The sequence below is a fragment of the Silurus meridionalis genome, chromosome 6 (assembly GCF_014805685.1).
Source record: "Silurus meridionalis isolate SWU-2019-XX chromosome 6, ASM1480568v1, whole genome shotgun sequence".
NCBI lineage: Eukaryota > Metazoa > Chordata > Actinopteri > Siluriformes > Siluridae > Silurus > Silurus meridionalis.
In genome coordinates, this window is record NC_060889.1 from 1,876,946 (window position 1) to 2,018,523 (window position 141,578).

The 141,578-nt window shown below is 41.0% G+C and overlaps 8 protein-coding genes and 1 non-coding gene across 18 annotated transcripts; 3 read left to right on the top strand and 6 right to left on the bottom strand.

Moving 5' to 3' along the window:
• Positions 1–7,721: 7,721 nt before the first annotated feature.
• lamc1 (laminin, gamma 1) lies at positions 7,722–62,033 on the bottom strand. The gene is made up of 28 exons (XM_046852785.1): positions 61,213–62,033; positions 32,150–32,454; positions 28,891–29,021; positions 26,457–26,623; positions 23,833–24,021; positions 23,642–23,759; positions 23,457–23,555; positions 20,777–20,913; positions 20,569–20,691; positions 19,710–19,899; positions 19,514–19,626; positions 18,612–18,833; positions 18,301–18,489; positions 17,081–17,326; positions 15,867–16,020; positions 15,636–15,778; positions 15,375–15,553; positions 14,367–14,520; positions 14,066–14,271; positions 13,901–13,980; positions 12,626–12,763; positions 12,408–12,552; positions 12,156–12,305; positions 10,311–10,425; positions 9,304–9,503; positions 9,065–9,223; positions 8,175–8,274; positions 7,722–8,087 (listed from the first exon to the last, which is right to left on the bottom strand). The coding sequence occupies exons 1-28, from the start codon at positions 61,673–61,675 to the stop codon at positions 7,831–7,833; spliced, it is 4,872 nt and encodes a 1,623-aa protein (XP_046708741.1). The 5' UTR covers positions 61,676–62,033; the 3' UTR covers positions 7,722–7,830.
• Positions 62,034–69,805: 7,772 nt separating this feature from the next.
• dhx9 (DEAH (Asp-Glu-Ala-His) box helicase 9) lies at positions 69,806–81,062 on the bottom strand. Of its 2 annotated transcripts, XM_046852340.1 has the most exons (28): positions 80,972–81,062; positions 80,048–80,172; positions 79,307–79,447; positions 79,085–79,196; positions 78,862–78,998; positions 78,627–78,775; positions 77,177–77,223; positions 76,931–77,067; positions 76,758–76,847; positions 76,292–76,447; positions 76,122–76,199; positions 75,408–75,599; positions 75,170–75,311; positions 74,977–75,059; positions 74,712–74,868; positions 74,340–74,437; positions 74,014–74,227; positions 73,843–73,937; positions 73,691–73,764; positions 73,457–73,609; positions 72,613–72,773; positions 72,423–72,534; positions 72,178–72,339; positions 71,321–71,448; positions 70,998–71,227; positions 70,809–70,924; positions 70,507–70,707; positions 69,806–70,308 (listed from the first exon to the last, which is right to left on the bottom strand). In XM_046852340.1, the coding sequence occupies exons 2-28, from the start codon at positions 80,156–80,158 to the stop codon at positions 69,990–69,992; spliced, it is 3,795 nt and encodes a 1,264-aa protein (XP_046708296.1). In that variant the 5' UTR covers positions 80,159–80,172; positions 80,972–81,062; the 3' UTR covers positions 69,806–69,989. The 2 variants fall into 2 exon arrangements, with proteins under 2 accessions (XP_046708296.1, XP_046708297.1); XM_046852341.1 differs by lacking the exons at positions 78,862–78,998; positions 79,085–79,196; positions 79,307–79,447; positions 80,048–80,172; positions 80,972–81,062 and adding an exon at positions 77,349–77,452 and having other exon boundaries at positions 78,627–78,645.
• A 1,809-nt stretch (positions 81,063–82,871) lies between these two features.
• Positions 82,872–88,999, bottom strand: LOC124387696 (RING finger protein 212B-like). Of its 6 annotated transcripts, none has more exons than XM_046852203.1 (13): positions 88,945–88,999; positions 88,309–88,436; positions 86,994–87,046; positions 86,207–86,281; positions 85,655–85,761; positions 85,134–85,194; positions 85,021–85,049; positions 84,862–84,902; positions 84,491–84,515; positions 84,336–84,390; positions 84,181–84,241; positions 83,267–83,297; positions 82,872–83,189 (listed from the first exon to the last, which is right to left on the bottom strand). In XM_046852203.1, exons 2-13 carry the CDS (start codon positions 88,406–88,408, stop codon positions 83,105–83,107), a joined length of 723 nt encoding a protein of 240 aa, XP_046708159.1. In that variant the 5' UTR covers positions 88,409–88,436; positions 88,945–88,999; the 3' UTR covers positions 82,872–83,104. The 6 variants fall into 6 exon arrangements, with proteins under 6 accessions (XP_046708159.1, XP_046708158.1, XP_046708156.1 ...); XM_046852202.1 differs by lacking the exon at positions 88,945–88,999 and adding an exon at positions 88,807–88,849; XM_046852200.1 differs by lacking the exon at positions 88,945–88,999 and adding an exon at positions 88,615–88,715.
• A 752-nt stretch (positions 89,000–89,751) lies between these two features.
• Positions 89,752–92,211, bottom strand: zp3f.2 (zona pellucida glycoprotein 3f, tandem duplicate 2). The gene is made up of 10 exons (XM_046851986.1): positions 92,076–92,211; positions 91,774–91,958; positions 91,608–91,708; positions 91,258–91,337; positions 90,988–91,168; positions 90,770–90,875; positions 90,278–90,366; positions 90,109–90,200; positions 89,947–90,015; positions 89,752–89,850 (listed from the first exon to the last, which is right to left on the bottom strand). Exons 1-9 carry the CDS (start codon positions 92,137–92,139, stop codon positions 89,960–89,962), a joined length of 954 nt encoding a protein of 317 aa, XP_046707942.1. The 5' UTR covers positions 92,140–92,211; the 3' UTR covers positions 89,752–89,850; positions 89,947–89,959.
• A 3,318-nt stretch (positions 92,212–95,529) lies between these two features.
• ap1g2 (adaptor related protein complex 1 subunit gamma 2) lies at positions 95,530–108,597 on the bottom strand. Its single transcript, XM_046852392.1, has 22 exons — positions 108,361–108,597; positions 105,397–105,599; positions 105,187–105,311; positions 104,446–104,587; positions 104,238–104,334; positions 104,077–104,153; positions 103,853–103,948; positions 103,270–103,350; positions 103,088–103,186; positions 102,912–102,967; positions 102,336–102,449; positions 101,323–101,463; positions 101,085–101,139; positions 100,813–100,935; positions 98,657–98,746; positions 98,440–98,567; positions 98,215–98,319; positions 97,938–98,073; positions 97,724–97,868; positions 97,441–97,592; positions 96,624–96,722; positions 95,530–96,094 (listed from the first exon to the last, which is right to left on the bottom strand). The coding sequence occupies exons 2-22, from the start codon at positions 105,595–105,597 to the stop codon at positions 95,999–96,001; spliced, it is 2,358 nt and encodes a 785-aa protein (XP_046708348.1). The 5' UTR covers positions 105,598–105,599; positions 108,361–108,597; the 3' UTR covers positions 95,530–95,998.
• trnag-ccc lies at positions 99,370–99,442 on the top strand. The gene has a single exon. It is a non-coding gene; the product is annotated as a tRNA-Gly (tRNA).
• A 2,382-nt stretch (positions 108,598–110,979) lies between the features above and the next one.
• Positions 110,980–118,133, top strand: LOC124387601 (RAC-alpha serine/threonine-protein kinase-like). Of its 3 annotated transcripts, none has more exons than XM_046852017.1 (16): positions 110,980–110,999; positions 112,008–112,120; positions 112,220–112,289; positions 112,419–112,557; positions 113,502–113,573; positions 113,657–113,771; positions 114,002–114,098; positions 114,181–114,283; positions 114,382–114,522; positions 114,605–114,797; positions 115,821–115,915; positions 116,532–116,582; positions 116,773–117,151; positions 117,237–117,413; positions 117,499–117,611; positions 117,698–118,133. In XM_046852017.1, exons 1-15 carry the CDS (start codon positions 110,983–110,985, stop codon positions 117,609–117,611), a joined length of 1,875 nt encoding a protein of 624 aa, XP_046707973.1. In that variant the 5' UTR covers positions 110,980–110,982; the 3' UTR covers positions 117,698–118,133. The 3 variants fall into 3 exon arrangements, with proteins under 3 accessions (XP_046707973.1, XP_046707975.1, XP_046707974.1); XM_046852019.1 differs by having other exon boundaries at positions 110,982–111,155; XM_046852018.1 differs by lacking the exon at positions 110,980–110,999 and adding an exon at positions 111,286–111,396.
• A 647-nt stretch (positions 118,134–118,780) lies between these two features.
• Positions 118,781–124,333, bottom strand: prmt5 (protein arginine methyltransferase 5). Of its 2 annotated transcripts, none has more exons than XM_046852827.1 (16): positions 124,072–124,333; positions 123,255–123,373; positions 123,076–123,161; positions 122,843–122,977; positions 122,361–122,473; positions 122,143–122,192; positions 121,886–122,049; positions 121,242–121,403; positions 121,091–121,168; positions 120,957–121,015; positions 120,677–120,799; positions 120,415–120,590; positions 120,120–120,323; positions 119,929–120,039; positions 119,365–119,429; positions 118,781–119,282 (listed from the first exon to the last, which is right to left on the bottom strand). In XM_046852827.1, the coding sequence occupies exons 1-16, from the start codon at positions 124,167–124,169 to the stop codon at positions 119,130–119,132; spliced, it is 1,896 nt and encodes a 631-aa protein (XP_046708783.1). In that variant the 5' UTR covers positions 124,170–124,333; the 3' UTR covers positions 118,781–119,129. The 2 variants fall into 2 exon arrangements, with proteins under 2 accessions (XP_046708783.1, XP_046708784.1); XM_046852828.1 differs by lacking the exon at positions 124,072–124,333 and adding an exon at positions 123,732–123,907.
• Positions 124,334–128,734: 4,401 nt separating this feature from the next.
• Positions 128,735–133,988, top strand: psmb5 (proteasome 20S subunit beta 5). Its single transcript, XM_046852664.1, has 3 exons — positions 128,735–128,980; positions 131,097–131,403; positions 133,296–133,988. The coding sequence occupies exons 1-3, from the start codon at positions 128,774–128,776 to the stop codon at positions 133,580–133,582; spliced, it is 801 nt and encodes a 266-aa protein (XP_046708620.1). The 5' UTR covers positions 128,735–128,773; the 3' UTR covers positions 133,583–133,988.
• Positions 133,989–141,578: the final 7,590 nt, after the last annotated feature.

Genomic DNA, 141,578 nt, shown 5'->3' on the forward strand with positions numbered 1-141,578 from the left:
TTCTCTTTAAGGTGGGATTTAAAAGGGTCCAAAGTTTCTACCTTTTGTTACACGTGGAATCATGAACGTGGTGGATGTTCAAATGTGATTTGAACTACGGAAATGGAACCTAAACACCTTTATGTGGGAAACTTTCCATATTCCCGACACACCAATGGTACGGTACTTTTGAATCATTCAGAATCAGAATTCTTTATTGGCGCCAGTAGGAAAATCGTTTGGTAATAAACAAAAAATCAAAATGAATATATACATATTAAGGTATATATTAAGTGAAATGAAATGTGTAGCAACATGAATTGGTATTTCTATGCAGCAATAAAAACATGCCATAAAAGTCATGTTGGAACTAATGGAAATCATTTTTATTTGCACTGAGATTATTGCACATAATTGCCTGAGATATTAAACAAACATAAGCATGGCATGAAAATCTATACCTATAACTATACCTAAATCATCTATATCTACTGTATATGGTGGAGAAGCTGTTTAACCCGCAGAGGGAGGAGATATATAGTTTGATGGCCTGTGGCTCCTCAGACTGACCAGTGTTTTATGTAGTGTAGATTGTATGACCAAGAAGTAGCCAATGAACTGAGACAAATGTGTTTTTATTCACAAGTTACCTTTGTTAAGTCCTGTGGTAATTATTTGGTAACCGATAATATCCCACACCAAGCTGCCACTCTGGAGGCCCTGAGCAAGAGACCCTTAACCCTATTGCTGCTCAGTTGTATGAATGACATAAACGTAAAGTCGCTCTGAATAAGGGCGTCTACCATATGGCGTCAATGTAAAAATTTGGGCGCTCTACCTAAGGATGGGGTTCCCGTCAATTGGAGACCATTCGGATGGTTGGATGGCTCAATGCGAACATCCTGAAGATCCATGAGTTTACATCCACGTGGAAGGTGGAACGATGGATTGGGACGCTAATAAAAATAAACCGACAACAATTTCGGTGTCACCCAAATGAAAACACGTTCCCTGAGTCTGGTTCCTCTCAAGGTTTTCCTTTACACACCATCTCAGAGAGTTTCTCTCTACCACTGGTTCGCTCCTTAGGAATAAATAACAAATTTCTGACACTCGAATGTATATTCGCAAATCTTTTTCGAACTCTTTATAGCTGTTCTGGGACAATGTCTAGTGTTAAACATGTTAATCAAATTAAATTATAATATCTTTCTCCATCGTATTGTAAAAAAGTAAAACAGTGCAACCTCGATACTCGCAGGGGGTTACGTTCTATGACCCCTCGCGAGTAGCAAAAAATGGCACGGTTTTGACTCTCCTTTAGAGGGTTCCTTTTTTAAGAGGAATTGTACATGTACTGTAGTATAAACTCAACAAAAATTGTGAATTACTTGTCATAAATGTTTTATTTATTACTTTTCATCATTTTAATATTAAAGTGGACCTTAAGGACCTCAAAGCCCATTTTTACACGTTAACCCACCAATCCAATCCAGAGAACCACTGAGGAAGGAAAAGCTCCAGAGGTGCCCAAAACCTTTTCCTAGGAAGGACCAAAAATGTAATTTGACTAAGAGCTGACAATAAAGGTTACATTATTGAAGAAAAAAAAAAAAAAAAACTAAAAATTTTAATTGCCATGGTTCCCTACAATTCCTAATATTTTTTTAAAAGTTAAAAATTTGAAGATTACAAATCTTAAAAGCTTGATGGAAAAAAACAACAACCAAGCAGCATAAAAACATATTTAGCTTCCAGGTTTATTGTAATATTTTATACAGTACACATCATCGACACAGCATTAAAATAAATTCTAATTTTTTTCCTAAAAAAGTTGTAATTCAAAGATTTCCAGGTTCAAATTCTGCCTATATTTCATTGACCTATTTGTGTTTCAGAACATCGTGAAAGAGTCTCACAGCGGTAGGATTCATGGCAACCGAAGCAAAACAGCAGAAGGTTCTGGAAGGAAAAAGAATCCGGGCTAAAGGCTAATGTCTGTATTAGGGGGAAATGCTATAATACTGTGGGAAACAAAACCGTCATCCATGTTCGTATCATGTGCTTGTTGTTTGATATATTGATGGCACAGACACACCTAGAATCATGAAGGAGATGATGAAAGGATGCCAGCTATTTGGAATAAATACACAGCCCGGAGCGAGAAAAACAGAAATTCCAGGTGGATGAAAAAAAAACCCCAAAAATGCAGTACCTCAAGGCTGTGATTTTATTATTGAGCAACGCCCTGCATGTCACACACACCCAAACACACACACTATCAAAGTACCTCAGACATGGGCTGAGTCACAGGTTTCCTAGCATACCCAAACACACACAGCCACGCCTCGCTCGGTTTGCACACAGCGTGCCCTACCTGAAGTTGACCTCACTTATATATACACACACACTATACACTCATGGATCGTCCCAAGTCATATCCTGTCTACGTCTGTCTTATCAATACCACACCCTGCATGAACATACAGCACAACATGGGAAGAAATAGCGAAGCCAGGCTCGGCTACGTGCATGATTTAGCCTGTATAGTTCAGTGTTTGGGTTCTAGCAATTGATCAAGGAATCCTTACACAAGCAAGAACATGTTACCAAAAATGGACCTTTGACAATCAGAAATTGATTGAATTCTAAGACCATGTGTGTGTGAAAATATTCAGCGTGTATCATGTGGTGAATTCGATTATGCTTTTTATAGTCCACATTTTTTTTTCATGCCAGTTTGGAACAGAGAAAACCTTTCAGGCCTGGGGGCTTTGTGGGGACCAAAGACTTTTGGGCATGTTCAAGAAAGGTCTTTATTCCAATGTAAATAAGTTGGGGGGAAAGTTGGGGTCAGCCCGAGGATGGAACAATGAACCCTTGTGATGCATGTTTCGGACTTCGGCATTGACATCGGCGCTGTTCTGTTCAAAAACTGAGCCCTTGGCTAGTTATCGGCGTGACAAGCCTAGCATGCCTGCTGACTCAGCGATTAGAACGAGCAACTCGGTCTGATGAATCCCTTTTGCTACGGTGATTCAAATGAGGAATGATACAGCTGCAAGTCCCAATTCGTATCTGCCGTCTCAAGTCTGCTATAACTGTCCGAGCCAAATCCGGTGACCAATCCATCTTGCATTAATTATTACCCAGCATGAATATTCCATATCCAGAACATGTGATCTCATGATGACACACAGCTCGTTTAAGAGAACATACCCAGAACAACAGCAGTTTAAATGCTGTTTAGAAAAATCCCTTTAAACTCGTTATATAAACCAATTTCAAGGACAATTATAACTCTCCATCCTCCAATAGGATTAAAGAGAGTCAGAGATTCAAGCTTATTGATTAACAGGTTGCACCCACCACTATGCTTCACTGGAGGATCCCAAATCCTTTACATCCACCTTCTGTCCCCCACCACACCCATAAACCTTGTCCTCCATCCTCAGCATTCTTCTACCAATAATATGTGGAATAGGACGCATGTTTTATACCTTATAATTAGATTTGAACAAATGCAGAACTCACATTTCAGCAACTGTTTTAGGATCTTCTCAAGGTACAATAATATAGAAGTGAAACTTGGATATACACTATATTTCCAAAAGTATTTGGTCACCTGGTCATAAGTATGGTATGTTATTTTTTATCATCGCATTCCACATTTGTTTCCAATTTGCTCTTATAATTCCCTCCACTCTTCTGGAAAGATGTTCCACTAGGTTTTGGAGTGTGCTTATGGATATTTGTGTTCAAGGGTGTTACGAAAGGCAGGTACTGATGTAGGTGAGGAGACCTGGGGTGCAGTCAGCGTTTACATTCATCCCAAAGGTGTCAGGATGGAGCTCTATAGCAGGCCACTTAAGATCTTCCTCTCCAAAGCATGTAAACCAGATCTTCAAGGAGTTCACTTTGTGCACAGGGGCATTGTCATGCTGGAACAGGTTTTGGGTTTCCAAGTTCAAGTGAATGCAAAATCTTTATTATAGCGCCTGTAAAGGTGCCTGTACAATTGTGTGCCTTCAGCTGTGCAGTAACAGTTTGGAAAAGAACCACATAGTCAGGTGTCCCAATACTTTTGGAAATATAGTGTATGTTACAGTAGTCAGTGTGCAGCTTTTATAGCAGTACAGATTTACTGTCCTCTAAAAATTACTCACCATACAACCATTATTGTCTTAATAACTGCCATTAAAAGTGAGTGCCCCATAAGTGATAACAGCTGTACGTCGTGTAATCCTGCAAAGCCACACGTCCTAGTCCTGCTCATGTTTTTGTCTGCTTGACAGGACCGTGCAAATTTGTGCATCTTGTATTTGAGCAGTTAAAATGTGGTGCTTTGAGTACAATTCTCATACTGACCACTGACCATGGCACCTCATGACAAAGACTCCGATTATTTGAGAATTGAAATTTTTGCTGCTCCACAAAGATTGTCTAGACTATAAGATCTGTAACACCCTGAAACCGAGTTGCAATACAGTGGTCAGGGTCTTACAGAGGTTGCAGAAACAAAAGGTCTGCTTGTCAGTGCTCAGACCATACGCTGCACACTGCAACAAGACAATTGTATTCTGCCTACAGTCAAACATGGTGGTGGCAGCATCATGGTCTGGGGCTGCATTAGTGCTGCTGGTACTGGGGAGCTGCGGTTTAGTGAGGAAAACAAATGGCAGTTTTCCAACGTAAAAAAACGCTCCCAAACACACCGCCAAAATGTCAACTGACTTGCTAAAGAAGCTAAAGGTGATGTAGTGGCCAAGTATGTCTCCAGACCTGAACCCTATTGAGCAGCTTTGGGGAATCTTCAAGCGGAGGGTGTACTATGTAGAAGTACCATGTGTCATTATGGAGGAGTGGAAGAGGATCCAAGCAACAACCTGTGCAGCTTTGGTGGATTCTATGCCCAGGATTAAGGCAGTGCTGGATAACGATGGTGCTTGGACAAAATATTGACGCTTTGGACACGGTTTTGACATGTTCGCTGAGGGTGTACTCACTTTTGTTGCCTGTTATGCAGACAATAATGGCTGTATGTTTGAGTTAGTTTGAGAGGACAGTAAATCTGTACAAACTGCACATTGACTATAAAATATATCCAATACATTCATTGCTTTAGTATTATCCCTTGAGAACATACAATGGTTGCTGAAATGTGAGGGGTGTACTCACTTTTGTGAGATACTGTGACTGGAGTTTAACGCTCTTCTGAGTGTGTATTATGTATGTTGAGGGTGTCAAGTGCCTTTAAAGATCAAAATGTCAAATCGGAGAACCTTAATTTCTCCACAAATTAGATGGTTCAGCACACATGCATAAAGTACAGTGTTCTTGAGTGACCAGGCTGAAGTTGTTCTGAGAACAGGGTCTTCTCCCTGAGCTGTGGAGCTTTCAAGCTACCTCAGAGAATCCTACTTGGCTGCTTCTCTTTGCCAAGTCACTGATATGCAGATCTTCATTTGAAAACGATTTATACTGCGAGTACTGAATGGGATATTCTCCTCAGTCTTCAGTAAAACACTACATATTAAAGATCTTGAGGTATCTGGGGGTTGCTCCAACTCCACATCCCCCACCCGGAAGATTTCAGACCTTCAAAATGAAGATACTTTTCCTCATTATCGCACATTTGTGTTTGTGATATTTCTTACTCTCAAACATGTTTATGTTTTAATCATTTATTTGGCGTCACCCAACTGACGATGGGTTTTGAGTCTGGTTCCTCTCAAGGTTTCTTCTTCTTCATGAGGCAGGTTTTTTTCTAGTGCCTAAATCATTTAAACATAAGTGAATTTTGTTCTTTTTTTCCCCCTGACGCCATTATGACACCATCATGACCATCGTTTTTTAGCATCCCGTTCCACATTTAAACCCCATTTGCTGTTAACCTGCTGTAGGTAAATGGAGGAAACCTGTGGTGAAGTCAATACGGAGCTTTAAAGCAGGTCAAGATTTTTCACTCCAGATCCCTTTTCAAAATTCTCCTAATTCAAGTGAAGGGAAACTCAATACCTCTAGATCAAAATACATCCTATATAAATGTGTGGTGACAGTTTGGGTGAAGAAAACATAGGGCTGGAAAAGTGAGGTGTCCCAATACTTTTAGTAATATAAAGGAATTATGTGTTGTGATTTTTTTAACAATTTAAAAGTATTTTGTGTAGCAAATGACCGATTTCCATTCAATGACCAAAATCACACATCGTCAGGTCCGGAGAAGGGAAAAAAAAAATAATCACTGTTTATTATGTTATAAATTCGACAGACAAATAGGTGACAAGCTGGAGTTTCTCAGGCCCTTTCTAGTGTGTACTTGGAACGATGAGTGTGTCTAGAGCGCCTCGAAAGATCAACAGAGGACAGGATGAGCTTGAAGAAGACAACACAGACATCCACATTCTGAAGAAACAGCTGATAAACAATACTTGCGTTACAATATAAATTAGAAATACTGTCGTAATACGTGGGGGGGTTTTTTGCACTCGTGTCCGCTTTGGAAAGGCGACCGGCTTCTGGAAAATATTTCACCTGATAATAGACTAAAAAGGAGGAAAAAGCCATTTGAGATGTTAAATATCTCTTGTAGCTTTTTATATAATATATATTATATAGTGCCTGTGCACATTTTTCTCTCCGATTGGTTGGGCTGATGATCATGTGACCAGCTTGCTGTCTAAAAAAAAAAAAAAAATGGATTTTCAAAAATGTTAGATTCTACATGTATTTTTTTTTTTTTTTTTTAGTTAAGGGAGTGTTTGTCTTACAAAATCTTTTTTTTAAATTTTTTTTTATTGACTAACCTCCCGCTGAGAATTAAACAATTAAAAATAAATGGCGGTGCTAAAAGGCTTAAAAAAAATTAGCCAAGTATACAAGCAAGCATATTATACCACAGGACTTACATATAAAGATTTATATATTTATATAAATATATACTATGGAGGTGGAAGATTGTAGCTGATCGTTAACCTATGACGTGAAGTAATCGATAGGCGATGGTGTAGTTTTTTGCAAAAAAAAAAAAATTAATCAGCCGTTCCTGAAACATTTAAGAATATATTTACACAAACAACAAAAAAAAAAATCCTCGCTCTTTATCGTAATAATAATAATTATTAAAAAAAAAAAAAAACATTCACACAAAAATATAACATTTGATAATTATTAGCACCAGTGTATCAGATAAGTCTCGCTACGCAAATGTACAAAGTTGCATAGTGTTGATTTTTTTTTTTTTTGCGTCGGAAAAAAAAAAAACGAACGTGATGTAAATAAGCAGCAGCTTTTTTTTTGGAATTTAAAAAAAAAAAAAAAAAAAAAAAAAAAAGACGAGCGCATTTAGACCAATGGATATGGAGCGATGAGACGAGACGAGACGAATACTGTAGTGTAGAGTGAAGCGTATAGTGTGGTATGTATAGTGACGTTCAGAGAGACGAAAATAAAACAGCAAACGAGATTCCTTCAACTGTCCGTTTTTTTCTGAACCGGTGGTACGTATTTGGAGGAGTGCTTGATAGTAGCTGGAGAAAAAAAAAAAAGACAAAAAGACAAAAAATATATATATCTCTGATAAGCTCTTCAAGCTGGTCTTTTTCATACAATTGCATATCTGGTAGAAAAAAGCTGCTGTTTTCTTAAAAAAAAAGAAAAAAAAAAGAAAAAAAAAGAAAATTCTTTACTGATGGACCAAAAAAAAAAAAAAAAAAAAAAAAAAAAAAATATTCAGCTTAAAAAAAAAAAAAAAAAAAAAAGCATGACAGATTTTGGTAAAAGATGGCATCTTGGATCAAATGTTAGAAATGTCGAAAGGGACCATCAGGGTGGAGAGACGAGTGGAAGGGGTTAAGGCCGCTCGAGGGACGGCGTGTTGAAGCAGCCGTTCGGCAGGGTGTTTTTGATGTCGTTGAGGTTGGCGATGTCGGCGCGGATCTCGCGGATCTGCCGGTCGTAATCGCCGATCATGTCCTCCTGGCTCTTGGAAATGTCTTCCAGCTCCTTCAGCTTCCTGTCCAAGTCGCTGCCGGCCATTTTGTCCTTCGCGTCCTGCAGCGACCGGTCGATCTGGTCCAGCTTACTCAGGTCCACCTTGTCGATATTGCCTGCGTGAATAACAAAAGAAGTCCGAAATCGTTCATAGAAGTGCAGTAAATAGAATACAGGTGATGGCGCTTGAACATTTCGCTTACCGAGCTGGCTGAGCAGGGTGGTGATGGCATCGAGGACAGTGCGGACCGAGTTCTTCGCCTTGCGGGCGTTTTCATCCGCTTCCTTGGCGTTGGCTGATGCCTGCCGACAAAAAGGTTACTGGTAGAATCCTTGTAATATAACTATTAGTCACTGTGTATGATCTAAAACGGGTCGCCGAAGTATTTCTGAAAATGCAATTTTAAATGTTTTACTCCAATCATATCTGTATTTGATGATAAAGTTAGCTGGCCTTGTAACCATTATATATTATAAAAAAATAATAATAAATCCATATTGATAGTTTTTCCGGGTGCCGGTCCACTGTCAAAACGAGAGCGGTCCCTAGAGGCGAATCAATGTATGTTTTTTGACATGCAAGACTGCACGCTGCACTGAGAGCGCTCTATTTGAATTATTTTTTTATAATTTTTATAAAGAAATATATAATTATATTCATTCATTAAAATATTAAAATGTATTGCCATTAGCACATTTTCAGTACTAAGTATTATTGGGTTTTTTGTAATAAAGTTCAGTACTATTTTACATGGTCTTTTTTTTATCCAGTATCCATTTAAAAATATTTACTCTGTTATCCTCAAGTATCGGTATCGGTCGACCTCAAGTTATTAATGTAGCTTATTTGTTAGATTCACCCACCACCTATTTGCAAAAGTACATAAATGTTTTGATTTCAACCAGTAGGGGGCGTAATTAATACTTTTTTTTTAAATCTCCACAATAGTAGTAGTCATTTCGGGCCTTGTGATTTTCTGTTATAGACTGACCCAAATTAAAGGTAAACAAAAATATGTGGCCCTCACAGAAAAATGTTGGGGAACCCCTGATCGAAAATGTCTTGCTGCCTCAACAAATTCTGTTAACATACCATAGAAGCCATCATCATGTCCTGAGCGGCTTCGTCTTGCTTCTTCTCCAGCTCGTTCTCAGCGTCTGCCAGCTGCTTCATCATGTCCTTTACCTCGTCGTCCAACTTCATGGTGTCGGCGAAGGCTTTTTCGGCATCTGCCTTGGTTTTGGCAGAACCCTGAACGGGAGAAACACGGAAGAGATCGTGAGCGAGTGCTACCGAGCGACCAGCGGAGTTCGTCTGGAGGCGGTTCGAACCTTCTGGACGTTGCTGGCTATTTTCTCCGCTTGCTCCGCTTTGGATTTGGCGTCTTTGGCGTCGGCCTCTGCGTTGCCGAGGGCGGCCTCTGCCTGCCGGGTCTTCTCGTTGGCAGCGTTGATTGTCGCGTTGATCTGTGGGATGCGCTTCAGGGCCTCTTCGGCTGTCGTCTTGTTGTCGTTCACTCTCCGGTCGAAGTCTGCAGAGGGAAACGGGGGTTTAGCAGCGATTCAATCGCATCAGAGACGTTTATCGACAAAATTCAATTGTTCGTTAAATCAGAAGGTGAAGATTTATGGATGCAGCAAGAAGGCTTGGGGTTTGAGGAAAATTTTGCTACCTTTCTGCTGTAGCTTTGATCGAATTTTGCAAAAAATCAATTCGCAACTTAAAGTGTTAAAAAAATAAAAATATGTAAATTTCATAACTACTGTTAGAAAATTCAATTTCAATGCAGAGATGCATATGCAGACGTTTTGCATATTAATACGTAATTTGCAAAACGTTTGCATATGTACATCGGGGGGGATCGACCTTCTTTCTCCTTTTTACGTTTACTTGAATTTGTTATTGATGTTTGTTCAACTTTTTATGTTCGAACAACTTTTAACGTTATTACAAACATTCTGTGCGGGGGTTATATTTATTTGTGTCTCGTGTATATTATTTTGGGTTTCGTAGTTCGAGTGAAGCGAAAATTGCAGCCACATTGTGGAAGCAAATTTTGGAGAGAACCACATATGGGTGGAAAACTCGGGTGTCCCTTAACTTTTGATCATATACTGTATGTAGCATTTGAAAATAAGTAATATTTTGGGTCAAAAACAAACAAACATATAAACCATATTGAATTCTATTACGCAGTATCCTTCCATCTGCTTTTACACACTGCAGCCAACAGATGGCGATCAAGACCAGTTGATTGTTTATGTACAACACACAGAGTTGAATTTAAGATTTTATTAAAAAAAAACAAAAACGTATATATTTGGTCGCGTTCACTTACCCCGGAGGTTGTTAAGAATGGCCTCTGCCTCCTTGAAGGTGGCCGTGCCTTTCTCCTTTGCCTCCTCGGCCAGGGCCTTGGCAGCATCGGCTCGAGCCAGCAACTGATCCGCTGTCTAAACGACACAAACAACAACAAAAAAAAATTCAAACGAAAGCAAAAGATGGAAACTTGGGAAAGTATTTTTCACCCGGAATAAAGACATTCTGGGGGCCGCTTGACTGTGTTTCGAATGACTGAGGATTGAACGAGCAAAATCCGAAGAAGTTTGTAAATGAAATGCGGCACAAGCAGCGAAAAAGATTTTTTAATAAGCCAGGATTATGTCCTTCCCTTTCAAGTGTGTGTTCAGGGATCAGCTCTTTCTTTCAGGAAGTGGACGAGATTGTAGACTCGAAGCTTCATCATCTTTCATCACATTTGAATCACGAGCACCCCCGCAGTCTGGCTCCAGTTCCCTCTTTAGGGTAGAAAGGGTGGAAGTGAGTGATGCGAGGAAGAAAGTAAAGTAAGTAAAGAACGGCAGGAAGAAAAGGAAAGACGGGAATGAAGATGTGGATAATTGGAATGGTCGGTTGTTAAGAAAGGAGGCTATGGAATGAAAGGGGAAGATAGTAAAAGCGCTGTTGTGTAAAGTGTCTGTTTTTGCTGACTGGATCCGTTCTGTCTTGGTGACTGTTTCGACTTTTATTTTAAATACTTTTTTATAGCGTTCGTCTACTGCAACAGTAACTTTTTTTTCAAACCCAATTCCCGGCGACTTGGCAACCTTCGAAGGACTTGTTCAAACGCTCGTTTCCAATGTTTGTATATTTAATTTATGCACGCCATTTAATTATTATGCAAAATGTTATTAATTACATATTTGAGATGCTTATGTCTTCACAACCGAACCAAATGTCTGTAAATTTACAATTATTTTTTTACAAAAATGGTTTAAACAATGTCGTAATTATATTTTTATATCGATCCACCCCGCAAACACGAATGTATTTTTATTATTTTTGTATTTTTTACGGAAAGAAACATGAGGCATGAGGGAATTTTTGCGAAGGACAAATCCTTCATGGGCGCCTTAGCAAGCAGCTACTATGTACACCATTTTTTAAAGTCGACTTTTATATAAGTAAATATCCTGAATTTGGGTTTTATATGGTTATAAATAGCAAAGCATCTCATCAAAAACAAACCCCCCCTCCAATCAACAATAATCAGCCGATTAACCGAAAAACAATTATCTTCCGATCAATCAAAAACATCAACATTTGCCGATTAATCGAAACATCAACAATCACCGATTATTTGAAAACAGCAATAATCGCCCGATTAATCGAAAACAACAATAATCGGCCAATCAACAACAACCGCCCTATTAATCGAAAACAATAAGTGCCTGATCAACCGAAAACAGTGATAATCGACCGACCGACCAACAACAATAATTGGCGATTAATCGAAAACAACAATAGCCCGAACAATAATCGAAAAACAATAATCGCCCGATTACCCGAAAACAACGATAATCGCCCAATTAACAGAAAAACAACGATAATAGTCCGATCAATCAAAAACATCAACATTCGCCGATTATTTGAAAACAGCAATAATCGCCCGATTAATCGAAAACAATAACAACCGCATGATAATCGATTATCAAAATAATGCAGCCCTAGTGAGAAGGCGGATGTTTGGGTGGGTAAAATTGGTAGATGGTGGTCCAGTGGGTTGGTAAGAAGGATGGTGGTTAGGTTGGTGGGACATTTAGAATGTAGGGGGTTGGGTGGGCGGGTAGTAGAAAAACCCTGTAAAATCCACAAGTTCAATCACAAACTAAAGGAAACGTACCTGTTGCTCGGTCTTCCCCTTCTCTAGCAGTCGGCGGACATCGTTTTCTTTTCCTCGCAAGTCTTCTCTTAGATCGACGTATTCCTTCTCAGTCTTATCTATGAGCTTATCCAGGTCCGACGCCTCCTTCTTTATTTTATTGGCTTCGTCCTAAAACACCAACAATATCATTTTCGTGATCTCGAAGCATTAGTACGAATATTGGAAATGGCAAAAAAATTAATAAAGTGTGCCAATAACCAGCATCCTCACCTCGAGCGATTTGAGGTCAAACGGAGGCAGGCTGGTCAAGTTCGCGTAGATCTTCATAGCCTTGTCTCCCGCTTCTTCGGCTTCGGAGCGTACTTTGGTGGCCTGTTTCTCCAGGTTCTTCGCCAGATCCTTGGCATCATTGTACCTAGGGAAGGTTAGAAATTTAGGACGGGTACCGAACGTACAGAGAAGAAACCTAGACTCAAAAGGACGCGTACTTCTTGTTCAGGTCGTCGATGTCCTTGTTGATTTTGCTCTCGCCATCCAAAGTCTTCATGAGCAGGTTGTAGGCCTTCGTCGAAGTGTCGTTGGCGTCTTTCGCGATCTTCTCGATCTGATCCGCGTCCGTCTTGTGCCTATGGAAAGAAACGGCGAAAAATACCAGGATCGTCACTAAAACTATTTCTTGAATGACCAGATTTAAATCTTGAGTAACTCAATCACTCGTTACATCCACGGTGAGCAGGTCAAGTGCATGATCAGGCAGTTTCCAGAAACTTTCCACGGGAACTTCCTCTGGGGAAGTTTGGAAATATTCCAAGTTGGAAACTTGACAGGAATTGGAGATTTTGAAGAAATGTATTTAAACTGCATCATATACAAACAAATATAAACAGGATTTTTTGTGATCACTGCGCACTTACTGCAGGGCTACTACACCACCTACAGGCACTACGCATTCCTCCGTAACATACACATCATTTCTTGAATCCCGCGCACAAAATTAGGTCCGAAAATTTCGAGTATTCGCGTAAATTACGTAAACATGACAAATTGATTGTTAAAATTCAAAACAATAATAATCAATTCTTTTTTAAATCTGTATTAGTTTGCATGCATGTCAACTTATGACCAAGCAAAATGTTTATGTTTGTATACATGTGGATCGTTTGGGGAAATTGATATAATTTTCTAATTAATTCCCATAATTGTTCATAAATTCCTGTTAAGCTTCCAACTTGGAATATTTCCCAAATTCCCCTGATGAAGATCCAATAGAAAGTTTCTGGATATTTGCTGGAAATCTTCCACCCCTTTGCAATCCTGTTTGGTCACAAGCTGACATACATAAAACTTTTGCGCCATCTGTTGGCTGCAGTGTGTAAAAGCAGATAGATAGATACTGCGTTATAGAATTCAATGGTTTTTTTATTTTTATTGTTTTTTAAACGACATTTTGGACTTTTGATTCAATAGTTAGTATCCTTTCGTTGCACAATCGCTTACACGCAGCAACAAGGATGCTTTCAACGCGAATTTGTCCCATTCGTGTAATTTGCGCGAATGCACGCCTGTAGGGGGCGTGGCCTCAGTCACCCTGCATTTCAATCTGGATGTTTTGACCAAAATCATTCTGCGAGATTTATTTTCTTTTTCCGACAACATTTCAGTTTTTCCGGGTTCTAGCCTGACCTGCAATTCTAAATTCCCATGAAAAGTTTCCAGTCTTGAAAATTCCCGAAACTTAGCAACCCTACTCCCTAAAATCGTACTTCTCTGCCAGACTGCGTGCCTCCTCAGCCAGGAGCGTCATGTTGTTCGGATCTCCAGTGGTTGTGGGAATTTTTATATCCTGGCAAACAAACAAAAAAAACATCCGTTACTCCCTTTCGGTCTCGCTCATATCACCACACTAAGTTCTCAACTCGTCTACTCGCCACTTTGCTGATGGCGTCCTTCGCCTTGTCTAGCTCGTCCCGAGCGCGCTCGATCAGCTTCTCCGTGTCGCGCACTCTGCCGCGCGCCCTGTCCGCCAGGTTTCCGGTGTCCTCCACGGTGTTCCTGATGTTCTCCAGCCGGTTCCACTGCGTCGTCAGCGTGTCGTTGACGCTCTTCAAGCGATCCAAGAGGTCTTTGTCCGCCTCTGTGAGCAGGTTAGTAAACACAAAAGAGAGGGGACGGGTTAGAAACTGGCTTTTTAGCAAGGGCGTGCGGGTGGCGTCCACGGCAGGCGTCTACCTTTGCTGGCCTGAGCCTCCTTGAGGAGATCCATGATGGTTTTCTCTGCCTCTTTGAGGCGGTCCTCGAAGGCCTTGTCGCTCACTGTATCCTGGCTGCCCAGGTTGTCGATCAGATTTTGCAAGTCGTGGAGCTTCTGCCTCTGCTGGTTCACCTGGAAAGGAAAGATTATTTTAATTTAAAATAATAATTTAATTTATTAGAGCCAACAACTGCAATACTGGCGTAGAATGTTGGAAACGTAAAGGTTTTTTATGGCATAAGAAAAAATCTAATAGCATCTTTTTTTTTTATTATTATCATCATTACACTTGAAAACATCAATGGCAGGGGTATTTAAAAAAAACCAAAAAAACAAAGGAACTAGAGTTAGCGCAGTGTCACTGTGGCTCCTCAATACGTACCGGAAATATGATTTGTAGTGTGTAAAACTTTTATTTTGCGAATGCATGAAAATCGACGGCACTTTCGTTATTTATTTTTATTTATTGTTTTGTTTTTTTTTGTTTTTTAGTTTTTTGCGTTATATGTCCAGCTTCAAGAATTTCTCTCAAAAGGAGAAAATACACAGAAAAAATGTAAATATTAAATGTAAAAAAACAAAAGAAAAAATTAAGAAAAAAAAACATGTATTACCCTAAACATGGTCTAACAAATGTAAAGTAATAAATGTTTTCATTTATTTAATTCCACTTTAATTTGTTTCATCGATTTCTCGGTTGAATCAATATAAAGTTTATTGCATTCGTTTGATTCTTAAAATTTTTTGTACGCATTTTATTTGTATAAAATATTACATGATTATATAACATTTTTTATATTATTTAACAAAGGCGACATTTTATGTAATAATTAATAAATGAATAAAAACAACATGCAATTTTATGTTTTGCACTTCAATCATACCGAAATTGATCGGAACCGTGACTCTGTGTTCCGTTACACCACTGGTAACTACTATAGGACATTCCAAAACTGATCGTTACTCTAGCACTGGACAGCTCCTACCTTGTCCCTGACGAGGCTGTAGCAGTTAGGACACTGCTGGCATCTGGAAATGGAGCGGTTGTAGAAGTAGTTCTCCTCGCACATATCGCAGCGAGTACCGACGAAGCCAGAGCGACACTCGCAACGCCCGTCGTCTCTGCATTGAGCCGTCCGGGAGCCCTCGGGGTCACAATCACAGGCTGTAATGAGACACAAAGTCTTAAAACGAGGGGGAAAAAAACTTTATAATTAACACGCTCAAACAACCGAAGATCGTCTTACGTTTGCATCCGGACGAGCCGAAGCCAAAGAAGTTGACCTCGCAGCGATCGCAGTGCTGCCCCGTGACTCCAGGCTGACACTCACATTGGCCGCTCGCGATGTCGCACTGGCCGTTGGTGGAGCCGACGGGGTTGCAGTTGCACCTATCGGACCGTTCGCAAAAAGCACGATTCGGTAAACGAATTCAATGATAAAGGCGAACTTTCATAGTTATTAGCGTTTTTAAAGTACCTTTGGCAGCCTTCTTTGCTCTGCAGGTTGTAGAAGCCGGCCTCGCAGGCACTGCAGTCTCTGTTGATGACGTGAGGGAGGCACTCGCACTGCCCCGTGACCTGCATGCACGTCGAGTCTCCGTTCACCGTGCCGTACGGTGAGCAAGCGCAAGCTACAGACGTGAACGGGAGAGTCGGGGGTCAAAAAAAAGAACTGCTCGGATATGGGTATAAGCGCAATAGCTACAGTCAAGACTGGTGGCATTAATAATGATAATAAAAATACTCAAAAATAATAATAATAAATAATATTGAATGCAGAAATTAAGGACATTTTTTTTATACTAAAATAATTAACAAAAAAATTTATATTAGTACTAAATAAAAGATACAAATATAATAAAGTAAAAAAATATGAGATAAATGTATTTACAATAGTACAGAAACTATGAGTATCAACCAACATGACACAACCTTGGCAGCTCTCTGGCTCCCTCTGGTGCCCTCTGGCAGGCACTACTGCGAACCGTAACCTAACGCATGTGCAATACCGGGGACTCGTAGGGTAAAACTATTAATAAACCCATTATTTGGGTTGAGGAGGTTGGGGTTGGACAACTACAAGTTCTTAGGTGTTCACTTAAACAGCAGACTGGACTGAAGGACCAACACTGATGCTGTGTATATGAAGGGGTTGAGCAGACTATTTCCTGAGGAAGCTCAGATCATAAAATTTATCAGTCTGTTTTGGTAAAGTGCCCTTTATAGAGCAGTGGTCTGCTGGGGGAGCAGCATCAGTGCCAGGGATGCAGGCAATTGTGATAAAATCATCTGCAACGGCGAATACATTCTGTACTCGGACACAAACTGGCCAGATCGGAGACAGTGAGGAAACCGAACAAACTCCTGTCAATCATGGAAAATCCGTCCCACCCAGAAAAATACAAAATTCCTACCGTACGCCATTGCACTGTAAAATGACCCACCTCTTATATACACATCCCATTATTCGCATTAGCCGGACATTTTAAGGGCAATAAATGATTGAAGATACTATGGGTTCCCTCTTGCGTCCAGTTCCTTCCTCATGCTATCTCGGGGAGTTTTTCCTGCACTCTCCTTGATTCTTTCTTACTATATTATCTGTGTAAAGCTGCTTTCAGACAATGTCTATTGTTAAAAGTGCTACAATAATAAAAACGAACTGAACTGGCTGCCCTGGACGGTACCCACGTTTGCACTTGTCGGCGGGGTTGCTGGCCAAGGCGTTGCCGTAGAAACCCTCTTTGCAGCGGTCGCAGAAGAAGCCGTTGGTGTTGTAGATGCATTTCAGGCACTCGCCGCTGTCGCGGTCGCAGTTGCCCACGGCGTTCGGGTCAATGTTGTTGTTGCAGTTGCACGCCCGGCACGGCCTCGTGGGACCGCTGGAGGCCTGAGGGTTGCCGAAGAACCCGTCGTCGCACAGCTCGCACCGCTTCCCTGAGGAGCACGTACATCAAGGCTTTCAATATAAAAATCCAAGACGGATCGGAACATTGGATTAGATTCGATTCGACATTGTCATTGTGCAAGGTACATGTACAGAACCAGTGGAATGCAGTTGGCATCGAACCAGAAGTGCATAAGCAGTGTGATAAATAAGGGTATGGGGTCCATACGTACAGGGGTGAGGGGTGAATAATGTACAGAAGTAAAAGTAAAAACTTGAATGAGGGGTGTAACAGGACCGGACTTTCGGTTCAGTACACACGTGTACTGAAATGCAGTCCTTTTTACGAACAGAGTTAAAATCTGAGTTACCTCACGAAGTGGCGGACCGCAAGTCTGTATGTTCTCCGCCTCGCATTTTAAGTGCAGTGTCATAGTTTATTTCTTTTATTCTTATTAAACTTGGAAAAACATACACAAGATCGGCAAGGGTATAACACAGAAACTAGAGTTAGCGCAGTGTCACTGTGGCTGACGCACTTGTTTTACGCTTCCATCGCCGCCACTTCCTGCATTTTTCCTGTGTGTAGCGCTATGGATTCTTTAACGATTTATGTCCAGCTTCAAAAATTCATTTGTATTACCGAAATGGGGTCTAACAAACGTAAACTATTAAATCTTTCTAACCCTAACCCTAACCCTATTGATTTTATTCTATTTAATCAATTTAATTTGTGCTAATTTAATCGATTACTGAATTTAGTCAAGATAATAATATGGCATTTATTGGATGTATTCAAAATCATTTAATTTTATTTTGTATATTATTTTACCAAGCAGGCAAATTGTTTGTTAAATGAAAACTGTTGATGTTCACAAACAAAAGAAACAAACAAAAGACAAGCAATTTTATGATTTGCGTTTCTTCCCCGAAATTGAACATCGAACCGCGATTAAAAAATCAGGGGGTACGTAGCAAACCATGTATTTTGCATATCGTTACACCCCTAAGGAGCGAGATGTACCTGTGGTGCCGGCTGGACAGTTGGTGCACACCACCTCTCTGGTTTTGGGCACGACGGCGCAAGTGGCGCCTGCGGGACACGGGCACTTTATGCAGACTGAAGGTGAACCGACCGTGGCATTGTTGTAGAAACCGTCCTTACACCTTTCGCAACTCATGCCGGCTGTATTGTCCTGGCAGTCGCACATTCCTGGAAGGAAAAAACAAATAAAAAAGGAAAAAACAAATAAAAAAATGTAATAAAAGAAAATGGTGTGATAATGTACCGCCCCCCAAAAAAGAATGCCGGCTAATAGGAAAGGCGTCTGGAACCTGTTTCAGGGTCACAGGTGTCGCTGTGGCCGTTGCAGTTGCAGGCTTCACAAGGGCTGAACTGGCCCAGCGCCGGTCGGCTTCGCCTGTACCCCAAAGCGCACCTCCCACAGTGCTGACCCTCGTAACCGGGAGGACACGTACACCTCTCGACCCAGCGCGCCGGATCCCCGTGTCCTCGCCGCGCAGTCACCAGGGACACGTTATCCAGATATCCGGCACCTAGACGTCGAGATTGATTGCCAGACTGTCAAGACTCATTCGTAACATGTGCTAGTTTTCTCATCTTCCCCAAGACCTGTGGTGTGATCAGGCAGGATTAAGGCTGCAAAATTGAAGGAATCTTCAAGAGTGGAAACTTACCACGGGAATACAGAAATAGAACAGAAAATAAAGTCTAAAAAAATTACACCGTAAATTTACGTTTTAAAACTTGCAAGCAGGAATTTATGGGAATTCATTATAAATTTTGTCAATAAGAAAATCTTATACATTTTTTAAAACATTTTGTTTGGTCATAAGCTGAAAAAAAAGGTTCAACTTTCATGTTGTATGTAGAACAATTCTAGATATTTTTTTATATTTAACAATATTACTGTTTTGTTCTGCATTTCCGGTCAAACCCCCTTGACTGTAGGGGGTGCTGTTTTTTTGTTTTGTTTTGTTTTTATAATATCTCACCTAAAACATCTGCTCAATCAGTGTATTTGTTTTTATGATTGTATAGTTGTGTGATGGACAATTGCACAGTGCATGTAGGGAGTGTGGCCTAGTTTATTCCCATCAGAAAGTTTTCAGTCCTGAAATTTGCTGGAATTATGCAACCCTAGTGAGGATCTACTAGAATCTTTGGCGCTGCTCCGAAACGTGTCTACTGCGCTATACTTAGAAGTCATGCGTACTTCTCTCGCTGTAGGTTCCACGGATCTTGATGGCAGTCAGGTTGTGGAGAAGCTTCTGGAACTCTGCATGTTGCAGCTCTGGTCTCCAGGGCGAATCTGGGGTGTGATGAAGCCTGTCGGATACAACATGCGTGTTTACATTTGACTGATCAAAATATCGGTCAGAACTCAGACCGAAGATTAGAACTCAGCTCACCTGAACACAAAGGTCTGCATCTGGTCTCCAGGATACGAGTTTCCCTGGGCGATAAGGGGCACGGCGATGCGGTGCCCAGCTCCCTCCAGCACCACGTCCTCGGCTGAGAGACGCGCGTCACGGCGCTCTACCCGGAAGTTGAGCGTCAGGTTCTGGCCGTAGCTCAGGAAGTGGTTCCCCAAAAACTTCTCTACAGGAACAAGGAACGTGTCAACCAGGTTAGCGCGCTCCGTCCTCTCGGTCACGGAGTCATATCGGGGAGCGGTTCCAAATTCTGGAGGCTCGAGCTCCAACACTGGGCTTCTATTTCCAAATCAGAGGTCAAACCAACCTAAAAATTCAAAGCTAGCTGGGTGGTGCTGGGATTTGAACTAACGTCCTTTTGATGGGACGTCCAGCATCTTAACTAGAGGCCGAACGATTAATTGGTTTTGCTAATTAATCGGCAACGACAGTTGATTGTCGGAAACAATGGAACAATGGTTGCGTTATACAACACGAGAGCGGCCTCTAAAGGCGAATCACTGTGATGTTTGTTTGAAGCGTCTTTTCTTATTATTTTTGGATGTAACAGTATTTAGCGTGTTACTTTTTGGTGTAGTTTGAATGAGTCTTTTTTTTCCATCAATATTTATTTATATAATTAATATACACATATTTATTGAGTAGCGGTCAACCTCCAATCTAAACCACTGAGCTACCACATTCCGTTTGTGTGCATTCCATGGGATTCATGGTTTGGAGTGGATGATCTCGAGTAGCCTTTTATACATCAGCACCTGACTCCACTTACATATATGGGGTGGATTTTCATGGCACTTTAGACGCTAGAAGTTGAAATTATTTTCAGCGGCCGTACCTGGAGCCACAAAATACATGGGGAAGTAATCCTCCGAAATGAGCGAGATCTCCTGAGAGCTCGGAGACCACTGCACTGGCACGCTGGAGCCATCTCTCTGCTGACCCTTCCAGTCTTCGTCACCTGCCGGCGGCAGAAACGCAACAATTAGCAAAACACACTCGATGCGAACCGCATTCTCGTTTTACGAGCTAGCATAGGGACTCGCCTCGATCGAAGGTGGACGTGATGCGGTGGATGCTGTAGCCCTCTGCGCTCTCGCACACTGTGGAATGATGAAAGCAGAAGCAAGGCGTGCATCCCTGAGGGTTCTGGCTGTCCAGGTTGAAGAAGCCCAGTTTACACCTACGGGGGGGGGCGTACAAATCACAATCCGTTAGTGAGGATCTACTGAATTTCCAGGACCTAGTCGAAAGAGGCCACGCCCCCTGTTGGAAGCTTGGAACATGAAAAGTTGGGAAAGTAAAAGTGGAAAAAATTGCTGTGTCAATTTTTTTTAGCTATTAACTTATATTTAACATTTTCGCTCCATGGAAACTTCAAGGCTGGTCAACGCCCACGCGATCTGATCACACAGTGCTGCTAGTAACTAATAAACAGCCTACTGGTGCGCCAGGTCTGTCCAAGTCGTACGTCAAAGCTGATCTTTTCATTTTAACGGTCAATAGAGTCAAACTTCATAGCAAGGAGTATTACACACACGTTTTTTCACGTTTCAAGCTCTACTGGCCTCTCAACACAAATACGAAACAGAAAAGCTGTAGCTACACTAAATGTGTCACGGGAATTCTTTCGCATTGGTGAACTCATAACAGTTCTTATTAGCTCATGGCTCACTGCGTGACCATGGAGCTCTAATCTGTTCTACTGTGATTAAATTGTGTGATTTACAACTAAAAAAGATGTATAAAGTCTACATAGGGCTGTGTATTTTCAAAAGTTTATGCAAGTCTGCATAATATACAGATCTATGTCAGTCCATAATATAATATCCTTTTATGTAAATAAAAGTCTGTGTAGGGCTAGGCAATCAAAAATGGTCTATATAAACCTATGTAATATAAAAGGTCTTTGTCGGGCTCTGGAATTGAAACAGTCTGTAGTACTACGTGATTTGAAAGTCCATGTAGAGCATTGCAATATATAACATTATGTAATGTATATGTAGCGTATATGTGTATACATAATATGAAAGATCTATATCAGTCTGTGTAATATGAAAAGTCTGAAAAATACGTCTATGTAAAATGGAAAGTCTACGTAAGTCTATGGAAATCTATGTAATATAAAATGTCTGCAGTATAAAAGTCTACACAGGTAAATTTAAAATGGAAAGTTTACGCAAGTCTATTTAAAATGCAAAGTCTAAACAAGTCTATTTGAAATGGAAAGTCTACGCAAATGTATTTAAAATTGAAAGTCTACCCAAGTCAATATAAAATCCAAAGTCTACACAAGTCAATTTGAAATGAAAAGTCTATGCAAATTTATTTAAAATTGAAAGTCTACCCAAGTCAATATAAAATCCAAAGTCTACACAAGTCAATTTGAAATGGAAAGTCTATGCAAGTCAATTTAAAATTAAGTCTACACAAGTCTACTTAAAATAGAGTCTACGCAAATCTATTTAAAAATAAAGTCTACGCAAGTCTATTTAAAATGGAAAGTCTACACAAGTCAATTCAAAATAAAGTCTACATAAGTCTGTTTAAAATGGAAAGTTTACACAAATCAATTTAAAATAAAGTCTACGTAAGTCTAGTTAAAAATAAAGTCTACGTAAGTCTATTTTAAAAAAAAGTCTATGCAAATCTATTTAAAATGGAAAGTCTATGTAAATCTATGTAATATAAAAAGTCTATGCAAGTCTCTAATATATGATGCTTATGTGGGTCTACGTAATATAAAGGTCTATGTACATCTATGTAATATATGAAGACTATTCAGGGCTGTGTATTAGATTAAGTCTGTCAGTGTATTTCAAATCTAAAGTCTAATTGAGTAAAGCAAGGTTAAAATATAGGTCTATGTAATATTAAAAGACGAGGTAAGGCTGCGTGTAATGTAAAGTTTACGCTAAACTATATCATGTATATGAAATATTAAAGACCTATGTAGGTCTATGTAATGCTATGTGATAGCAGAAAGAATATGTAACTCATGTAATATGAAAAGTCGTTGTAAAGTAAAAAAAGCCTAAGCCATGCAAATGATTCCATTCGCTAGCACTTGCGTTAAATTACAAGCTCCTCATCCGTGACTCGGGAGGTGGTGACATGTTTATCCGTTTAAATATTTAGCCTTTCGCTCCGTTCACATCTGGCAAAAAAGTAAACAAGGAGCAGTCTCCCAGTGATTTAAAGATGTATACACAGAACACGAAGCCATGTTTCCTGTTCAAGTTGTGTGTTTGTGTGCGGACAGACAAGAATGTACGCATGAAGGGGGATGGAGGGCATATAGTCGGTACTGTATGAAAGCCCTACATGGCATTGCTCGGGGGGCAGTTGCTCCTATCTCGGCGCTATTTTCTCCTGTCTCCGACACAGTCCCTAATTCCGTCTCGCGCGCGCATACTTCCCCAATTAGCAGTCTGTCTGTGCGTCTGTCTCTGGGACTTTCCGAAGCGAGTAAACCTCAAAAAAGCTTTTAATAACCAACAGCTGATTAAAAGCATGGTTCTCCTCCTGAGTCCTGGAAGCTTTCGAGCATGTCGATTCAGTGCGGGACTGCAGGATAATTTGAGAACAATGTAAATCCTCACTGGTTTTCTCCCCTGCAAGTCCCGGTCTGGGGGGGCGGGAGTGGGTGTTGGTCGGCAGTAACCCGAGACATAGAGAGAGTATAAGTAAAAGAGCGAATGTGAGTGCGTGGTAGGTGCGAGGGACCTGTCGCAGCTGAATCCGTCTACGTTTCCCTTGCACTGGCAGCGTCCCGTATTGACGTCGCACTCCTGTGTGCTTCCCGAAGGGTTGCAGGAACAGGGCCTGCGGAGGAACGACAATAGCCGTTAGAAGAAACTTCTACTAAACACTGAATATCCCACTCTCGCACAATCGTTTCAAGTTTGTACCTGCAGCCTGCTTCGGTCAGCGAGTGATATCCGGGCTGACAGCGGTCGCACTTGTCACCCATGACACCCGGCTTGCAGCTGCAACGCCCTGTGTTGTCGCACTGAGTGCTCAGAGAGCCTGGACAGAGAAGAGGACGAATGTTGGAAATCAGAAATCTCTCGCGTATACAAAATCCGGCGTCACGACTCACCGACTGGGTTGCAGTTGCAGGCCAGGCAGCGCTGATCCGGACCCATTCGGTAGTAATTGGCCAGGCAGCGCTCACAGTTGGGGCCATCCGTGTTGTCGGCGCAGTTTCGGCAGCGGCCTCCGTGCCCCGTGGCGCGGTACAGGGACAGGTCGAAGTCGCATTCTCTGCTCTTGCCGTTGCAGTTGCATGCTGGGGGAAAAAAAAAAACGAGGCCACGGTCACAACTTGGGCCGATATGATGCCGCAACATGAAGGCCAACACGATGCCGCAATACCAGCACGGTCATGTTCAAAGCCAAACTTGAATCCACGCGTCTCACATTCAAGTACTTTCAAGAACCGTAGGAACCCCAATACCGCCTCTAAAAAGCGACTCAAACGCCACGCTAGCGGTTATACGACACCGCATTACTAGTGTCACTACTAGTGGCCAATTTCAGAATCACGGTTTAGTAGTTACATTACTAGCGAAATATATATTTTAAATGTATACTATTTGGAAAAAAATCACTCGTTTCAATTTGGTTCAATCGCAATGACTATCGCTCAGAGACGCAAAACAGTGCCGTGTTTGGAATTATTTTAATATGAAAACAGGCAACGTGGTGTCTGAAACGTGAGTCTCTCAATATCAACGTCTTGTTTATTAAACCCTTTTATATCACATTTGTAATCATGCTAATTTTTGGAGGGGGGAAAAATTTCCCATCTGATTTTGATTCAATGTATGGAAAATGATATAAATTGTACACATTTTCTGCCCCCATATCATGAATTTTGCAATCGTTCCAAAAGCATTCCAATAAATGAATCATGCGCTCTCTGTAGGCGTGTTTTGTTTTGGGTTTATGTCGACTCGCACGTCGTTAAAAACAACAAGTACGATATCGTAGACCTTGAGTAAAGAAAGTGTCTTCTTGTATGGTTAGTAGATGAGTGGTGGTGGGGATTAACTATGCAATTTCATCCTCGCTGCATGACTGCGGGGCATTTTCACGGAGGGAAAGTGGAAAATTGACTGGACAGAAGCGGTTTTCACTGCATTATAAAAAGTCACCGTAATGGCACTATGACATCGTTAGAACGCCAATGCGATGTCATTACAACGCTGCTGTATCTCCAATATAAGACCTCTCTTTATCCCATCACCTTAATGCCTCGCTATTACCACCCTGTCTCACCAAAACACCATTAGAAGTCACTATAATGCCCCTATAAATCCCTAAATGCCACTAATGACATCAATAGATCATTATAAGCCCCAATGATGCCACTTTAACGGCAACATATGCAGCTACGATCACCATAAAAGCACTATTGTGAAAATTTAACGTTTCTACAACGCTACTATAACTACTTTATGCCACCGATAAAATGCCACTATAACATCGCCAATATGTCACTACTGAAATATTACAACATGCTATGCCAATGCCACCATTTTGCCACTTTTACGCCATTACATCACCACTTTGGTGCTATAATGCCACTAATGTAATCGCATATAATGTAACAGCACTATAACCTTACTATAAAGCCATTGTAATGCCATTATAATTCCCTCTTAGGCCATTACAATCTGTGCCACGATATGCCGCTACAAAATAAATAAATAAATAAATATTTTATATATATATATATATATATATATATATATATATATATATATATATATATATATATATATATATAAATAAAAGACCACTCTACCTACATTCTTACACCCTACGAAGCTTGTACTTTAAAGTCACTATACCGTCACTATGTCAAATACAGTACAAAGTCACTGTAATATCAAGATAAAGCGAGTACTATGATGTCGCTACATACCAACATATTGCTAAAAAAAAAAAAGCCTTTTGAATGCTGCTATAATGCTTATATACCACAATGATGCCACTACATGCCACTATAATGCCACAATGCCACCACTATGGCTAACATTCTCTCTCCTATACCCTCTAATGCCAAAATAATGCTAACAAAAAAAAAAGCCTCTTGAAATGCTGCTATAATGCTTATATAACACGATGATGCCACTACAATGGCATATATAAAGCCACACTGATGCCAGAAATGATTAAATAAAACAATGATGTCACTGCATGCCCATACATAGTCACAATACCACCACTGTCACAGTTTAAGCCACTCAAATGTCATTATAATGCATATACAACCCTATGATGCCACTACATTGGAATTATAATGCCACAATACCACTATGGCATATCTAAAGCCTTTACAACGCCACTAAAATGCCATGCCATTAGCAGGTTGGCTACAATGGTTATATAACACCACTGTTACTACATGCCGATATAATGCCACAATAACACTAATACAACATTATGAGGTCAATACTCCAATATACTGGATCATCATCTCCACTATGGCATATATAAAGCCTCTCTAATGCCAGTTTCATGCTAATATAAAACTGGGATGTCACTTTTTACAAATACAATGCCACAATACCACAAATGTGGCATTCATAAGGCCAATTTAACACCAATACGATGTGCAAGAACTGAATTTGTATTAATCGTTCCAACATTAAAACCCCTTTCAACTTTTTATTAGAGAAAGTACGGAATCCGTTCCAAGCAGGAAACTGAACTCACGCAGGCACTCGTTGGCGTTGTCGGCAGTGGCCCGTCGCCACGGGCGGTCGTTATAGAATGGCTTGCACTCGTTGCAGTCGTCGCCTCCGGTGTTGTGCTTGCAGTTACACACCAACTTGCTGTACTCGTTCTTCACGCACTCACTGGCATGGCCGTTACACTTGCACCTGAAGAGGCGAGAAAAGCAGGTGGTCACACACAGACACACACACATACAATATACTATAGCACTGTCACAAAGGACGCTCGCATCCTGACACGAGAGCGGAAAGACGGATGTCACGGAATGGCGGACTGTTCAAACAGCGATTGCGTCACGCTGTTTACGGAGCCTATCGCTATGTCACCGCGCCTTTGTACTGCTTAATGACTTTTCTTTATAGACCTGACCTTTGGATCACTCACTAAGGGCGCCATTGTCTTCTACTTTTCCCCCCTTCGGGGCATGAATAAAGGCCTCCACACTAACACGTCTCCTTTAAACAGCTTCGGTTAGAGCGGTAGGAACAAATTCCACTGGTCTTCGTGGGGACATGTAATCTACATTTTTTTTGGACAAAGGTATTAGGACCATTTTTCCCAGCTTTATACAGTTCCTCTCCAAATCACAAAGCTGTAGGCACACAAATGCATAGGATGACTTGGGTCAGAGTGGAAGATCACCTGGTATAGAGCTCGGATCTCAACCCTATTGTGATGAATCAAAACGCCGAACCCACCCTTCCTCACCTCCCCTTTACCCTTGTGGCTGCACAAATATCCACAGTTCAACATCTGGTGGAACATCTTCCCAGAAAAATGGAGGTTAATTTAAGAGCTAATGGGGACTGAATGTGGAATGGAAAGCATAAAAAGGCCACAAACTTTTGTTCATATCGGATTTATTGACTTAAAATGCTTAAAGTTCCCTCAAGAGAGGGCGAACCTCCGAGGGAGTCACCCTGCACTCATTATCCAAAATAAAAGAGGGAATACATTTCCATTTCTTCTGCAGCCGTTTAGAAACCAGAGCCGAGCCACAATGCTTCGTCTGTGATCCCGAAGCAAGAGGCGACGGCTTGAAAATTCTCCTGCCGACACTTTTGACGAGGGGCTCCTCGGCGCGAACAAGAGAGGACTTGTGAGGCTAGTCACCTCTCGGCTATTGTCTCAGGTGTTTCTTGGCAAAGCCGTGCGGAAAATGTGATGGAAGGAACAAAAAAGAAAAAAAAGTGTAGGTCATGTTCTGCTGTTTGGAACTACGGTGCGCTATAATTAAAGCTGGTGAAGAAAAGCAAGGGCGTCAAGCAACACTAAAAACATTCGGATTTAGACCGGTGGCTGAGGCCTGAACTGGATTTCTTTTGTTAAAACACGGACCCTATAACTATGTCTTAATCACTCGAAAAACCCTTCTGACAGAGAAGATGTGCACTGGATGGGCATTGGATGTGGCAGTTCCTTAGCTACATCGCTTAAATTAGTTTTAAATTTCACAGGGTTGTTTTATTTGGGACAAACTTCGACATTCGCGTTTCCCAAAATATAAACAATCTAAAAACTTGCCTGGGCAGACTCTTGTATCTGACCCTGCCCATTTTATTCTTTTTGTCCCATTGCTGGGGAAAAGTTGCTGGCAGGATTCTATTACTAGTGTATAACAGGAAGGTTATATGTTAGTCTTCTTTTACGGTCATAACGCTACCTCATGGCTGAGGTCCTTCCCCCTAAATACTCATTAAAATTTTGTACTGTCTACCCCAGGGGTACCCAAATTAGCAGTCTCAACCCCACGTGAGGTCTATGATTAAACGTTCATGGCGACAATCTTGACGTCGTGATTTTTTATTTTTTATAGCTGAATGCAAACCAGGCAAAATAACATTCTGGGTTTGTTAGACCTTCACACTAGACTAGGACAAAATTGGCAAACCAGATCTTTATAGATTAGGAATTTCAAACCCTGACAACATGAGGATGCTATCTCTACGTTATTAGTCACTTTGGGTTTGGGGGTCTGCAGCCTTGCAGTATTAATCGACAACTTGCTCCTATTCCCGCCACCTTGTAATCCCGTGCTGGGGTGTAGGAATGTCAGGAATGTTTGGGTCGTGTAATGGAAATCTGATCAACGTTTCGAGGAGATTAAGGCAAAAAGACAAGATGAGGAGCAGACCGGGGAGCTGTTTAACATGCTTTTAATGCTAGTCAGATTTGTATTTTTTTTCTTAAAACAGCTCTCTTACTGATTCATACAAGCAAAAACCTCAACATGATTCAGGGATCATATCTCTAGAAACTCGCATTAGTGTCCACAAGTTGGCACTATGCTCTCCAACTTCATGCTTTTTGGATTTGAGAGTCCTGGACTGAAAAAAAAAGTTTAGTACATGTTTTTAATAAGGGGAAAGAAAGAAACCTTTGCAACATAAAGCAATTTGATCCCAAAACTCACCGTCCTCCTACGGCAAAGTCGGAGATAGCGTAGTAGTATGACTTGAGCACTTTGGGGTCATTGAAGACTTCGTCTCCGAATGTGTTCAGCCTGTTCAGGGTCACTCGGATGTCCGTCGCCGTCACCCAATCCTGCGAAGGACAGCGTGTTAGTTAATCCGCCAGCGTGTACAATGCAATGCAGCGAAAAATAAAGCTACTAGGCAAAATTGTGTTGGCGCATCAAACATTGTACGCTGTATATACACCTGACTATTCTAGCCATATGTGGTCCTTCTCCACACACAAACATAGAGGCACATGATTGGTCACTGGATGCAGTACCATGAAATAATTAAATAATTTAAGTTATTTCAACTAGAAGACTTGGAACCTGTTCCAGCATGACAATGCCCCAGTGCACAAAGCCTGCTCCATTAAGATATCCTTTACATGGGTTGGGAGATTTTGAGTGGCTTGCTATAAAGCTTGGACCAAAACTCTAGTGCACCCTGAGTGCACCCCAGGCCTTTTCTCATCACCTACATCCGAAAATGATTTTACCAACACCCTTGTGGATGAAGGAGCACAAATCTCCAAAGAACCTAGAGAAACATCTTCCAAGAAGAATGGAGGTTATTATAATAACAAATGGGGGCAAATATTCCTTGAAAAACTCCACAAAGCTTCCTATGAGGCATGAGAAACTGTGTGTAATGTGTAAAGCCCAGCTGGCAAAGAACAGCAAAAAAGCCTCGAGCTATTCTGACACCTTATCTGTCGCACACAGCTGGGATTCGGGGCATGTTCCTGCTCAGGCAAGCTGCCAAAGTTTCTTTTCTCTCACACACACACACACACACACACACACACACGGGTTCAACCCATGTAATGATTAGTAATAATCTTGGCACAATAGTCAACTGTAAAAGCAGACAGTTTAGTATAAAGTCTGCTCTGTAAATAAATAAATAAAAACTCCTTCAAATTGTGTTGCAACACAAAGAAAAAATTAGTGTAGACATAAACACGTCCAAGGAAGTTCCCCCCCCCTCTCCAAAGTTCCTGGGCGCCCGTCCAGCTGAGATGCCTCGCATCTGATATACACGCCTCCGCCTGCAAACTTGCAGCCTGAGTCAACTCCACAAATCACTACACTCTATGGACAAATGTTTATGAACATCTGGGCATATCATTTGTGTGCTTTCTCAAACATCCCATTCCATATTTGAGCTCATTTCGCCACAAGGGGTTTTCAGCAAAAAACAGCTACTGATGCAGGTGACGTGAGGATCTCCGAGTTTGGGTCAGGATTCCAGTTTGTTTCAAAAGGGCTAAACCCTAACGCTGGCCACTCGAGCTCTTTTCCTCTGAACCCATATCTTCATGAAGACACGGAGCAAGATTTGGGTCTCCTAGTTCCAAATGAAACTCCCCCGAGTCTGTTGTAACGAAGAAGAACCGTACACGGCTGGGGGTCCCAATACTTTTGCAACATCCCGTACAATCTCTGAGGGGGACAGCATTTGAATTGATACGCTATATTTTTTCCACGCGTAACCAACAAAACTGATGATTAAAAAACGATTAAAAAAGAATATATTACCTAAAGTGCATTATACGGCCAAAAGCATTAGGACACCCTTTTTTTCCCGCCATGTGTGTTACTTAACGAAACTGCTCGCACAATGTTGTTGACACACAATTGTCTTGAGTGGCTGCTAGGGGTCAACCCTATTGAACACCTTTGGGATGAGCTGAAGCCACCGTGTTTCTTTTTTAAACATTCTGTGAGAAAAGAAAAACGCTAGCCAAGTGTCACGAGTATTCAACTCTATTGTGTTCAACTGTATTGAATTTGACTAGCTAGCTGTCCCACCTAGCACCTAGTCTTACTACAATATGTTAACTATTACCACAGAAATATTGCTAATTTGCTTCCTAGGAAACACAACAAAGGGCAGGATAGTGTATTTTGAACTTGCTAGCTTACTAGCTAATAAGGGTAGGATTATTATTTTTCCCTCAGAAAAAAGCACAGACCAAGAAAGAATCGGATTCTTCAGACCAAAAACAGTAAATTATCTTACAACTGAAAAGCACCACAACGACTAAATTTTTGGTGATTAGCATTTGATTAACTCAGTCAATAACTTTGTGTTTGTTTCGTTTAGTACATTGAATGCCTTGTCAGTTTTCTTTTCAAGCCAAATTTCATTCCAAGTAAAATGTCATGAGGTGCGAGACCCTTAAGCTTTATTGAGCTAGCTAACTCCCGCAACATACGTTATCAAAATGTTAGGTATTACGCCTTCAAAATTGCTAATATGCTTTCGTAGGGAGGCACAATATGCTGGATTTTGGACTTGCTAGCTTAACAAGCTAATAAGGGTAGGATTTTTTTTTCCTTAGAAAAGAGCAAGCGGCACAATTCGATTAGCAGTTGATTAACTCGGTCAATAACTTTGTGTTTGTTTTGGACGTCGACTGCCTCGTAAATTTCTTCAGCGCCGAACTGAATGACTAGGTTGTTTCTCACGCATAGATCGCACGTGTTTCACAAGCACATCTGGCTCGCCGGATGCGTAAAACCCATGAACAGACAAACACTTTCCAGCTGTGATCACGTGCTGCCAAAGTGATATCAGGGCCAGGGGTGGGAAAACTGGAGGAGTCCCCTAGAAACATGCTGCAAATCCTGGCGTTGACCTCTTGTAGAAACGTCAGGAATATCTCTCACACATGCATTCCCATACGGTAGCTTGTTTCGATGCCAGGCCGTGCCCAGCTCTACACCCGTGACTCATCCTGCCCTCCCCATGCATTAGACGCCTTCACAACCAGACGACTAGCTGACTCACTGTTCACACACTTCAGTCATCGATTTAAATAAACTGAAGGAAAGTGTGTGTGTGTGTCTCTTTCTCTCTGTCCATGACAGTGTCTGTGTTCAAATATTCACCAATTCCCAAGGCAACAAGGTTCAACAAAAGAAAGCTTGCCTGGTTCATAAGTCACCCCCAGATTATCAAGTTTAATGCCTTTAATGGCTAGTTAAATATTGGTGTACAGGGTTGCCAGGTCTTAACTTAATGAAAGAGACTTTTTTCCTTATTTTTCTAATCAGGGTTTTGGAGTGGAAGATCTGCCATAGAGCTCCAACCATATTAAATACCTGTGGGATGAATCGGATAGCTGGCTGCACCGCCCCCCCCCAAGCCTCCTCAACAAACCTACCTCAGGACGCCGGACTTTATTAACATTTGGACATAGCGTCTTACCTGGAGCACCGCGCTGCTGTCGAAGTTGTACGCGCTGGGGCGTCCCTCGAGCGTCGAGAAGGCCACGTTTCCGCCGGTGAGCGGCGAGATGTCACTGAACTCGTCCGTGCAGAGCGCCTGCTGTTCGTCCTCGCCGGTGCGGATGAAGCCTCTGTTCACCTTGCTGTAGGTTTTCTCGCACGAGCCACTGTAGTACTGGTACGGAATCCACGGGCCGTCCTCGCGCGTGCGCTTGTAGATGACGAAGCTCTCCGGGCGGCTGGTGTGGAACTTCAGGCGCACGTAGGTGATGTCAAAGGCCTTTCCTGTGGAAACAAAGAAAGGTCAGAAACGGTAAAATCGGGATCAAATAAATAGAAGTTTGCTACAGACTTCCAGCTCGTGTGTCATTTTGGCAGCCTAGACAGAAGCAACCAAAAACATTTATAAATGTCAAGTATGATAAAGTGTTCAGAGATTGAGCAGCTAGGACTGAAATCGAATGCTTTGGATGATGCTTCAGAACAAAGCGTTCCTCTGAATGGAACACAGCGAACCCATTCCCGCCCGCTCCTAGTGGAATTCTCAACAATGCCTTGACCGATCACTTGGCCTTCTTAACCAATCACACCTGCATTTTTACCTCACCATTTGGACCTGCAGGTGATTTTTTTTTTTTTTGTGGTGAACTATGTTGCCACAACGCAAAGCAAAAAGCATCTGAAGTCTGCAGTTTTAACTTTGACCTACATACACTATATGGACAAAGGTTTCTGGACTCCAGACGACAAGATTTGCACGTGTTTTTGGAACCCATTTGCTCTTATAGTAACCCCCACTCTTCTGAAAAGATGTTCCACCAGATTTTGGAGTGTGCTTGTGGAGATTTATGCTCATTCAGCCACATTAGCTCTGATGTAGGTGAGATAAGGAGGCCTGGGGAATACTTAGCATTTCAATTCACCCCATAGGTTTGAATCAAAGCTCTTCAGAAGGCCACTCAAGATCTTTCACTACAACTCAAGGAAAGCATATTTTTATGGGGCTGACTTTGTGCATAAAAGCATCATCATGCTAGAACAGGTTTGGGTCTCCTAGTTCAAGTGGAAAGAAAATCTTATGCTACCGCATAGACATGCTACAAGATTGTGTGCCTCCAAGTTTGTTGAAGAAGCACATTTGGCTGGAAATGTCCGATGTCCCAATACTTTTTCCCCCAAATAGTGTTATCGGTTGGTACATTTTGCCTTATGTGTTTTTGCATTTGGAAAGAGCATTTGTAAAAAAAAATTACTTTTTATATGGTTTTCTTGGCGTGTTTAATTCTTTTTTTTTTTTTATCCAAGAATTGCTTTCAGCTCCGATTTTAAGCAGCTCGCCGGGTCCTCCAGCAATACCAGCAAGCATGTCGGAACGCATTCGGCAAGCCTCAGCAGGCGAGGCATGTTCGAGAGGACGAGCACACATCTATACAGCGCAAGCGAACAAAACCCTTATAGAAACATGTCATTTATTTTGCGTAAAAGGAAAAACGACACCATCAATCAACGAGGCCACGGCGTGGGGTGGGGGACCACGGTGTTAACGGTGTTTGCTCTGGCAAGGAATTTGCTTTCCAAATAAAATCTACAAAAGGCGTGCAGCAAGACCCATTTATGCCCGAACTATGTGGACATAAAGACTGAACGAGAAAGGGAAGGGGAAAAAAAACGTTGAGGAAGTTTGTCAACCATTATTATCAGAGGCGCCTCCGACGTTGGGTTGTGAAGGTTACCGTGGCGATGTCCTTGCTGACTTTCAGGTGCACACGGCAGACTGGCTAAGGACAAAAGCTTGAGCGAGAGAATATTTTAACAGCAGGATGTCAGGCTTTGTTTGTTTCACGCAACACCATGAACATGATCAAGGGGTCAAGTTCCTTGACGCAATGAAAGATCATATAACAAGTGCTCGGGAGACCCGGGTACAAAAGCTTGCACCTAACAAGAGCGAGATTCCTGCCTATGCGGGAACTAATCCAGGAGGTGCTCACGTTTCGACCGATGACTCTCGACAAATAGTTGCCAGCGGGACAGCTATGAGTTTCTCACAACCTTGAGTACTGGCTTGACCTAAATTACCCCACCAGCGATTTATACAAATGGCTGGTTTGGAAAAGGAAGCATTAGCCTTACAGTGCTGCAATAACAGCACCTCTATTGCCACTAGTTACCATGGTTTCACTGGTCTCTACAACCCTGGCTTGAGGCCACGACTTGCAAATTCCCAACCTCCATCCAGTGAACGCCCCCTCAATTTGAAATTCCTACTCGTCTTCGAGCGCGAGTTCTTGATTTGAATACTAAGTGACACTCGAAGCATTAAATGTAAACACAAATGCACGTTATGAAAAAATATACTGAGATGCGCGGCATTTCCCACCGCATGTGGTTCTTCCCCAAACTTTTACCACAAAGTTGGAGGCACAAAATTGTTGATGATTTACTTCGATGTGGTACCATGATATCTTCCCTTCACTTAAAGGGGAAACTAATCTTTTCCAGCAGGACTGTTCCCCTGTGCACAAAGCAATCTCCATGAAGATATGGTTTACATAGGTTTGAAGATCTGGGGAAGATCTACATTGGCCTGCTATAGAGCTCTGAACTCAACCTTTTGGATGAATTGGGATTTTGATTGCACCCCAGGCCCCCTCACCTCGCCTACACAGTACATTACTTAAATAAAACTCTTGTTGGTATGATATCAGAATGAAGCACAAAGAGCACTTCAGCACTCTCTGTGCCCTGCTAACATCCAGCAGGTCCCAATCACTCAGGCACCTTAGAGACGTGGCAATTCACACCAAAAAGTTATCCCCCTTTCAGAAGTGCTCACAATGAATTATTTTTTAAATAGTTCCAACAATGTCATGTGAAAAATTTAAGTTCACGCTTGATGGTCAATGGTCCATAAAGTGCTGGAAATCACTGTATATCCTGAGAGCTATCAATTACTTCCTTTAGAGCAGCTGCTGGGCAGGGAAAAAAAAAAAAAAAACCAGTTCAGCACTGCAGCTGCATGAGAAGATGCAATAGGTGTTCCTTCGGAGCCTAGGAACCAGCCTGAGGGAAATGTTCTACTGCTCAGGGTTCCCAGGAGAGAAGAATCAGCAGTAAAAAAAATCATTATGAAAAAAAAAAAAAAAAAACCCGTTCAGCACTGCAGCTGCATGAGAAGATGCAATAGGTGTTCCTTCGGAGCCTAGGAACCAGCCTGAGGGAAATGTTCTACTGCTCAGGGTTCCCAGGAGAGAAGAATCAGCAGTAAAAAAAATCATTATGGTGTTAAACACATATTTAAAAACTTTACGCTTCTAAGTGAACCTATAATAAACAGCTCGCGAGTCAGAATTAACATGTAGAAGTCAGAGGAGAAAAAAAAGTCACCAAAATATTGGGGCACCTGACTTCCCCAGCCATATGCGGTTCTTTCACAAACGCCACCCACAAAGTTCCCCAAAAAACTGTTTCCCATCACTTGAACTAGGAGACCCAAATCTGTTCCAGCCCGACAATGCCCCTGTGCACCAAGCCAGCGCCAGGAAAATATGTTTTACATGGGTTGGAAGATGTGAAAGATCTTGACTGACCTGCTATGGAGCTCTGACCTTAACCTTTGTGTTTAATTGGAACGTTGAACGCACCCCAGGCCTCCTCACCTACATCAGTATCTGACCTATTTTACTAACAGGGTGAATGAGCACAAATCTCCACAAACACAACCCATCTGGTGGAACATCTTCCCAGAAGAGTGGAGGCTAATATAAAAGAGCAAATGGGGACTCGATATGGAAAGCAATGTTCACAAAACACATACAAATCCTCCATCGGAGGAAAGTCCGTGCGTACGAGCCAGCGTACTATGGAAACGCTGGCGTGTTAGCACAATGCTACGGTTTCGATCGTTATTTCGATATACTAAATACCGATTTGTCAATCAAAACATAGCATCTCAACCGATCGTATTTCAAGAGTGGCATTATTAAAGAAAGAAAACGCAAAAATTATGTATTTTAGTCCGTGAATGCGACTATTGGAGAACGTTTTTCGAATAGAAGCCAACAACTGTGTTGCTTTGGCAGACTTCCCAAGAGGTCCCCATTAACCTTTGTACATTTGCAAAAAAAATTATTCATTACAAATGAATTCGCTGAGCTTCGCATAAAGCCTTTAGGGCGATCCGTGGGTTGACGCTAGAACGTTCCGAGCTCCCGACTGTATGACTTGTTCTGTGTCTATAAGGTCAGGAGACAGAGGAGGGGGTTGTACCATGGCTCTGGTTCCCTGTTGGAATGTGCTTCTACAGAGCGGAGTGACGCCAGCCGTGGGGGTGGGTTGGGTTGGACGAAGGGAAGCCAGGCATGCAGACGATCAAAAGAAAGCGGATGACAAGTGACTACAAGAGATGGTGATTATAGAAGAGCAGCACGGAGATTAAAAAAAAAAAAAAAAAAAAAAAAACTTAATATGGCCTGTTTGGGTTTTGACACGAGAACCAAAAGACCCCCGAAAACTTGACAAAATGCAAAGCAGTTGGTCCGCAACAGGTGTACCAGAACCAGATGATGTTTAAAGTCAGTGTTTTTCTGTTTAAAAAAAAATTAACTGTGGTTTTAGTGGAGCTCAAGTGCTCGTTAAAGAACATGGGAAAAATGTTTCGAGGGCTGCTCTTGGGGCTTAGACTGCAACCATAAATACAAGCCTTTCGACCAGAGTGATCTAGGACATGCCTGTGAAACGCACCAAAGCTCTCGGGAACCAGCCGTGAAACAAAACCTGGATTCTAATATGAAGAGAAAGTGTCCTGTGGAACATCTTCCCAGACGAGTGAAGGTTATTATAACAGCATATAGGGACTAAATGTGGAATGGGATGTTCAAAAAAGCACATGCGAATCAGATATGGTCAGGTGTCTACAAACGGTTAAAAGTGTATTTGAGGAAAATTGTATGAAGAACAAAATAAGGACTATATTATAAAAGTGAGAAAAAAAATCTTAAAACGCAAACCAGGACTTTAGGAGCTATGAAGCATGCAATGCTCTTAAAGGTTCTTTCATGGTTGTTCAAACAGACCATTTCTTTAAAGAATAACACAAATAGCACATGCTGAGTATTTGGAACCTCATTTATCAGGAACGGTTTTGTTCACTTTGGAAGAAAGCTCTGAAAAACTGGTTTCGCTTTTCCAAAAAGAAAACATTTCCAGGCTAGTGATTGCTCAACCACTGCAGATCTGGAAATCGGACTTCGGAACAAAAACCAGATTCAAGCCCAAGAGCTCATGAATCACAGCCACAGCATTAAAATATCCTACTACGGCATCCGAGGAAAAATAATACTATTTCAAATAGAAAAACTATTTGAAGCCTATATATACTCTGGCATGCGACGTGCTAGTTTTGCAGACGAACGTGCCAGAAAGAGACTGTCCTTGTCCACACAATCTGTCCGCCAATCGTCGCTTGAAAGAAGGCGCTAACAAGTGGTGCTATTTGGAAAACCCCGATCACATGACGTGCTAGTTTGGATGGTTTGTGTGAGATGCAAGAGAAGCTAGCTCAGACACAGGAAACAAAAGGCTAGATTCAAACCTGTCCTCACAGGAGAGCTATCTCAAGCCGACATCTACTCAAAAGCCCCCCCGCGACCAGCCCCATGATTCAAATAACGCTTGTATGCGCTAAAAAAATAATCCTATTAGTGCTTATTCACAAGTTCACGGGTCAGCGGGGCCTTTTTAAGTGTCGACAAACTGCCTTTCATCGAGGATTTTTCGAAGATGTGAAGGGAGGTCACAGGACATCCAAAGGCGATGGATGCTGCTAAAATAAATCGGCAAAGCAAACAAGGACACACTAGATTTCACAATTCGCAACGTTTACTGGTAAAAAAAAAAAAAACAACCGCTTACACACTGACAAAAAAGAAAGGAATTTTTACCACAAAAAAAAACCTGGTGTACGTAACAGCAGAAATGTTAGACCAAACAACTTGCTGTTGCTTTGACTGAGAACACCAACGCTTTGCCACTTCAAAGGTTAAACATTGCACATATTATGGCTAAAATTTAAAACACTAGATGTCTGAAGCTCTGAAACTCTGCACTTGCATTTTCTGAGGTAACATACACAAAAGTTAGTCATCTTTTACCTCAGAAAATTGACCTTAGGATTCTGCCTTTCGCCAAATGATCGTATTGTAATAATGTGGTCGATCAAAAGTCGCATGCAGTAGTTGATCGATATATCGCGCTATATTATATATATATATATTACGAAAATATATGAAGTGTTTAATATATGCAATAAAACTTATTAGTATTTTTTTTACTACTGAATATTTCTTTAGTACCTCAGAGAATGTTATAAATATTCTGCACAATAAATGTTTTCTTTATTTTCTACATATTGATCGACCCCCAGTCACACGACTTTCAGGATATGAAATCTTCAAGTGTTAAGTTGTCGTAAAAATACGACAATATCGCTGATGTATGTATACAGAAGGATAGCGATTCGTAAGCAATCAGGAGTTTTTTTCACCATGAGAAAGTCCTCTCAAACGGTTTGTTTTTGCAAAGTGAATTATAGGTGTTCTGCTATAAGTGGGAACAAGAGGTGACGTCTCATGGATGTTTCAGGTCTAATAATAAAATGTTCATTTGGAAACAAAAAAATTTATTAATAATAATAATAATAATAATAATAATAATAATAGTATTGTACTATACATCAAATCGATGTAATGCACAAAAGCAGGTACTGCAAAATAATCCTGTGGAACTTTCTATTGTGTCAAGAAATATTGTGCCCCCTGGGACTATTTTGAACCCAAAATCTAGGAGACATTTCTGAGTGTTAGGGGGGTGGGGGAAGGGAATTAAAAATTAAAAATTTTAGTTACCTGTGAATTAAAAAAACCCAGAAAGAAACCCACCCCCATCATCAAACCCATGAGTCTACCAATCCGTCTCCAGGTTCTGCTCATCCTCCATCCTGGTGCTCTGTAATTATCCCCCCGTACAGGTGAGCTACACATAAAAGCGAGCTTCAAACACTTAAAAATTTTAGGAAAAACTAAAGTCGGCCTCCAAAAAAAAAGGGGGAGTCAATAGCGTGTCAAATTAGTGTCAAATGTTAACATGGGTTTGACCGTCGTTATTTTTCATTCCTGGTGAGTCCTTCACTGGCTCGCTGCCCTCTTGATTGTAGTGTGTGTGTGTGTGTGTGTGTGTGTGTGTGTGTGTGTGTGTGTGTGTGTGTGTGTGTGTGTGTGTCATACAAGAAGCAGCGAGGCACTTGTGAAACTGGGCCTCTTCGAGCATTCCTCTTTCAAAGTCCAATCTTACGAGTGCACACATGCACGTATACACACACACACGCACACACACACACACACACACACACAGAAAAGAGACAGAGAGAGAGAGAGAGAGAGAGAGTAAGAATGAAAGTCCCCCTGGGAGAAGCCCAGGATTAGGGGGCGCTGTGAGAATCCAGAGGGACGCAACGCATTTGGCCCAATTCAACTTCCTCCCATGACCTCATCGCATTCTTGCTCCATGCTCCGAACAATCGCAGCTTTGACGCACGGGGCACGACTGTCCCTCCTCTTCTCCCTGTGCAAAAGTTTGCGCCAGCTGCGCTATCGGCCAGCTGTGGGAGATATGCGCAACATCTGTTGGACTCTTCACTCCCACGGAACCTACCGTGAGACTTTACATAGCGCACTCGAAACACTAGAAAACCCGAGCGATTAGAAAGTCTTAGACATCCGGAATCTGCATTCATTTTGACAGCCTTAATAGATAGACACACACACCAGAACGTGTGTGTGTGTGTGTGTGTGTGTGTGTGTGTGTGTGTGTGTGTGTGTGTTAAATGATATGCATTCATTCAAGGCTTCACTGCCTGAAAAAACATTTAAAAAACAAAATTCTTTACTTTTAATTCTTTATTAGACAAAAAAAAAAAAAGGTTTGTCTTTTAAATAAATAAAAAAATACATAAATACAAAATCTCAGTTTTTTATTTTATTAGTTCATATTAAATTTGCCCTTAAATTTATAAAAAAAAATCCCTATTTAAATTAAATACAGCAAACAAATATGATAAATATTTATTTGTTCGCTGTATGCAATTTAAATATGGATTTTTTTTTGCGGGGGGGGGGATTGAAGATCACTATAAATCATAGGAATAATATAAAAGTTGATTTTGTCTAGTGAATGAAAGTCGGAGTTTTATGCGATTTTTCTCAAGATGACTTTTTAAAATTGTCACGTCGGGGAAAAAAGAATGCAAAAAAAAATTATTCATGGATTTATTTGCATAATTTTTCGCTCAATTTTATCCATGTTGTGACTGTATATGGACCATTCGATTTATCTAAAGGGGGGGGATAAATAAATAAAACTCCCCCAAAACAGTTTCTCCTTAATGGAGTAACTCTGGCACAAGAAACTTGGGAGACATGGATACTTTAGTGTACAGGAACATAAAAGCAAAACACTATACGTTCGAATACTTGCAGCTTCCCAGCAACACGCGTTCCTGGTTTAACCGATGCTTTAAAAAGATCCGGGTCCTTTTCCCGTTCTGTCGTCGGGAAAGTAAAGACCCTCCGACGTTCTCTTGCTAAGATTAGCGAAAGGAATAAATCTCGTCCTGATTGAGCGCTGAGCAAACAGAGTTTTTATTTGCAGCTCAGGAGCCGAGGAGGAGGAGGAGGAGGAGGAGGAGGAGGAGGAGTGGTGCACGTCTACGATGGAGGAATGTAAGGAATGCGCTCCGAAACATCGCCGGATACTTGACTTGATAAAAGAACGCATCGGCTCGAGAAAGAATCGCATCTGCTTTAGCGATATTTATATCCTAAAATAATTCAGGTGTTGGTGAGGAAGCAGGTGCAAGTGTTTGAAGGTGAACAGGGTAGTTGCATGCTTTCGACGGGCCGTGTTAAGGTTGTTCTAAAGGTGGGACAAATTTGGGGTGCTTTCGTTTCTATGTGTGGGTGCGTTTTGCATCTCCGGCTTAAGCCGTTCACCTCAAAGTCTCCTGGTGAAATCCTCTTAAAAAAAGAAAAATCATCCTGCACTCAGCCGACGCCCCAGGTTTCTATTCAGGGCTTCTGTATTAACTCGGTGAGAAGTCGACACCGTCAAGGTGCTGAGCCCTGAGGCCCGGGAGGGTATGCAGGACACCCCTTTTAAAGCTGGGTGGGAGGGTTATCTCTAGGCAGGGGCGGGGGAAAAAAAAACAACAACAACAAAAAAGGACCTGAGGAAAGAAGGACAAGCGTAATGAGTGAGTCAAAGAGAATCGATAATGGCCCTGAGGGGGACATGAAAGGAAGGTTTAAGAACAGACGTGCAGGTGATAATTACGATGAAGATGAGGGCTTCGTTTCTTTCCAGGCCACAGAGTTGACCAATAGTGTTGAAAAAAAAAAAAGGCCACCCGGATGGCTCACCAGAGTAAAGAACCTGAGAGGAACAAACAAAACAGCTGAAGAACTTCCTGCTGTGTGAAACAAAATGCCTGCATTCGAATCTGTGGCTGATGCGATTCTAACCCCCTGTGCTCCTCCAAAAAAATAAAATAAACAAAAGCTATTCGACATATTTATTTGAGTGACGGGATTAGGGCGAACTCTCAAATCTGATTGGTTGATTAGAAGATGTATGGTAATTATTATTTTTTTTTTTATCTGATCAGATATGAACCATTCGGAACGTCTGAACGTTCATTGTTTTATATATATATATATATATATATATATATATATATATATATTTGTACGCGAGTGTAAATTCTATTCTAAAAAAATAAATAAATAAATAAAGTCAAGAATTTTCTAGATTCACATTCCTGTTGATCTTCTAAAGTTTTTTTTTAATTACAAAGCAGTGTAGAATCATCACGACTACAAATAGACAAAAAATACAATGGCGTCCTTCGCTAAATAAAAAAAACCTTGATTCAATTCCTCCTTTTTTTTCCCTTTTTTTTTTTTAAGAAAATAAATAAACCACATGTTATTGCAAATATAATTTCTAGGGCTGTCAATGGTTTAAAATATTCAACCGCAATGAATCGCATGATTGATATGTATGCTTGATGCAAACGCATGTTTATTGCATGGTGATTTTTAATGTAATTGTGGCGTTTTAAATTACGTAAATCGTCACGACGCCAAACGGAACTTTTGCTATGTTTCCACACGGACGGTTTTAATTGCCGGATTTGTGCGTCATGGCGGATTTTGGTGCATGTTTGAGACTTGGCGCATCAGAAAACCAAATGTTTAGTGATTCAAAATGATTTTTCAGTTTATTTTTTTTTTTTCTAAATAAAGACAGGACACAATGTCTGTTGCGTTAAAGGATATATATATATATATATATATATATATATATATATATATATATATATATATATATATATATATAGTTATATAGTTATATAGTATCAAATTAGCGACGTTAAAATGAGAGTTAGCCCTAATCTCATCACATTTACACACACACTGCAGCTTCTCCGGAACCACATCAGAGACGCCTCAAAGAGGAGACTTTATGGTATGCTAGTCACAACAATGGGCTTTTCTGCTTCTGCGACACGCATGCTGGGATCTTGTTGAGTTTGAGAATGTTCAAGGACGTCTTGGAAACCATGGTCTCAATCCTGTCTTTCGATATCGGCAACGAGTTACAGTTAGTCTTACGAATGTGTCCAAGAGTGGAAAATGCGGTCGTAATATATTTGTCGACAGTAGCTTCCATGGCCACTCTTTGTAGTGTGCGGAAGAGCATCTCAAAGTTATAGAACCTTAAGATATAGATGCAGGTTACAAACATTTACGGTGTTTAGCAGACACCCTTATCCACTTGAGCAGTTGATGGGTAAGGACCTTGCTCAAGAGCCCAGCAGTAGCAGCTTGGTGGGGCTGGGATTTGAACTCCTAACCTTCAAATCAGAGCTCAAGCTCAGTCTGAAACTACAAACATCTTCAGACAGTGACAGCCAATTTGAAATCCAAAGACTGGAAGAAATCGTCCCCCCGCTACGCTTCCAAAACCCAACCCGCCAACTATAAATCCAGGCCTGCGTACTTTTATTTGAACATCGGTGACAAACATGGAACAGCTGCGTAAACAGGTCCGAGGTCCTGTCAAACTTTGTATGAGGAGAAGCTTCCCAACATAGCACGCCGAGTGCCAAGGAAGGGGGTTGGGGATGGGGATTGGGTGGTCGCTGAAGTATTTTAGGGCTCCGGTGCTGAGGAAATAGAGGGGGATGAGGTGAACGTGTGTCATACTAATAAAAATGGTGACAAACTGTTTAAACGGCAACAGAAGGGAAGGAATTTCAACAAAGGAGGACATTTCATTAACTAGTAACTAAACTTCATAATCAGTAACTAATAACGGAAGGTTGAAAATGGAAAACCTAAATGATACCAGGTGGAGAATTTTGAATCTGTTTCTGCTGGTGTAAGTGAAAACCTAGAGGCAGCCTTGTGCTATGTTCAACATGCAATTTCCAACCTGACAGGGGAAAAAAAAAGGCGGAAAACCACTTCATCCCTGTAATTCCAACTCGTAATTCCTAGTCAAGTAATCTCAAATCAAAATGGCCACTGCGTTTGCAGTAAAAATTCTAGCATTTTGCACTGTATCTACAATAAAAGTGACCGCTTTAGATTAAACAACATACAGATATGCAATACAACAACACTGACTGAAACATTTGCTATTTTAAATGTGTGTTTCACCTAGCTAATCACTAGCTGTATTTAAACAAGGACGAGTTTACTCATTCGGACCCTCCTTTTCCTGAGGTAATTTTTATCTAGCATTTAAACAAATGCTATATGGACAAAAGTACCAGGAGACGTGACTTTTCAAAACTCATGTGCTTCATCTCCAAACTGGTGTGTGTGTGTATTTTTGCCCAACAGTACTGAACTCCCTTAAGCGATGTAGTATTTCCTGTGAAGAAAAAAAAACAAATAATACAGCTGATATGGGAAAGGAGGATGCAAGCTAAGCCAAGCCAATCACACACACACACACACACACACACACACACACACACAGCATCCGCTCTCCCTACCTACGCTTTCGGAAACCTTGGCTGACTCAGACAGAACCAGGGTCAGGGTCAAAAAAAAAAGGAGGGAGGAAGCATATAAGGAGGGGGAAGAAGAACACCAAAAACCAGCTGTAAGCAGTTTCTTACAGAATTCATCATCATTAGTTTGTGCCTTGAACGTCATCAGGAGTGTATATTAGAGCAGCTTAAGGGTATGAAAAGGACTCGCAGCTGGAGGGGAAACCGTAGACAAAACCACACACACATCACTCGACAAAAAGAAAAAAAAAAAAGAAAAGAAGTGATTGGAGTCTTATCAGCTGATCTAAAGCAAGAGACGAGCTCAGGCTACCTGCTGCTAGGAGATAAAGGTCTCGCCAACCTCCTGCTGAACTTCTGCTCCGGTTTGAAGATTGCGTCGCAAGATCCAGACGTGTTTAGTCTGGGTCCTGCATGCGGCGGGTTTTTAAAAAGACGACCCGGGTTCACGCTGTGGCGTTGACGTAAAGATTTTTCATAAGTTTAATTAAACATGACGCACTTTTCCTGCCATATTTGGTTGTTCTCCAAACTGTTCCCACAAACTTACAATTGTACAAGGTGTCGTTCGATGTGCTACAATAAAATGTTCCCCACACTTGAACTACATCCCAAACCTGTTCCAGCATGACTATGCCTCTGTGCACAAAGCCAGAGTCATGAAAGTATAGTTTTCCAAGGGTTGGAACATGGAAAAGATCTTGAGTGGCTTGGGATAAACCCTACTGAACACCTTTGGGATGAAGTGGAACATTTACTACACCCCAGGTATCCTCGCCTTATATCGGTAACTTGATTATACTAAGGACCTTGTGGTTAAATGAACCGAAATCTCCATTAGCGCACTCCAAAATCTAGTAGAACATCTTCCCAGAAGAGTGAAGCTTATTATATGAGAAAAAGGACGTTCAAAAAGCACATACGGATCTTATGGGCAAGTGTGCACCAACTTTTGTCCGTATTTTACCTCAGAGAAATAAAGCGTAGACCTAGTTTTAGCTAAACACCTTTGTAGAGGAGCTATAAAAATCCCAAAACTTTGTAGAGAACCTTCCCAGAAAAATTTAGGTTATTATATGGGAGGTGGCAGTCAGGTGTCCACCAACATGTCTATATTTTACCTCAGAGAAATGAAGTGAAAGCCTAGTTTTAGCTTAACACCCTTGATGAAGGAGCACAGATCTCCAAAACCATCATTATACCAGCAAATGAGTACTAAATATGGAATCGGATGTTCCGAAAGCACAAAATAAAGCTCAGTTGTCCAGAAACATTTGTTGAAAAGAATCGGAGGTTAATTGGAGTGGCCTTAGCTGCTGGTGCTAAATACAGCCCCGAAAAAATAAAAAATAAAAAAAAATTATTCGACAGATGTCTATTGAACAGCTGCTTCGGCTAACGCGAGGGCTGAATTAGCGAGGAGGGAAAATCTGCCGACTGTTCCGCTACTTCGGGACGCAAAATGGCTAAAGGGCAAGCGGATAATGATACAGTAACCCGGCATTCTCCGTCTCGGCGCATGACTGTTATTCAGCGACATTCAAGAGATGTAAAGAGCAGTAATTATCTCCTCTAATGCAATGTAGAGCTGCATTCCTTTGGACTTTGTAACGTCTTGATTTATGGAATCAGGTCTACTGGCATTTCTGAGGTAATTCCGAGGTAAAATTTCTTCTCGAAATGTCCGAACCTAAGAACTAAATTAAAGTAAGCTGGCAGGGGTGGACCAAAGGAGTACTTAAGTCAGCTTTTGCTTCAAACCGTGAGCATGTTGTCTTTAGAACATATGATCTCAAATTTGGCTCCTCGCAGCTTTGTTAAGGTTCACGATAACGTTTCGATCAAACAAGGTGTGTGGATCGAGTGCATTTCTTTTAAAGAATCTGGCAAGTAATGGAAGACGGAAGACATGTTAATAGTGCAATAGCAAATGTTTTCATAAGTTGTTTAGAATACATGTTTGGAAAACCGATTTCTGGACCGAAATGCTTGTTTGCGTTTGGATAATCCTCCAGTCAAACATGTAACGACCAACTCAGATCCTGGAAATGAGGGCTTCCCGAGCGTCAATCCCTGTTTTCTTCTTCTAGAGTTTCAAGATAGCGGCCTAAACTGTGCTTAAAATTGGAAATTTGAATTTCCCATAAAAACATGTTTTCAGCAGCTGAATACTAACTGAGCGCCTCATCAAAAACACACATTTGCTTTATCCGATAATGGCAGAGATCTGTGTGAGAAAGCTGATTAAAAAAAACCAACAAATCTACACACAACTGTTTCACATCAAGGTTAATACCATCTGGTGTATCCAGCTGCAGCGCACAGTAGAAAGCAGCCCAGATGTTATTTCTGATAAGCTCATCATTAATACACTATAAATCATCGTGGTGTTAAACGCATGTCATAAAACAATGCATTCAAGGTGGTCGTTTTTTTTTTTTTGCCAGAAAATGTTTCGAAAAAGGGAAATTAGCATCAAGCTAAAAATCACGAACATTACCTCAGCTTAACATTGAAATGAACCCAAACAAAACGTACACTCCGTCTTGTCGAGTTAAAGTAGAGATACTTGATAAGTAATTCCCTTCAAATGTAGGTCTCCCTAAAGCAGAAATACTTGAGTAAAAGTACAGATACACAAAAAACTACCCAAGTACAGTAACAAATCCCATTTACTTTGGTACTGTCCACCATTGACATTTTGATGGCCCATGTGCTCTTACATGACCAATTTTCTACTGTTTGTTCAATGAATAAAAATCTATGTTGATCACAAAATTGTCGGTCATTCTTTCAGGACAAATTGTCTTGGGTCAGTCCATTGGGAAACTGGGCGTACATGCATTTTGTCTGTTGGTTTGGGCTGACATACAAAAAGATTGGGTCACACTTCAATGCAATATGTAACACTGATGTCACTTTAAAATAAAACCTGTGAAAGAACATGATGGAAAACAAACTGGTCTGGTTACACCGACAAACATGACACACACCATGGCAGCAATGTGTCATGTCTTACCATCTTAATCAGTAACCACTGACACCGCAATCTCAGTTCTAAGACCTTTGTGCTACTAGTTTCATGTCTGAGCTGAGCTTATCTCTTACAAACAGCCCGAGTCTGTTCTGCATCAATTATAATGAGCTTTTATTTTACTAGCCTGAGGCACAGGGGAGAGCACAATAGAAAGCCTCAGGCATTTGAGTTAGAAGTGAATAACAAGAAAGGCGCTCCCTAATTCAAATTTTATTGTAGGTGACAACGTAATAGACTGCTGGGCATGACATGTTTCCGTCATGAGTGAAGCGAGAAGAGAGAGCTGGCAGGCCTTCCCTACCATTAATGCTGGCTTGTAATCCGAGCAAATTTCCGCTTCAGGAGGAACTTGCCGTGCTGCGTGAGGCCGATATTGCATGCTGTGGAAAGCCCGTAAATCCTGCTCATATCCATCCATGTAATTATGACATGAGGAGAGAGCATGGCAGGTAGCTAGCGCTCGTTTGTTTCCTTAGAGTTCTCGGCGACTGCCTACCACAAGGTGATTCGGACTGCTAATACACAGCAGGCGATTATGGAAAGTGCCCTTCTGTTCGGAACTTTAGTGCGTGCAAACGTTTGTCTGCATATTTCTGTGCACATATGTTCATTTCGAACAAGCGAATAAAATGACCAAGTTATGGGACAAACACAAAAACGCAAACTAAATTGTGAATCCTTTCTAAACACGGTGTGCTACATTTTCCAATAATGCAGCTTAGCCACTGCAGCTACCACCTGCCTTTACATGCTGTAAAGTCCACCAACTTTTATAGAACGTCGTTACAAATTGTGCTAAATTTTCATGGAAGCACAAATTGCTGACCATCCTAAAGTTCTGTACAAGCACAGCAGCCAGCTCAATGGAGTCCCAGCATGTGTAGAAGCTTGGACCAAAAGTTATCCTTGTCCTGCTAAGTAAGCAGCCATGTAAACAGAAGCCACAGTCAGCCCAAAGCTTCAACAGAATGAGTCAAGAGTTAATCAGGAGCTGTTAAAACCTTCGGAGGCCAGGCAATGCCGACTGGCAGAGGGTATCCTCAATGCAGTGATATACCTCACATTGAGCAAGTCTGGGCATGCAGACTGTCTACCTGTAGACGAAAATCTCAAAAGGTCAGATTCAGGTCAGCGCTTTTGGGTGTACACACAAACAAAACTTGCACTCCTGCGGAACCATTTTGCATCCTTCCTGTTCTATTACAGTCGATTGTCAGAGACCACCACTTTGCCGGAGACGATGCATGACCTCGAAGCGTTACCAGCTAAACATGGAAATTTCACATCGGATAAGCAAGAAAGGCGCGACCACAAGGAGACGTCGAGCGGTTTCTGGGAAACGAACAGGAGGACAGGCGTGAACAAGAGCGGACGACTTAGCGGGAAAGGCACCCTGACACCTTTGGAATCGGAGGACACTCGGGAATCAAGAAACTCCAGAGCAAATAACTCAGAATGCAGCGTAAAATCCAGTCGGGTCCTTCCATCTATCTGTCTGTCTGGCTATATATTATGAGGATTGCAAAACTGTATGAAGCAATGTCATAACTTTCGATCGGCGTCCAGTGCTTAGGGATGTCTAGATTCCGTGTCGACTTCAAAGTAACTGCTGAGAAATGAACAGAAAAGTGGGAGACGCTTGGAGTGCAGATCTCCAGATGAAGCCTTGACCCGTGTCTTTCTTGTGAGATAGAGAGGTGGGCTCATCCACTGGAGAGATGGACAGCAGTAAAATGAAAGGAGACAAGGAAAAGGGGGGAGTGAGAGGTCAACAGATGAGAAGGAATGAGCAAACAAAAAGAGTAATTCAGTGAGTGGATGACCCCTCCCCCGAACCAGGAAAAAAAGACAAAGGGGTTTTGTAATGTTATGGAGTGAAGAAAAGTGGGCAAGAGACAAGAGAGGGGGAGAGACAGGCCCACACTTCAGATCTAAAGAGTGGACCCGGATGTCTTTACCCTGTCGCTCTTGAGCTCTAGTTTGCTCATCTTTCTGTCGAATCTCTCTTTCTACCCCTCAGTTTGTGCGTGTCTCTCTCTCAGCCTCTCTTTCCTTGCACCTCGCTGTCCGTCTGTGTGCACCTTACTATCTGTCCCTAGTGGGAGTGTCAGTTTCTATTTGTGACTCTTCCTGCCACTCTTTTCATGTGTGCCTCTCTATCCAAATGTGTGTACGTCTCTCTTTCAGTCTTTTCCTGTTAACATGCCTATTTGTCTTTCATCCGGTCTGTCTGTGTATCTCCCTCTCTTTTTGTCCACAGGTGTTTTCATCGTTGTCTGCATCTGTCTGTCTGTCTGTGCCCACCCCCCCATCCAGGTCTTTTTGCCCACAGGTTTATTTCGCTGTCTGTATCTCAGTACTTATATCTTTCTCTATAACTCCCTCTGTCCAAATATGTCTCTCTGTCCGTCTCCTCTCTCTCTTCATTACACACACACACACACACACACACACACACACACACACACACACACACACACAGACACACACGCACGGTCGAACCCTATCCTCTTTTCTCCCCTTTAATAAAGTTCCTTAAACCCTCAGATAAGAGTTTATCTGCCGATTGACGAAAGCGATTCGATTGAATTAGCAACCGACGCAAATGTGAACGGTTAACGCAGTGCATGAGGCGGTAAAGTGTAAACTTGAAAAAAAGGGGAAAAAAAGTTATCTATTTACTTCTCAATGTTATCCATTGGCTAACCCTCCTGGAAGCGTATACATTCCTTACAGTTAACGTTCAGTTAGAGTCCTTGCGACATTCGTTTCTTTTTCAAAGTCATTATCGATGGTCATCTGGACTAGAAATTACATGACGCGATCATGAATATGGTTTGCCGAAAAGACGAGGCACCTTTAACTTGAAGTTCGAAGATATGAAAAACCTGAATTGCATGGCGAGAGAGTCAGGTTTTGAGGCTGGTGGTCTGGGCCGGGAGTCCGCCGAGCACAAAGGCATGCTGGAATGTCACAACAAAGTGTAGAATTCGCCTGGCTGATGTATAAAAGGACAGCATGTTTAGTCAAGACAGACAAAAGGAAGCGACCAAGGGGAATCCAATTACAGCCCTGGCTCGACTTCTTCAGTGCACCGGAAGCCCCCGCTGACCTCTGGCTCGACGACAGGATTATCATAAAAAACCGTCAAAGCGGTGTTTAATAAAAATAAATATTGTCAAGTTCGCTGTAGGCTTGTGCGATTTATATACAATTCTCGCAAAATGGAAAACATAGTTAACATGAAACCCCTAAATACGTCATATGGATAAAAGTGTGGATACCCGTCCATAAGAGCTCAATGTGAACATCCCATTTCACATTTGCTGCTATAATAACATCCACTGTTCTGGGAAGATATTCCATTAGATTTTAGTGCGCTTGTGGAGATATGTTCATTCAAGCACAAGGGTGTTAGTAAAGTCAGGTAATGATGCAGGTGAGGTAAGGCGGTCTGGGGTACAGTCAGCTTTCATATAAAATACAAATTAGTACACAGACATTTGTTTTAAAAAAAAGATTTTTTTCTGGTCTTGTGTGGACAAGGACACCAGTGTTAAAACATTCTCAACACTTCAACGGTGCCCCGGATTAACTTTATACAGAAAGTCAGAGTTGAAGACTATGAAGTAAATCAATCCAATGGAAAATATGGAATGAAAGAGGTTCAGGGTCATGTGAAATTAGTTTAACCCTGCAATTTGCAGTTCCCAAAGACATCCTGTCTCGAGAGGGAAACAATTTGTCATGGGGTTGTTTGCCTGCAGCAAGAGTTAGTTTGTTCTTTCAAAGTTTTTCTTTAAACATTAGCAAACATTTCCAGTCCGTTTATACGTTTGCGTCACCAACAGTGCAGTGGTGATTTAGAAGACGTGATGGGCCAATCAAAACTGAGCACCCGTTTATGAAGGGGAAGTTCTACATTCTGGCTTAATGGTGGGATGAAAATGATGAGAAATGCATGCAGAGGTCAACGTTGTCCATGTTATCTCTTAAATCACATCAGAATGCTTTTCCCTTTTTTTCCCCTCTTCTCAGCCTTGAAAAAAGACAACCAGAAGCAAAGACAAGAGGCAGCTTTACTGAATTACACTTTTATGATTATAGGTTTAGAAGATCTTATGTAACAGTAAACACAGAACATAACAGAGAAAAAGGAAACACAAAAGCGGGACAAGAGCAAATCCAGAAAACATCCAAATTTAGTCAAATCAAAAAATGGTGTTTTGTTTAACAGCAAGACAAAAAAATACCATCAACAAGACAAAACCCCAAACAACAAACTGAAGAAAAAAAAAACAACAACAGAGACAGAAAAGCCTAACAGCAAGATGGAAAAACCTGACAAAAAACTGACAAAGAGGCCTAAAAATCCCAACAGCAAGACAAAAAAAACAAATGGAAAAACCCAATGGTGAGACAGAAAACCACCAACGACGAAACAGAAAAAAAAAAAACAACCCCCCCAAAAAAACAAAACCCTAAAGACATCTGATTAAACAATGCATTCTGTTACTGAGGACTGAGTTTATACTTAAAAACATTATCATTTTTTCTAATTTACTGTGAAGTTACTTGTGCTGTTAAACACAAATCGGGCTTCCTTAACTATCTTGTCAGTTTCTTATATTATAGAAATTAGAGGTCGACCGATTTTTTACTTGTCGATAAGCTTTTAACACGTAGCCCTGATTCAACTGCTATTTTATGTACATTGTGTTTTTATTTAATTTATTTTTCATTTTTTACTTTTAATTAATTTTTTTTTTAATGTCTATTTTTTGCTTTTCTGGAAAGCGCCTTGTGCTCCTTTTGGTGGTTGTAATGCGCTTTATAAATAAAATTTGATTGATTACGGATTAAAGTTTTTTAAATGAATACTGGATTAGAAAAACAAACATTACACTCGGTGTAAAATAGTACTGGACTTCATGATAAAAATGAAACAAAAACAAAAAGTACTGAATCAGGAAAATGTAATCAATTAAATAAATATGAATATATTTATTACATGAATACATATTGAAGAAAATAAAAGACTATTCAAACTAAAACAAATCAATAAAAACAGTTCCATCCAAAAAAAAAAAAAAAAAAAAAAAAAAAATGCACTTAAATATAACAGCACATGGCTGGAATCAATAATTCGCCATACGGCAACCCGGAAAAACTATCGCTATGGATTTTTGCCTATAAATTCAGCAATCAACTATAGGTGCTGATGAATCGGTCGACCACTAATAAACGACAAATACAAGCAGCTGTCTCTAATCGTCTTGGGTCCTAGCCAATCAGCAACAAGCACACAAAATATGCGTTAAGGACCTCCACCTGGTTTCCTGTTTTCAAGACAAACATGGGCATGTTCCCTGGCTTTGGTTTTTCTGAGACGAGATTTTGGAAAGTATATGGAGAATTACAGGCTGTCAAGAGATTCTTAAACCCTCTGTGCCCTTGTGTGTGAAGAAACCGTAGGTGTTCCAGACTCTGACCCGCCTGACAGCTGAAAAACTTGGTGGATCGCCATTATTATTATCGGCAAAAGCACATTCAGGGACGAGTTTGATTTGAAAACGGGACATAACCGAGCCAGGAACCAGCAAACTAAGGCAGTGTGGGGGGAGGGAAGGGAACTGAAGTACACATCCTGAACTTACTTCATCGCTGCATGCTGAAAACATATCCCTTACCGGCTCGACATCCGGAAACAGGTTTTTTTTTCATGGCTATACTCTTAGCAGTAGCTTGAAGACGGAAAAAAACAGTCCCCTGTAAAACCAGATGTTACCGTTGCAGCCTGAGGGAGGATGTTTTACCATAATACAAAGCAATCAGAATGGCTTTGAACACCATCCCAGTGACAGTAACAAGAGGGGAAAAAAAAACAAACAAGCCTGAGACGCCTTCTCAGTTTTCAGGGTTTCCTTATTAGCGTGAGAGAGAGAAAAGAGAAAGAGAAAAAAAAAAAAAACAAAAACAGCTGTATTTGGTCACTGACACCCCGGTTAATTTCACACCTCAAGCTCTTCACTTTGAAGCCTTTGAAGCACTCGCTGCTTGTTGGGGGAAATAAAGAAGAAAAGCAGCGATGGTGGATGTGTCGCTAGACAAGAAGACCCTTTGGCGAAAGTGCGAAAAGGTAGAATCCGCGATTGAACTGAAGAAAAAAATACCGCAAAATAAAAAGAGACAACAATTTAGTGTTAAGTTCTTAACAGGGGACCAGGCGCTAAATACATTTTGTGAACATTTTCTAGATTTATCCAATCAAATGCGCTACAGAGGTCAAAATTTTATCACTTTTTACCCCCTCCCCATTTACATTCTCCACCCTGTTCAATCAAGTGACTGAAGTTACTTCCGGAAACACAATTACTTGGTCCGGAGTAAAAACCAGTATTAAAAGACCCCTCATTTCAGTGAGGCCGTTATCGCCAGTGGTGGACGAGGTACTCAAACCACGTACTTAAGTTAAAGTAATATATTTACTTTAGTAAAAGTGCTCCCTTAAAATAATTACTTCGAAAAATGTAGAAAAGTATTTGCCTTCAAACATACTTAAGTATCCAAAGTACTATGGTTTATTAAGGTTATAAATGTTCCTATTAATCAACTCAGAGTCGAACAGTGGTATCTTTTAAATCATGGGGCCCAAACCTTCTTAGGACCCAAAGCTACTCAGGTATTGTAACAAATTGCATTTACTTGGTTACTGTCCACCACTGGTTTTAGCTTGAAATCAAACGGAGGACATGTTCACAACACTAGAAACGCAACAAATCAACTCAATTTATCTTTCGTAACTGCGTTATCCCGGTCAAGATTGTTCCAATTCGCGTTTATTCAAATGGGGAATGCAAACAATGGGGGAGCAAGTACTGATCAAGTGAACAAGGGTCTTCCGACTGCTCGTTTTTGAGTGGGCTTAAGAAATAAATCTTTTGCAGAGGGAATCTGGTACAAACGACAAAAGGCAACCACTTCATATTGTCCTATATGCAGCTATTATCCAATAACTAATGGTTACGCATTGAGTCATTGCAATTGGCGGTCACGTAAGCTGCTTATCTGGACCTTTGTGCTTATTCATGTTTTTTTCTTGAGAAATGCATAGCGTAAGCCAACTCAGCATTTTAAGAACTATAATTACTTCACCCTGGAGGAAATTTCCTACCAATAAGCCCTTTGGCATTTTGAGGTAACTAAAGGCAGTTAAAACAAAGGGCGAGTAAATTCTGACCAGGTTTATTTGAGAGAAAATGACACCCTCCGGCTAGCAAGAGCGCGTCCGTTTCGTGTGCATTTCGCAGCCGTGTGTGCCAAGAGGGTGGGAACGAAGTATCGCAGGGTCATTCCGGGGACAATATTGTTTCCCGCTCGTAAATGAATCACGCTCCCCGCTAACTATAGATTTTCTGATAAGATGATCTCAAGGAACTAATGAAGGGTGCTCAAGGCAAGTGGCAAATCTTCGTTCCTTTCTTTCCAACCGCCCTCCTAAGGAATGGTAAACAGTCTGGCCAACCTTTCATGGTTAAAACAGCTCTGGCCATTGACAAAAGCAGGGGGTGCACCATGTTTGACAGCTCCTATGAAGTACAATCTGAAACCAGCTAGAGTTCTTTCTTGAAGTGTTTGGCCATGATGGCCAGAATCAGCAGCCCACAATGGCTTTCACACCAGGAGATGAAGTGTCTACCCTGGGTGGTCCAATTCTCTGGTTCCACCTCCACGCAATTACAAAAGCAGTTAACAGTCTCGACTTTTTTCACTTAGCTGTACAAGACAGCGCTGCGAAAATGCAGAGGGGGTGAGGAAATCTCACAATGTGTATCTATAACCCTTTAGAGCAGTGTTCAAACCTGTAGAGGGTTAATTAAATGTAAACCCTAGGTAATAAGCTTTGCATCTTCCTGTGATGTTTTCTAACAGATTAAAATAGTCCCATTCACAATATATAATCAAATTAGTAGCTTCATTCAAACCAGTTAGTTGCTGGAAATGCAGTCTGCAAGTATTTCTTCGTCTTGCAAGCTTCATATCCAACGCTTCACAGATAGGAGGTGGTGGCTCAAAAGTTAAGGCATTGTACCTTAAATCGGAAGGTCGGCAGTACACATCATGGCATATGCTGGACCTTTAAACAAGGATCTTTACCATCAACTGCTCAGACGTAAGTCTGGATCAGGGCGCCTGCCAAATGCCATAAACATAAATGCAAATTTGAAAGGAAAAACTCTCTGCTTGATTTACTGTTTCTGTGTCCCACAGAACCCCAGTCCCCAAAGGGTACCTTGCAATAAACCAAATGCCCTGCGAATCTTTCTAGCAGGAATTTTGGCCCTTTCTTTATCCACTGTAAGCCCGCACGTAACAAATCATTGAGTGCATAACTAGGAATGTAAATGCACCAAGAGACACATTACTTCACGGTCCTGCACTGTATTTACACAAGTTTCCCACAGTGAGATCATACCTTCCAAGGGCTAAGCAGATAACACACACACACACACACACACACACACACACACACACACACACACACACACACACACACACACACACACACACACACACACACACCCTCCAACCTTCTCAAGTGCGACTGGTATAATTTGGCCCAGCTGGTCCACTTCAGAAATTACAAGGTCTTTTGAGTATGTGGGGGGGAAAAACATGCAAGGGATGAAGAAGGACCCTAGGGCCCATGAAACATTGTTTTTTTTTTATTTTCCCACACTGTAGGGCTTCTCCCACTCTGCACACTCAGCCAGTGAGAACGAGAGTTGTGGCAAAAGATACTGGGGAAGAAGGGAAGAAAGAGGGGGTGGGGGGTGTTTTGAAACTAGCTAGTGAACAGGAAGAGAACTCTTCCGAAATGGTTGACCCTTGTAAAGTACACTAGAGACACAAATAAAAACAAAAAAAAACGTATACTGCAAACTGGCAATGGTATTTTCATCGGCTATGTATCAGGAAGCAGGCATGGCTCTTGTTGGGACTGGCATGACCAAGCACCATAGCAACATTCCCAGATTCAATTCAGTGTTCCGCAGAGGTATGGCCAGCTTCTTTCCATTAAAACAGGAGAGGAAAGAAAGGGCCAACTTTTGATCAGAAGATACATGTTGAACTGGAACTGAATTGGAACAAGCCCGTAATTATATAATAAAAGTTTGCTAGACGGGTATTTTTCCTTTCATGGTAGGTATTTGGTATTTGTATCGCAGTGCATCGTTTTCTTAACATATTTGCATCGGTAAAACTGATTCATTTATATAGAATCTAGAATATAAAATAGACACGTGAATATGATGCATAACACTACAGAGATCGAGAATAGAATACAAATTAACATGGCTGCGGCTTCCCGGAGACAGAACAGGAAAAGAACGCCTGGTTTTATTTTATTTATCGGTACCTTATTAAATTGCGTTGCATCACATTACGTTTTATTCCCTGCGTACAATCAGATCCAATCAAAATCGAGGAACAAAGTTTTGTTTGGAAACCATATTGCCGAAGGTTTCATTAGAAACGGTTGGATGCTTCTCTGTTCCCTTTGGTCTGACCGGTATGCGTAGTTCCAATTTGACGGCAAACGATAGAAGATCTGGGAAGCGATAGCGGTTATCTAGGAGTAAACAGTCCTTTCTGTTTTTTCTTTGCAGACAGGAAATACACCATGATAAGCCCTGAATCCCTAAGAACATACTGATACGTTCCATCATACTGGCTCAGGTTAATGAATTATGTCCCTTTGTGATAAATCTGAGGAGTTTATTTCTCAACGGTATTCATTAGTCAAGTGCAGCAAGGGGTTAAAATTTTAAGTTCCACGGAAAGGGGGTGAAGAGCATATCAAATACCACTGGGGTCGTGTATCAGTCTGGCTTAAGAATATTAAACTTTTAAGAAAGAAATAATATTGGATACGGTGTTAGACTTCTGATCAAGAGTTTAAATCCCAGCACCACCAAGCTGCCACTGCCGGGCCCTGAAGCAAGGCCCTTAACTCCCAATTTCTCCACTGAATAACAGATACATAACTCTGGATGAGGGCATCTCCCAAATGCCATAAATGTAAACGTAAATAACATCAACCAAGTTAAATCTGGGGTTCAACTAAACCAATTTTAACAAAACCTTGGTGTGTGTTGCTTTTGTAAGAGCAAAAAAGAACCCGAGTGGCATCCAGTGTCTTTGCTATGAACTTAAACGACGAGACAAAGTTTCATATTTCACACTCGAACCAGGTCGTACATTCCTCCTGCAAAGAAGATAAATACGGAAGTTTAACCCATGTCTGATTGTTACCATATTTGAGAACACCTGGCTTACATAATATAAAAAATGAAGGAGAAAAAAAAAAAAAAATCGCTCATATCAAACAGAGTCATCTCTTATTCTGTCTAGCTGTTAGATCAGACTCGCATCTCCAGTGTTCAGGGAAAGAGTGAGGGAAGCTTCAAGTCGGGACATGTCTGCTTCCTGCCCAAACCAGGCAGAATGGAGATAAAAGCCATCAAAGGCAAAGTATATAAAAATAAGAGCTTATGGCTCAAAGCTCCAGACTTCTTGCGGCTTCCCACCTACTGAGATGTGCACACAACATCCTATGCAAAAAAAAAAAAAAAAAAAAAGCATTCTACCATCATTATGGACAGACATTTTAACTTCACTTCCCATTAAGTACAAGCAGGAAAAAAAAGGCTAGTGCCTGACTACGCGAGACTGCATGGGAGAGCACTTCCGCCGGTCATTAGCGGCAAAAATCAGCTGTGATTACAGATGCGGGTCTGTTTAGCGCCCCTTAAAAGCAGACAGCTGATCAGCTTCTTGCTTGCCATCTTTCAGCTGAGACAAGGTCCCTCAGGGCACAGCAATTAGACCGTTCGGGAGGGGGAAGGTAGATCCAAGGCTATCTAAGATCATTCAACACCATGTGGGAAAAGTCAATGGAATCAGTTCTGCAAGAAAAGTGCATAACAACTATGCAAAAGCTGAGGGGGGACTGACGGGAAATATTCAGTCATATAGGATCCAGTGGGATTCGATCAGAAGAAAAGCTCCACCAAACGAACTAATATTTGGGTCTTATTTACACTGCTAAGTGACCTGTACCATGTACGTTTTGGTGGTTGACTTTGAGTTCTTTCAAGGTCCCAATAATATATCTCGGCTGAAATATTTGCTTTTGCCACTATTCTGTTTGGCAAAATTTCGCAACGTTCCGTTTTGCAATTGCCGCCTTCCAAACGAGTATCGGAGCTGCCACGACTTTGCCAGTGCCACTAAAATGCGTTTCAGAAGATGAATTGGCGGAGCTATGAAAGTGCAAACCATTGCTTATTTCAGCTCTCAGTAACATTCTATTCCTAATATTAGCCCTTAAATAGCCAAAAGAAACCCCACAGCAGTGTATTGTTCGTCAAATTGTACCCCCTTTGAGATTTAGCAACAGGAAAGCGTGACAATTTTTCGCTAATCTCCCTCCCAGAGCAGAAATCCTCTTACTGCTTTTAGGGGTACAGGAAACCTCTCAAGCCAGACACCATGGCGTATTCCTGGATTCTCAAAGCCCTAATTTGTATTTATTCCTCATTTGGAGTACAAGCTTCGCATTCCAGTAGAGCAAAACCATCAGGCGCAATGTAAACTAATTTAATCCATGTCGTCGCATGAGCGGTTTCCCATTTGCAACGAAAGCGGTACAGAGGTCACGGCAAATCAAGCGTACAACCTCTGCTCTCTGCCTGTTGTTTCTATACCAATGGTTTGGACATAGCCTTCAAAAAATGAAGAAAAAAAAAAAGATAAAAACGTATCTCCGAATGCGTTGAGCGCCAAATTCCAGGCACGAAATCGAATCAAATCGCTGTCTAACTGTTGCTCAAGACCAGAAGCACGAGGTCTAACATGATTACGGCTCGTTTTTTCCAGCGTTAAGTTCCCCGTCAAAGCCTTCCAGTCAAGCGTAAAAGACGCAAACGACTTTGCAAACCGTGTCCAGCTGTAGCTAATGCAGCGAAGTGAAGGCCGATCACTGGTGCAGCAGTTATTCGCTAAACAGCCGGAATACAGGCCTTTCATCGCAATGCCAGAACTATACTTGTGTGTAATGCAAAACAGAACTGAAATCTACTGAACACAAATATTTGTGGACAGCACATGCTGCTGGTTTTTCCTGATCTGAAAACACACCTGTTACAATATATATATTTTTAAACATAATTAGCTCATGATTTGAAAATTGTGTGTTTGAAAACCAGATGAACAGTAGGGTACAGTGTGGGCTTTTAGTTTCTCCTCAAAAAGGCATTTAGATGTACAGGCTAGGCTGGAAAGTAATCAGCCCCAGCTTTGGCTTCTTTATACAGTGTTTACGCATCAGCGCTTTTTATTTTTTTCCTCAGAACTTGCTGCAGTTAGAACCAAAACAACAACAAAAACAACAAAGTATCACCCTTCGGACATTCCTGAACAACAAACAATCTGATTTGGGGGCAGTAAAGGAGTGACTGTTGTGAAAAAGGGTCCTTCTGACAATTCGGATATATATGTGGTTTAGGGGGACACTGATTTGGCTTCTGGGGACCTGAAGAATAGAAACTGTGTTCATATCAGGTCAACAATTATTAAAGGATAATATAGATATATAGGTTCCTATAGGGTGCATATAGAGAAAACCATTATTATTTGATGCACCGACTATGCCAAAAGAACAAAGGTTTGTGCACCCGTTGGTGCTCATAATTTAAAACAACCACAGATCATTCGAAAGGTTGCGATCAGGGTTCTGGGGACCCAATAAAGAGATGATGTTTATAGCTGTATGCAAATAGTCAGTGCATATCGTATATATGTAGAGAAAACCATTATTAAGGCACCATGCCATAGACTATGCCAAATGACTAAAAGTTTGTGCACCCCTTAGATCTGTTCATTTCTAAGAACCATCAATCTTTCGTTAATAGGGTCGAAATCTCGGTTCACCCAAGTTCTAACAAACCGAGCTTGTGTTTATGGAGGACACCGCCATGCTTGGACATTGGTTTGGCCCTCAGGGGACCCAAAGAAGAGCAACTGCCCATAGCTGTATGCAAATAGTCAGCATTATAGGTACATATATGGAGAAAACCATCCTGGGATTGAGAGACAAGACTATGCCACACGACCAAAAGTTTGTGCACCCTTTAGATCATTTCTTATAACCAGCGATCATTTTGTACAGGGGTTGAGATCAGGGTTCACTCAAGTTCTAAAAATACAAAAGCTTGTGTTTATCGGGACACAATGTCATGCTGGACCTCTGGAGACCCAACGAAGAGAAACTGCCCATACGCAGAAGACACCTAGTCAGCATTTTAAGCGTATACACAGCATTATATGTGCATATCAATCGTATAGAGAGAGAAAACTGTTGATATGAAATGACCAGACTATGGCAAATGATTAAACGTTTGTGCACCCATAACCAGCGATCATTCTTTAAAAGGGGGTTAAGATCAGGGTTCACTTGAGATTTAAAAATACAAAGCTTGTGTTTATGGGGACCCAAAGAAGAGAAACTACCCATAGTTGTATGCAGAAGAACCATTGATAAGAAATGCACAGACCAGACTATGCCAAATGATTAAAAGTTTGTGCACCCATAAACCAGAGATCATTTATTAAAAGGGGGTTGAGATCAGGGTTCAGAGATCAGTTCTTCTCAACCAGGTTTGTGTTCATGGGGACACTGCCTTGCCATCTGACAAATACAAATATTTATAAGGAACAGATAGAAAACTGTGGACATCATTTTACCCAAGACCGAAGTGAAAGCAATGGAGTGATTGGATGATCTGAGTGCGCAGGAGCCACGTACCTAAGTGCAGGGTGAGGTTGATGGAGTTGGGATACTGGACCCCTGCGAGCATGGTCTGGCTTTGCCACCAGGTGGTGTCGGCTTGGTTGTTGTAGTCGGTGAGGTAGACGGCGCTGTGATGCTGGCGCGGATCGCGGGCATCGCAGATGTGGCACGACTTGGTGACGCCGGTGACGCCGGTCTGCACGCAGTACTCTTCGGGCGGAGAGCCGCACGTGTTGGTCGCCACGACGGTCACGTTGAACGCCGCGTTCACGAACTCAGGCATGCAGCGCTGAGGCCCACGGTTCTGCTCGTCCACGCACTCGTCCATGGCCGCGTGGACGCGCGTCGCGCACACGGCCACCAAACTCAGCACGAGGGCCACGCCGCGCATTGTTGCCTCCGTGCGTCCTCTCGCTTCTCCCGGAACCCGTGCGCCTCGCTCGGAAAGCTGTGCTGAGCTGTTACGCAGGAATCTCATACATCAACCTCGGAGATCGCTTTTTTTGTGTATTTTTTCTCCTGCTTTTTTTCCCTCCTTTGTTTTTTCTTTCTTTTCTCGTCACTTCCACTTGCTCCACTCCGCTACTGATTCCCGATCACCGCCATGGAAAACTTTTTTCAGAGCAGAAGAACCACATCTGACCAGGTTCCACCCTGCCAGCTAGTGCGCAAGTCCAAAAACTTCAGAGTTAGAGAGGGGAAAAGTTTGCGCGTCTACTTCCGGCCCCTTTGATATTCCACTGAGCCAATGACATTCCAAAGAGGACTGTCTGAGACGCGAGTGGGCGTGGCTTAACAATAAACGAGTGCTCTTATTGGCTAGTCCTGGTGTCAATCTCTGGAGTATATATATATATATATATATATAAATACAATATTATTATTTGCAATTAAATCTCACACTTTAGTTTACTTTATTACAAAATATAACTTAATTTGATGAAATTATTATGCAAGTTATTATTGTCAGACAAATAAAAAAAAAATGCGACCTATTTTATACACAGTATTTATTTAGGAATAAATGTTTATTTATATATTATGTTTTATTATTGTATTTTATATATATATTATATTATTAAATACAAATTCATTTCTATCATTTAAATTATATATATATATGTTTATTAAAACTATACTTTATTATTATTATTATTATTCTATATTTTTTATTTTATTTAAAAACATCTGTTAAAACAGTAAATATGATTTTTATTAAATTACTACAATTTATTCAAATGAAAGAAATGCTATTTTATCTATCATTCATTTAAAATATATAATATTTGTTTCTATAATAAAATATCCATTTGTGGTTTATTATTATATTATTTGAAATATTGTAATATATTTTTAAATAATCGTTTATTTCTATTATTTAAATGACAAAAACGAGCTGTTTTTATATAAAACAAAACAATGTAATCACTAATTATTATTATTGTTGTTATTGTTTTTATTGCTGCAATTAAGGACAAAATAATGTATTTTGCTTTTTTTTTAAAGGAAGGAAGGGAGGATTGAAGAAAGAAACTGCAGAAGGAAGAAAGTACGTAAGTGCAGAAGGAAGGAAAGGAGGACTTGAAGGAAGGAAGGAAGGACGGAAGGAAGGAAGAAGGGAAAGAAGGAAGGAAGGAAGCAAGAATGTGCAGAAGAATGGAAAGAAGGACTTATGGAAGATAGAAAGAAAGCAAGAAAGAAAGAAAGAAGGAAGGAAGAAAGGAAGGAAGGAGGACTTATGGAAGGAAGGAAGAAAGGAAGGAAGGAAGGAAAGGAGGACGTACAGAAGGAGGGAAGGAAGGAAGGAAGACTTACAAAAGGAAAGAAGGAATTGCAGAAGAAAGGAAAGTAGGACAGAAGTAAGGATGGAATTAGAGGAGGATTTACAGAAGGAAGGAAGGAAGGAGTGTAGAAGAGGGAAAGGAGGACATACGGAAGGACGGAAGGAAGAAAGGAAAGAAGGAATGAACTGTCAGGAAAAATCACCAGATTCATATTGCTGATGTTTTTTCTCTCTTCATATAATAAATGATCATTTTTATATGGACTGTACACAGACCCTCACAAAATATTTCAACATCTTTTTTTACCAGTAAGTGAAGGAGTATTAATTATCCAGTAAATGCTGATAATGTCTATGACGAACTCTGCTTAGGAATGTTCTACGAAAAAATAGAAGCCATTACATACCAAAAATGCACAGTTAAATATACCTTGCCCCGAAACCCAAGAATAGCCGTGGACGTTAAGAATTTATAGCCGCGGAGGCTAGCGTTACTATGATTCGCACTTGCTGAACGCTTACACCGACACACACTGGAAAAAAAAAAACCAATCGCCCAGTTGACCTTGTTTTGATTAATTATAGAAATTGACCAAGGCCTGAAGAATCACAAGCATTTAGCGTGATATGGGTTTCCCCCGAAATGACGAAGAGGAAATAAACTGAAGACGTCGAGGGAGCAAAAGTGGGAGGGACGACATTCTCTTTGTCTCTTGTCAATCATAATGACACTAGCCAATCATTTTACATTTACGGCATTTGGCAGACGCCCTTATCCAGAGCGACTTACAACTGAGCAGGGGATGGTTTTAGGGCTTTGCTCAAGGGCCCAGCACTGGCAGCTTGGTGGTGGTGGGATTTGAACCTGTGATCTTCTGATCCAAAGCCCAATGCCTTAACCACTGAGCTACCACCTCACAGGTGTCTGGGAGGTGATGTACCCTATGTGGTATGTATGTGGAAGAGGGTTGATATCACTGTCGTCTGAGGGGGCCACAGTGTCCTGTAATGCAGCTTGAGAAGACTGTCTGGTTTTACATGACTCAGACGGGTCATGTCGCAAATATCAATCTAAAAGGTTTAAAGGGGTTTCTTTGCAAGCTCAGCGGGCTTCCGAGTAGTCGTAGGGGTCTGTATCTTTCAATTTGAAGTCAAACTTGTTTCAATATCAAAATCAACAAATTGATTTGCAATAGGTCCGAGTTCGAATCGGCCTCCGATACGTTTCTCCCTCAAGCCTATTTTTAACTACAGCTCGAGCGCTAAATTCCTCACCCCTCTGTTAACATCATCCAAGCTTTTGTTTCAAACGCTTGCACAACACACGGAATTATTGGCACTCGTCGTGGAAAAGCTCAAATTCTCCAATAAACACTAGCCAAGTTCCTGATCTTGTTGAGAACACTGGTATTGGGAACGAGCACCACCTCCACGACTGATATAGGAGGAATTCGAGACGCCGCCTCCTTTTTTTTTTTCTTCATTTTGTATATATAGGATTTTCTTGGGACAATTTGGCGATTAGGCAAGAGCACGTTGGTGAGGGTTGCTCAGTGGTTAAGGCAGTGGACTCTGGCTCGGAAGGTCACAGGTTTAAATCCCAGTAACCAGATAACCAATCTTCCACTGCTGGGACCTTAAACAAGGCCCTTAACCCTCACTGTTAAGGTGTACGTCGTCCTGGATAAGGGCGTCTACCAAATACCATTAATGTGATTGTAAATTTGAATACACAAACGGCCAAACCATTCAAGTATTAGAGAAAAGTGAGACAAATGTCTTCCTTACGTCACATAGATAAGTGGTCCCCGACCCCCGGTCCGCAGGTCAATTGGTGCCGGGCTGCACAGTAAGAATATATTATTGGAAAATTATTTAAAGGGGCTTCTTAAAAAGAGGCTGCTCCGGCTGCTAACACATAATACATTACTGCTAAATTGAAACCCCCAAGCGAGAAAAATGCACAAAAATCAACACAGTGGATTCACGTTTATTATTATATTTCGAAAATACCAGTTTTTATGGTCATATCATTTTATTTTTTGTTTTATCAGCAACAAATTAAAGGCCGGTCCGTGAAAATATTGTCCGACATTAAACCGGTCCGTGGCGCAAAAAAGGTTGGGGACCGCTGACTTGCATTATAGCATCTATACCATGTTAGCTTCCTGACCACGTATTTTTCATGCTACAGTAAATCCCAAAGGTCTTGACTACTCCCCTTTTTTATTGGCTTCCACAACGTTCTGACATTTTGCGGAGGAGACTCCTTCCATAGATGTTCTACAAACACATACTTATGCTGTCATGGTGAAGAAACCATGAACAACAATTGTGACTCTTTGCATCCAGAGAGTTCGTTTCTCTGAAATACTTTGCTGTGCTTCTTAGAAAAATTAGAAAAAACTTGAAGGTGTTCTTTACTAGTTGGTGCTTTCTTTCTTGCAAACCAGCAGAACACTCAATAGCATTTAGGTGCTGTGACTGGGGTAGGTCATTCCATGATAGATAGATGTTTTGTTGAATACTGAAATCGGTTCCTGTTGAATTATGGAATGGTTGCCATGTTGATTCAGAATTTCCTTTCCAACCGTCCCTGCTCCAAAACAACCCCAAACCATGAAGCTCCCACCTACATGTTTGACTGTGGGGGTGAAGCAGTCATGCTAACATCTTCTCTTCAGGTATACGCCTTACATAAAGTCTTCTGTTCGGGACAAAAATGTCTAATCTGTCCACAAAACTTTCTTCCACTCATTCACTGTCAAACTTTTTGTATGTTTTGTTTTTTTTTACTTTTCTGTATCTAAGCAAAAGGCACGAATGACGAGGTGTTTCCAGACTTTTGACAGGCGCTGTACAGCCATTTACTTCGCATATTAGCTAAGAATACTAACTGTAACTGAGGCATGAAAGTCATGAAACACAGCCTGATAATTCCTTTGAAAGAATGTTATCACCTCAAGCCTATTCAGCAGCCAGTGGTTTTCCACAGAAAGCCACTTTATCACATCAGCATAATTCCATTATAGATCGGTTTGCTCACTTAAATGATCAAAGCCTGACGAATCAATGGTCTCGCAACCCCCATCACCCAGAGACTCCTCCTGTACCTATACTCAACCCTCAAACTCAACACCGGGTCTTTACTAAACCTTTTATCTCTCTACCGTGTACAAAAGACAAACTGACAAACTGACGCTCCGGTTCATGGGTGCGTCCGTCATTTCAGCGCCCTATCAATCAAACTTTTTTTCCTTCTCGACAAATTTCACTTGTCACTCACTGTCGAAATGAGACCAGCACATCAACAGAGTCACTCATCTCCTCCCGGTTCTGCCTTTCCTGTCTGGGACAAATCCTCGAAGGCTTCGTCGTGTGCAGGCATGCCCTCGAATGCGCATTGTCTCAATTCCTTCGCCTTGAGGAATTCCAATTTACATTCATTACCAATTGTTCTCTAAGAGGATTAGATCTGCAGATAGCAGTCTTGATCCCAAAGGCCTTATTCATGCCAGACATACATGATATAGTAAACTGTATCTGGAATTTAGGGGAGATTAGTGTAAAATAAATCTATGGTAATAAAAGCTAATTCAACTGCTCGCGCTAAATACACAATTGTTAACAAAAACTCTGTTTAACTCAACACTATATATACCATATTTTGCAGATCTTATATGTTAGAAATCAGTTTTACATCCTTCTCTTCCTATGGAACTCTGGAGACTCCACCCCCCTTCGTACATGCCCTTTTCTTTTTTTCACGTGCAATTCCTTGTACCTTTTTTCTCGAAAAACATTTCAAATCTGGAGCCGGAGCCGGAGCCAGAGCTTTGGTTTGATTTAAACATATAAAATTAAAATCGAAAAACTGTTCAATCTGTAACCTCCTGGCAGAGGCAGCACAGGTTTGGGTGAAGTATTTAGCAGTATCAATCCTCACAAGAAAAAAAAAAAATCTGTTCCAAAATATTAATAATAAGGAATGGACATTCAGTGCAATCCAGAGGAGGATGGGTTCCCTTTTGAGTCTGGTTCCTCTGAAGGTTTCTCCTCTTTCCATCTCAAGGAGTTTTTTCTCACCACTGGTTTGCATATTGGGGATAGATTTATCCAAGTTTAGATTCCACGCCTCCATACATGATGTTTTCTTTTATTTAATTTTCCTTTTTTTTTTCTTAAATGCAAAGTCATTTGGTTAAAATTTAACCTAGTCTTAATTTTACCTCAGTTCCTTTGCCTAAAAAGGTCCCACGTATGGAGAAGCTTGTTCTCAGCCATGATCTTATCCCATGACAATATTCATTGATGTTGTTCATGGAAAAAAGGGCGTTCAAACCTATTTAAATACCGTCTACAATATGATGCTAGTCACCATAACTGATAGTATAGCATTTCAGCTTAAGCTAGAACTTTGCTTTTATTTCTCTGAGGTAAAATATTTACAAAAGTTGGTGAACACCAGACAATAGGATTCACATGTGCTTTCTGAACATCCCCTTCCCCATATAATACCCTCCATTCTTCTGGGAAGATGTTTCACTAGATTTTGATGTGCTTGTGGTTTTGTGCTCATTCAGCCGTGAGTGTCTTGGTCTTACTATAATCAAGAAGCTGATGTAGGTGAGGTGGCCTGGGGTGCAGTCAGCGTTTCAGTTAGTCCCTTAGGTGCTTATAGATAAATAGCAGGCCACTCAAGATCTTCAACAACCTCCAACCCATGTAAGGCATATCTTCATGGAGCTTACATTGTACAAAAAAAAGCACTGTCATGTCGGTTCAAGTAAAGGAAAAATTGTCCACCAAGTGTTTTGGGGAAATAGCTGGAAAAGTCCAAATACGTTCGTCCAGAAAAGTATAGACATTTCATGATGCTTTCAACACCACATGGTAAAACCATGCTTATTCTTTGCTGTCACCTTGCTGCCCTCTACAGGTAGTAATAGAGAACGACCGCTCCAAGCGATTTGGGTTTGTGCACTTATCATCTGAGGACGCCACAAGTAAAACAAAAAACATCCTGTAAGAAAAGGGTCTGCAGGCCCAAACACCTTCTTGAGAAAGACACAGAGATCAGAGGAGGATGACCAGACAGGTTTAAGATAATAATAATAATAATCTCAGAATGCATATAAAAACATGGTCATTTAATTTTATTTTAAGTACGGCACTTGGCAGGTGCCTTTATCCAGAGTAGCTATGGGGTTAAGGGCCTTCATTATATTGGAATAAATCATATGATCAGGGATATATCAACAGGGATACAAATCATGTATACAAATTCCTCAGATCATTGAGGTAGTGATAAGTGTGTAATAATGTTTTTCCAGTGTGTGTTCCAGTATATCCATGGCTATGTCACAAGCTGAATGTATGTTTGGTTACCAAAGTATATATCCATGGCAATGACTTTTGGACATTTTCTTTTTCTTTTGTACCTTTTTGTTATTTTGAAAACTCAAAAACTCCCAGACATTCTCCTGTACTGCATTTAAGTCCCTGTTTGCTGTTATAATAATCTCCATCGTTCTAATTAGATGTTCCACTAGATTTCTGGAGTGTGCTTGTGGAGACTTGTGGGATTTCATTCAGCCACAATGGTGTTTGAGTAAAGTTAGGTACTGATGTAGGTGAGGTGAGGAGGCCCAAAGTTATGTTCAGAGCACGTTTTACTATTTTGATAAAAAAAAGTTGGCTTTCAAACTATTTTGAAATTTTCCTTAGTTTTTACTAGCGGTCGAAGCACTGATAGTCGAAAAATCCATACCGATAATTTTTCCGGGTTCCAGTCGTCTGTCTTTACGAGAGCGGCCTCTTGAGGCGAATCACTGCCACATCGTGCTGTTAGAATTTACGTGAGACTGTGTGCTGCACAGAGAGCACTATATTATATTTATTATTAATATTGTATTAACTACATGGTTATATTATTAATGAATATATTAAAATTTATTAGATTTAAATTTATTAAAATTATATATATTAGAATTATTTTCATGATTCAGTAATGTATTTGTAATAAAGTTCAGTACTATTTTGCATGGAGTGTTTGTTTTTAATCCAGTACCCATTTTAAAAACTCTTGGTTAATCGGTTATCGGCGAGTACTAGCTATTGGTAAAATCGATCGACCTCTAGTTATTAACGTAGCCTAATTATTTGTTAGATTCACCCACCAACCAATATGCATAATTAAGTTAAAGTTAATGTTATGATTTCAATAGCAATGAATTTGATGGTAATGTTCTTTTATAAGTGATATATCTTCTGAAAATTAATGCTAATCTAGCATTAGGATGCTAATCTAGCATTAGGTACTGCGATAAACAATTTTTTTTACCAAAATTATGTCTCCGGAAATGAGTATGTTCATGAACATTTTTTCTTGTTTAAAGAACCCGCTGAATAGTTCCACATGATGCCGCTAGAGGTTCAAAACAGAAGAGGGTTTGCCTTATTCATGACAATGCGCCAACCTTGCACCCAATGACTTCTTCCTTTTAAATCACTTGAAGAAACCACTTCTTGGCAGGCGTTTACAAGACAATGCCGAAAGGCCGAGGATATGTAGGATATGTAGAAAAGGACTTTCAGTTATGACCCTTGTACTGGTAAGTCACTCTGGCCCATCAAATTTTTAGTTACAGACAACCCTTATTAATAAAACATTTTGTGGCCCTCACATAAAAAAGTTTGGGGACCCCTGATTTTGACACTTCGTAGCCAAGGTTGAAGAATGCCCTAGCTAGCAAAGATGTATAACTAAATCTCTAATAGCTATGGCAGCAGTCCTGAAACTCAAACCGATATAATGACACCTAATTCATCAGTAAAGACAGCAACTTTATTGTACCAATTTGACAGGACATTACAACTCGTTTGAAATGTTTTTTTTTAACACTACATCCGAAAAAAAAAGCAACAATCGAGACAAAATCATATTAAACGCAACATGGTCCTAAAATGACATGTACATCTGGAAACATTTAATCCGTCTCTAGAATCCTCAGTATCCACCTCGGTTGAATCCACGACCTCCCCCGTAACCACGGCCACCCCCTCCGTAACCACCGCCACCCCCATACCCAGCCGACCCCCGGTATCCACCGCCGCCCCTGTATCCTCCGGCTCCTCCGTACCCGCCGGACCCTCTATACCCTCCAGATCCTCTGTACCCTCCTGACCCCCTGTATCCACCGGACCCCCTGTATCCTCCGCCTCCACCACCATATCCTCCTGCTCCTCGGTATCCTCCCCGACCCTGGTATCCTCCGTCTCCGCCATCCATCCGGGACATCTTCGGAGGTCGGGGACCGTCTCCAAAACTGCAATAAATAATTAGGAATTATAGGATGGGTTCGAAAGTTGGTACACAGGGTTCCAACACATTTTTAATTAAAAAATAATGAAGACTTAATTATGCAGACTTCCCTCAAGATTTTTGACACCCGAATTTATTATGTTTAATTCAGACTATAACACGCACATACAGGGCAAATACTTGAGTGAACTTCGAATCTTACCGCGGATTGCTGGTCATGAGGTTGAGTCCTGCCGAGGAGGGTCTAGACAGGAGCCGAATGACATTCAGAAGACGTTCGTTGGTGGGATCCATATTTCGGATGTACTCTGGGTCTTTGGTCACTTCTACCACCAAGGCCTCCAGGGCAGCCCTTATTCCAGCGATGGCCCCGGCCACTCCGTGCTCGATACGCAAGTTAATCCTGTCGACGTTTTTGAAGTGAGAAAACCGACAAAGGTCTTACGGGAAACAACAACAACAAAAAAAACGGTGGTGGAAACGGGGTCCTTTTGCTGAACTTACCAGTCATCAAGCACGACCACCTCTCCATTCGACGTGATTTTCTTGGCGGCAAACAAAATGAGCTGCAGGGCGCTGACCATGGTCATCCCTTTGGCTGAAATGGCTCGGGTTCGAATCTAGAATAAAATCAACCGCTATTAGGATCTGGAAAGGGAACGGCAAGTTCCCATTAAAGACAACACCGCTGACCTTTTCCCCAAAAACGAAGAAGGGCGACGGATAACTGGGGTCTTGGCTGGAGAATGGGCAGTTAACGGAAGACTTGTGGATGAGCGCGTTTCGGCCTTCGGTGGTCAGGATTTTCCTCTTCTCTTTGTGGTAGCAGACGTTGGGGTAGGAGCCGTAGGTCAGCAAGGAGATCACGACATCCAGGTTATTGTCGGGGCCCACGTTGTTAAACACCTGATTTAACAGACTCTCTGTAAGGGGAGTGTCCAAAAAAACAACAACACACAAATGAGAATGATTAAAAAAAACAAAACAACAACAAACAAATCAGAATTCGGCCACACCTTCTGGGAAACCGGTGTTAATCAGGATGTCCTTCAGCTGCACTTTGGCCTCCCAGGTCATCCTTAAAGTGGACATATGCAAACGCTTGTGCTCGCAGAACCTGGCTTCCGCCTCCTCTCCACCCATCCTAAACACGACAAACTCATTTTATAAATCCAAAACCCTGTTCACACTGGGAGTGAAACATTAAACCATAAACAACGCCAGGGGTATAAAAAAGGAACTAGAGTTAGCGCAGTGTCACTGTGGCTACACACTCCGTACCGGAGATACAATTTGTATGACTTAGATTTTGTTTTGCACATGCGAAAAAATCCCCGCCATTTCTTCTGCCAGTCAAGCAAACGTTTTATGTCCATTGTCAAGAATTTCACTTGAAAATCCTGACAGTTCAGCACATCGAGGGGGTGATTGAATGAAGGATGGAAGGAAGGAAGATATTTGTTAATGTCTGCTGAAATAAGTGGAACAGTTAAGTCGATCATATCTTATTAACTGCAACACACACACACGTAACTTAATTTAATCAATTTAATTTGTGCCATGCATGTCTTCCCTCACCACATCCATAAACCTCCTCCTTGGTCCTCTTTTCCTCCTTCCTGGTGGCTCCATCCTCAGCACTCTCCTACCGATATACCCCATGTCCCTCCTCTGAACATGTCCAAACCATCTCAATCTCACCTCCCTCACCTTGTCTCCAAAACGTCCTACATGCACTGTCCTTTAATAAACTCATTTCTAATCCTGTCCATCAACGTCACTCCCAACAAAATGCTCCTCAACATCTTCCTTAATTTGTGCCAATATATTTTGCATTTATATTGTGCATTGCTAAGTACTGTAAAACTCGTACCTGACTTCATCCCAGGCTTGAAAGACTGAAAGCAGGGCGACGTGGTCAGAGAACCGCGTGCCTGCGAAGTTCCTGTGAACGAAGCCTAATCGCTTGCCCTCGCTGATGAACGGTTCGGAGAAGCACGAGGCGGCGGAAATGGTGCACACGGCGTCTCCGACGCTGCAAAGCCGAGACCGAGAGTTATAGTTGTGGTTTTAACTGTTTGACAAGCATGACGAGCGAGTTGAAGTCAAAAGAGTTACTTTAAGATGCAGCCCATGATCATCATCTTTCCCAGACGAGGTTCGATGGGCAGCCGGGCCAGGATGCGCCCCAACGGGGTCAGCTCGTCATTGCTGTCCAAGGCATCGAGCTCTGGAAAATCCATTTAAACCGTTTAAAGTGATAGTTGAATCTAATCGCGTATTTCTGTACGGGGAGATGGTGCAGTACCTCTGAGTGTGTGTTCGGCTTCGATCACGGCATCCAGAGGAGGAGGCTCGATGGCTTTGGCCAGGAAATGGCCGATGGCTCCAAGCCTGAGCAGCTTGATGCTGAGGGCCACCTCGTGCAGCGGAGTGCGAAAGATCTCCGGGGTCATGTGGGTCTCCAATCTATATACAACGAAACATTAAAACTCGTAGATCACATCCGTATAGAGCATGCATACTTGTACAATATACATTGTCTACGATAATATCGTAATTGTGGTTTTTTGACAGTATCAGGTATATCTTAAAACCCAAACAAAACACACCTACATCACGTGATTCGGTCTATTAAAATGCATTTAGAACGATCAAAAAAATCCAAGATATGGGGGCAGAATATGTGCACATTTATAACATTTCATATAAATAATAATCACACAAATATGTAGTTAAAAAAAAAAAAAAAAAAAACAACCAGGCAGGATTACAAATTTTATTGATTTTCTGATGGTGTTTCGTTCCTAAATGAATCACGAGTTTAAATCACTCGGTTCGCAACGACTCACTTATTAACTTGTGAATTGCTGCCACCTACTGGCGGTTTTAATTTCACATGAAAATCTTTCTCTTTTAAAAACAAAAAAAAAAACAAATCGGTATTGAACTTTTTTATATTTAAAGAATTATTGTTCTAATTGACTGATTAAATAAAAGAATTTGACTCAAGAGATGATTTTAAAAATGGCTTTAAATTGTTTAGCTGTTCAAGGTAGTCCTTAAGGTACCGTGCAAAATATCCGATTATCGTTAAAAATTTTTTTTTTTGTTTTTGTGTTTTTTGTTGATATCGATAGATCCATACATACTTATCGAAGCGTGCTTTGCTGCACAGGTGGAAGCAGAAGCCTGGTCTGACGCGTCCGGCTCTGCCCTTTCTCTGCTCCAGGTTGGTCTTGGATGCCCACACGGTGGCGTAATTGGTCATATTGTTATGGGCTGTAAAAAGCTTCACCTTCTGCCTGCGAGGAAAGAATACGGTGTCGATGAAAGAAAGAAAAAAAACACACCAAAAAAATTGGATTTGAGACACGGCGACATACTTGCAAGAGTCGACGACGTAAACGACGTCGTTGATGGTGATGCTGGTCTCGGCGATGTTTGTCGACAGAATGACCTGCAAGTGACGGAAATAAAAACGATTTTAAACGCGCACCTTTTTCATTGCGTAAACGATGTGAAATGGGAAACGCACCTTGGTCACGCCGTCAGGGACGGGCTCGAACACCAGCCTCTGCTCCTCTCTGGGGATCTGAGAGTGGAGAGGGAGGATCCGGTACTGATGGCTACCTGAAAGATCAAAGTGGCAGTGTTGAGTTTGCGTCCTGAACCGGAACCGGACGGTCACGCTGTAACTGGAACTGACCGAAATGCGGGTTCATCTCCAGGTGTTTCTGCATGGAGTAGATGAGGTTCCAGCCAGGCAGGAAGATGAGCACGGCTCCGGACACCTGCAGCGTTTCGATGTATTTCAGCAGCGCTTCGATCAACTCGAACGGCGTCTCCTTCTCGTTCATTTGGGCCATGGAGCGTTTGGTCTCCGGACCGTACTCGGGGCCGCACACTAAATTACAGTTCACCTGCAGAGCACGAGCAACAGAACAACGAGTCAAGTCTAGTGAAGGGTTTCAATGGCATTGGGATTGGAAGAAACGGCATGGAGGGGAGGACGGATTTGAAATGTTTGCCCACCTCCTCGTCACCACCTTCATCGTCCTTGTCTTTTCTCTTCCTGTCGGATGGAGGAGGGATGAAATGAGTCATCTGAATGCAGTCCTCCAGGAAATACTCTGTACATCAGAGGGATTGTTTTGTTTTTCATTATGGCAGGATGAACAATATTTCTATCTCTCTCTTCATATCTTTCTATCTATCTCTCCATCTATTTATCCATCCATCCATCCATTTCTCTTCATATCTATATCTTCATATCTATCTATCCATCCATCTATCCACCCATCCATCCATCCATCCATCTCTATATCTTCAAATCTAGCCATCCCTCCCTCCCTCCCTCCCTCTATTTAAAGTACATTAATATAGATCACATCATTAAGCACGTACGCTGCACGGGGAACGTGCGTCCGAACACTTCGATGACGGGACAGTTGAAGTAATATTCTCTGAACATGGTCGTGTCGATGGTGGCAGACATGAGGACCACGCGCACCTCAGGAAACGTGTTTATCACGTCTCTTAGCACCACCATCAAGAAATCGGTCTGCAAACAAAACACGTGCGCACGCGCCCACCCGGTTTATTTCGTGCCCACTAGCAAGGTTTGTAGTTAAAAAAAAAAAAAAAAACAGACGTGCATTTTCAGACGTACGTTAATGTCTCGCTCGTGGATTTCGTCCACGATCACGTGGCTGATTCCTCGGATTCCGGCCTCCAGTTTCCTCAGGAGGACCCCTTATAAAGAGAGTAAAGAATTCTACTTAGGTAAAGAATTAAAAACAATTCTAGATATATTGTATTAAAAAAAAAAGTACAAAATAAAAATGGTTTTGACGTCTACTCACCGACGGTGCAGAAGAGGACACTGGCGTGGGGTCTGGGCAGAATGGACTCGAAGCGCACGCTGTACCCGCAGCTCTTCCCCACATCTTCGCTCCTCTCGTACGCCACGCGCTCGGCCACCGACACCGCGCTGATTCGCCGCGGCTACGCCGGTCACATCAAAAGAAAGTGAACATGTATAAGAATAAGGAACAGCACCACCTAGTGACTAAACGTATCTGGAATGGAGCGTGCGTTCACCTGAGTGACTACGATGTTGCACTCCGAGGCTCTTCCCCCCTTGATGTACTGGTCCAGAATGTACTGAGGCACCTGGGTGGTCTTTCCGCAACCCGTGGCCCCGCGGATGATCACCACCGGGTTGCTGTTGATGGTTCTCATGATCTCCTCCTCGAACTTTTTGACGGGCAGCTGCTCGCGCTTGTGCAGCCTCTGGCGCAGCAGAAAAAAAAACAAACAGCACAAAGTCACGTGCAAATGAGTTACATCATCAGATCTTTAACAGAAAAACTTATCTATCGCTATCTATATCCATCCATCCATCCACATACATATCTATCAATCATCTATCAATCACATACATATCCATCACAATATCTATCTATTCATCCATCCACATACATATTTCATATACCTCTATCTATCTTCATATCTTCCTCTCTATCTACCTCTCTATCCATCTTCATATCCATCCATCTATCCATCTATCTTCATATCTATCTATACATCCATATACATATCTATCTCTCTTCATCTATCCTCATAGATAGATACCCATATCTCTATGGAAATATGGGACACACACACACACTAGAAACTTCACCAGTACTAAAGGAAATGCTATTCAAATCAAAACTAATCAAACTAAACTAAACTAAAATACAAACCTGTGTGTGTGTGTGTGTGTGTGTGTGTGTGTGTGTGTGTGTGTGTGTGTGTGTACCCTCGACTTACCTCCTGCAGGATGTTATCATTGTCTATCTGATAGCAGAGTTCATTTTGCAGGTCCGAACTGATCTGCTCCGGGGTGCACTGCGGAAAAAAAGAAAGAAAATCACAACGTGGTCGAAAGGTGTCAATAAAAAAATAAATAAATAAATAAAATAAAAAAACAGCAAACTTACAAAAGCCAGAGGTCCCTCGTCAATGTTGCTGCTGGTCCAAGGGTTCCAGTTGACCTGCGGAGGTGACCACTGCACCACGCCCCCCATGCTCTGCCTCTGCGACGGCTCAAAGTGGGCCAACTTTCCTTGAACCAGAGACACCGGACCACTAGGATCCTTAGACAAATAAAAAAAAGACAAGATACATGTTGATAGGACCTTTAAGAAAAAAAAAAAAAAGAAAAAAAAAGACCACTTGTCCTGGCGAGGAGAGTCTCCCTTTGGGTTGCCCAAGGGCCGGAAAATTCCCGGAAAGGAACCCTGACAGCTTACGAATAGTGAAATGTATGTACCATGTCATTTAAGATTCAAGAAATCGTGTACGTTGCGTGGCCTCAGAAGCCTTATCCCAGTTTTATTATTCCTACTCATTCCTATGCAAAGTTTCCAATCTTGAAAAATTCCCGGAATTGAACATTAGACTCACCACTGGAGGAACCTGGAGGCCGAGCTCTTGGACGATGCTCTGTAGCTGATGCTTGAGGTCGTCGCTTACGTTCACATTATACACTTCCAGCTAGAAAAAAAAATAAGTAAATAAAACCCACTTTATTACCAAGGGGGTTTGTCTAGGCTGACGCCAGTGACGGGTCGACTCACCGTCTCGCCGTCTTTCTTCTTGGTCAGGCCCGTGAAAGCCTCGATGATCCCCAGATGGTACAGCTGCCGGACCAGGGAGAGCGCGCACGACTGGGCCGCCAGCTTTTTATTGGAGCCGTGCTCGCGCGCGAAAATATCTGCGCGTCAGGCGCGAAAGCGTTAGCAAAGCATTGGCAAAAACAGACCCGATACGATATGAATGTTGATGATGTATGTTGGAGGACACGGACGAATCGGTATGCTTACTTCTACGCAGGTCTCGCACGTAGATAGTCATTTCAGCAATGAAGCTCCTGAAAGAATGAGATTGTTCACAAGGAAAAAAAAAAAACACGACTCATCAAATTCCATATGAAAAAAAATCAAAGAAAGGGGGGAAAAAAAACCACATTGACACAGTTCCATTGGGTGAACTGACCTCAGCCCTATCAACCGCCTCGTCTTGAGTAGGTATGTTTTTCCGCCGGACTTTCCAATCAACGACTAGAATGCTTCCATCTCGACCACGGGGAGCCTCCGTTCCTGATGAAGGAGTGACACCAGAAATCACAACCAGCCATACAGCACCCTGAAACGCTCGGGCACTCGTCCAATCAAGCACTCCATGTGGCACCTTAGTGCAGCCTAAGCGATGCCACATGTTTCGCACAAAATAAGGTTGTGATTTCTGGTATCGTTTCCAACCCCAACTTCCTCCCCTCCCCCCAACCTTTTCCAACAGGTATTGCAAGTCCAACAGAAAAACATACACTCAAATCTCTAAGGGCCAATGACGAGGGAGCAAAACGTTTATACCACCTAGTGATAGATCTGCAGGTTCTTGCACAGGTGTTCCAGACCCATAAAACATTTACACATTCTTGCTGTTACCCAGAACTAAAAATGTGTTACTATAGGCCAAGATCCATACTGATAGTTTTTCCGGGTTGCATTTTGCAGTACAAGAGTGGCCTCTAGAGGCGAGTCACTGATGCCGCATGCTTTTTTTATTATTATTTATTTTCCTCAATATTTAACATCATCATATATTCATATTTATTTCTGTTATTACTGTTTTGTTTATTTTCAGTACTATTTTACATAGTGGGTTTTTTTTTGTTGTATTTTTTTATCCAGTATCCATTTTATCGTTCGAATAATCAGTTATCGGCAAGTTCGATCTACCTATCGATATCAGTAAATATCAAACCCTACAGTGAAGTATGGTGGTGGTAGAATGATGCTCCAGGGTGCTTTTTCTTTTGTTTGTTTGTTGTTTTTTTAATCCAGGCATAAAACGAGACACGAATCAAAAGGTAAGGGATGGAGCCAAATACAAGGCAATGCTTGAAGAAAACTTTTCCAGTCTTGCAGGAGTCAAAGATACAATGGAAACATTCAAAGCCAAGAGCCTGTTGAAGGTACAGGTCTCAATGCCATTACGGCAAAGCAAAGTGTACGAAGAAAAATGACTAAAATGTATCAGTATTTTGCAAAGTTTGCATAGCAAAAAGGTTCTACCAGGTGGTTCAACCAAAATTTGACCCAACTATTTAAAGACATTCAAGGGAGATCAGTAGGGTGTCTACCTTTGCTCTAGAGTCTCTAAACCATACTACCTGCTCTAGAATTGCTTCCAAACTTTATGTCAGCTACATATTCTGAACTACAGGATAAAGTACATCTTTTTCTTTTTTTTTTTTTGTGCCATCCAAACCTGTTGTGGTCTGGCCCCACTTGGTTGTATTTGTAGTCTGTTTGGATTTTCTCTTTCTGAAAAAACTGGTTCAGGCGAGCCTTGGCATTGTCAAGCGTCCAGTTTCCGTGTAAGCCAGCGTTCAAATCCACTTCCTCGGACTCCAGGGTCTGATGAGCGGAAAAACAAATGCAGAACATATGTCACCTTCGTATGTCAATCCACGTGGGTATGAAAGACCTAAATCGAGTCCTACAGCTTTCACATCCTGTTCCTCTTTCCTGGAGTAGTACTCCTGTAGATTAGCGCCTCGGTCCCACTGTGGATTGTTCCTGCCCGAGTAGCCGAGCCCGGTTACTCCGGGAACCGGAAGAGAGCCTTGCTCGTTGGTCTCTGAGAACGAGATTTCAAACAAGTTCAACTTTGCGTTCGTGGAGCATAGATAACGCACAGCCGAAAGAAAATTCCGTTCATCCTACCCATCTCTTGTTTCACAAGTAAATGTGGAGGCAAAGGACCACTGGCAGGCAGTGCCCCAAAACCACTTCCTTCACCACCACCACCACTATCAGGCACATCTGGAACAGAGGCCTGGTAACAGAAAAACAAACAGTTAGGGGTGATCATGGTGCTCCTCAACCACTGAAAACCGCTCTGGTAATTCTTTTTGGTCGACTTTTCCAATCGTTTAGATAACTTACGCCCAAAGCAGGTACTTCAGAAGCACTTATCTCTCCCGCACGGACCAGGTAATTTACAAAGTCTCTGGCTGCATTGGCCTGGGCATCCTTCTTGTTGGTAGAATTCCCCATCCCGATGTAATTAAAACCATCGACTCGGACCTAAGGGGAGGGATTATAAAAATTCGGACATCTGAATATATAACATTTGGCAAACATCCTTATCCAGAGCAACTTTTATTCTACTGCCAGCCAGACTATGGCATAGGGCACATAGTCAAGAGTCATGCTCAAGCGCCCAGGTGCTCAGGGGCCTATGCTTAGAAATCATACTCAAGGATCCAGGCCCATGGCTCAAGAGCATATGCTTGAGGGTCTTGCTCAAGGGGCCAAGCCACTGGTTTAAGGTCCCACAGTTGAGGGTCATCCTCAAATGCCATGCTAAAGAGGCAAGGCCAAAAGCTCAAGGTCCCATGTTTATAGTTGTAGCTCAGTAATCGAAAGTCAGGGTTGCTGATCAGAAGGCCGAGGGTTCAAGCCCTGGTGGCGCCAAGCTGTCACTCTTCGAGCCCTTGAGCAAGGCCCTCAAAAATGTTTTCCCTGTGGTATCAATAAAGTATTCTAAGGGTCAGGCTCAAGGGCCCAGTCGGCAGCTTAGTGGTGATTTGAACTTAATCAAAAGTCCAGCATTCTAACCACTGAGCTACCTTACAAATGTATGCATACACACACTTCCTACATGGTCACCAGTCTTCAACTTACCTCACACAAGAACTTCTGTCTGTTCTTATTTCCTGCTGCCCGGATGTCATAATTAGGGGTTAACTTCTTTTTTCCGCACCAGGCGTACAGAAAATTTTTGATGTCCCCCATGATCGAAGGGTTACCTGTCCAAAACAAACAAACAAAAAAAACTTCTAACATATGAATATTTGTATACAATAACATGAATATGGGCAGGATTTTTCTTTTTGTGGACTCATTTGCATATTTTCTGTAACATCACAATCATCTATTCAATATGCAAATTAGTCCATGTAAAGAAAACATGCTGCTCATATTCAAAACATTTTAATAACATAAAAAGCACTTAAAATTGAGTCCTGAGCAATAAGTAACATTTTTTGCATAAAACTAAAAATGTAAGGGCGGGACAATGGTGAAACGTGATTGGTCCGTAAAAAACAATAGTGATCCCTGATTGGTCGCTGGGTACAACTGGAATATACTTTGTAAAAATATAAATAAAAAATATTCTAAATTGAGTTCTTATACAGTTTATTTATTTAATCCAGTAAAATATGTTTTGTTTTTCTTTGAGCAAATACAATCTGTGAACCGGACATTTACAAATTATTAAATAATATTAATATTAAAAAAACGACGCAAAAGCATCGCAAAAATGGCCGCCAAGTGGACTGTCAATAATAAAGAAAAACGTGTAATCCACTAATAAAAATAAATATCTATAGAATTATTGGGTTTAAATTCGTGTAAATATAAATAAAATATAATTTGCATGTCGGGAAAAAAAGAATAATAAAATAGAAAGTATAATAACCAACCGACATTGTAGGCTAGCATGGACCGGAAGTGCTATAAAACCATGCAAAGACTTTCAAAAATAGCCAAATATTGCTAATAAAAGTGATTTGTAATATGTAATAAGGAATAAATTAAACTTACAAGATTCGAGTAGTTTAATTAAATCGCTGCACCGGTGTAAAGAAGGACCGGTTTCTTCTTCTACTTCCTTCTCCTCCTGCTTCTCCTCGTCTCCGGTCCAACCCTATGTACTACTGCCACATACTGGTTTGGAGTGTAGGCAATAAAAATCTTACTAAAGGCCACTACTCATTCGCAAAACGTCCAAATGTCCACTCAAAGTGTGTCTTGACCATCCAGTTCCTTGAGAATTTCTTGGAACTCGAAGGCTTAAACCAGTTCCGACATGCTGGTGCATCTATCGTCATTGGAGACCACGGGGAAAAGTTCCACATGAGCATCCTACAGATCCATGAAGCCATTGAGCAACTCAAGAACTTAAACGAGGATGAATTTGGATAGACAAAATTTGAGTCAAGGTTTCTTCATACCTTGCCAAAGTCACCACGTGTTCGAACACTAGGGATAAACAGTCACTAAACATATACGTTCTAATTTCATAACCTCTCTATCTCTGTTAGGCTCTCTGTACCGCAGAAGGGGTACAGTAGTTCTGTAGTTAAGATGTTGGACTTCTGCTCAGAAAGTCATGAGATCAAATCCCACTGCCACTGCTTGGCCCTTGAGCAAATCTCTCAACCCTCAACTGCTCAGTTGAGCTGAGATAATTGCTGCTTTGAGACAATATCCATTGTCGACACTGGGACTGGAACAAGATACAACACTGTCATTATCAGTATCTTGAAATGGGTTGGTATTAGGGAGGCATATGTCTGTTTGGTTAGAAGCGCCAGAGACTCGATGGACGCAAACCAGCCGGCATGATGGCCACATTCTTGGGTCGGGTCCAGGTGTAGAAGACAGCAAAGTATCAAGAAACATGCTTTAGCAGAAACGGGCAATATACAGTCTATTACGCGAGATTTTGAGGGGGGCCTTGTGGAGGGTCTCACTGTACAGGGATGCGCCTGGCTGAACTATAACAACATGCTTTAGCACTACTTTGAGCACGTGCCCAGACTCATGTTCTAAACTATGAAAGCATCAGATAAGATCTTGAGGAAAAAAAGTCACAAAGACAGGATACTTACACATGGTACACAAGGGATATGTGTTGGGGAGCCCCAGATGGTCAAAAGTAAGAATACAAAATGGCAAGAAAGTGGGATAAATAAGATGGGTCTTCATTTTTTTTTTTTTTATTCCAGGTTGATTAACGGGAATTAGAATGATTAAACGGACCTCTAAATGACGTATAGAAGAAGAACGTTTCTGAGATAATGGTAAGCAAGGAGGGCCAGAATTTGGGGAGTTTCCAATGGGATGCTCAATGTTTAAAAATATGAAGATTTTGCCACTGGTTTTCAGACCATCTCTCAGGTCGATTGCGGTTTTACTGCAATCTGCTTTGCTTTTCCTCATCCACAGTTCTTGGAGTTTTTTTTTTTTAAACATCATTGTACCATAAAAGCCCAGCTATTGTCTTGGCAACTCCGACACCCCCCTACGATGCCCCTGTGCACAAAGCTCTACAAAGGCATAGTTTGCGTAGAACTTAAAAGTCCTGAACACATCCCTAATGAAACCACCAATACTCAATCGAAATCAGTCCCTGAACTCACTGATGCCCTTGTGGTCAAATGACCATTAATCCCAGAGCTACATTCCAAACTCTGGTAAGCATTTGAGGTCTAAATCTGGAACGACAGACATCCCATTCCACATTTAGTCTCCATTTGCTGTTATAATAACCTCCACTTTTCAGATGTTTGGATTTTAGGAGGGTTTCAGACAAAGTCAAGGGAATTGTGTCTCAATATTTGGATTTTTGGAGGGTTTCAGACCAGGTCAAGGGAATTGTGTACCTCCAGAAAGTGAATTCTTTCTACTGACCTTCAGAAATGCTAAGTAAGAACTCGAATTGAACTCGAAACCTTTTAATGGGGATTTCAAAGAGGTACAAATGAGAAACAGTACATTTCCATTGACGTTCCATCTTTTTCAAACAGTCTCTAACCAACTACCCATTTCAAAACTTAGGAACTTAAGAGAACAAGGATACATCAAAACCATTGCATTCTAATTTCAATGAAACTTCTATAATCCATTGACAAGTCTCAGGTTTACAACACGCCTTCGATGACCTAACATACACTACATATTCCAGGGTGGGGGAGACTGAAATGTTGCCCCAGGCAACAACTGGAACTGGAACATGTTCGGAGTCACGTGGTCTGACCTATAATAATATGAATTCTTTATATTAAACGTAAGATTTTACACTTGATAAATGTCATTCGATTGTATTTAACATACCTCGCTGGTGTGGTAGAAGAGGTGGGCGTTCCTTAAAGTGAGAGGAAAGCATTATTACTGATGAGGGTGATCGACTTTTATTAGACATGCAGTGAATACACGTATTCCCAGACTTGCCATGCGGTTCGATGACCCCCTCGTAACTACCCAGGAGTCTTAAAGAATGGTGATCGGTATGGGGTAGTATACCGTCCTTTATTAATAATCTACATAATTAGCAAAACAGAGCAATTTACTGCCACAAGAAAATATTTGTACAATTTTGTCGTACGGGTATAGTCATCGTACGAATGAAAAATCGAACCGTCTTAACTCGGGGACTAGCTGTGTATTTATAACATGGTCAGTTTGAATACTCAATTCCTATTGGCTGGAAGAAATGTGACTTAATACTCAGTTTAATTGGCGTTTTGAACAACAACCGTAACGATAGAAACATACAGTCACAGTCACATACAGGGTGAGGCAGCAAAAATATTTCCTCACGACCTTCAGGATGACGAAGTTAAATTGCGATTTAGCGCAAGATGAATTCGGCGACGTGGAAAACAGAACGTTATTATGAAAAAAAAAAAAACTATTTATTAAAATCCTTTTAAATATATGAAATTTCCGCACTATTTGATTTAGAGAGAACCATAAACTATTATTTCCATTCACAATATAAAAAACATAATCTACAATATAAACGCGACAATCTACAGTTTAGGCAAATATGTGAATTCTTATTTCTATCAACCGAAACCTTTCCCAGTTCATTACGGTAATACGAGTGTTTGGATATTTGATAGTATGATAGGTACATTAAAAAAAGAGCAGTTTTCCGGGTTCGTCCGACCTATTTTTTGGCGCAAAAAAATTTATGTAGTAAACGTAAGTCGCATGTAGCCTCTCGTAAAATGATCACAACTTACTAAATCCATGCTCGGTCAATAAACTCCTGGAGGACACAGAGTTGGCTGAATCCAGTGGAGACTTGAACAACAAATGAACAACAAATATAATTACAATAATGCAGAAAAAACAAAACAATTAACGCCAATAAAATCCCCATTATAAAACGCACTACCATGCTGGATCTGAAGTGCTGAAACCTTTCCATTGTATCTCCAGAACCTGAGTGACTTAAAAAAAGATAACAATAATAATAATATAATTTGCGGGAAAAAATTGCATTGTCGTTAAAATAATAAAAATAATAACAAAAATAAATGAAATGAGTACCTTACACTCCTGGAGTGTGGAGTGACTTTGAGACATGGAAGAGAAAAAATATGATGTAATACTATGTCGCAAAATATTTTCCTCAATAAAGTATTAAAATTTAAACTACAATAAAAGGTTGCCATTTCATCCATATTGGCCCCTTTTTTTATATCATATGTAGCTCTTAATAGGAAAAATCTACTTTTTTTTATAGGCATTTGTATAGCTACTGTATATTTGTCAAACCTTCCTATAGATTTTGAATAAAAGAAGTGAATAAAATAGTAAAAAAACAGTTGGGAAACAAACAAAAATTAAATTTCCAATCCCTGTCTATAAAGCCACTAACAAGGAAAACCCCACTTGTAGGCTCTTCTGCCCCTAAATACCTGGAGAAGTCACAGCCACTGGTAAGGTCATTCTTGAAATGCTTCGGTGAATTAAAAAAAACAAAAGAAACACAAAAAATAAACAGGGTTATAATTGGTATTCTTGATTTTCACTCCAGAATGACACACTACACACACTCGACCAAGTAAAGACCATACCCGTTAGCCTTGAACGTCCCAGGAGATACCTGTGCATGATGAAAAAAAACGAATTATAGTCTAGACATCAAACTCAAATCCAGTAGAGACCCAAATATCACTGTCTGTCTCACCCTCCTCTGGGAAAGAGGCTTCTTAAGTTCGGCATTCTCCTTCCTGAGCTCAGACACCTGCCTAAATGTGAAGACACACAAAGATTTCTGAGCAAAAGAATTGGGACAACTGACTCTAGCCATATGTGGTTCTTCCTCAAATGGTTCCCACAATGCTGGAGGCACACAATTGTATCTCCATGCTTTACTTGGGTTGAATGGCCCGCTATAGAGTCCTGACCTCAACCCTACTGAACACCTTTGGGATGAATTGGAACCCTGAATGCACCCAAGGTCTCCTCACCACACGACTATCACCCTTGTGGCTGAAAGGTGATGGTGGTGTGGTTTTTATAACAGCAAATGTGGAATATGTTTCAAATGGAAATTCCAAGCTTGTGGTGAGGTTTCCACAAACGTCTATACAGTAAATAAACAATTTTTTTAATATTTTGTTTTGATTGGTTCCTCTTGTGAATTGCCGGATTATAATTATTGCCGTTTCTTTATAATACAGAAGGTTAGAAGGTTAATGCTGGCACCTGTGGCACTGTTTATTGACTTCCTTAAGTCGTCTTTCCATCTCTAGAAATTTGTGTTTGTGGAAAGCCATGATTTTCTCTTTCTGTTTTCTCTGGAATGTCGCAATCTGAAAGAAAAAAAACAACTTTTTTTTAATGATGGAAGTTCCCTCAAAAATAGTCTAACTAATATCATTAATGAATTAATTATTTAATTATCGAAAGCTTAATCTCTATAGCCTGGGTCTATAGCCTGCCTGTGGGAGGTGTTTACCAGCATAACCTCGGAGAATGAAGAGTGCGGGCCAAATTCAACTGATCAGTAGTATAAATAAGAGAAAGGATGTCTGCCAAATGGCCTAAATGTAGCTGTTGGAGGAGGAATTTCACTTCACTGGTGGCGAAAGAGTTCATTGAGGAGAATTTAACCCAACGTACTATAGCTTTGAGTAAGTTCTCAGTCAGTATAAATGAAGAGATAATCAATGAAAGTTATATATACAGCTAATAACAGCCCGAGACCACAGAAAAATAACATTTTAAACCTATAGCAACGAATGAAAATAAATAGACCTGTGCAATATGCTCCAGTCGGGCCTGAATAAGGCTTATAGGGTCTCTGAAGAACATCTGCTCCTGGGGTTTCATCTTTACCAAGTGTAAATGCAAAGAAAAGATGAATCACATTATCATATTTCATATCTATTTAGGTTCTTAGCTACATAATAGAAGCCTAAATGAAAGCAAAATGATTAGAAATTAGTGAAGTAATCTTAGTGAATATGTTACCTCAGAATTACCTCATAAAGTGAATCTAAAAATTTCTGACCTTTCAGATCTTCTGGTCCGTGTCATTAATGTCAAGATTCGGACCAAAAAAAAAAACTACGATAAACTACTTCATTCTGTTTCCTGTGTAATGCACTGCATTGCGTCTACGGGAGTCATGTAATAAAAGAACAAACGATTCGGACTAGAAAAGTCGAGAGATGAACTACTACGTAACCTGGAACGAATCGCTATTCGAGACGACTCGTTTAAAATGAACGACTCATCACAAATGTATATTTCAACCTTAACTGTACAAAGAACATGACTTGGTGGTTTAAGTGGCCTATGTCCATAAGGAAGCTCTCAGAACCAATCATTTATTTTCTTACCAATTCAATTCAGTTTCATTTGTACAGCACTTTTAACCATGGACATTGTCCCAAAGCAGTTTCACTAAAAGAATTAGACCTAAAATTTTACTCCTAATGAGATGTTATGAGAAAGAAACCTTAAAATGGATTCAAAAAGGAATCCATTCTCAATCTAGATGACGCAGAATGTCCATTCGGTATGGTTTCGTCACACAAACCTGGTCAGATATGGGCAGGTAGCTGCAGCCGGATTGACAAACGCAGCAGTGATCTATAAAAAAAATTACACTTTTAAAAGCAATCATGGGCTAATTGAGATGCAGTGTAGTAAATTAGCATGGTTTAGCACAGTTTATGATCATTTCTATTCAAAATGCTGGTTGATTGACAACATAATCGTTGACAACCTATTTTATAAATCCTAAAAGATTCTTATAATCCTTGTCTTAAATCTGTATTTCTTTGATCACTGATTTGTTCCCTGACAGCCTGAATTTCAGATTCAGACGATCCTGACTTAGCAGAACGACTTCAAACCACCTCAGGGAAAATGTGGAAATGAGTCAGGTGGACAGAACGGCAAGATAAGAAACATATCGAGTTATGGATAGAAAAGGAGTGTTTTTATTATCAAGGCACTTCATGTAACAAAATGAACCCTACAGATCGTTATTGTTTGCTGCTCGCTACCGTTAGCGAGAGAACGTCGGTCTGAATGAGTCGCGGGATCGATGAGGTAAAACTTCTTTAAGTTGTGAGATCCTACATGTTCGTACAGTCTGACCAGCAACAATCGCACAGTGGGAGGTCGGCATAATAAAAATCTATCACTACAATCCTTCAAAGCCTTTCTAATTAACCATATTTTTCGCCTTTACCTCACTAATCACTCCATGTACTCTTCCCTTCATAACTCTCGAGGTAGACAATATTCAAATGTTTAAAGCCCATGAAATAGCTCAAATGCGAAAAGAAAAAGAATCCGAAAAGTACGTCCAAACTATTCACTGTGAACCAATCACCACATTTTTGAGAAACGATCACGGAAAATAGAATCTGGTTTGCTTAGCATACCAAAAAAAAGTCAACCGTGTAGTTATTTCCCAACGTCCTACCCTTATCATTACAAAAAATGTTATTTTTAAAAAATAACGTGGATTTTACTTTTTGAAGCCAAGAATATCCCTTTATACCATTTACGGAGTGTCTCATATTCTAGCATCTTGTACATTGGCTAGTTTTGCAGAAATTCTTTGAAATGCTTCGTGAAAACGAGTCGTTGGGGCAAAAATACGTCATACCACTCAAAACAAAAAATCTAAAATAATGATTGTCGTACAATAATAGATGAATAAAACACTATTGGAGGAGCTGTTAGAACTTCTTCTAACCAAGTCATGAATGATATAGGCCTGTCTAGGCCTATATATTGTTTTTTTGTTTGTTTACAAATACCACACATCCAGTTTATAGCTGTGGTTAGAACTATTTGTGAATAAATGTGTTTTATCGTTAAAGTTTTCTAGCTCTCACTGGGTTTGATGCAGCTCTCACAAAGTACATGGCCACAGCTGGACACTACGAAGTTGTTCCCTCGCCTCAGGAAACAACTGTTGCAGTGAAACCAATCCATTTCCTATCAGAAATACACCTTAAGAAACCTGTGGAAAGAGATTTGTAAAGTTTATGCAATCATTTATAGTTTAAAACCATAAAAAAGGTTGCTAGTTTCTTAATAAGGGGGTAAACATAACATGCTATAGCCAGTTATTCACTACCTCAATTAGCATCATTATCTATCTAAATACTTTAGGATAATAATTATGAGTACAAGTTTACTTGAAAGTGTTCTTTAAAGCAGCTCTGTATCTAATTATCTTGATAAAAGACACCAAGGAAATCTTTTTTTCTTGTCAGACCATTGTGCCGGTTGCCAGTGCACGGATATTACATGGTATACGGTACAATACATGGCGCTATATCTGCAGCCATGACACCTTTCTATTTGTTTTTTAAGAAGATTTTTTGTACCTAATGGATGTCTGTGAGGTAATAAAAATAAAAGGTTGTGTTTTTAGTCAAAATGTGGTCCTTGATCTTTAATTAAAATATATGAACACATTATTTGAGGCGATAGTTATATAACGCAGTTTATCGGCTATATATTACCGTACTGTATGTAGTATTGGCGCACATTTAGCTTGCCCTCCGTTCTTTATAACGTGCACCTGATTCACATAACAAATAGCCCTATCCTGAAAAAAATAATACCTAAAGAAGTAAATATAAGTCTAGATTGAAAGAGATTTATAGATTTCCAGTTGAAACATTAACAAAACTGAGGAAAATATTTGAGTTTATTAAAGCAATACATTTAATAAATGTATATAACCCGATTCATTCAACTGAACTGCTTGGCAAATCCAATTATTGACTATTAAAATATTGTAATGATACATAATCCCACCTTTTTTTTTTTAAATTGGTGGTGAAAGAATTATAGGACTTGGTATGTTTAAATGATCATAATGTACTCATATAGGGGCCAATCATGATACATTTTGAGTTTGTGAAGTACCTGTTACACCATTCAAGACTAATAAGTGTATAAAACATGGATTCGGCTGCACATTTTCCACCAGTTGAAAGTCTTCCAGAGAGAACACTCGCACTGTCTGGTTTTTGAGTGCCATGGCAAGATGCATTTCATTTTTTTTTTCTTTGTCTTGAAAGCTTGATGAAGGGATGAATTTAGCACTGAAGACAAATGGGGTAACTCGGAGGTTATGGCTCTAGGTTACCAATAAGGTCAGCGATCCTAGCCCCCTTATCGCCAAGCTGCCACTTTTGGGCCCTTAACCCTCTGTACTACAAGGGTGCTGTATCATGACTTCCCCCCGATCTAAAATCGCTACGACAAGCGAAGGTACTTCATTGTGCAGCAACGTACATGTGACAAGTAAAAAGACAACAGCATGTGGCAGAATAGCTCTTTATTTTCATCCCCCAGTTACCAAGCAATCATAACATGACGCTGAAGAGAAGCTCGGTCCTCATTACGCAACCAGGCAGTACCTAAAAATGTAACCCAAAAGAATTGGGTCAGCAATTCATGAAATCAGACACACACACCTCCAGCAACAAGTCAGCTCATTTCGAATTGTAGCCAACCTGTTTCCAAAAGTCAGAAAGATGCTGATGTTAAAAGCAGCGGTCCCAAGACGGCATCTTGAGCTGGGCCTTAAAGTTAAAGGGCAAAGAACAATTTTAGGACATTAAAACAACATGATAAAGGATAAAAGCAGATTAAAAAATTTTTAACATGCACCATACCAGAGTGTGAATTTGGGGTCATCTGTTGGTTGCAGTTATAGTCGCAGCATTGGCATAGATCGTTTTGCAAAGTGTCATCCAAAAGCTCCCAACTGTTAATTAAATTCTAAAGCTGGAGTAATGATTGACTGGTAAGGGAAATTTATTCATATATAAGAGCCATATTTACCTTTCAAAATATTTGTTGTAATTGCAAGCCTTGTTTTCTTCATTTATATCTTCCGGGTCCCATACTGCTAGTTTGCAATGGATATATACCTGGGTAGAAATGCAGAGGAGCAGAATAATAAATCAAGGCCATTTTTAATGATCCACACCAATCATTGTGAAGGATATAATGCTATTAACAAGGCAACAATCCATCTTATCTATTATAAGATCAGAGTCCTGGCAGATTTGAAGCCTTTGCTGAAAATTCTAAACACCATAAATGGACTAGATACTAGATGATACACTAATAGGTGTTTGTACACACAATGAAGTTAGGTTAACCACCTTATGGTACGTCTTAGGAAAACTGGTAGCCCAAGAGGAAAGGGGCCAGGATCTGTTCAAGAGCTGTCCAGGATGGAGCTAGGAGCTACCGATTGCTAATCCACCATGTCGAAATTTCACACATACAACCAAATGACAAACGATATCAGAAGGATTTAGTAACTACTTCTTGTTCTGCCGCAAATTTCAACGTTTGTAGCTGAAGCACAAGCGAAGATGACTCATTTCTCGGCAAGAAACTAGATGACCCGGTCTTTCCGTCCACAAGACATCTGTATGATGAAAAAAAAAAAAAAAAAAAAAAGGTACATGGATACAATGACTTTCCCTCCATTTTGTAAGAAGTCATGCCACATTTTAAACATTACCCATAAATTCACATACCCTTTGTTAGTAATTATTGGATATATCCACGACTGGGGTCCGAGTGCCAAAGTGTTCGATGCAACACATTCTTCCATATATAGCATAAGGGGCTGGTGGGCTTGCTGTTCTACCGAAGCCCAAATGTTAACAAATGAGCCGAGAGGAAAGGCGTTTGATAATGCCGGGCCACTTAAATCCTCTGTTTAGTAGAACATACAAAGTACAGTCATGTACTTTATTACAGAAAACCCTGCTGAATTTACTGCTTCAGCCATTTGACAGACTTACCCTTCAGAAGACCCATATGGAACGTCAAGTCTCCTTGTCCTTGTAGAACTCCAAAAGTGGGCTTTGCAATAGAAAAAGACCTAAAAGTTGGACCAAACAAGCATTTAAGGGTACAATAGACAAGTCTCAAAGTTAGAGGGATTGAATTGAAATTGAAGGCTCCAGTGACAGAATCTTAGATGGTTCATTGCATAGCTATAAAATAATTAAATGGAGGCTTCTCCAAACACAAACAAGTATTCCAGACCAGATGTCAGCTCCCCAATCAATCAACTAAATACAGGGTAAATGATGCTTTTCATATCTCCCAAGTTTTTTTTTCCAATAAAAACTTTCAATCTTATGCTTACCTTGCCAAAACACACTTGATAGGGTAGACATTGAGAGCAAAATGCGACTTCAACGGCCTATAGATCAGTTCATTTTCATAAATCACCTCCTCAGGTGTTTCCTGTTGGGACAAGAGTCATACAATTGGAAAAGTTCTGGCTTCGGAAAATATCTCATCCCACATACCGTTTGTCTGAAAAGGCAGTCGGAGAAATGGTAGTGGAAAACTGCCTCCCCTCCTCCATCGTCCCTCGGTGAGAACTTCGAAGGAAAGCAGTCGCCCAGGAGAAGTTTGGAGGGCGTTTCCTCCAGGCTTTCCTGAACCCTCCATTTGACTATGAGTGATTCTTTGCCACATTTGACCTGAATCCCTGGACAAACAAAATGAAGCAATAGACAAGTGTATCATTGTCAAATTCTGAGCATAATTAAGCATTCAATTAAATATAAAATATTTCTCCATTTTATTGTTCAAACCAGTTCATTACCTTTGTGGGACAGTACCATGTAGGCAGTTGTTAAAACTAAACAACCCAGCCAAATGAACCGCATGTTTGCTTGTTGAGTGTTTAATCAGCAGTGTCCTTTGGAGCACATGCTAAGTCTGGCTTCACTAGAATCAGCCTTATTGATTATGCTTCACCAATCAGCTCTCTGAACCAATTAACCTCTTTCAGAGGGCGGGGCAACACCGCTTTGAGGAAAATAAAAACTTTCTTTCGGCTTCTCCCATTAGGGGTCACCACAGCGGATCATCCGTATTCGTGATCCGCATGTTCGATTTAGCACGTTTTTATGCTGGATGCCCTTTTAAACCAACCCTCCCTATTTATCCGGGCTTGGTACCGCCACTAAGATTGCACTGGCTTGTGCAACCCTAATGGCTGGGTTACCTCTTTGAGGAGAATGGGATATAGAAAAAGGATTTCACCAATAAACAGTCAATTGAAAGGAAATTTTTCATAGTCTATAGATATTCTGGCTGCAGCATGTTTCTGGTACTAGCAAGTGATGAATCGTTCATTTTAATAGAGTCTTTAGTGTGACTCAGAAGAACGAGCAGTTTTAAAGAGCGATTCGTGCATTTTCATAAGCAAAGCATCGCAAATTCTCTGTAGGTTATGGACAGAAATCGTTCGTTCTTTTATCACTTGACTCCTATAATATTTGACTCCTTATGCTATGCAGTGCATTACACAGTAACAGAATTGAGTAGTTCATCTCATGAGTCCTCTGGTCCGAGTTGTTCGTTCTTTTGTCACATGACTCCCAGAGATATATGCAGTTATATATACATATATAAAGTATTGGAACTATATTTAATGTTTGTGTATGTAAACGTGTTGGGGATCTGCTTATTGAAATTTAAATATTTTATTTTATTTCTGATCAAAGGAACAAAATGAACTAAATGACTCATTTGGATAAACGAGATTCGAAGAACCAAATGGTCCGATCTTTCTGTCACTAGTACTAACTGATGTCTTTACAACATAATCCTAAATTTATATATAAAAGCAAATTGGTGTCAGACTCTAATGATTGGAGTGTGGAATGGGAGTGTCTTATTTTTGGATACATCATTATTTCATGTTATGAAGGACAATCAATCACATTTTCAATGCTTGTGCATGCTTGGCATCATGGTATTCCACCAACAATCTCATCTTCAATGCCATGAAGACTTAAAAACTCATGCTGTACTGCTGGAAATCTAAAAGCAGGAGACACTTCTGTGTGTACATTAATGAAACTGAGGAGATCGAGGAGATACAGGATTATGTGTAAGAGTAGTAGCAAGTTCACGGTTATCTTTTTTTTAAACTAACATTACCCTAGTGAACTTGACACTGCACCATTAGGACACTGATGGCTTGTCTGTCAGCATGTGGTCGCCACTATTTGCAATTAATGCTCATGGCCACTAGATGTCGCCACTGCTCAGCTAAACGCAAACTAGTTCTTCTGGGGGAAAAAACTGGAAAGATTAATATCGCCGTATTATAATAAATATAATATAAAATACACGTATAATAAATTCATGTGTATCACTGTAGAGTTTTATAACTATATTTAAAATTGTATTTCGTGTGTATGTAGGTGCCAAGTTCAGTGAGAGTAGGGGCACTAGGGTGGCACAGCAGGTACCATTGCTGCCTCATAGCGCCAGCTGACTTAGTTACCAGTAATTTTACCAGTAAACAACTCTACCAGATGATCTCCCGGATCTTCAGGACAGATAGAAAGTCCTATTTGACTACAGTGTATATTAGGTTTATTTATTTTTGCCTGGCTTTGATTAACCTGTACCCACTGTAGAACCAGATTCTTGATCTTGACTGACAGGAGGGCAACCCAGCGTAGTTTTCGTCTGTTGAAGTCCATGCATGTTTAAAATTCAGCATTTCCAACAGTCTGAGATGCTTTTCTGCTCACCATGGCTGTCAAGAGTGGTTATTTGATGTACTTTAGCCCTACAATTTCGTACCATCTTGTGTATGAAAATCCCTACGACGGCGTTTTATTACCACATTAAAAAAAGTATGTTTACGAGAATAAAGTCGTAGTAATGCAAGAATAAAGCCAAAATTACGAGAATAAAGTCGTAGCAGCACAGGATAAAGTACTGGAGTGCTGGTGTTACACCAGATTCTGTGAGCATCGTATTTTGTGACCTTAGAGGGCGAATGAGGTTTAAAATTATTGACCCAGAAAGGTTTTGCTACGAGAAACAGATGCGCTAAATAAACTGTACAGAAAAAAAAAACGTATTTACATAATTGTGCAATAGCGCCCTCTAAGGCCACAAAATACGCAGATGTAACTGTATTTCGTACAATCTGAAATGACTCTTTGGATATCAATGGTTACATCTGCAGGCTATTGGAAAAGGAGAGGTGGAAGATACACCGGCGGGTCAGTACTTCAGCCGGTGCTGCTACGACTTTATTCTCATAGCGCTACTTTTTTTTTCCTTGTAATTTTACTTTTATTCTCGTAACTTCTCTTAGTGCTACGACTTTATTCTCATAAATTTGACTTAATTTTCGTAGCGCTACGACTTTATTCTGGTAGCTTCTACTTTATAATCATAATTTTTACGTTATTCTCGTAGAGCTACGACTTTATTTTTGTAAGGCTATGACTTTATTCTTGTAATTTTAACTTAATTCTCGTAGCGCTACGACTTTATTCTGGTAACTTCTACTTTATTCTCATAATTTTTTACTTTATTCTCGTAGCGCTATGACTTTATTCTGGTAACTTCTACTTTACTCTCGTAGAGCTACGACTTTTTTCTGGTAACTTCTAATTTATTCTTGTAAGGCTACGACTTTATTCTTGTAATTTTGACTTAATTCTCGTAGCTTCTACTTTATTCTAATAATTTTTACTTTACTCTCGTAGCGCTACGACTTTATTCTCGTAGCTTCTACTTTATTCTAATAATTTGTACTTTACTCTCATAGCGCTATGACTTTATTCTGGTAAATGCTACTTTATTCTCTTAGCGCTACGACTTTATTCTCGGTAATCTTAGATTTAGAATTTTTTTTTTATGTGGCTTTAAAGCGACTTCGTAAATCCCGGATCGTTGGATTCTGAAACGCATAAACCAGCCCCATCTGATACTAACCACCATTCCACGGTTAACATCGCAGAGCTCACACATTCTTCCCATTCTGTGTTTGATCTTCGCATCAACTCATTGCTCTTGACCTGAAAATGCCGATATATTTCGTAATCCGAAAAAAAAAAAAGAATCAGGTTCCAGTGTACAAATTGTAGCCTAGTAGTTCTAAGTTGGTTAAACAACTTCTTACAAATTAGAATTCCTGAATATCTGATTTTTGGTGAAGCAGGTACAGTATAAGAAATTAAATAGAACTGCACAGAAAATGTTTTTTTTCCAGCATCAGACAACTCAAAATGCATTGAAAATCAAGACAGGACAACTTTTTATTTTAAAATGAATAAAACAAACAAACAAAAAAAACAATGAACAAACTTTCACTCTGGAAAATTGGTAAAATAACCTGACTGTAGATCAGATCGACTGATCAGTAGTACCCGAGTTTGTCTATAAAGTCTGGAGCGTAGCATGAAAGAGTGTGCAGGTATAATTGTGTCTGGCTTGGGTCACGTGTCACACCGAACCAAGTGTTTCAAAAATCAATTCTGGTTTCCATAGAGTCCAAGAAAAAATATATATAGGGGGAAGCTGCTGGTTCACATTTCTGCTGATTAGATCTTCATCATGGGATAGTAAAGAATTATTGGACCGAATTCTTGAGATTCACTAAACACATTTGTGTGGCTGCTAACAAAATTCCTGCACTTCCCGAGGTACATTTAGAAATTCATCAGAGATTTTTTAAATTAGGATTTCCTTCAAGATATTGGACCGGTTTCAAGCCAGGCTTGGGAAGGAGTCGATCTGGATTGTTTCCTGACAGACTGTGCCCTGATTGGAGTAGGATACCCGAACCCGCATCTTCAGGCTTGCCTATAAGCAGAAACGTACGTAAGGTAGGCTGATTTCACATATATAATAAAAGCAGTCTCCTAAAGACCGAAAACTTTCCATAGTAATTAAAGAGGGAATTTACAAAATTGCAGGTGAGCCTAAAACAGAGAACTAGAAATTAAAAATCTTGCATTATAATTTCTATTAAAACCACATTTTATGCAATTTTAGTTGAATTTCTACCGAGGCCACGCCACCCTGCATGCACTGAGAAAATATTCACGTAAATAACAAATAGTAAATCAAAATAGTAAATTTTTGTTCAAAACTTCCTTGCGCTGTGTGTAAGCTATTGTGCGGCGAAATGATACTAACAATTAGTAGACCAAACAATATTATATTTATGTTCGTATATGATACAAGCTGATCAAATTTCCCCGGATTTCTAACTGAAAATTCCTGTTAAGTTTCCAGCTTTGGCACACATCCCAAAAAATTCCCATGGAAAATATTCAGAAAATTGACTGCAAAATGTTTTGCCCCTTTGCAAACCTGGTAACAGACTGACCTTGTTGGTGCTATTGAGTACAACGGTCTGAGTGACCGTGCCGCGATTTTGACCTGGAATCACAACGCCGCTCGGAGCCTTCATCTGCAGCTGTACACTCTGGAGAAGAAACACATAGGACATGAAATCCCATTCTCTGAAGTCGGAAAACTGTGGTAAAGTTTGAGAAGAGAGTTTGTTTAAGTCTGTCCGGTTTGATTTTGTTTGGATTTATCAATTTTAACATGTTGAATTCAGAGCTCAGGAATTTAAAGCCCATTAGGATGTTCATGATTGAAGACTTGAACAAGGCCATTTTAGACAATATTAGACCTCAGGATGGTTCCTGGTAGCCATTTTAGGCCGTTTAAAACTATTTTAGCCCACAAGATGGTTCCAGGTAACCATTTTAGGCCGTTTTAGCCCACAAGATCGTTCCAGGTAACCGCATTATGTTATTTTAAACCATTGTAGCCCACAAGATGGTTCCAGGTAGCCATTTTGGGCCATTTTAGACCATTTTAGCCCACAAGACGGTTCCAATTGAACATTTTAAGCTGTTTTAGACCATATTACCCCACAAGATATTTCCAGGTTACAATTTCAGACCATTTTAGCACACAAGATGCCAAGTAATCATTTTAGGCCTTGAAAGGGTTGACCTGTCACCAGGAACTCATCTGCAGACACCACTGCATCGGTTGGTCCCCGAGAAACCAAATGCGAGCAGGGTACACATTTGACTCTCAGAACTCTGTGACGTTTACCAAACAAACGAAAAAGCCAAAACCACGTCTTTAGATTGAAAGAAAGGTTTTAAAAATCAGAGGTAGGCAACCTTAGGTACTGCTGCCTGTAAAGTAAAGCTGGTGACATCACTCGGTGTGGAGTTTGAAGCCGTGAAAGTGACAGTAATGCCGCTTTCCGTCTGTCGGTCGCAATGCAGTTTCAGGGTCACCCCTCCGACATCATACACCGTCACACTTGGAACTAAGGAACACAAAATTACTTAAATCCTTACAATCAACTGTCAAGAATAAAAATAAATGGCATGTACCCTCTTGTACACTGATACACTCTCTTCCATGTAGTCTTATAGTATTTGAAAAAGTGGATTGTACCCGGAGTGGGCTCCAGGCCTCCCAGCAAATCCAACAGACTTCCGCTCACACTCGAACTAGTAAAACTGGCCATCGTGTTCACGTTTCCATTGCTATCCTGGACAGGTGTATCGGTTCCGCCGAGCAAGTCCAAAAGGTCGCACACCTGCAACCCAGAATCCTGTTCAATCCTGAGATGTAATAAAGGTTGCTACACATGAGTCAGTTCAAATACCTGAGCTGCTGGTTCTGGGGGCAAAACTGACACTCCTGCAAGTGGCTTAGTTTGACTGGGATCTTTTGGAGACTCCTTGATTAGATCTCCAGGCAGGTTCTTATCGACCACGGGCATCCTCTCCAACACGGCAGCCCTGTCCGGTTGACGGGAAAAATGACTTGCGTTATATACCGTTGTTACCCTAAGGGTCATGCGCTACAGAATGCAACGGCGTACTTGCAGACATGCGACGCATGCAGTTATCAATTAGAATGTTGATCATACAGTATAAGACCTTATGTGGTCATATTTTTTGAAGAGCGCATTGTATTCGACCGCTCTCTGCTGAAGCTCCAGATCGATGCAGCTGCCGTAGTTACTGACGATACTCCGGATCCGGCTGTTGCGGAAAGAGGAAGGAAGAACGAAGAAAAAATAGGTTAACGGCTAATAGAATACGCTTCGGTGTCCCATCCTTCGCTTTGGTTTTTACAGCAATAGAAGAAAAGAGGACTCTTACTCCACATTGGCTGTGATGCGGGTGCTCAGCTTCATAATGCCGGTAAGGGCGAAGCCTCTCGTTGCCGAAGACGACATGTGCGACTGTAAGACCGTTTCCAAGGCGTCAAGGACGTCGTCCTCGCTCACCTTGTAAGGACCGAAAAGGGACACGGTCGACGAATGAAACCTATATGTATCACAGAATACTTATAATAGACGCATGACAATCGCCATACCTGCATGGGCTCGATGTCATCGCACTCTCCTTTCAGCAGCAAGTCGCCGTACTCCCCGATACACCAGCAGGCGACTTGGACCAAAGATTGCTGAAAGGTAACAAAACTGGTATGTCTCACACATACATCGGTCAAATAAAGGAAGAAACACGGGTGTCGGTTTTTATACGTGGTAGGGCGATTTGCACGATCCGCTGGGGCGACCCCTAATGGAAATGGCCGAAAGAAGAGGAAGATTTTTTATACATGATTTTATGGGTAACCACCAGGTTCGCGAACAAGTAAAGGAGCATCTGTTTGAGCAGTGGTGGACTGCAAGGAAGTCAATTTGTTACTGTACTGAAGTATTTCCAAGTCAAACATCTTACTTTTTACTTAAATTTAGCGAAATCGGTCGTCCCTTTTTATTTACAAGTGGATAACTGGTCAAACACGCTGCAAGCCACCAATCAGAGTCGAGCGAGCGTTCTGTTATGAACTCGTTCTGATTGCCCCTTGGTGGTATTTACTTATCACCAACATACAGTTTAGCATCAGTATAACAGCAAACAGAACATTTGGAGAGGAATAAATGATAGAAAAAACAGATTTGGGTGTGCTTTTCGAACATTCCATTCCAAATGTAGCTTTGATTTGCTGTTATAAGAACCTCCACTTTTCTGGGAAAATGCTCCATTAGATTTTGTGTGGAGATTTCTTTCGCATCACCTAGGTCCCCTGGTGGTCTAGTGGTTAAGACGCAGTGCTCCCACCGCTGCGACCCGGGTTCGATTCCCGGTCAGGGAACCATCCCCAGCCGCTCTCAGTGCTGGTCCCAAGCCCGGATAAATTAGGGAGGGTTGCGTTAGGAAGGGCATCCAGCGTAAAAACATGTGCCAAATCAAATGTGCGGAGGATCCGCTGTGGCGACCCCTAATGGGAGAAGCCGAAAGAAAGTTTTATTTCTTTCGCATCACCTCACCTCAACTCCAACTCAACTCAAACGAACAACTTGCAACCGAATAAACACATCATCATGTCCTGGTTACTTTGTACAAGATTTGAGATCAATTTAAAGAAAGAAAGAAAGAAAGAAAGAAAGAAAGGAAAAAGGGGAAAAAAGGAAAGAAAAAGAAAGGACAAAAAGAAATGGAATGCAAGAAAAGGAAATGAAGCAAAGAAAAAGGAAAATAAGGAAAGCTAAAAATTGAAGAAAAAATAAAAAAGGAAAAGAAGGGCTGCATTTCACATAAACTACATATGTGTAAAGCACAGAGAACAGGAACGAAGAAAGAAAGAAAGAAAGAAAGAAAGAAGTGAAGAAGTGAAGGAATGAGAAATGAAAATGAAAAGAAGAAAATGAAAGGAAGTAGATAAAGAAAGAGACAAAAGAAAGAAAAGGAAGAAAGAAAGAAAGAAAGAAAGAAAGAAAGAAAGAAAGAAAGAAAGAAAGAAAGAAAGAAAGAAAAGGAATGGAAAGAAAGAAAGAAAGAAAGAAAGAAAGAAAGAAAGAAAGAAAGAAAGAAAGAAAGAAAGAAAGAAAGAAAAGGAATGAAAAGAATAACAAAGAAAGAAAGAAAGAAAGAAAGAAAGAAAGAAAGAAAGAAAGAAAGAAAGAAAGAAAGAAAGAAAGAAAGAAAGAAAGGGAAAGAATAGGAAAGAAAGAAAAAAAAAAGAAAGAAAGAAAATGAACTCATGGTCACTTGACTAGACATCAATCAGTGTTTGACTCAATAATATCAGTCAGTCTATTAATAGATTGTTGTGCTGAGAGTCACATTAGAGTTGATTAAGTAAAGAGTTTTGTAATAAATATGGGAACGTCATCGCCATAATAAATCAGAGTCAACTTTGGTTCAAAGTGAAAGTTCAAAGGGACACTTTTACTTTTATTGGAGTCATATTTTACCTACAGGATCTCTACTTTAACTCAACTACATGCCTTGTGTACTTGTATTTGTACCTTAAGTACGACACTCCGGAGGAGGTGGTCGCTTAGTGGTTAATGCATCGGATCCGAAAGTCACGAGTTCAACCCCCAGCCACACCAAGCTGCTATGGAAGAAACTTCTATCTGCCCTCTTTCACTTACCAGAGTTCCTTCCAACCTGGAATTCAATGACCGGTGTGTGGGCCTCTTTTGTCTTCAAGAGATCTTACAACATAGTCATGGTTACCTGTGAAATGTCCACGATCAGGGCCCGGTACAGTTTATGGACCGTATAGCAGTGAAGCTTGGACGCCGTAGCGATGAGCTGAACCAGGTTAGGCACTGTCTCGTCCCTCACGTCACTTCCTGCCTGAGAAAAATAAACGGTTGGAAACCCATTTAGAAGTCGTACGCCGCCAAACGGAAACGGTCTGTGCAGAGATCCTTGTGGAGAAAAACAACGAGCAGAGAACGATATAAAAAATCCGGCTAATGGAACGGGATTGCAAGGTGATTTACCGTGATGAGGACATGCAGGATGGTGTCGATGTGCCAGCGCTGAGACGGCGCGTACCTGACAGAGACACAAGAGAGAGACCTAGTGTTGTCCAGTGGCCTGTGTTCTGCCATTGTGACACAGTGGGGCACAGGCTGGCACACTGGACACAAAGATTTAAACCAGAGCTCTCAAGGAACCCCATGCTTTCGACGTGTATGAGGAGAACATGAGCACCTGGTTGTGGAACAGTCAGACTACCTTTCAGCTATGTTAAATATGCCGGACGCTGCGCTCGATCTGAGCTCTGGAGGACACGTCGAGAAGAAGGCGAGAAGCTCTTTCATCATGGTGCGGATGTTCGCGGCGGTTACTAAGGCCAGGGAAAGATCTAAAGCACGGCTGGAAAACAAGAGGACAAAAAAAGAGAAAACATTTTAAACTCCTTCTGCAACACTATATGGACAAAAGATTGTGGACACCAGACTTTTCGATCCAGATGTGCTTTTCGAACATTCCACATGTAGTCCCGAGTCGCTGTTAGAAAAAAAGACTCTTTTGGGAAGAAGCTCCACTGGATTTTGTGGATAAACACATCATGTCCAAATGAGCTACATTTGTGTAAAGCACAGAGAAAAGAAAGAAAGAAAGAAAGAAAGAAAGAAAGAAAGAAAGAAAGAAAGAAAGAAGGAAAGAAAGAAAGAAAGAAAGAAAGAAAGAAAGGGAACAGTAATAAAAGAAAAAAAGAAGAGAAGAGAAAATAAAGGAAAGGATGAAAAGGAAAGGCAAGGAAAGGAAAGGAAGAAAAGGGAAGGTAAGAAAAGGAAAAGAATGGAAAGGAAGAAAAGGAAGGAAAGAGAACGAAAGGAAAGGAAGAAAGAGAAATGAAAAGAAAGCAAAGGAAAAGAAGGAAAGGAAAGGAAGAAAAGGAAGGAAAGGAAGAAAAGGAAAGGAAGGAAAAGGGAAAAAGGAAGAAAAGGAAGGAAAGGAAAGAAAAGGAAAGGAAGGAAAGGAAGAAAAGGAAAGGAAAGGAAAGAAAAGAAAAGAAAAGAAAAGGAAAGAAAAGAAAAGAAAAGGAAAAGGAAGGAAAGGAAGAAAAGGGAAGATAAAGTAATTCATCCAATGGTGTGGTTGGGGTTTCAGCCTCTTAGTTCAACTGCCTCCTACTTTGTGTTAACACTAGAGGAAGAAACTCATGTGGCTGGAACAGTCAGGTGTCCCAAAACTTTCATCCGTATAGAAGAGTATTAATGAAGATGGACTGTAAGATCTACCGTTTAACTGAGGCATCCTGGTCCTTCAGGCAGTCCACAATCGTCCCTCTGTGCCTCTGGACTGCGTTGTGATCCGTCTGAACAATCCTCTGCAGCGACGTCATGGATATGTAGCTGTGTGGAGGAGACCAATCAGGTGAATCAAAACCCACAGTTATTTTAGTGGAAGAAAGAAAGAAAAGCACTCAGAATATTCCCATCAAAAAGGAAAGAAAAGAAAGAAAGAAAGAAAGAAAGAAAGAAAGACGCTCAGAATTTTCCGATCAAAAATGAAAGAAAATAAAGAATGAAAGAAAAAAAGAAAGAAAGAAGGAAAGAAAGACACTCAGAACTTTCCGATCATGAAGGAAAAGAAAAGGAAGAAAGAAAGAAAGAAAGAAAGAAAGAAAGACACTCAGAATTTTCCGATCAAAAGGAAGAAAGAAAGAAAGAAAGAAAGAAAGAAAGAAAGAAAGAAAGAAAGAAAGAAAGAAAGAAAGAAAAATGAAAGCAAGGGCAGAAAATGAAACGAAAGATAAGGAAAGAAACGGAAGGAAGCACAGAAAGAAAAAAGAAAGATGGATGAAAAACACTCACCGGATATTCCGATCATTGTTTAAAAGAAACCGTCCCAAAATATTCACGGCAAGAACCTGGCAGGAAAAACAGATCCCACAAGGTTACTGGTTCATACTGACTGTCAGGACCAGTGATAAATCTAAACTCGTGCTTTATGACAATATCAGACCCGATGCTACTGTTTAAGGCGTTACCCGGAGTCCGCTTTCTGATTTGATGTCCATGACGGTGAGCACTGTCTCGTACAGCACAGCGCTGCCTGCAGTCTTACTGCTGTCCGTATTTGTGGCCACCTGCAGACCGAGAACACTTTATAAGCACTTAGTGAAAAAAAGGTGACCACTAGTAGGAGCAGTAGTACAATTTACCACTTTACCTGCGCTAGGAGATCGTTCATGAGATCACTCGCTGCGTCGTTACTGCGGCCTAAAATCCTCAGCAGTCTGAGAATACGGATCTCCAAGAGACATGAAACAAATTAATTAGTGTGCTTTAATGCCGAGTGAGGCATAGATAGATAGATAGATAGATAGATAGATAGATAGATAGATAGATAGATAGATAGATAGATAGATAGATAGATAGACAGATAGACAGAGTATGAGAATGGATGGATAGATAGATAATGTATGAGGATAGATAGATAGATATACAGACAGATTGTCAGTAGACAGACAGATAGATAGATAGATAATGTATGAGGATAGATAGATATACAGACAGACAGACAGACAGACAGACAGACAGATAGATAATGTATGAGGATGGATGGATAATTTATGAGGACAGACAGACAGACAGACAGACAGACAGACAGACAGACAGACAGACAGATAGATACATAGATACATAGACACATAGATAATGTATGAGGATAGATGGATGGATGGATGGATGGATAGATAATGTATGAGGACAGACAGACAGACAGACAGACAGATAGATAGATAGATGCTGACCTGCAAGAAAGGATCGCTGATTCCCGCGATGTTGTGCTCTGGTGAATATCCGGACGTGACCAGATCCTTCATTATTTGAACCAGCTGGGGAACAGACTAGAAAAACATATATGTTTAATATTTAGAATACAAGGTGGTATCGAAAGGTTTCGAGGCTAAACGCACAGTCACAGGGAGCACCGAGCATCTCGGTTTTGAGATATGCCACGACCGGTTTTCCATACCTTGCGGAACTGCTCCAGGGTGTCAGGGTTGCGATCGCACAGCTCCGTGATCAGAACTATGGCGCCGTGAAGAACTCCTGACAGTCAGAACAGTCAGATTTAAAGCAACAAGACGGCACAATGGAAAGCAGAAGAAATTGAGCAAGAATCGAAAAGCTAACCGTGGTTCCTCTCGGAGAGCAGGGAGCTCGCGACCGGTGTGAACATCTCTGCCGTGTCGGGAATTTTCCTCACGATGTGGACGGCGCACAAAGCTGCCTGGAGGATTGAAATTTTTGTTAGGCGCTAGATTGCGAAATTCGAATGTTAAAGCCCTTCGTGGTCTTGGTGGGACGGACCACCATGGACCCCACCACTATCGTGGTGTACCTTCTTCCGGATGTAGGAGCTTGAGGACTTGAGGAGGCGCTCAATTTCTGGAGCCAGGTCCCGACACATCTCGGCAGAACCCATGCAGGCTAAAGTGCACAGGGCCAGGGACTGTACGTGCTGACTGCCGTGAGAAAGGTCACTGCGAAAGAACGTGTGATTAGAGGTGGTACATAATGTAGAGTGGATTCTGGCAGGGTGGGCCATTTAAAAAGGAAGGAAGGAAGGAAGGAAGGAAGGAAGGAAGGAAGGAAGGAAGAAAGAAAGAAAGAAAGAAAGAAAGAAAGAAAGAAAGAAAGAAAGACACTCCGAATATTCCGGTCAAAAAGAAAAGAAAGAAAGAAAGAAAGAAAGAAAGAAAGAAAGAAAGAAAGAAAGAAAGAAAGAAAGAAAGAAAGAAAGAAAGTAAGAAAGAAAGTAAGAATGAAAGTAAGAATGAAAGAAAAGAATGAAAGAAAAGAAGGAAAGCATTAAGAATATTCTGATCAAAAGTAAAAGAAAGAAAGAAAGAAAGAAAGAAAGAAAGAAAGAAATCAGGCTGAAAGTCTCTAATGTAGTTTAAAGCTCAAAGCGGAGTCGTTTTTAGATGTTCAGGTCTTAAAAGAACAATTGCTGTCTAATGATTTTGCCTTTCCCTCATTTAAGGATCTACTACAACTAAAATTCAGAAGATCCTATTATGGATCAAATCCCTTTCCTATTTATGTGAATATTGTGGAACTTATGAATACAGAAGGTTACTTCTTGATGGAGTTGGTGATAAGCAAGCTGGCATCCTGCTTCTCGTCCAGGAGCATCATAGCACCCAGGTAACCGATCCGTTTCTCACTGTACCGAGAGCTGGCTATCATGTGTACACACTCCATCTGAAAGAAAACCATTGTCATTTCTAGGTGGTATGCAGGCATGAAGCTTAGAAGAGGTCTTGCAGAGGTCATGAGACTTCCTTACCTGGCCAAAATGTGCAGGGTAGCCTAGCATGTGCACATATAACAGCTTGGCCAGGTTGTGAAAGCGGCCATCAGTGTCAGATTGACGAAACTGCGCTCGGATGGCAGCGCACTCTCTCTGGATCACCGCCCGTTCCTCTGCCTGGGTCCGGGCACTTCGGATTGCCCGGATCATTTCCTGTAGGCGTACTGATGGAGCCATGTCTGCGTTTAAGGTACGTTTATTAGTACCCGTGGACAGGAAAAAAAATAAACTCTATCAACAAAAGTGTGTGGACACCTGACCATAAGCTTATGGAACATCCCATTCCACATGTAGGACTTTGTTATAATACCGTTATCACAAACTCCACTCTTCTAAGAAGATGTTCCACTAGATTTTGGTGTGTACTTAAGGAGATTTGTGCATATTCAGCCACAAGGGCTTAAGTAAAGTCAGGATGAGGAAGGGTGCGGTCAGCATTCCAAGCCGTCCCAATAGGGTTTCCAATAGGGTTTATCGCTTTATGGCAGGCCACTCAAGATCTTCCACTCACTCCAACCCATGTAAACCAGATATTTATCGTGCTCTCTTTGTGTCATGCTTGACCAAGTTTTCTAGGTCAAGTAAAGGGATTTCACGCTACCGCATCCAAAGACATCCTGTACACTGGTGTACCTCCAACCTTGTTCTGTTGGAGGTACACCAGTACAACAGTTTGGGGAAGAACCACCTTAGTCAGGTGTCCCACATGATTTCAAATTTCTGCAACACTTGACCCAAGCTGAAGCCATCTGTATAAGGTTAAGACAAAGCACTACAAATAAAAAATATTTGGATCCTCATAAATGATCAACGTTTTCAATTTTGTACCAATGATAAAATATCAAAACTCAGCAGGAAAGTGCTGTCCTTTCATGACTCATGCATTATCTGAGACCTAGCAGCTCTAACCTCGCCGCCTTTAAACCTCGCTGACTCGGCACACCCGCATCAGCTCATATACCACCGAAACACTTGCTCTGCCGCTCAACCGTAACCCTCTGCCTGATCCCCCTCAAAACACATCTAACCCATCAAGGCATGGACTCTACCAGACCTCTAAATGTGTGCTGTGATATCTGAAGGTGGGAAGTCCATGAAACAGACTTTTTAGGCCAGAACATCCTACAGATCTGAGGGAGTCTAGAGGCCAATCAAGGCCAGATACATTTAAAGGCTGCTGCTATTAGGGAATCCCATTTTCAAGGGGTGTACTTCCACTTCAACAATGTTTAGGTAGATGATACTTGTAAATGCTAAATCCGCATGAATGAAAGAACCCAAGGATTCCCAGTGGAACATTTCCCGGGGTGTCTGACGCCATCCCTCGGCTGATCTTTGCCCATAGTGTATCTTGGTTCCATCTCTTTCCCAGGTAATTAATGCACATGCGGTTGACCATCCACACAATTTATTAAACCAGGCAACCTTGTTCATTGGCTCCAGAGTCCAGTTCTGGTGCTCACATATCCAATGTGGGTGCTTCTGGTGGTGGACAGGGGTCAGCATGGATGCACGGACTGGTCGACAACTTTACAACCGCATGTATCTATCAGAGTTGTGCCTCAGTAGCTCTTCTGTCGGGAATAGACGGACTAGTCTTTGCTCCCCATGCACAACAAAAAGACGTCCCGTGTCACCAATTCATTGTCCTTTTTGAAGCACCTTAAATGAGTACTAACCACTGCAAAACCCACCCAAGACCTGCACAAGACCAAGACCACCCAAGACCTGCCGTTTCGGAGATGCTCTGACCCCCAATCATTCTCCAGGAACAAATGACTGATCTTCTTATAATGTATTCTTTCTTAAAACCTATTGAAAACCATTATATTGATTTTTTCATGCTTTACCCACACTATACCTTCCAAACTACAGCTGCAAAACCAAACCCATCACTTCACTATACTGTTGAGGAAATCTCAGGGTTTCTCCATGAGGTTCAAGCATAACGTGTTTAAGTGGGACGAAGCTAGAGGCTTTGAGGGTGTATCCGATTACCTAGTGGTAAAATCTCTGGATGTCTGGCTGTCTATGTGAGTCGTCCAGCCATCACTATTTATCCAAAGTGCTTAGTTTCTAACACTTGCCCATTTTTTCCTGCGTCCAACACGCCAATTTCCAAAACGGACTATGTAACGTATCCCAAAGTAACGTATCCTATCGTAACGAGATTATCAATCTTTTACACTTCCTCAGTCTTAGTTTTGACTTTAACGTTATACACACATTTTTATTCGATTCTATTTGATTTACGTGAATTATACAACATTTATAACATTTATAAAAATTGTGTGAAAATGTCTTTACTCCCCATTCCCCTGTACTAATGCCCATAGACCCTTACAAAATTTTTCTTCACAACATTTGTAATGAACTATTGTAATAAACATTTATAAAGCAGTATAACGCGGAAAGGTTTTTACTTCCCTAAACTGTCGAATAACCGTAAACCTGTATGGAAAAATGAACGATTTAAATTTTATTCAGTTTTTTAGATTCGATATTTCTCCACAGAATTTATATAAAACTATTATATAAAACAATTCAAACATAAATATATAAATAAATAATAAAAAAATTATAATAAAATATAATAATGAAATAATAATAATAATAATAATTATATATATATATATATATATATATATATATATATATATATATATATATATGTTTATGTTGTTTACTGTCTAATAATTTGAGATCTTCCTGGAAATTCTCAGGAGGCTCTAATTCACTTCCGTATTGCAGGTGCAGTGTTACAGTATGACACCTGCCTCAGAAGCTTCTTCCATTCATTTTCGATCCTGCATTAAAACCGATCCTGAAATCCAACTTAAATCTTTAACGCATTTTTATTTTGTACAATTCTGTAAAAGGTTTATTTGTATAACTTTGACACATTCCCTGACACGGAAACATCTGCTCCACCAGCCTTACCTGCTGCTGCTCCTTCTCTCCAGCACTGATCCCTTCACAACAGCCTACACCACGATGTCGTCGATTTCACCAGGAGGCTCATTCAATCAGCCTTTTATTATATGCTTCAATGACTCTTTACTCACAGAAACCCGACCTCCATCGGCCTGTGTTCGTGCTGGTGTCGGGGTGTGTGTTGCTCCAGAAGCGCCTTTATTTTCTCACGTTTTTAATTGTCCGCATCCTTTCCCCCAACTCTTTCCTTCGATCATCACTTCTGGACCAATAGCGTTTAAGAATACACCTCCAACCAATCAGCATGAAACGCAATCCTCGAATCATCGCAAAGAAGGCGGGATTTAACCGGTGTCTATTTCCGTGTTGCGGATAAAGGTTAGGGAGTGTCGCTAAAGTGCTGTCACAGAGAAAAGCGTAAGCGTTACACTAGTATCAAACTGGCATGGTTTGCTTCCATGGTAGTGTTTGATAGGATCTCTGTAGACTGATGTGTGAAGGAGGCCAGCTTTGGTCCTTCAGGAGTTAGCGTATCTCCTATTTGTTTGCATTGTAGAATGTGGATTAGAGGATGTTATATACAGGGAAGGAGAGTTTACGCCGTCATTGGCGAAATGTTGACGCAAATGTCGTCCACATATATATGAGCCAGCTTGTATAGTGAATTGGAACGAGCACCATGGCTTACTGTATGTTACGACAACGTCCCTACATTCGAAATCTAGGCTTGTAGTGAAGGGTACAAAGTTCAGCAAGCCTGCATTGTTATGAGTCTCGGTTTTGGACCTCAAAACATTGACGAGGTTTATTCTCATCTTAACCTTGTTGGCCATCCTTGAAAGCACCAACCCCCCTACTTGAAAAACCTGTTGCTGAAAAGTAAACGAACCCTCCAGCAGTTTGGCATTTTGAGAAAATTCAGGAAGTGGCGTCTCCGAGACATGGCCGAAGTACTGTTCTTCTTTTTGCTTCTATCGTTCTGTAGTTATCACAATGGATTGACAACAGAAAAATGCAGTCTTTGTTTCCCATTAAATCCTCACAGAGAATTCTCTACTGTTTTTTTGGTCCTGTGGTTTTAAAAGGACAGCTGGTGTGTTCTCAGCCTCTCCAGACAATCTGCACGTGTACAGGTTACTCTAGGTCTAGTTTTCTGTTCAGCGGATCTACATCCAAGACAACGAGGTGTATAGTGACTTTTTTTCTGATCATCCTTGTATACATTTCCAGGCTTGGCATGGTTGAACCTAAAGCTGAAGATGCACAGTTTTGATATCTGGTAAGCCTGGAGGCCACTTGAGGCTCACAATGCTGTTCATGAGGGATCTAAGGCACCAGAACAGTCAAGTCAAGTTTATTTCTATAGCGTTTTTCCACAACGGACATTGTCTCAAAGCAGCTTTACAGATTTTAACAGTTGAACAATGTGTATTTATCCCTGATGAGCAGCCATGGCGACTGTGGCAAGGCCATTAGATGTTATGAGGAAGAAACCTTGAGAGGAACCAAACTCAAAAGGTTAACCCATCCTCATTTAGGTGATATCAAGTGTGTCTTTAAACAATACAAAACACTGGAGAGAACTGAGAACTGATATGATCACTGGAATGTAAGATTGTGAGTCCCTTCTGCAGTCTTATAGTCATTTGAGATGATGGAACCAGGAGATACTGAGCAACTCATAAAATAGCTCAACAGTTGAGTTGAGATCATCATAGATCCAACACCAGCTTCTCCATACCAGAGCCTTTAAACACTCAAAGAGGTCCAATGTCCAAACTCCACATGAAGTGGGATCTAAATGGCGCTGGTACGTCTCTAGATGGTTCAGGACAGCGGTTTTCGGTTCATCCTGAGGAGACTAAAGAAAATCCGTTATATATACGTATTTGCAAGCCTATAAAAAGAGCATGATATTGATTTCATTTACGATTTACACACATTTTACTTTCCTGGTTACAGCTGCAAGACCAAATCCATCACTTCACTATCGATTACCTGGTGAGAAAATCTCTGGGTGTCTACGTGACATGTGTTTAAATGGGACTCAAGATTTCGAGGCTTTTATGGCTGTATCTAATAGAACATCTCAAACTCGGAATTTAACACATTAACATATTTTGCAATTTTATCCCCGTAACTTTTAAATATTGCAAATAAATTAAGTGTAAAGTTCCGTTTGATGACTCGCTTTCTAAAAATGTGTTGCTCCACCGAACATCCAATCGTTTTTCTCCTTAATTTGTAACGTAGATCCTTTTCATGGTACACGCGATTTTTGTTTCAGATGTCATATTATTGGCCGATACTTCATAACAGTGGTGCCCAAACCTTTTCCTATTAAGAGCTGTATATCAAGCCAAAAATATTATTGAAAAATAGATGTTGCATTATGTAAAACATGATATTGAAATTTAAGTTCTTCTCATTTATTATTCTGTAATATTTCAAGAAAAAAATAATCCAATTTATATTTTGTATAATTGAGATTGAAGCCTAAAACAGATATTTAATGACCAATTTTTCAAACATTTTTTCCAATTTTTTCGTTTCTATTTCATATACATGCTATGCCGGGCCTGATGAGAGGTCACCGAGGGGGACCATTTCTTGAGATGAAGACATGACATGCAGATAAGGATGCTGTGAGATATGCTGTGTAATACAGAAGAAAGGTGTTAAAAAAAACAAAAAGATCCTTGTGATACTTAATGGAGGCTCATTTCCTGAAGCTGAATAACTTTCTGAAGAACCAGGACCAGAATTCTTGAGCTACAGTCAAATGAAATAAAAAAAAAAAAGTAAAAAACCCGATTGGGGTGGGGGGTAGGGGGGTGACATCATAGAGAACGAACACGTCTTTTAAGTAGGAGGAGCTTATTTATACTGCAGCTTTTATGTAGTGTATTAGTATTACTTAACCACGAGCTAGATTCGTGTAGGTTTAAGTATACTAACTTATAATTAAGTATACATAGTTTAGGTCTAAGTATACTAGAAGCTATTATACTTTATTGTGAGGAGTCCTAAAGCTCGGGAAAGGTGCTGTATATATAATTTCATTATTATTATTATTATTATTATTAGTAGTAGTAGTAGTAGTAGTAGTAGTAGTAGGGGGCGTTGTGACGTCATAGAGCTCGAACACACCTTTTAAGTAGGAGGAGTCAGAAGAGCGGCTCATTTATATTATTATTATTATTATTATTATTATTATTATTATTATTATTATTATTATTATTATTATTATTATTATTATTTAACACCAAGCAATATTCGTGTAGGTTTAAGTATACTAACTTATGTTCGGAAAAAGGGATATATAAATGACACACACACACACACACACACACACACACACACACACACAAGTGTACTACTTTCTATTATACATAAACCTATGGTATGGTTAATATAATTTGCATCTAATTATACTAGTTTATGTTTTTGTAACAATTTTTAAATACTTATACTTCATATATATTGTTTATCGTAAATGTCTGTTTTTTTGTGCTTTTGCGGAAGAGTTATATAAATATTAAAAAGTATACAGTATAAAAAAGATTATTAATGAATAAATTTCAAAAATAAAATTAAACGGTGTCCTTATTAATACATTCCAACCATATTTCTAACCTGCTGTTATTCTGTAGGTTTGCAAAAAACACAGAGAAGACGATGGCAAGAATTTTGGATAGAAAACTCTATAAGGATTTACAACGTCATCTCAAAAAACGAGTTCATCATCTGCCTCCATACAGTACAAGTAAGAACACTATGAAAAACCCCTTGATGGCCTTTTTTCTAGCTCCGACTAACATGAAATGAACATCTCATCATCTGTTATTTTTTGTTTTGACTCCAGCAGAACCTGTTTTCCCTGAGTTGGACGATGAATATGTATCGACTGTACCGTTTCCTGGCCCTCTGTTAAAGTGAGATGCTCTTTGCGCATGTTACATATTTCAGTAGCGATTTTCAGAATCATGACGATCAAGCTCCTAAAGTAGGCGTGTATGAGCGTGTAAGCCGTATATAACCAGCTGGTCCGACATCTCTTACAGGGACAACATGCAGAAGGATGACCTGATCCGATTTATCCAGGGGAAATACCAGCAACATTTTCGACGACCGGCCGAACCCGAGCAACAGTGTTCTTATTTTTTCTGGCTCATTATGGAATGTTTTTGTAAGCGTGATGGAGTAAGTTTGATTATCTTGTAAGATAGATAGATGGTTGGTCTGTGCTTTCTGAACACCCCATTCCCCATTTGCTCTTATAAAAAGCTTCTGAAAAGAAGTTCCATCCATTTTGGAGATTTGGGCTCATTCACCTACAAGGGCATCAGGAAAAGCCAGGTACTGATGTAGGTGTGGTGAGGTGAGAAGGCCTAGTGTGAAGTCACGATTCCAATTCATCCCAAAAGGCTTTTTAGCCGTATACACAAGATCTTCCACATCCTCCAAGCCATGTAAAACATACCTGGAACAGATTAAGGTCTCCTAGTTCAAGTGAAGGGAAAATGTCATGCTACCGCATCCAAAGACGTCCTATACAATTGTCTGCCTTTAACTTTGTGTTAACAGTTTGGGGAAGAACTACATATAGCTGAGTCAGGTGTCTCAAAGGTTTTATCCATATAATGTATGTTTAATTAAGTATTACAGAGATTTATATGTCCACTGGAGGCCTCTAGTGGTAAAAAATTTATTACAGTTTTTCTCAGATCCTTGAATCATTTCGAGTCTTCTTTAATAGTTGTAAGTGATTTCTCATAACAATCAGTCCAAACAGCACAACACATCAGATTTCTTGCAAAAGCCTGTACTTTGCTCAAACAAATTGTTAGAAAACAATGTACCTTTAGGAATTTCATTTCTGATCTGGGAAATGCTCCAAGAAACTGGTGACACCACTAAGAGAAAATTTCCTGCTACCGCATCCAAATGTCCTACACAAGTGTGTGGAAACACGCTGAAGAAGAACTACAGTTCATATGGCTGGAAATCTCAGTTATAATACTTGTCTTATCTCTCATGAGCTTTTAAGCATGAGGAGTGTTTGTGAAGTTTGTCGAAATCCATGTGCTCATTTAATCAGCTGTATTTGATTAAACTCTATCGAACATTTCATTTCTCTTTTACAGAATGCAACGATGGCCGAAATCGCCCCGGTCCTCTTTAAAGGCTATCGCCTTCTGAGGAAAAAGCTGTTAGAAGTAAGTGTATCATCATTACCTTCACGTTTTTTGTTTTTTTTGGTTAGAAACACAAGGAGTAACGGAACACTTTGTGCCTTCAGCTCCGACTCGTTAACAAGCAGCATAATTGGTGCATTCCACTGGCAAATCTTTTATGCTCGTCTGCTCCCGAAGAGGAACACAGAAAAGCCGTGATTGATATGGGAAACAGTTTTGGTATAGCTTTTTCTCTGTACTTAATATGATCTCATCGGTCTCGCTCACTTGTTCACTCCGTGCCCCCTTTATTACGAACACTGATTAGAGCTTTAATTAATGCTCAGGTAAAATATAAGAAAAAAAAATGTATCTGATCGTGTAGGTGTTCCTAATAAAGTGGAGAGTGAGTGTTTTGTCTCATATTGTCTGGTTTATGGACTTGATCTTGACGTTAACCTTTTTTTTAGCCTCCAGAGGATGGATGTATGAAGCACATATCTGCTACGTGGTGGCTCATGTACAGTTGGGATTCCGAAATCGATTTCAGCTGGTTGGATGTGCAAAGTAACGTATATTTATGTGTATTAGTGAGTGTACATATTTCCTTTTTTTCCCCATTTGACACATTTCTTGTTCCTTGCTCCAGTTATACAGTCAGTAATTTTGCCGTGAAGGAGGCGATTGAAAGAAGTGAGGTCTACGAATACGTCTTGTACCTGATCTCAGGGTTAGCCCAGCCACACTTCCAGGTTTGGAATTTCCACGATCTTCTTTATTTTCCGAAAAACTTAAACGAGAAAGCGTCATACTGAAAAACGGTTGTTGTCTGGTTTTCCGTCTGTCATAGGAGATGAAGTTCCTTAAGATCATTGATTTATTCGAGGCCGGACTCGTTGATCAGGCGCTCGAGTACTGCGAGGTCATCGCCCTGACCGCCCTCCAGTTCCCTCGCTGCATCGAGCTCAAAACTACAAATTGGATTATATACGTAAATCAGACTATTTGTATTTGAGAAATGGCTGCCCCAGTTATCAATTGGTGGGTTTTAACGCCCCTTTTCCGTTTCGTAGTTCTCCGATAAACTGTTCAAAGAGAAGACAGGAAAAGAAGAAATAGAAGATCCGGAGTGGCTGATGTTCTTTCGCCAGTTGCAGGAAGCCAAATCCGATTGTAGGTGCACTTTGAGTGACAGCAAGAAGTCCTTCTTATGTAAATCAGAGATGGAGAAAATACCCTACATGGAGTTGGACCCTTCAAAACACGGTAAGCTACAATCCCTTAACACTATTTCTAGCATTTTAGAATTACTTAGCGAGGTTTGGACAGTACTGTGATGCTAGTGAACTCGCAACTCAGCAAAAAGCCATAATGAGTGAAAGAAAGAGAGAGAAAGCGCTTTTGAAGAACTGGGAACTTATTCCTCAGAACAGGAAGCTTCAGTTGGCCAAAATTCCCATTGGGTTCCATTAAAACTCTTGAACCTTTCAAGTTACATTCAATCTGTTCAGAATAATCATCTGATGGTTTTATATGTCAATTGTCCCACAGTGGAGGGTCAAAGATTCCTAAATTTCTACAGATGGCGTTACATTGACGCCACTGTCGAATATCACTCTGTCATTATATACTTTCAAGTTTATCTATCTCACTATCAATGCCACACATGATCTTCCTATTAAGGAAGCTTAAATTGACTAAAATTGACTTCCATTAAAATAGTTGGTACCCTTTTAGCCTACAAACATCCAACTCAACTCGCCCTTCAAGTTGTTTACACAGAATTGTGGCTTAACTGATCAGATTTACAGTTCTTCCAAAGTAGAATTCCCAAAGATCCATAAAAGTCCCATTGACATCACCCTATCAATGCAAAAGGTCCGTTTCTATCCTTTTTGGCACCCCAGGTGGGATTTCTATTGTCGCTCATTGGTGCCCCCAGCTGGTTGCGCCCTAAGCTACCGCCCAGTTTGCTCTCACTTGATTTCTTTCCCTCTATCAATGCCACACACACTCTTTATTCATCTTGCTATCAGTCTACCAGTAGCACACATCCATACTCTCCATTTTTCTTTCTATCAAATCAATCTACACAATTCACCTTCAACCACACACAATTTTCCAGCCTAGTGAACCGTTTTAAACCTTTGTTAAGCAAACATCAACATTTGTTGTCAGAATCTCGACTAGTTTCTATTGAATTACCCTTTCGAGAACTGCTATAGACAACAGTACTTGAAGCCTTGCCATTTTTATTTCTATAAATCTGAATGATTGTGTGTGTGACAGCTGAGTTTGATTCACGATACACTGTGGAACAGCTGCTGGGTTTTGGAGCCTATGGCAAGGTCTACGCTGGAGTCTGTAAGGAAGATGGGACTAAGGTCAGTAATCGTATAAAAAACTCTTTGGCAGTGTTTGAAGTCTCATCCTTTGACGACAACTTGTAAGGTACACCGATCAGGCATACATTATGACCGCATGTCTAATATTGTGTTGGTCCCCCTTTTGCTGCCAAAACAATCCTGACCTGCAGCATTAACTTTTTCAGCAATTTGAGCTACAGGAGTTTGTCCGTTGGATAGGACCACATGGACCAGCCTTTGCTCCCCAAGAGCATTAATGAACCTTGGTTCCATGATGCAGCGATATTCCTTCTTTGGACCACTTTTGATTTTGATACTGGCCACTGCAGAATGGGAACATCCCACAAGAGCTGCAGTTTTGGAGATGCTCTGACCCAGCCGTCGTCTAGCCATCGCAATTTGGCCCTTGTCAAAATCCTTACGCATGCCCATTTTTCCTGCTTCTAACACATCAAGTTTGAGGACAAAATGTTCACTTGCTGCCTAATATATACCACCAACTAACATGTGCCACGATAAAGAGATAATCAGTTATTCAATCACCGGTCATAATGTTATTCCTGATTGGTGTATAGTGTCTGTTTAATTGGACTAATGCTTGAAGAGTTAATTTTGTGCTTATCCTTGTGAACAGGTTGCTATTAAGTGTATGAATAAAAATGCTTCAGATGAATTCATCAACATTGTAAGTTGACTTTTACTTACTTATGTTTATGGAGTAAAACTAGACAACTTAATGAAGATTTGATTGCTTGCCCTTCATAATAGATATTAGATCCAGAGCCAGGACCAATCCAAACACTGGATCTGCTTAATACGCTATAGGCATAATCATGTCAAACCCATGCTGACCATGTGTGCATTTTAAATTGTAGCCCGGAGATAGACGTAGCCTGGTTCTGGAGGTGGCATTATTGAAAATAGTTTCCAAGCCTCCTTGTTGTAAGAACGTGATACAGTTGCTGGAATGGTTCGAGACGGCGACTTTCTACATCTTGGTGATGGAGCGATCCAGGATCTGCGTCAACCTCCTCCAATACTGTCAAACTAGAAAAGGTCCGTTATCCGAAAATTCGGCTCGAAAGGTCATGGTGCAGGTGATTCAAGCTGCTCGTCACTGCTGCGAACGTGGAGTCCTTCACCGCGATATAAAACCCGAAAATCTCGTGTTCGATCCGGACACCTTTGTGGTGAAGTTGATCGACTTTGGCTGCGCCGATTTGCTGACAGACATGCCATATTTGAGCTATTCAGGTTCGTTAAGAATAGACACAAACAATTCAAAATTGCAGTGTTTTTATTTTGACGGTTTCTCCTTAATTACCCCTCCGCAACTTAGGCACTCCAGGTTTCTGGCCCCCTGAATGGTTACTTTACGGAGAGTATCATGGTATTCCTGCTACCATCTGGAGCCTCGGTATAGTCCTGTATGAGTTGGTCTGTGGACGATTGCCATTTGATAATGATAATGAGATTATTGAAGGGGATCTGCGATTCATTCCTGCTCTTTCTGAAGGTAAGAAATTTTGGGGAAAAACCATTATTTCATTTTTGCTTGACAAATTTCTTACACAATGCTTGTCTCATCCTCACTTACACAGAGTGTTGTGATTTCATACGTTTGTGCCTGGAACATGTTCCTCAGGATCGGCCAAGTTTTGACGTACTCCTGAACCACCCATGGATTAATAAAAAACCTACAGACACGGTCTAGGTGAGACAGTTTATCTAGAGTACAGGGATTGTACTGGATCCATATCAAGTTCTGTAAATGAGAAAGTTCCAATGTATATTTTGCAGAACCCTCCTGTGACTCTCACCTGTTTCATTTCCACTGCTCAACTCCACCCCAGTATACTCAGTCCAGTATACTCCACCAAACTTCACATCTAATCTCTAGAAAACGTCACAAAAGGCCTCCACTGTTGAAGCACAAGGTCATGATGTGCCAGGTGTTTGCTGCTGATATAAGTGCAATGGACCACCTCTTTATTTTTGGCAGTTACAGAACTGTATAATGGTACAATTGACATAAATAAACAATTGTCTATAGTTTTCCAAAAACATTTTGAATGAGTAAACCGAATAAATAACCATTGGGAATTAATTTACAGATTTAAATTAGACCAGAATATATCTTTACAGAATCTTCCAGAAATTGTTAAATATTTAAATCCCTGCACCCAAGAGGCTCCTGTGTCGGTCACTGTAGTGAAACGGCTGTGAATAAATTCCCCCACATGAGCTTTGACCCAACCCAAACTGAAGACTCTATTTTAGTCCCAGTTTGGCCCCAAACAGCAGCCTTTTAAAATATTCCAGGCTGGATATTCAAAATTCAGAACTAGTTTGGCACGTTTGAACAGTGGTTTGCCAGCTGAAATTATCCAAAACAGCTCAGGTGGGCCAAGGTGCCACCGTGCATACACCATGTGGGTGCTAAAAAGGTCTTGATTTTCAGGCTCACAAACTCAGGACGTTTAGTAGAAATCCAGAAGCCAGCCCAATGCCTCAGCAATCTGTAGCCAGGAAAGTATGTATGTGAAAGAGGGTAGTTAGCGCTTTCTTTGAAAGGCATTCCATAACCCTGGCTTAAAGTATCTCAGAGGAAACAAGTATTAGTTGGTGGGTCACAATTCAATCCCAAAACCAGCACTGGGGAGCACTTTTACAACCCTGTGAATATGTAAAAGTTACCTCAAATGGAGGGCCAAAATCTGTTATGGCATTACAATGCACCTGTGCCCAAAGTAAGGTCCATTTGACCACAAAGATGGAGGCACACAATTGTTTAAGAAGTCTTTGGATGTGGTAGCATGAGATTTTAATGTTTTAATGCACTTTAATGTAAGCCTGCGAAAAATCTTTTCAAAAATAAGCAGCTTAATATTTCAATACATTTTTTTTTATTAGTCATGTGACAAGTCTCTTAAGGTAGAACATAAAACAGTACGAAAACAGAGTTATGTCAATAAAGAAAGAAAAAAAAAAAAAAAAAAATCTAGCTTTGGGACTGTTTGGACGCCCGACAAACTTGACAGTTCAGTGCACAGAACCAAGGTTAGAAAACTTTCATTTGTGTAGAGATAATATGCCCAGATACTTATATCTTACCGAGACTGTAACCTGTAACAAAAAAAGACATACACGAAAGTGACCAAACCTATCAGCGAGTGCGGCGCTGTACTTTTTCTGTTAAACTAGAGCCCGAAATAGCAATTTTCTCCTCCCTCTACAAGCCAATAGTGTAAGACCGTCCCGCGGGGTTGTGAATGGCCGAGCAGATGGGCTCAGTGACGGCCCACTCGTACCACACCTTCTTCCCATTGTTACACCTCCAGAACTTTACGCACACGTCACTGCCTCCGGACAAGGAAATGGGTTGCTGTAGGGGGAGACAAAAGCAGAGCGATCAGCTTCATCCGTCTATACAAGTAACAAAAGAAAGCCATGTCAGAAGTGCTTACTTTGAGGGGAAAGAGAATCGGAAACCAGGAGAACATTCCCGGTGAATGGGTTTCTGGTCTAATACCTGAATCAGAAAAAGGAAGGGTTTACCATCAAGGTCATGTGCCACAGCAATGGGCGTGTGTACGAGGTAGTATCAAAAAGTTTCGAGACAACGCGCCAACAGATGGCGCCACAAAGCTGCACGCACAGTCACAGGAAGCACCGACTTTCGTTAATCGGTGTGTCAAAAGACGACGTCGTGTGGGAGCTGTGCAACCGGTGCTGTTCTGATCACGTGCTTTAGCTGCTTTTTTCTTGCGGACTCCACTCTTTTCTTGAAGATGAAGCTCAAATTTTTTAACACCATTGCGGAGATCTGGCGCAAATCACAGAAGATGCTCGGCACGTTCCAGGAGTGGCAAGAACGCTGGGAGCACCGTATTGCTGGGCAAGGGGACTATTTTACAGGTAATGGTGTGTAAATCTAGATTAATAAAGTACTTTCTTGTAAACAGAGCTAGTCTAAACTTTTTTGATACCGCCTCATAATTGATATGCGATTAAAAAAAACTGATACTTACTAAGCATGACGTCTTTGTATAGCGTGGTCTCAAAATAACCAGCAAAACCATGAAGCACAGAGTTACAGGCCACCGTGAATCGCAGACACTGGTATCTGTTGTTATTCATATCTGAAGAAAAAAAAAAAACGCTTAGGTGACTTCTGCAAAGCCGAGGTCTGAAGAAGGGCCTGTACACCTGGGCCTCTCACCTGTGGTTGGGTGAACAAAGGTAAAACAGGGTTTGGGGTCAGCAAGCTGGTGGAAGTTGTGGAGCCTCACTACATAGGGAGTTTCAAAATGGCACTCGGGGTCCTTGTCTCTCTCCCGACAGCTTCGGACTTCGTTATACAGCTTTGACGAGGACAGGGGGGCCAGGAATGAGGTGTAAGCGCAGGGAATACTCACTCCATCTTCTGCAAAACAAGAAGAAAAAAAATGTATAAGGCGTACCGAGCGCATCTTGTCAATGGCGAGTTTCTAACCGTTGCAACAGTTACAACAAACCCTTGAGAAAGTGCTGTGCTCCATCAAGGCACTCGGGGGAAAGTTCATTGTCACCGAAAGACCCCAAAAGCTCACTGACGATTATGTCGGCTTTCTCCGGGGCTGTCCACTCGCGCATGTCGCACGACACCACGGTCACCTGATCGCCCCATTCTTCAAACTTCCAGTTTTCAAGCCTGCAAAGACCAAAAAAATATAAAACTACTGCTTTTTTTCCTAGCAAAAAGAGACACACTTTGGTTTGAAAGAAAGGTGGGCCTACGTGATGACAGCATTGGGGTTTTTTTCAACGGCATAGACGCGCAGCTTTCGGTCTGCCTGCTTGGCGGCCCGGAGCGAGGCGTTCACCAGAGGCCCACGTCCGGCGCCCAGCACCATCAGCACCCTAGGAAGAAGTCATACCACGAAAATCACAAAAATTCGCCATCCTACAAGACACACCCCGCTGACTCTCTCACCACTGAACATGTGGGAGTTACGCTACCATAACTAGCCAGGTCGTATTTTCTTACGAATGGAAAAAATATATATATAATACTCACTGTACATTGGTTTCTTTTTGTTCTTCCGGAACTCTGTCTAGCAGACATTTATACACTGCCTGGAGAAGAGGATAAGTTTACCACACAATAGGCAAATACAACATCCGAATGAATCATATTTATTCTTTGCTCACCTGCTGGTATTGAGAATACTTAATGGGATCTTTTTCGAAAACCTCATACGTCTGAGACTCCAGGTTGTCCATCAGGGGCTAAAAAGAGCACATTTGTAAGATAGAAATACGTGACGCTCGGTGGGCTGCGATGTGTTTAGTTTATACACACTTGTAACGGTGACTGTAGGTAGTCCTCGTATCCCTTGGCGAACATCTCGTAAGCGTTGGGCGCTGGCCGGTTCTGGTTGAGGTATTCTAGGTACTGCAGGTAACTGCGGAAGTCCTTCTCGCTGTGGCGACTCGTCCCGGTGAATATGAACTGCGACTCGAGCTGGAGTGGACGAAAAGACCCGAAGGTTCATGGTGTCGCTCTGGAAATTGTCAAAACTACTGCCTGCATCGTGTAGTCACTGTGCACATCATAAAAGCAATTTCCGTTTTTTAGAAATAAGCCGTTTTTAGCCGCTGGCGCGACGCTTCAAAGAGCTTGTGAATTAATCCAGACTAGCGAAGATGTAGCCTAAGGAGAGTGTACTGCACCGGATGATCAACTAGTTCTCTAAAATGGGTCGAAAGGGGAATCATACAGTAGATCAATACAGAAAAAATTAAATACTGAAACCGTGCGCCATCATTCCCGAAGACGTGACAACATTTTGGCGATCTTGTTCGCAAACAAGCCAAAAAGGACTTTCTGATGACAGAGACGTTCATTGACACAAACTTTTGAGACAACGCTCAAGATTTGAAAAAAAAAGTCTAGAATAGAAGTGTAGGCTTTTGCAAGAATCACCACAGGAAGCGGCGTCTTACCTTGAAGAGGCGGAATATAATCCTCTGGTGGGCTTTTGAGAGCACCGGAAAGCCTTTCTTATTGGTCAAGAAAATGCTGGTGGGAACAATGGCGGCTTTGATGGGCTCCCCAAACCACTTGTCAATCACAGTGTCGGACGGAACGTCTGCACCGATCTCAATGGCTTTGGACAGATAATGTGAAGAGAATGAAATTTGGGGCGCTATGTTAATACACAAACCACTGTTACTATGGAAGCTTCGAATGCGACACTCACCAAGGCAAATCCTTTTGTTGTAGTCGCAAAGTGTTCTGAATGAATGCCACCTGAGGGAATCGGATCAAAGTTTATAAAGAAACATTGGTGCACACAGAAGATACCGGGCCTGTTCAAAGACCCAAGATATAAAGTTTATTACAAAACTGCAATACAGGTGTTCTCTGAGATGCGTTCCAATGACCCCATAGTAAATACAACCGAACTGTTTTCCTCACCAGCCCCATGTTTTCTCTTCATTGTCAGCATCGTCGGTGTGTTCACTTGGCTCGTTTTCGATGAGGTCCTCGCGAGTGTCCTCGGGGGCTAACAGGGGAACCCGGATCCAAAACTGAAATAACAGAAGCGACACTGAATATGTTGTTGTGGAAATTAACCTTGTAAAATGGAATTCGGGCTGCCCTAGTAATATTGTATCATTTAATAAGTAATGGAAAGTTGATTGGATAAACAAACTAATCACCATAAACCAGGTCGAAGGTTTACAGGAGAAGATTCCATAAAAATGACAACCAAAGTGATCTATAATTTGAATATATGCTTTTCCAACAGGTTAAACACAAGTCAAGGAATTAATTGTTGAAAAGTATCCAATTGGAAGAGGTCCTGGTGCACCTTCGGATTGTTTTCTTAAAATACTTATTAAATAAATACTTAGCTTTAATCTACAAGCATTGATAAACCATAATCACATGCTCACCATGGAAGAATGGTGTCCAGTATGCAAGTGGTTTAGCAGGACCCGGGCCAAGTTGGCACACTGAGCGCCCCTCACTGGAATCATGAAGGCGGGTAACCCCAGGTAGGCGCAGAAATTCAACTCCTGTACCAGTGCCTGCGAGGTAGGGAGTTGATTGGGAATGAAAAGGATATCGAAATGGTGACGGAATCCCGGAACTACTTTCTATTGCGCGACCACCGTTCGAAACTTACCGCCTCTGAGTTCCGGCGCTCTGTGGTCAGTTCGGAGTCGGCGTCTATCCATGGCGAGAGCTTCCCCACAATAAGAGTGTTCCAGTCTAGTTTTACACACAAACATACATACAACAATATATTTATTGTTTTGGTTATATACTGCAGAAATGCACAAAGGAACATGAGCGACTTTTTACCGCGTCCACACAGCAGCAGGTCAGAGCGGGTTTGAGCGCCGGGCCGGGCCTTGGCAGGGGCCAGTTCGAACTCTCTCCGGAAGCGAGGATGGAAGAGGGGCATGCACAGGAAGTCAAAGCTGTAAACATAATAAATATTAGTAATTATAAGTAGTTTTTTGTATAATGTCTTGTTACTAACTAACGAACCATTGTTCCTTTATCGCGATCGAAAAATCGTAAGATCGATAAGTCAAACCATCGTAACTCTGGGACTACCTGTCTATTTAAATAAAATAAAAAACATCAATATGCACAATTACTCATGAATATGAAAATGAGGCGCTGGCGTCACTATACAACATCCCGCGAATTATGGCGTCACGAGGCGACCCACGGCGCATGCGCAAAAAAAAAAAAAAAACCCAAGAACGAAATACAACAAGCCTTATTGGATTTTGACAATTTTTTTTTCCTTTGGTATGAACGCACACTTACACGTCTTTCTGCTTCTCTTTTCTTTTAAAGGGATAGGAATATATGAAACAACTTGAGTAGCTAGCGAGAGCATTAGCTAACCAACCGGACCGGTTCGTTACCAGCTATGAGTTAATGAATAAGTTTTAATTGTATGATAATATTCAGCTATTTAACAGTCAAACAGCAACCGGAATCCGGTGCACGATATGTTTACTAATTTACGAGACGCCGTTTTAATACGGCGGCGTGGAGCCTCGCGACTTCACGAGTCACGTGCGGTCACCAAGACGACCGAAGTTCGCCGTAAAACCCGTCCTGAACGTGCAGTACCGCGTCGGCGACCGGCGCCGCGGCTTACCCCAGTTTTGCGACAGCCGCGAGGGTATCCGCCACTTCGGGCACGCAACTTAGATCTCTCCCGCAGGAGACCCTGCTCCCCGTGCTGGCGGACGCCATCGTTTACAGCAGAGGTGGGAGGGGGAAAGAAAGAAAGAAAAAAAAGGGACCCACGGCTATAGAGAAACTACCGCCATTTTGGCTCAACGAATAGTAAAGGCCAACGGTAAGAGAGACGTTGGTTTTCGGAGCCAAGATGGCGGTGGACGTAGGTGTAGTTTCCTGACGCGAAATCCCGCGAGATTTGAACGACAGAGTGGGACCGGGGATCAAAAGCACAGACTTAAAATGGGGACTGTTTCACGTGTTTTCTATTTAAAAGAAAAAAAAAACCGGTGTGTGTGTGTGTTATATGTTACTTCATTAATAAAGAATAACATTGATTAATTAATGCCTTTATTTCACATACACATTACCAATTTTTTTTCCTATTTTCATTTAAAGATGGGTCAGAACACGCTCCCACCCCCACGTGTCAAACAGGGGTCAATTCCAAAGTCTAAGTTTGAAAGCTTAACTATGATTTGTGCATTATGTTCTGAGACGTCAGCACCTGTGTCCACATCTGCACCTCCCGCATACATCATCTCAAGGCAACCTACATGCTAATACCTAGAAAGTTTCATGTCTCAGTGACACATGGGTTGGTTGGCCTGCTTGATTAATTTAAAGACAGATAAATAATAATCTAAAGAAAGACGAAGAAGAAGATTCAGACAATTACAAAAGTACTAATAGCCCCCCCCAAGTGCTTGGACCCTTAAATATAGCCTCTAACAGTGAACAGGGCTAAGCAACATTTACAGTGGTAAAACCAGCTAACACAAAACATGCAAGTAGCCTTAGACTAGTTAGTGTTTTGTAATGTTCTGCATGGAAGGGGTTTATTGTGAAATTAAAATGAAAAGGAAAAAAAAATCCCAAATGGTATTTTTTGAAGCAGTGATTGAGTTACTGAATATTGTCGCCACCTAGTGTCGAGTTTAGATTTGACAGGTCAAACCCGGTTTTCAGTTTTTGAGATTTACATTCACGTTTATGGCATTTGGCAGATTTTAGAATTGGGACTTGTTAAAGTTCATGGTGGTAATAGGATTTAAACTCACAGCCATTCAATTACAAGTCCAATGTCATCTAGCTACCAGTTCTCTTCCTGAATAATGAAGAAGAAGAAGTGATTAGCAAATGGTTAAAGACTACTTTTAGTTAAGCAGAAATGAAATGTGATCAAGAAGATCAAGAGGTCCATGCTTGGAAAAAAGAAAACGGTGCATAATTGATCCACATCATATGTGTAGAAAACAGATGTACACTAAATGAAAGTAGCCATGAAACCAAAAACACAAGGAATAGTTGTACAGAGCTGTAATTGCTGGACGGAGCTTCAGGACAGGAATGCAAACATAGAAGGAGCTTCAGTCCATGTATAAACATAGACCTTTATTAACAAAAGGCTTATATTAGGCTTAAAACAAATCAAAACTATCATCATTCTATGGGTTATTCTAAAATATACATTGAACAAGTGCGTTATAATGCTAATGTTACACTTTATGAATGGCAATAATTATTATTGATTACAAAGAGCAAAATGCTGCACAAAATTGTATTCTTGCACAGAGAATATTCTGAAGCTGACAGACCAATACAGCAAGTTTGTAATAAAAGCTCTTGTCACCCTATTATTTTTGCTTTCAAGAGTCGCTTCTCTCAGTCGCTCCCAAGCACAATATCAAATGTCCTAGTGTAGGCATATTGTGTGTATGTGTACTGAGAGAGGGAAAGGATGAGTGTGTCCAGATGAAGAGGCGTATCCTCTTCTCTTTGGTATATAATAACAAGGAGAAGATTGGCTTTCTGTCCGTTTCATCCGGACCAATTTTTTGCCGCCACTTAAAGTACTTCACTTCTGGGGAGTTTCATTTTGTAGAGCCACAGCAGACGTCTGATGGATATTTAAAGAGATCACTCTTGGGATAAAGACTTCAATTTCCTCCTATCGTACCATACTACTTAGGAACTACAGGAAACCAATTTTGATGGAACCAGTTGAGCCAGGGACCAGATCTAATGAAATTTCTCTTTAGTTTCTCCACAAAACCTTGAACAGCAGATATACTCGTTTCTCTTAGAGCTTGGGTGCATTGCAAAGCTCGAATTGGCACCTGGTCGATTTCTTGCTTCGACGTCCTTTGGCTCATTTGCGTCAACCGATATCAATGGATTTTTCCATAAGGAGTCAATGAACAAGCGGGGGTTTTGGTATTAATGATACGCATGTGCTTTCTTCTCATTTAGTTTTCTTGCATTTCGGAGAACCTGGCAAAATGAAGTAATGGGGAGGGGCAAATATCCTGTTCCTTAAGACCATTGTACCACCAGGTTACAAATTTTGTTCCACAATGGTGGAATTTTTTTCAGAAAAATATGTGTCTACTCACTCTTGGTGGTCAGCACCTTGGACAGCATATATATCCTTGGCAGGTGTGAACTCCAGGAGTCTGGCTCCTCTCCAAGTTTCTCTCAGTGTGTTTGTCCTTGCCAATGTCGCCATTGGTTTACTCATTAGGAATAAAATTTATGACGCTAAAATTAATATGTGTGATCTGTTTCATTCTATAAATCTGCTTTAGGACAAGGTCGATTGTTAAAAGTGCTATAGGAATTGAATTGAATTGTAATAAATTGAATTGAACGTAATTCCTCCACAGTCTTATAGTCATTTGAGATTATCGAACCAGGAGCTACTGAGCAACTCATAAAATAGCTCAACATTTAAGATCATCGTAGATCCCACACCAGCTTCTCCATGCCAGAGCCTTTAAACACTCAAAGAGGTCCAATGTCCAAACTCCACATGAGGTGGAATCCAAATGGTGCTGGTACGTCTCTGGATGGTTCGGGATGTTTCATCTTCTTCTTTAAAGGGCCACAATCTTTATAAGGTGGGACACTACTGGAGCTGCCGCAACCTCAGGATGCCTCGGCTAGTCCACTTTCCAGGTCTGCTAGTAATGTCACATTAGCAATGCACAGACACTCATTTCTCACAGAAATAGCAAATATACAGGAAAGGTTAGCACCTAAATCACCACACACATGTTGAGTTTCTGTTAATAGCACAAATCTAGCTTCTCTGGAAGCTAATTACTAATTAGGGTTTATTACTTTTTTTTTTTTTTTTTTTTACATCTTTTGCAAACTGTGTTTTTGTATTTACTCTGGTGATCTTTGTGTAATATTAAGTTTGCCTGATGATCTGAATCAATCAAGTACAGAAGTCCTAAGAGGCCATGCATCGTTTCTTTCTTGTTTTCTCGTGATTATGACGTAAAGGTCGTTTCCTCACGATCACGTCTTTGCTTTCTCATGATCTCGCCATATCAAAAGTCGTTTTCACGTGATCACAACTTTGTTTTCTTCACTCGCTTGCACTGCCATAAATGTTATTGGCTATGATGCTGCCCTTTAGATCATTTCTTGTTATCACAAGAAAGTTAAACTGTTATCATGAGGAAACGAGTTTTGTTATGTCGGGATCATGATAAAATTGGCATCATAACAAGAAACAACTTTTGTTATGCTGAGATCACGAGAACATTAAGTAATGATACTAATGAAACAAGAAAATAAGTATTATAATGCAAGCCCTCTTATGACTTCCGTACAAATACTTTTTCACAGCACTGTACACCTTTTTTGCTTGGTATTGTATGAGGAAGTCTGGTGTGTCTGAGAAGTATGTGAGGGTGGTGCAGGACATGTATGAGGACAGTGTGACAGCAGTGAAGTGTGCAGTAGGAATGGCCACTGTTTGCATCAAGGATCGGCTCTGAGCTCTTTCCTGTTTGCAGTGGTGATGAAATAAAGTCAGTAGGAGTTAAACAGAGTACATGTGTGTGAATGAGAGGGAGGGCAGTGGAGTGGTGTGGTTGCAGGGAGAAGAGGTGGAGAAGTTCAGGTACCTGGGGTCAACAGTGCAAAGTAATGGAGAGTGTGTTAGAGAAGTGAAGAAAAGAGTGCAGGCAGGGTGGAGTGGGTGGAGAAGAGTGATAGAGGAGTATCTGCAAGAGTGAAAGGAAAAGTTTATAGGACTGTGGTGAGACCTGCGATGTTGTATGGTTTAGAGACAGTGGCCTTGAGTAAAAGACAGGAGGTGTAGTTGAAGGTGTTGAGTTTTTCATTGGGAGTGACGACGATGGACAGGATAAGAAATTAGTTTATAAGAGGGACATTGCATGTAGGACTTTTGGAGACAAGATGAGGGAGGGGGGATTGAGATGGTTTGGACATGTGCAGAGGAGGGACATGGGGTATATCGGTAGGAGAATGCTGAGGCCGCCAGGAATAAGGATGAGAGGAAGACCAAGGAGGCGGTTTATAGATGTGGTGAGGGAAGACATGCAGGTAGTTGGGTTGAAAGAGGCAGATGTACAGGGGGACAGGGGGGTATGGAGACGGATGATCCGCTGTGACGACCCCCAATGGGAGCAGCCGAAAGAAGAGGAAAAGAAGAAGCTCTCTTCGCTCTCTCTAGGACTATGAGAAATGGCGTGGTTCCTCCAGTACTGTAGATGTCGCTGTTAACTCATTACACCATTTGCGTGCTCCCCGGCAAAGTAGAAGACGAAAAAACCCGGAAGTGAGGTGAAGGTTTGGTAAAGATGGCGCTGGCGAATGTGTTGAAGAGTGAGTGTGCGGATTTTGAGGCGCCTTTGGCGTTCGGTTACGGGTTTAACGACGGCGATGCCGGTTTCGGGGGAACATCCGGAGACCCGCACAGCTTCGCGCTGAAAACCTCGTCAGGAGATGAGGATGGAATTGAGAGGAAAATCGAGTTTCTTCACGGGACAACCACCTTAGCGTTTAAAGTGCGTGAGTTATCAAAGCGGTGTGTGAATTTAGCTAGTTATATCAAGTTATATTTACAGAATATTCAAGCAAAAATAAAATATATGGTGTTGAAAGACTTGACATGTTGAATGAGGAAAAAAAAAAAAAATCAACGCTAGCTAACCCTTGAACTAGCCTATTCATTACGCACATTTGCTCCTTCAAACCAGGCGAAAATAACATTAATAAACCATTTTTATCCAAACCATCAATTATTTTAATCTTGTAATAATATTTAATTAATGTATGATAATCCTGAACGCAAACCCAACAGCTATTCTGATTTATAGCCGTACCGCCGTATTATTGCTCGCCTCAATCCCAAATTGCTCCATGTCCCCTACATCAGTGCACTTCGTCTAATGTAAAGTCTTACTCACTCAAGCCTTATGTAGTGCACTTGAGTTCAGAGCGGAGGCAATTTGGGATCATTCCCAAATAGGAATTTAAATGCTTAGTTAAAAAAAAAAGCTGTTAATTTATTCTTTCTATTTTTTGGGGGATGAATAAATTACAATTATTTCGACAAAATAGGAAATAAAAGAAACAAATTATACATTCATTTAATTATTATTATTATTATTCATTTGCAACAAATTCAATAAATGATAGTTGTTATTGTTGTTATCATTATTATTATAGAATCATAGTATTTGTATCAGCGATAATGCCTACGCTGCAAATAATTCCTATTTCCATGCGTACGGAATCATCATCTGTAGGGTCGTTCCGTTCCAGTCATCTGGATTATTTTTTTGATTAGTAAAAATAACAAAAAAAAAAAGATTTTGTGGGATTTGAAATTTATGACAAGCATAAAGACTGCAGGTTTCTTTTTTTTAGTTTCTATTTAGCGGCATCTAGTGGTAATAAGGGTGAGGTGCACCTGTTGATGTTAAAGAAGTAGGACGTATTAGTGATGATGAGATTCATTGGCATAAAAGTTAACGACGCGATACATCGATTTATAAACGTGTAATACAAGTTGGATCACGACGCATAGTTAACATATTTTCATTAGTAAAAAAAAAAAAAAAAAACTTTTTTATATGTAATTATCAGTAGATGCAATATAGTTTTATTATTTAGAAAGTGACCAGTCATTTATATGTAGATTGATTCCTCATCGCTAAGAGGAAGTCAGGTGTGTCAGAGAAGTATGTGAGGGTGGTGCATCCATGCATGAGGACAGTGTGACAGCAGTGAAGTGTGCAGTAAGAACGACAGACTGGTTCAATCATTGAGTAAATGACAGAAGGTGGAGCTGGAGGTACCAGAGCTGAAGATGTTAAGGTTTTCGTTGGGATTGACGAGGATGGACAGGATTAGAAACGAGTTTATTAGAGGGACAGCCCATGTAGAACGTTTTGAAAACTAGGTGAGGGAGGCGAGATTGAGATGGTTTGGACATGTTCAGAGGAGGGACATGAGTTATGTTGGTAGGAGAATGCTGAGGATGGAGCTGCCAGGAAGGAGGAAAAGAGGAAGGCCAAGGAGGCGGTTTATAGATGTGGTGAGGGAAGACATGCAGGTAGTTGGGTTGAAAGAGGCAGATGGAGATGGATGATCCGCTGTGGCGACCCCTAATGGGAGAAGCTGAAAGAAGATTCCTCATCGCTAAACGGTTTCTCGAGAGCATTCTCTCAGCCCCACTACTGCTGCCTGAACATGACGTATATCGCAACACTACGGAGTCAGTACTGTCCTGTGAGTCACATAGAATACAGATTAATATGGCAGCGGAAGAGCTGCATCTTCCTAGAAACAGAACAGGAAAAGAACGTCTTTTTTAAAATAAAAATATCTATCTTTTTTTTTTTGGCAAAAAAAAGCCTGTTTGTGATAGGGCCATGCATTAGAAGTAAGAAGACACTTATTAAAAAAAAAAAAAAAAAGGATGATTTGCTGTCTGTCTGAACCAAAATAATAAAAGCGAACCAAATCGGATCGCGTGAATCGTATCGCATTTCTAGCTGCTTCATACAAGTCTTTAATGCATCATATCGTTGGCTATGCATCCGATTTTATATCTGAGGTATAATCTGATTTTTTGGTAAAAATCTATTGGCTGGTTTTTCTAATCGTTTCTCTCAGTTTCAGCATGGCGTCATCGTGGCGGTAGACTCGCGAGCGACCGCAGGTTCGTACATCGCGTCGCAGACGGTCAAGAAGGTGATCGAGATCAACCCGTACCTGCTGGGCACCATGGCCGGCGGAGCAGCTGACTGCAGCTTCTGGGAGCGTCTGCTGGCGCGGCAGTGCCGCATCTATGAGCTGCGCAACAAGGAGCGCATTTCGGTCGCGGCCGCCTCCAAACTGCTGGCGAACATGGTCTACCAGTACAAAGGAATGGGCCTGAGCATGGGCACTATGGTCTGTGGCTGGGACAAGAGGGGGCCAGGTAATGCTTCTTGTTTTTAGGAAACACGATTCGAGTCACAATGGACTTTAAAAGGAAGAAAGAAAAAACCTGTACTGTCCACTACAGACCTGCAAAGTAAAATAGTATGGGATAAATTGTTAATAACTCAAAATTGAGGTCAGGGATATTCTGATGGCCTCTTTTAGTTATTCTGTCTCTATCCAAAGAAATCATTACATTTACTGATAAGTAATGCTTGAATAATTGAAAAGAATGTAAAGTCCAAGGTTTTAGAGCAGGAGTAAAGCAATCCCCAACGTGATCATGATTTATCTCGCCACCAGATGGCGATGCTTCACCCGCACAAAAAAACCCAAAACACTCTGTTCCTTAGAGGGCAATACGAAAGTCTGTCTCCAAGAGAGAACAATCCCCCATGTTTAATGAGGCCCCACGCTATGGCACAAAACGGAAATCGATGCGCCCGTGACCGTTGCGTTCCATTACGATGGACGCCGGTTCTCCGAGAGGACATTTGGGTCGTGTGTATAATCCGATTGTCTGGATTGATTGGGTTTATGCAGAGCTCGTAGTGACTAAAATAAAAAGACCATTCCTTTTTTTTTATGTCTGACAAGCGCATGGTTAATCTGCCAGTCAAGTGCAATAATAACAGTTGTATAAAAGCCTCAGTGGCTGGCCCTGTCTCTTAAATAAGTCGCGATTGATTTACTTTCTGCATACACATCGTCATTCATTACAAGAAGGGTATACATATTATACTATACATATTATTGTCATTTATAGTTTCGAAGGTTGGGTGTGAATGACTGACTGAAAAAAAGAAAATAAAAAAAAAAGGTAGAGGCTCCCAAAATGTTCCAGTCGGACATTTTTTATTTTTATATCTTTCTATTTCTTTTTCTAGCTGTGCATGTCACCTTGCTTCCCCTCCATTCAACGTCAGAGCTTATTGTTGGCAGGTTGCGTCACCTTCCTTTCAACCCCCTCCCTCGTTCCTCATGCTAACACGCACACACAAAGCCATTATGTCGGAAGTGTGACGGCGGGTTGCCTTTGTTGCAAAATGACTTCAGGTGTTTGGGAGACGTGGAGTGGTTTTTATCCGTGATTGTATCCTGAAGTGCACTCTCACAGTTCTCCCGACGAGTCCTCACACATCTCTGCGATGGGAAAGAAACTAGGCTTTTTTTTTTTTTTTTTTTTTTTAAAACAGATGTCGCTTTTTTTTTTTTTTTTTTTTTTGCCACCCTGGCAAATTACCCCAAGCAGTCCGGGGGCTGTGGCGATTAACGTGCCGAGCCAACGACCTGCACGGAAGGCGCAATTTGCCAGTTGAAAGCCTTTTCCAGCTAAAACATTTAAAGACTCCTCCGAGAATAGACGGATCTTAAATAGTCGGGTCGAACGCCTGACGTTTGCTAAAAGTTCTTTTAAGCAGGCGGTCCGACTTCGGCCAGCGCACATCTGTCGCCTGTGTGTTGACCGCATGACTGACTCGTACTCGTTAATGCCCCGTCTGCAACTTGGCTCTGGCTGAGCACAGATGGATACTAGTCACCATTACCAATCTGTGCTCGGACCCCGGAGACCACACAGTGCGGTGCGACGCGTCCTATTGGTTTTCTGTAACCTTTCCAGCTGACCCCCTGGAGGAACGTACTTGGTCGGTTATGAAAGCCTTCCTAACGCTAGATCTGAATAATTTCTCTTCTGTGATTTGAGATCCAATCCTTAGGTATGGATCAATAATTAATTTGAGTCTTTCGGAGACATCGATATCACAAGCTCCGGTGCAGCCCCCCAGTGCCTCGTCAGCATCTTATAGAAGGCTGCAGAGGCACTTGATTCTGGTCTCCGCTGGCGTGAGGCAGCACCGAATTACCTTTGCCTGTTTGTTTGATTTTCAGGGCTGTACTACGTGGACTCGGAAGGAAACCGGGTGTGCGGCGATATGTTCGCCGTGGGCTCGGGTTCTATGTACGCCTACGGAGTCCTCGACAGCGGGCACCGCACCGACCTGACCATCGAGGAGGCCTGCGATCTCGGGCGCCGTGCCATCTACCAAGCAACCTACCGCGACGCTTACAGCGGGGGTCAAGTCAACCTTTACCGCGTACACAGTGAAGGTTGGGAGAGGGTCTCGCAAGACGACGTCCTTGCGCTCCACCACCAGTACAAGAGTGAGAAGGCCTAGAGATATGAGCAGGACGGGGGGGAAGCAAAGAAGGAAGTCAAACATTTGGAGGGTTTCAGGGTTTTTTGCAGACGAGTACAGTTAAAAAAAGGGCATGACTAACAGTCCTTGGAAGCTAGATTTAGCATTATATTCAATTGCATTTGTGCTTTGTGTCTTTCTAACCCAATTCACCACAATTTCAATTTGCTTGTTTTGCAATCTGCAATTACTTGTTCAGTCAATATTTCAGTGACCTGACCTTTACAAGCCAGGGGCGCCAGTGCCTCATGTTTGGTGCGATTTAATAATGCACATTTCAACCCAGCCATATTGTGCTGGCCAGCTTTGTTAAAAAGGCGTAACTGCTTCTCACTACATACATAACTGTTGAACACTTACAATAAACTTGGATTTGTTTTTGCTACTTTTTGTTTACTTGTATCTTGATTTATTTTTTATTTTTTTACAACCCCCCCAAGTTAACAAGAGAAGGGCTTTACATTGCATGTAACATTACATTTCGAATCCTGTGCACCCAGTGCCGGAGAGTACGGTAATTAAAAACGTATTGCGTGGAGCCGGTGAAGCGTGCCTAAAAAAAAAAAAAAAAAAAACCCTTGCGCAATTTCTCCCTTTGCTCACCAGGTCTCGTCTTGACTTTCGTTTTTATGGGCGTCACCCACGCCGGGTGGCCTTTTTCACCTCTGTTTAAGACGTTCAACCTAAGATCTGGGTCTGATCTTCAATTGTAAATTAATTATACATTTTTTTTTAGTTTAAAAAAATTTATTTGGTTTATCAGTATGGATGCTCCATGGCAGCTCTGTGATCTAAACACTGCCCCAGATCAGAGGATACACACTAAGGTCTAACTCGAGCAGGTCTAACTTTCAGCAGCGCCAAAGATCGGCGAACATATTTGTTTCCGATGGATGTAAATGAGCCTCTTTTTTTTTTTTTTTTCTTTCCACTGCGTCGCTTCGAGAAAATGAAGAGGCGAGAGCCTGCTCACTCATAACAAGGCAGCAAATCGAATATGGTAATGAGTTTTTTCCCAGGATTAATGTGTAAGCAAACAGTCCGCAATGGTGTACAAGGAACCCGGTTTTGTGTAAATATCCGGTTTGCAGCGCTCGGGCATGCTTAATTCAACTCCTAAACACGAACTGCGTTTAAAAGGTTCACTTATTTACCTCCTCTGTTCACATTTCACAAACTGTCGGTGGGTGACCAGGTTGGTTTGTATAAAGCTGGTAATGATTAAAACAACATATAGGGCCATTAGGGAATATCCGGAACCTTGTTTTCTTAATGTAGCTCGGAATGACTGCTTCTTTTAATGTTCCGTTTATACCATGGAATATGGATAAGTTTTGTAGACATCCTGTTCCACATTTAGTTCCCATTTGCTCTTATAATGATCTCCACTCTTTTGGGGAGATGTTCCACCAGATTTCGGAGTGTGCTTGTAGGGATTTGTGTTCGTTCAGCCACAAAGCTGAATACAGGTAGTCCCCTACTTTCGACAGGGATACAGTACGACGACCCCATCGTAAGTAAAAAATACCGTAAGTCAAAGATGGTACTATTCCTGCTTTTGTCTTTCCAGCTTTCCTTCTTACTACCAGCAGGAGACCTACTTGGTGCTTGGAAGACATGCTTTTATCACTTAAAATACACACCGAGACAATTTTACTTTGTCAACCGCTAGTGAAAGTGGGGCATCTCACTAGGCGAGAGATACGTTCATCCCAGCTGCTCGTCAATCGTAATCCTAACTTTGAAAAATCGTAAGTCGAACCATCTTAACTTTGGGACCGTATACTACATGTGGTATATGGAAAAGTTTATAGATGCCCCATTTCACATTTAGTTCCAATTTGCCGTTATAATAACCTCCACTTTTCTGGGAAGACATTCCACCAGATTTCAAAGTGTGCTTGTACGGTTCCACAAAGTGATATCAGGTGAGGAACCCTTGCCTACAGTCAACGTTCCAATTCATCCCAATGGTGTTCAAGAGGGTTGAGGTCAGAGCTCTACAGAAGGCCACTCAAGCAGCATCCAAAAATACACTCCTGAGTCCCCAGGTTACGTAAAACAGAAACCAAAGATGAACTTGCTTGTTGCCGTAACTCATTCTAAAATGGCTGACATTCCTGATGTAATTTGTCTGAAAAGACTGTTTCTGCTACCAAGTCAATGCCAGCTGTCAGATGACACTGAACGGATTCCGACCGGAAAACTTTCAGGCTCATTTCTGTTGCCTTTTGTATTTGTCAAATTATAAATGAATGTGTTGCTCTCCGAGTCAACTCTAGTCCATAGTCTTATAAAATACTCATTCAAAATGAACAAAGTGCTCATGAAAGACCCATCAATACAATGATGCAGTATACCAAATGCAGTTAACCCCCCCTCCAAAAAAAACCTGCTTATGAGCAGTATGTCTATATTCTCCTGAAGATAATTTCCTGTTAATTTGTTATCGAGTTATGCCGTTTGAGCAAATTCGGCTTGCCAAAACCGGTTGCCGTGTTCCGGTAGTATTGTTTTCAATTCGCATTATGTTTTTTTCCTAATCATTTAGATTGGATCTGCGGGATACCTTCTTGTATGTGCGTACTCTCACGCTGAGACCTTTTTAACGAAGGGATGAAGTGCACAGTGTTGATTTGCAGTAAATGCAGCTGAGCCACTTTTGTCTTTACCACTCACAGATGCTCTCTTGGGCAACGTGCCATCTTCCCACCACACGGTTCCTGTTCATTTATTTATTTATTTCCAGTGGTTATGACAAGGAGTGAGAGTCGGAACTAAGTGTTTGCTAAGTTAGGTGAGGATTATGGATCGATTTAAGGTCAGGGTAGGGTTAGGATGTCCTTTAGTTTGGCTTTTTTTTGGTCACATATACATTACATCACTGTGAAATTCTTTCTTTACAGGTTTCTATCCCAGATTGTTAGAGCACCCCTGGAGCAGAGAAGGATAAGGGTCTTGCTTGAGGTACCAACAGTGGCAGCTTGGCTAAGCGGAGGCTCACACCTCCAACTGGTCAGTTCCAATTGGTAACCTTAAGCAATGAGCTTCCACTTCCCCACTTGTCTTGGGCTAGGGATTTAGAGATTTCTACCCACTGATCCCTTTCATCTGTTTGGTTTTCCCACTGTTTTCCTTTTTGTTCTCACTCTGATATACTACTACAGCATGGAGGTGGTAGCTCAGTGGTTAAGGCTCTGTGTTACTGATCAGAAAGTCAAGACCGGGTATCACCTAGCTGCCACGCTTGGTGCCTTTGAGCAAGGCCCTTAACCTCTAAGGGTGCTGTATCATGGCTTACCCTGTGCTCCGACCCCAGCTTCCTAACATCTCTGGGATATGTGTAGAAAGATTTTCACTGTGCTGTAAAAAGTACACGTGACAAGTGTAAAGCACCTTTCTTTCTTTCTTTCTTCTTTTCTACAAGAAACCATTCCTTGAACCAGATTTCAATGTCCAAAGGTTGCAGGACAAAAGTCCTGTCTTGGATACTGGTTTGGTCTTGATGCATCTCACTTTTATTTGGAAGTAATCATGACTTGTTCTTGACCCACTTATGATTTATTCTTCAGTCGATCTTGGCTAGTCTTGGTTTTGGACTTTTAAACTGGAGGCATTGTCCCACCTCATGAAGATTGTGGACCTTTACAGAAGTAGATGCCATCTGGAGATCTACCAGGGTCATTTGGATTCCAATTAATGTGGCGTTTGGACATTGGACTTCTTTGTTTAAAGGCTCTGGCATGGAGAAGTTGGTGTATGATGATCTCAAATGTTGAGCTATTGTATGAGTTGCTCAGTAGCTCTTGGTTCCATAATCTCAAATGACTATAAGACTGTAGAAAGGACATTACTCATAATCTTACATTACAGAGCTCATGTTAGATCTCACTCTTCAGTGTTCTGAATTGTTAAAAGACTATAATCACACTCTTTATCACCCAAATGAGGATGGGTTCCCTTTTTGAGTCTGGTTTCTCTCAAGGTTTCTTCCTCATAACATCGAAGGGAGTTGTTCCTTGTCACAGTCACCATGGCTGTTTATTAGGGATAAATACACATCCTTCACCTTAACTGATAAATTCTGTAAAGCTGCTTTGAGACAATGTCCGTTGTGAAAAGCGCAATAAAAATAAACTTGACTTGACTACAGCCCTACCATGACCTCTGTATGTACAACTTTGACCAAAAATAAGTCGAACTCAGTGTTGATCTTAAGAAAAACCAAAGTTACACATTTCATAATTTCATAAGTCCTCTCAACCCTCAGGAGTCCTTGCACATTTGCTAACACATTTTTAGGGTTAGAGTTGTGCTAAAGTTAAGTTTTGTGAAGTGTCGATGTGGAATTATAGTTTGTCTAAGGTTAGGGTGAAGGTTGGTTTAGGGTCAAGTTAGGAGTTAATATTTACCTTGGCTTTGGCTTTGAACTGGAAATAAGTTTGTCCTAGGGTTGGGGTTGATGCCAAAAAGTTGACCATGGTGTAAAGTAAGTCTAAAGGCCAAAGTTAATCATGCGTTCAATACACTATTACATTAGTTTCCCAGTTTGGCTAAAAAAATTCATATTTACTTACACACTTAAACTTAGGTGCATTCAATCCATGGTCTAAGGGTCTGCACGGGATGGATTTTTCAGTACCACTCCAGCAAAGCCCACAGATAAAATGTATAATAGTTTTTTCAATGCATTCACTGATTGTTCCTGCTGCTCTGCTTTTTATTAGTTTCACATGCTTCCTTTTTGAATATGAATAAAAAAGGAATTGAAAATTTTATTGGAGTTTGACTTTGTGTAAATGATGAACATGGACAAGGAACATTTCTGAACATAGAACATCGACTGGAACGACATCTTATTAAAAAAGAAAACAGGCCAAGGTTTTGCTGTGTTGTCTGTTCCTTTCTTTAATAATGAAGTGAAATCTGTAGCACTCAGTGATTCTTCTCTGTCTGCCGTTTCAGACATTGTGCCTCGGTGTGCTCTAGCAGTCTACCACGCATGAACCACGCGGGAGTTCGCTTCCGACCTTGTGCCTGTAAACAGTTGATTTGTTTTTACTCATTTATTCTTCTTTTTATATTTTTAAGACCATTTTGCAGTAGTCCCGCGAATGATTTTATTCTCCCGCAACCCAAATTCACCCATCAAATCTTGTGCAGTTCCGCACTCGTTAGCGTCAGGTCCCGCGGGTTAGAACAGGTTTCTAGTCTAAGGCTTCAAATGGCCACTAGAGGCCTCTAGAAGTCAAAAAAACATAGGCCTAGAAATTTTTGTTTTAGAGGTTTGTGCGCAAGGGTAACATTTTGCAACATTTAATGCTTGTGGTATATAGAAATATATTTACACATAGTTGCTGTTACTGGGTATTTAATCTTTGTACTGATATAAAATACATTTCTATAGCGCTTTTTACAATGGACATTGTCTCAAAGCAGCTTTACAGAACGTAAGAGTTATAGCTCGATCCTCATTTAGGTAACACCAAGAGTGTGATTATACATCATTAAATTATTACAAACCCCAGAGAGTGAGAAATATCATGAGCACTGGAGTGTGTAATTATAAGTAATGTCCTTACTACAGTTTTCTTCAGTCAGTTGGAGTTGTGGAACTCATAAATTAGCTTAACATCTGAGATCATTATAGATTCAATACCAACATCCTCCCTGACCGAGCCTTTAAATGTTCAATGATGGAGAAACAGCATATGTAGAATGTTATTTTGAGTATTAAGAGGTCGTTTATCCTCAAAATCCAATTTCAAAAATATTGAAAAATTAGGCATAGGTAAAATAAAGATAACAATTTAACTCAACAATCGTGGTCAGGTGGTTTCAAGTAAAAAAAAAAATCAAGTTTATTATAATTTATACTAGAAACATATTATTACACCATACAATGGAATTGTATTTAGTCCACTTAAGGTTGTGACACAAATTAAGGGCATAAGGAAAGCAAACACAAAACAGACATACACTGATCAGGCATAACTATGACCACTGATGGATGAATAGCACCTTGTGGGATGTTCCCGGTCTGCAGTGCTCAGTATCTATCAAAAGTGGTCCAAGGAAGGAACAGTGGGGAACCGGCGACAAGGTCATGGCCGGCCGAGGCTCACTGATGCACTTGGGGACCGAAGCTTGACCTGTGTGGTCCAATCCAACAGACAAGCTTCTGTAGCTCACATTGCTGAAGAAGTTAATGCTGTTGATGCTCGACAGGTCAGAACTGTTTCGACAGCAAAAGGCCTGATCTGTGTATATTACAAATGTACAAAATTAAGCTCCTGCAGAGTTAGATTGGGTCCATGTTGGTATTCCCATTATAAAGGGGTGTGTGTTTGTGTGTGCGGAATATGCAGAGGCTGTCTGTGTAGTCCTGGTGAATATCGCCTTACTGGTGAAAACACACCAGTGGAGAAATTAGGTAATTGTTTTTTTTATTTGAAATCAAGCTTGTTCATGTGTTCTATAGGCAATCGTGTTTGTGGCTGCCATGACATTTAGTTAAAGCTGGGTCTCAAAGAACAAAAAAAATACAATTCCAAGTTGTAATTGTGGCATTGTAGAAGCATTCAAGTGCACTCAACCCGTATTTGCGAAATTTCCCACAGGGCTCGAAGGCTGCAACAGAAGCACTTGGGACGCAAGTTCAACCACAATGCAGGAATGTTTATTCGTGTCTGATTAACCTATTGTAATATTTGCATGTGGGAAAAATGGCATTGTTCACCCATCAGCCATAGCGAAAAGCAAACTAATATTGCGTAGGTTCTACTTGTGCCACCAAAATAGCTCTGGACTCCATGAGACCTCTTAAGGTCAGCCATGGGCAAAATCCTTTTTCAGTTAGTAAACATTGTGAGTTTTTTTTTTTTTGTGGGCAGAGCTTAGATGGGGGCAGAAAGATGTCCCGTGACCTCTTTACTAATGCTAGCTATCAAGTTTTGGGTGTTTGTTTTTAAACAGTAACCTGTCAAAATTCGATTTGATCTGACTATCTAAAGCCACTCACTGTCCAGTGCCATGATTGCTATTTGAAAAAGTTTACTTTGGCACTGAAGTCACTGTAGATGAATTCACCTGGGTCTGAACACAGGCATGAAGATCCTTTTGGTTGGCAAACGTTAGCAAAAAACTCTGGCAAACTTTAGTCAATGCAAATATTTGAACACACACCTGAAACATAACATTGCAGGTTTGACAACATTTATGGCAACTGTAGAAAAGACGACAGTTTTCTTTGTTTAGTCTCTGGTCATTAGCAAGCAGTTAGCAAACTTATATTCTAAAAATTTACATGAAAAAATCAACTTGTTTGTTTTTGTTGTTGTTGCCCAATTTCTAATTAGGTTGGCATGCGTGAGAAATCTTTAGACATGTAACCAAAACATATCAACACAAGACAATGTTTCTTTAACCTTACCTGATACGAAGTGTGCGCTTCCAACGCGAGGATTTGTGATGATCGTTTCTGTTCAGTCTGCGCCTTTAATTGCATTTAACCACAGATGTCTTTTATTTTTTCTCTGCCAGTGGCAGTAGTATGTGTTGAAATTTCAAATTGAAGACTGTACACCGATAATTCTGGCACCTAACAACACAAAAATATTTGTATTCCTTGTGTAGCAGATTCTGTGCTGGTTTGTATGGGCCTTCCTCCTGTTTTGCCTCCGTCTAATGATGTAATTGTGACGAGTGTTTTAATGTCTATGTTGTGAGGTGGGACCTCCATGGATGGGACTAAGGGTTATCATGAGCCCAAACCCTTTTTTCCTGTTTCCTAAGTATTCTAAGTTAGAATCAGGAGTGTCTTCCATCACTTAATATTCTGCTTACTGTTAAACTGATGCTGAACTGTATGTCCGTGCCTGGTAGATACCACCAATCAAAACAAGTCCAAAACAGAGGGTACCCTCTACCCTGATTGGTCGCTTGCTGCATGCTTGACCAGTTAACTTGACGGACT

Coding starts and splice junctions, on each gene's coding strand:
- lamc1 (XM_046852785.1), bottom strand. CDS start 61,675: ATGAGATTCCTGCGTAACAGCTCAGCACAGCTTTCCGAGCGAGGCGCA. Junction 23,760..23,832: donor CTGCAACTGCAACCCAGTCG/GTGAGTCGTGAC, acceptor TTCTCTGTCCAG/GCTCTCTGAGCACTCAGTGC. Junction 9,224..9,303: donor TAGCCAGCAACGTCCAGAAG/GTTCGAACCGCC, acceptor TCTCCCGTTCAG/GGTTCTGCCAAAACCAAGGC.
- dhx9 (XM_046852340.1), bottom strand. CDS start 80,158: ATGGGGGACATCAAAAATTTTCTGTACGCCTGGTGCGGAAAAAAGAAG. Junction 75,312..75,407: donor GCAACATCGTAGTCACTCAG/GTGAACGCACGC, acceptor TGACCGGCGTAG/CCGCGGCGAATCAGCGCGGT. Junction 74,228..74,339: donor ATGAAGGTGGTGACGAGGAG/GTGGGCAAACAT, acceptor CGTGCTCTGCAG/GTGAACTGTAATTTAGTGTG.
- LOC124387696 (XM_046852203.1), bottom strand. CDS start 88,408: ATGGATTGGTTTCACTGCAACAGTTGTTTCCTGAGGCGAGGGAACAAC. Junction 84,516..84,861: donor AGTGGCTGTGACTTCTCCAG/GTATTTAGGGGC, acceptor CATGTCTCAAAG/TCACTCCACACTCCAGGAGT. Junction 83,190..83,266: donor TCTTCTACCACACCAGCGAG/GTATGTTAAATA, acceptor ATATTATTATAG/GTCAGACCACGTGACTCCGA.
- zp3f.2 (XM_046851986.1), bottom strand. CDS start 92,139: ATGCGGTTCATTTGGCTGGGTTGTTTAGTTTTAACAACTGCCTACATG. Junction 91,959..92,075: donor CATGGTACTGTCCCACAAAG/GTAATGAACTGG, acceptor TTGTTTGTCCAG/GGATTCAGGTCAAATGTGGC. Junction 91,169..91,257: donor CCATATGGGTCTTCTGAAGG/GTAAGTCTGTCA, acceptor TCTACTAAACAG/AGGATTTAAGTGGCCCGGCA.
- ap1g2 (XM_046852392.1), bottom strand. CDS start 105,597: ATGGCTCCATCAGTACGCCTACAGGAAATGATCCGGGCAATCCGAAGT. Junction 104,335..104,445: donor GCTCCTACATCCGGAAGAAG/GTACACCACGAT, acceptor TCAATCCTCCAG/GCAGCTTTGTGCGCCGTCCA. Junction 96,723..97,440: donor TACAGGCAGCAGTACCTAAG/GTTGCCTACCTC, acceptor TTTCTTCTCCAG/AGTGTACAGCTGCAGATGAA.
- LOC124387601 (XM_046852017.1), top strand. Junction 113,574..113,656: donor TGAGGAAAAAGCTGTTAGAA/GTAAGTGTATCA, acceptor TTGTGCCTTCAG/CTCCGACTCGTTAACAAGCA. Junction 114,798..115,820: donor GTTGGACCCTTCAAAACACG/GTAAGCTACAAT, acceptor TGTGTGTGACAG/CTGAGTTTGATTCACGATAC.
- prmt5 (XM_046852827.1), bottom strand. CDS start 124,169: ATGGCGTCCGCCAGCACGGGGAGCAGGGTCTCCTGCGGGAGAGATCTA. Junction 122,978..123,075: donor AGCGCCGGAACTCAGAGGCG/GTAAGTTTCGAA, acceptor CCTACCTCGCAG/GCACTGGTACAGGAGTTGAA. Junction 120,040..120,119: donor CTTTGTTCACCCAACCACAG/GTGAGAGGCCCA, acceptor TTTTTTCTTCAG/ATATGAATAACAACAGATAC.
- psmb5 (XM_046852664.1), top strand. CDS start 128,774: ATGGCGCTGGCGAATGTGTTGAAGAGTGAGTGTGCGGATTTTGAGGCG. Junction 128,981..131,096: donor CAACCACCTTAGCGTTTAAA/GTGCGTGAGTTA, acceptor CGTTTCTCTCAG/TTTCAGCATGGCGTCATCGT. Junction 131,404..133,295: donor CTGGGACAAGAGGGGGCCAG/GTAATGCTTCTT, acceptor TTTGATTTTCAG/GGCTGTACTACGTGGACTCG.